The 138,887-nt window shown below is 34.9% G+C and overlaps 18 protein-coding genes across 26 annotated transcripts; 7 read left to right on the top strand and 11 right to left on the bottom strand.

Annotated features, from left to right (window-relative positions):
* Window positions 1-1,210: 1,210 nt before the first annotated feature.
* Window positions 1,211-2,866, top strand: LOC130995546 (protein AUXIN-REGULATED GENE INVOLVED IN ORGAN SIZE-like). 2 transcript variants are annotated; one of them, XR_009092192.1, is made up of 2 exons: window positions 1,211-1,916; window positions 2,279-2,866. XR_009092192.1 is itself a non-coding variant. In XM_057920875.1 (2 exons), the coding sequence occupies exon 2, from the start codon at window positions 2,405-2,407 to the stop codon at window positions 2,777-2,779; it is 375 nt and encodes a 124-aa protein (XP_057776858.1). In that variant the 5' UTR covers window positions 1,987-2,103; window positions 2,279-2,404; the 3' UTR covers window positions 2,780-2,866. The 2 variants fall into 2 exon arrangements, 1 of the variants encoding a protein (XP_057776858.1); XM_057920875.1 differs by lacking the exon at window positions 1,211-1,916 and adding an exon at window positions 1,987-2,103.
* A 2,726-nt stretch (window positions 2,867-5,592) lies between these two features.
* Window positions 5,593-10,716, bottom strand: LOC130995538 (ankyrin repeat protein SKIP35). Its single transcript, XM_057920864.1, has 4 exons — window positions 10,576-10,716; window positions 9,103-10,312; window positions 8,122-8,554; window positions 5,593-6,708 (listed from the first exon to the last, which is right to left on the bottom strand). Exons 2-4 carry the CDS (start codon window positions 9,798-9,800, stop codon window positions 5,896-5,898), a joined length of 1,944 nt encoding a protein of 647 aa, XP_057776847.1. The 5' UTR covers window positions 9,801-10,312; window positions 10,576-10,716; the 3' UTR covers window positions 5,593-5,895.
* An 8,825-nt stretch (window positions 10,717-19,541) lies between these two features.
* LOC130995530 (guanosine nucleotide diphosphate dissociation inhibitor 1) lies at window positions 19,542-24,518 on the top strand. The gene is made up of 13 exons (XM_057920854.1): window positions 19,542-19,908; window positions 20,781-20,843; window positions 21,106-21,189; window positions 21,274-21,381; window positions 21,512-21,684; window positions 22,043-22,154; window positions 22,256-22,336; window positions 22,489-22,551; window positions 22,764-22,865; window positions 23,132-23,256; window positions 23,558-23,768; window positions 23,857-23,931; window positions 24,103-24,518. Exons 1-13 carry the CDS (start codon window positions 19,822-19,824, stop codon window positions 24,151-24,153), a joined length of 1,335 nt encoding a protein of 444 aa, XP_057776837.1. The 5' UTR covers window positions 19,542-19,821; the 3' UTR covers window positions 24,154-24,518.
* A 1,283-nt stretch (window positions 24,519-25,801) lies between these two features.
* On the top strand, window positions 25,802-35,426 carry LOC130995522 (uncharacterized). Its single transcript, XM_057920842.1, has 20 exons — window positions 25,802-26,428; window positions 26,517-26,551; window positions 26,674-26,795; window positions 27,516-27,605; window positions 27,688-27,807; window positions 28,202-28,285; window positions 29,039-29,116; window positions 29,317-29,442; window positions 29,517-29,603; window positions 30,517-30,552; window positions 30,642-30,697; window positions 31,153-31,300; window positions 32,732-33,161; window positions 33,253-33,344; window positions 33,471-34,020; window positions 34,159-34,291; window positions 34,460-34,501; window positions 34,592-34,745; window positions 34,827-34,910; window positions 34,996-35,426. The coding sequence occupies exons 1-20, from the start codon at window positions 26,145-26,147 to the stop codon at window positions 35,092-35,094; spliced, it is 2,850 nt and encodes a 949-aa protein (XP_057776825.1). The 5' UTR covers window positions 25,802-26,144; the 3' UTR covers window positions 35,095-35,426.
* Window positions 35,427-36,184: 758 nt separating this feature from the next.
* Window positions 36,185-40,664, top strand: LOC130995492 (serine/threonine-protein kinase rio2-like). Its single transcript, XM_057920796.1, has 12 exons — window positions 36,185-36,389; window positions 36,530-36,576; window positions 36,665-36,735; window positions 36,949-37,062; window positions 37,149-37,324; window positions 37,453-37,541; window positions 38,270-38,387; window positions 38,587-38,660; window positions 38,755-38,802; window positions 39,257-39,425; window positions 39,614-39,748; window positions 40,066-40,664. The coding sequence occupies exons 1-12, from the start codon at window positions 36,306-36,308 to the stop codon at window positions 40,393-40,395; spliced, it is 1,455 nt and encodes a 484-aa protein (XP_057776779.1). The 5' UTR covers window positions 36,185-36,305; the 3' UTR covers window positions 40,396-40,664.
* Window positions 40,665-40,687: 23 nt separating this feature from the next.
* LOC130995501 (MLO-like protein 1) lies at window positions 40,688-43,690 on the bottom strand. The gene is made up of 13 exons (XM_057920808.1): window positions 43,324-43,690; window positions 43,203-43,260; window positions 42,927-43,123; window positions 42,738-42,854; window positions 42,598-42,658; window positions 42,413-42,501; window positions 42,253-42,327; window positions 42,087-42,175; window positions 41,842-41,891; window positions 41,734-41,774; window positions 41,360-41,637; window positions 41,160-41,220; window positions 40,688-41,067 (listed from the first exon to the last, which is right to left on the bottom strand). The coding sequence occupies exons 1-13, from the start codon at window positions 43,447-43,449 to the stop codon at window positions 40,855-40,857; spliced, it is 1,455 nt and encodes a 484-aa protein (XP_057776791.1). The 5' UTR covers window positions 43,450-43,690; the 3' UTR covers window positions 40,688-40,854.
* Window positions 43,691-47,709: 4,019 nt separating this feature from the next.
* Window positions 47,710-50,168, bottom strand: LOC130995511 (uncharacterized). Of its 2 annotated transcripts, XM_057920820.1 has the most exons (7): window positions 50,059-50,168; window positions 49,835-49,917; window positions 49,545-49,760; window positions 48,460-48,569; window positions 48,273-48,370; window positions 48,036-48,124; window positions 47,710-47,946 (listed from the first exon to the last, which is right to left on the bottom strand). In XM_057920820.1, exons 1-7 carry the CDS (start codon window positions 50,139-50,141, stop codon window positions 47,897-47,899), a joined length of 729 nt encoding a protein of 242 aa, XP_057776803.1. In that variant the 5' UTR covers window positions 50,142-50,168; the 3' UTR covers window positions 47,710-47,896. The 2 variants fall into 2 exon arrangements, with proteins under 2 accessions (XP_057776803.1, XP_057776811.1); XM_057920828.1 differs by lacking the exon at window positions 49,835-49,917 and having other exon boundaries at window positions 49,545-49,718; window positions 50,059-50,095.
* Window positions 50,169-53,938: 3,770 nt separating this feature from the next.
* LOC131010314 (uncharacterized) lies at window positions 53,939-58,408 on the bottom strand. The gene is made up of 7 exons (XM_057937776.1): window positions 57,899-58,408; window positions 56,589-57,434; window positions 55,262-56,500; window positions 55,058-55,189; window positions 54,817-54,981; window positions 54,460-54,735; window positions 53,939-54,073 (listed from the first exon to the last, which is right to left on the bottom strand). The coding sequence occupies exons 1-7, from the start codon at window positions 58,001-58,003 to the stop codon at window positions 53,939-53,941; spliced, it is 2,898 nt and encodes a 965-aa protein (XP_057793759.1). The 5' UTR covers window positions 58,004-58,408.
* Window positions 58,409-58,549: 141 nt separating this feature from the next.
* LOC131010305 (uncharacterized) lies at window positions 58,550-60,406 on the bottom strand. The gene is made up of 7 exons (XM_057937764.1): window positions 60,272-60,406; window positions 59,839-59,945; window positions 59,701-59,765; window positions 59,499-59,575; window positions 59,237-59,275; window positions 58,700-58,806; window positions 58,550-58,618 (listed from the first exon to the last, which is right to left on the bottom strand). The coding sequence occupies exons 1-7, from the start codon at window positions 60,372-60,374 to the stop codon at window positions 58,550-58,552; spliced, it is 567 nt and encodes a 188-aa protein (XP_057793747.1). The 5' UTR covers window positions 60,375-60,406.
* A 14,573-nt stretch (window positions 60,407-74,979) lies between these two features.
* Window positions 74,980-78,439, bottom strand: LOC130995478 (uncharacterized). 2 transcript variants are annotated; one of them, XM_057920785.1, is made up of 13 exons: window positions 78,100-78,439; window positions 77,708-77,814; window positions 77,577-77,632; window positions 77,393-77,466; window positions 77,174-77,311; window positions 76,947-77,053; window positions 76,745-76,845; window positions 76,501-76,586; window positions 76,200-76,415; window positions 75,847-75,873; window positions 75,599-75,740; window positions 75,369-75,457; window positions 74,980-75,255 (listed from the first exon to the last, which is right to left on the bottom strand). In XM_057920785.1, exons 1-13 carry the CDS (start codon window positions 78,230-78,232, stop codon window positions 75,206-75,208), a joined length of 1,326 nt encoding a protein of 441 aa, XP_057776768.1. In that variant the 5' UTR covers window positions 78,233-78,439; the 3' UTR covers window positions 74,980-75,205. The 2 variants fall into 2 exon arrangements, with proteins under 2 accessions (XP_057776768.1, XP_057776760.1); XM_057920777.1 differs by having other exon boundaries at window positions 75,599-75,708; window positions 75,800-75,873; window positions 78,100-78,437.
* A 723-nt stretch (window positions 78,440-79,162) lies between these two features.
* On the bottom strand, window positions 79,163-83,210 carry LOC130995466 (uncharacterized). 3 transcript variants are annotated; one of them, XM_057920756.1, is made up of 10 exons: window positions 82,807-83,210; window positions 82,031-82,205; window positions 81,773-81,940; window positions 81,328-81,421; window positions 80,905-80,975; window positions 80,608-80,659; window positions 80,217-80,265; window positions 79,952-80,092; window positions 79,589-79,708; window positions 79,163-79,507 (listed from the first exon to the last, which is right to left on the bottom strand). In XM_057920756.1, the coding sequence occupies exons 1-10, from the start codon at window positions 82,998-83,000 to the stop codon at window positions 79,372-79,374; spliced, it is 1,200 nt and encodes a 399-aa protein (XP_057776739.1). In that variant the 5' UTR covers window positions 83,001-83,210; the 3' UTR covers window positions 79,163-79,371. The 3 variants fall into 3 exon arrangements, 2 of the variants coding, with proteins under 2 accessions (XP_057776739.1, XP_057776745.1); XM_057920762.1 differs by lacking the exon at window positions 81,328-81,421 and having other exon boundaries at window positions 80,883-80,975; window positions 82,807-83,081; XR_009092178.1 differs by lacking the exon at window positions 79,163-79,507 and having other exon boundaries at window positions 79,864-80,092.
* Window positions 83,211-87,384: 4,174 nt separating this feature from the next.
* Window positions 87,385-91,471, top strand: LOC130995452 (guanosine nucleotide diphosphate dissociation inhibitor 2-like). Of its 2 annotated transcripts, XM_057920738.1 has the most exons (14): window positions 87,385-87,755; window positions 88,440-88,502; window positions 88,583-88,666; window positions 88,749-88,856; window positions 88,970-89,142; window positions 89,337-89,448; window positions 89,565-89,645; window positions 89,778-89,840; window positions 90,279-90,380; window positions 90,460-90,510; window positions 90,575-90,699; window positions 90,796-91,006; window positions 91,090-91,164; window positions 91,255-91,471. In XM_057920738.1, the coding sequence occupies exons 1-14, from the start codon at window positions 87,669-87,671 to the stop codon at window positions 91,303-91,305; spliced, it is 1,386 nt and encodes a 461-aa protein (XP_057776721.1). In that variant the 5' UTR covers window positions 87,385-87,668; the 3' UTR covers window positions 91,306-91,471. The 2 variants fall into 2 exon arrangements, with proteins under 2 accessions (XP_057776721.1, XP_057776729.1); XM_057920746.1 differs by lacking the exon at window positions 90,460-90,510.
* Window positions 91,382-96,133, bottom strand: LOC130995447 (probable methylenetetrahydrofolate reductase (NADH)). The gene is made up of 11 exons (XM_057920730.1): window positions 95,230-96,133; window positions 95,054-95,114; window positions 94,702-94,781; window positions 94,413-94,586; window positions 93,977-94,150; window positions 93,776-93,876; window positions 93,575-93,686; window positions 92,800-92,880; window positions 92,542-92,719; window positions 91,791-92,125; window positions 91,382-91,698 (listed from the first exon to the last, which is right to left on the bottom strand). Exons 1-11 carry the CDS (start codon window positions 95,635-95,637, stop codon window positions 91,615-91,617), a joined length of 1,788 nt encoding a protein of 595 aa, XP_057776713.1. The 5' UTR covers window positions 95,638-96,133; the 3' UTR covers window positions 91,382-91,614.
* A 4,327-nt stretch (window positions 96,134-100,460) lies between these two features.
* LOC130995438 (UDP-rhamnose/UDP-galactose transporter 3-like) lies at window positions 100,461-104,500 on the top strand. The gene is made up of 6 exons (XM_057920720.1): window positions 100,461-100,763; window positions 100,892-101,349; window positions 102,047-102,231; window positions 102,823-103,023; window positions 103,614-103,775; window positions 103,879-104,500. Exons 2-6 carry the CDS (start codon window positions 101,217-101,219, stop codon window positions 104,233-104,235), a joined length of 1,038 nt encoding a protein of 345 aa, XP_057776703.1. The 5' UTR covers window positions 100,461-100,763; window positions 100,892-101,216; the 3' UTR covers window positions 104,236-104,500.
* A 5,914-nt stretch (window positions 104,501-110,414) lies between these two features.
* LOC130995397 (chaperone protein dnaJ 10) lies at window positions 110,415-115,257 on the top strand. Of its 3 annotated transcripts, none has more exons than XM_057920671.1 (11): window positions 110,415-110,765; window positions 110,876-111,026; window positions 111,326-111,385; window positions 111,475-111,557; window positions 111,666-111,825; window positions 112,837-112,966; window positions 113,082-113,240; window positions 114,100-114,278; window positions 114,364-114,444; window positions 114,535-114,678; window positions 114,835-115,257. In XM_057920671.1, the coding sequence occupies exons 2-11, from the start codon at window positions 110,940-110,942 to the stop codon at window positions 114,919-114,921; spliced, it is 1,170 nt and encodes a 389-aa protein (XP_057776654.1). In that variant the 5' UTR covers window positions 110,415-110,765; window positions 110,876-110,939; the 3' UTR covers window positions 114,922-115,257. The 3 variants fall into 3 exon arrangements, with proteins under 3 accessions (XP_057776654.1, XP_057776661.1, XP_057776668.1); XM_057920685.1 differs by having other exon boundaries at window positions 110,497-110,765; window positions 110,866-111,026; XM_057920678.1 differs by having other exon boundaries at window positions 110,441-111,026.
* A 201-nt stretch (window positions 115,258-115,458) lies between these two features.
* LOC130995421 (uncharacterized) lies at window positions 115,459-118,834 on the bottom strand. The gene is made up of 7 exons (XM_057920696.1): window positions 118,422-118,834; window positions 117,622-117,682; window positions 117,408-117,502; window positions 117,290-117,323; window positions 116,397-116,451; window positions 116,267-116,309; window positions 115,459-115,826 (listed from the first exon to the last, which is right to left on the bottom strand). The coding sequence occupies exons 1-7, from the start codon at window positions 118,686-118,688 to the stop codon at window positions 115,755-115,757; spliced, it is 627 nt and encodes a 208-aa protein (XP_057776679.1). The 5' UTR covers window positions 118,689-118,834; the 3' UTR covers window positions 115,459-115,754.
* Window positions 118,835-119,345: 511 nt separating this feature from the next.
* On the bottom strand, window positions 119,346-122,859 carry LOC130995429 (AP-1 complex subunit sigma-1). Its single transcript, XM_057920708.1, has 8 exons — window positions 122,608-122,859; window positions 121,785-121,871; window positions 121,447-121,538; window positions 121,211-121,319; window positions 121,087-121,122; window positions 119,939-120,025; window positions 119,766-119,858; window positions 119,346-119,555 (listed from the first exon to the last, which is right to left on the bottom strand). Exons 1-7 carry the CDS (start codon window positions 122,608-122,610, stop codon window positions 119,787-119,789), a joined length of 486 nt encoding a protein of 161 aa, XP_057776691.1. The 5' UTR covers window positions 122,611-122,859; the 3' UTR covers window positions 119,346-119,555; window positions 119,766-119,786.
* Window positions 122,860-123,963: 1,104 nt separating this feature from the next.
* LOC130995387 (uncharacterized) lies at window positions 123,964-128,525 on the bottom strand. Its single transcript, XM_057920660.1, is given in 9 exon segments — window positions 123,964-124,412; window positions 124,536-124,664; window positions 125,020-125,106; window positions 125,202-125,255; window positions 125,580-125,679; window positions 125,988-126,216; window positions 126,218-126,377; window positions 126,481-126,792; window positions 127,984-128,525. Coding segments are annotated over 9 exon segments (1,521 nt in total). The 5' UTR covers window positions 128,119-128,525; the 3' UTR covers window positions 123,964-124,097.
* Between the last annotated feature and the right edge of the window lie 10,362 nt (window positions 128,526-138,887).

Below are 138,887 nucleotides of genomic sequence, written 5' to 3'. Positions count from 1 at the left end.
GGGTCTAGTACTTTTCACAGTAAGATAGAGTTTACACTTGATCCTTCCACTATTCAAATATAATGTAGTATGTGATATATATATTACATTTTACGATATTTTATATTGGTAGTTGTGTTTCGAATTATTATTGTCTCATGAAAAGAATAAAACCAAGATGATGTTGAAACATACACAATACTTGAGAAATTCATAACTCATAATGATTTATGTAAAAAATAATGTCCGATATCATATTAATAATTTGTAAGTATTTTAATATAAATTGAAATGTATTTTATAGTGATTGGGGTGTTTAAATAAAAAAAATGTTACAAAAACCAAAATGTCAAACAAAACGTAAAAATAAATAAAAAAATGGAATATCATGTTCATGAATTTGTCTATATTTGTCTACGAAAATAAATGAATTCATATAGATATTGAAATGTATATTTAAAACACATCAAGTCCATTATATATATATATATATATAGGGAGAAGATCCATAGAGAATGTTAAATATTTTGAGAATAGAGAATGCGTGAGAAAATAATGAATAAGTCTATAAATTCGATGAATAAATCAATATAGCGTATGAATAAGATTTTGGCCTGGGTTCGAATCCTGATAGGAGCGAGATTTTCACTATATTTACTGAATCCATCTGTTCATTAATTATGCTGATTTGCTCGTAAAATTTATAGATTTATTCGTTATTCTCCATTCTCTCGGAAAATATAATTCTCTATGGATCCTCTCTCTCTATATATATATATATATCGAAACAGAATAGTATAATGTTCATAAAAATAAATTAAAAAATAGAATAAAATGCATATATTGAGATGTGTTTTATAAATGAATTCATAACCGAAATATTATGTTCATGAATTGATTTAAAATTTCATAAATTTAAGGAGACTAAACAAAACTTTTTATGCTCATGAATTCAATTAATGGCCTTGAAAAATGAAAAAACAATTGAATTTATATTCATAAATATATTAAATTTAGTATATTTAAAATTTTAAATTATTATTAGGGGCATTTAAGATAAAACACATTTTCAACTAAAATATTATGACTATTTCATCCTCATTGATCCGGATCAATTTGATCCGAAAGGATTTATCCTTTCAGTAATACATTACAGTGAATAAAATTTACTCATTTAATATTTATTAAAATTTATGCAGAATAAACTATACATGTTCTTTCGAAGCAGAGGAAATATATTTGATATGAATGACTATTTTCCTTACATGACTTAATAAAATGTATATGTAATTAATTTTCAGCCATAAAATTTTACCTACGAGTACAAGATATGAAGCGCATAGTAAATGTACATCATATTGTCACACGAAAGCAAAAAGTGAGGCGAGAGTTAGAGAGAGAGAGGGGCCAGGGGAGAAGAACCAAAAAAATAAATGGAAAAAGGGTTTTCTCAAATTATTGTTAAAGATTTGAGTGATGAATATATTTCCTTGTGAGGACCCCACCTTGTTTTCTGCTCATTCACTGAATCCAACCCTTCTCCCCACCCCCAAACTGTAATCTACCAACAGTGACCCATATACATACATATGTATAGGTGTGTATAAAGAAGGAAACAAATCACAAACACACTTCTCTAAAATCAATTTCAAAGTCTCCTTCTCATCTCACCTAAAATGGCAACGCAGTGACATACTATTACTGCACAATACATATACGCATCACACATCACATTTTTCAACCAAATTGTTTCTGCTTCTCTCTCTCAATCAATTGCTCCCCCTGTTTAAACACCACCCACATTCCGCAACTTCATCTTTCACTATTCTCTATTCCTCTCTCAAATTACTGCTTTCGAGTTTTCACTACAAATCTAAACATATTGAGCCTGAAATGCAAAATCCTAATCTGCGCACTCATCATTACAAGCATTTTGGGTATGTATGCACATAAATCTCTCTCTCTCTCTCTCTGGATAATTTATTTATCGATCTAATACTTGTATATGGTGTGTGAGAGAGAGAGAGAGATAGAGAAAGAGAGAGGTGAAATTTTGTTGAACAGAATTAAGCTGATAAAGAAGCTCGGGTCAATCTTGGCATACAAAAAAAATCATCTTTTTTGGTTCGTGGGTTTGAATTAATTGCCGTGTATTCAACTAACGTTTTCCAAGTGGAAATTTCAAGACTCGTCTTTTTTTTTTCTTATTCTAATCATCGAAAATTTTCCCTCTTTGCTTTTATTGCTTAAAAATTAACCTAATTTAACAACAATTTGATCAATTTCTTCCTAATTGCAGTTGGGCTTCCGGCGACGACGTCTTATGGTTCTACAATTGAAGATCAACAGTTGAAGATCACATTTTTAAGAGAGAGAGTTAGATATATATATATTTATAGAGAGAGAGAGAGAGTGAGGATTTTAAATGAGTGCGGCGGAGCAACGGCGATCGAGATTGGGAATGTGGGGAGAGGTAATGAATGTGGAAGATGATTACTCAAGGAAGATGATGACGATGAGGGGCAAGAATGGAATTTCACAGCAGCAGCAGCAGCAGAGGAAGAGCTTCTCGCAGTCGCAGCAGGGGCAAGGAGGTAAAATGCGGCGGTATTTCACGTTGGAGTCGGTGGTGCTGCTGGCTTGCCTGACGGTGTCGCTGCTGATTCTGCCGCTGGTGCTGCCGCCGCTGCCGCCGCCGCCGCTTCTGCTGCTGCTGCTGCCGATCCTCATCCTCGGCCTCCTCATGTTGTTGGCTTTCATGCCCTCTGACGCCCGCAACGCCACCTATACATATGTGTAAATTGCACCACTTTTTTTGTAATTTTAATTGTAATGTGACATGACAACACTTCTTTCATTATTTCGTAAAATTCACCTAATTTGCTTATTGTGTTGTGGTGACTCCAAGTTGTTAATAATGACACAAATTCTAAGTTTGCAGATCTGAATCAAAGTGGTGGAACGTTGTTACTGACAACACCCTTTTCTTCAATTTGATATAATCATAGTAAATAAAAACAAAAAAAATGTATAAATAAATTTAATTAAGAAGGTAAAATTATCAATTATAAATGTATTATCAATAAAATGAGTCGTTACTAGTATACTTTATTTGAGAAAAGAAAGAAAGTAAAACACATTTTCATGAGTGGTTAGTGTTTCGAATAATTTTATTTTGGTAAAATATGCATTTTAATGATTTTTTTTAAAGATCTTTAATTCGATATATAATCTATAAAAATTAAATTTAAAATGAATAAATTGTGATAATTTAATGTTTAAAATATAAATTATTTTTTTAGATTTACTTATTTCTTATGTTGAAAATTTAAATTATTTTTGTGGATTTAATTATTTCTTTTTATAATCTTTAGACTTAAAAGACTTATTTTAAATTCTTTCTATTTTCCTTTTTTTTTTTCTTTCTTATTTTTTACATTTCATCTTCCAGATTGTTAAATAATTATCTCGATCGTATTAGAATAAATTTTTATATTTTATATGTTTATTAATGTTTTGAACTTGTTTATGTTCATCACACCAATCAGTTTATTGGATATATTGTCATTGTTTGATACTAGTATGGAAATTTTATTAACATTGTATCACTTTAAGAAGGATTGCAACTAAATAAATGATACTACTAGTCTACTACATTTATTTGATTTATTTAAACTTTCATGAGTGTCCATCTTTGCCTCTATTATTCTTGTTTTTTATATTCATTATGTTCAGTAAAAAATACTACTACATTATTTATTATTTAAAAATTAAAAAAAAAATGTATGTCCACATGTACGAATGTGTGTATGAAATATATTTGCATTATCATAAATTTGTAAAAATTAATATATATTGGCAACGCACGTTGGATTGGAATTTGGAACCTATAACAACACTAATTAAACTTTTTTTTTTGGAGGTGAACGATAGTTAAACTTTTGACTTTATGTATTGATTGCTCTATCGCTAGGTCAATACACACATAAAGTGTTAATTCGTAATTCACAAGAACTTTTGTGAAATCGGTTTCACCGTAAAACCGATTTCACAGGAGAGCACCTAATTTACTTATTTAGATTACATTGGTAAAAATGTTTTGCTCCCACAAAATATTGAAGGATAGTTATGAAATACATAAATTTGATGATAATATTCAACCTACGATACAAAATCTATTCGAATTGTAAAGTCCAAAAAAACTCGGTAAGCAAGCAAGCATCTAATATCATAATAATTCACATACTCCATACCATGGCATACATAATACGTTGAGCCAATAATGTAAGAGATTAATACCGCTAAATACTCTAATTATTTTTATTTTCGTGTTTTGCATCAATTTAAAAATTTCAACCACAATATACCTCAACTATGCTATTAAGCGGTTTTCTGCATTCGACGAAGTAATATATCCACGTGTAAATTTTATTGATGAATTGGCTTAAAACTGATACGACGTGTCAATTATAATCACATTAAATGACGTGTAATGAAACGACGTCATTGTGCTCCCCTTAGTAAACAACGTCATTTCATTTAGGCATCGAAATCCTCATCTTCGGGAGCTATCTCGAGCTTCGGCGAGTCCGCGCTATCGAAGCAGAAGAAGAATCCCGATCTATGGGTGATGGGTGGTTTCCAGACGTGTTCGCATTGAGGGAATCGGGATGGATGATTCGATTGGCATCTCAGCATTCGATTTTGTATTCTATGCGATTCAACTTCGATTTCGTGTTTTGTGGCTTTTGATTCGGCTTTTGATTCCTGTAAATCGTTTCAACCTTAAGCCTCAACCCTCCTCTCCTTTCATTTTAAATGTGTTGATGTTGAGAAGGAAGAAGAACTCTAATTATATATTCAAGCTTATGAACCCTAAAGTTCTAAATCTGTTAAGGGCATCTGCTGGTGGTGTCGTCACCGCTGACGGCGGAGATGAGAGCAAGCAAAGGTGAGAGGAGACGACGAGGGTGGGGTACAATTATAATTAAGATAAATTAAAGGTATAAGAACCCTAATAATCTATTAAGAGCATAAGAACCCTAATTACAATGCTTTAAATTGAGATAAAACGACGACGTTTTATTGTTAAGGAAAATGTTGTCGTTCGGTATATCAGTTGATGATGCCACATCAAAATTTTCCGCTGCCAAGTCAGCTTCAATTTGGGGGTAATTTAATGGAGAGTGCAAAAAACCTCTTAATAGCAAAATTAAGGTTTATTATAACTGAAATTTGCAAATTGATGAAAACCGTGAAAATAAAAATAATTTTGAGTATTTATCGGCACTTACCCATAACGTAATTGTGCCTATAAATGGCAAATCTAGTGTATATTCAAATGTACATCCATTCTAACTAAGATTCATCAATCATCAATTAGAATATATTAATCCCTAGTTAAGATTTATCAATAACAATTAAAATTAATTAAGACTACATGATTGAATTACCTGGAACTTGAAAAGAGATCCATCACTCGCCACAAATAACATATTCAATTTTTCTAAACAAAAGTTTGATTTTAGCCTCTCTTTTTTTAAGCACAGATCAATAATAGTAACTGTTTTAAAAGAAAAGGAAATAAAGAAGATAACAATATGCATGCAATGATGCAAAAATAAGGATGATCATCCAGTTAGTTGATTACTTGAAATTTATGTAACCCATAGTGCACCCAAATTAGGTTAATTAAATTGGGCACAAATCAGCATATAATGAACATGTTCATCAGATTTTCCAGCCATTTCATACACTCTCTCTTACACAAGGTTTACAAGTGCCTCTAAAGAGCAAAAAACTAGGACAATAACTACCTAACATCGTAAGCATGTCTAAATATTTCATTATTTTTCTATACCACAAGAGCAGAGGTGGAGCAGAGATAGGAAGATCCCACTGATTTTCTCTTAGTAACTAGACCACGCCTGAACCTGAAGCAGTGATGAAAAATGGAGGCAGATGATGCTCCATGACTGCCAGTAATTCTCTCCTTTGGCCAGGCTCATCCAGCACCACCCCCTCGAGCCGCCTAGCGGCCTCTACGAGCTGCCCCCGATGCCTTTGCGACAACAACCGCCCTCCCGCCTTCACACACTCCCTATACAGAGGCAGGTAGGCTATCGCCACCCTCAGCGGGGCTGGCAGATCCCTCAAACACACCGGCGACTCGCCCCATCTCAGAATCTGGACTAGGTTTGAGAAATGTACCTCTCCTTCCCTTAGTCCGTCCAAGAACGCGGCATCGGACCAGTGTTCTTTGAGAAAAGCCCGTAACTCAGGGGCGATTGCCTCGTCCTCTGATCTGGCGATGCTGTCAGCGACAGCGTAAGTTGCGACGGGGTCCCCTAGAAAGTCCGAGTGGAGGAGGAATGCTACCCCGTCGAGAGAGCCACCACTTCGCTCACCAGCGGCCTTGAGTATTTCGATACTGAGGGCAGCAAGAACGTGCTGAGGAACGTGAGGGAGGAGATATGATGCGACACCTACTTGGCTGCTTGAAGTGGCAGCTGTAAGGGCAAGACATAGCTCCATATCTCGGCAACCCCTTTGAACGAACCATTGAACAACCGGCATGCAGCCCCTCTCGGCAGCTCTCATTAGAGGACCCAAGAAAGCCATAGCATTACCCTCTTCGACTAAACATTCCATAGTACCAATTTTACCATAGTGTGAAGCAAAGCCCAAGGCCAGATCAACATCCACATCCAAGCTGTTCCTTTGAGCAATCTAATACACAAATACGGAAGAGAGTAAGCCACGATGCAACTTATACTACTGAATAACTTTTGTTTCAAAGAAGTCGTGTGATGTTAACTTTTCCAGTTGCTTTTGAGACAAGAGCATTCAAACACCTAAACAATAAGTTACCAAAACCAACGTAAGTGTTGAACAAAATTAAAAAAATCTGAAGTCGAAAAAATTGGCGTTCTGACCCGAACTGAAGATCTTAGGAAAGTGCATATTACATGCTTGGTAGATGGTGCCTCGGATAAGCGACAGATGACAGTCATTTAGTGTGTTGTAAACTTGTAATAGATTGAGTAGGCTTAGGGTGGAGGAAGCAAGAATATCACAATGTCAGTATGAAATTTGAAGTGACTACAAAGTTCTATAATGAAGTATAGGAGTGACTTTAATAAATATATATAATACTCCCTCTCTACGTCCCACTAGAATAGACTCATTTTCCATTTTGGGAGATTAATAATGTACTTTAAATGCTTAATTGGTGTGGACCACACCACTTTTTCCCTCAAAAGTAACTTACTTAATCTCTGTGCCGAAAAGAATTGAGCCTATTCTAGTGGGACGGAGGGAGTACATACAGAGAGAGAGGTGGTTCAGATAATTCCTTCTAGTAACTAAAATCAATCAGCACAATTGATCATTGTATGATCTACGGTTGTCATAAAAAGAAGTATTAGTGTAATATATAGAAGACATTATCATTGCAGGAACATTATTGTATACATAAAGAAGCATTATCCGCATGAAAACTAATCCTAGCCATTCATTTAGTCACATTCCGCGTGAAAAAAGAAGAAGAAATGCACAAAAGTTCAAGCTGCTGGGAAATTGAACCAACACTTTATTAATGAATTTGCACAATTGCACCGATGCTTACGTAAACCTTGAGAAGATAGATTTTAGTGAGAAAAGAGTTGACAATAAAGCAATGAACTATGTCACCTATGAACAACTCAAAACACCAATACAGTTCTCCCCAAAGGTGGGAACAAAAACATACAAGAAGTGTTCACAGCAATCATATAGTCAATAAGGTTGTGTTCTTTGGTTGATAAATTTATCACGAGAAAAGGAGGGATACCAAAAAAAATTCCCTTTAAATCCCTTCTTTATTTTCCCTCATTTTCTACAAAATAGAATTCTACCCTTTCTCATCCCTCCTTTTTCACTCCAATATTATACCTTCATTTTTGGTGTGATAATATTATCCATCTATGAAGTTAAAATGAGGGGTGAGAAATGGTAGAATTCTCTTTTGTAGAAAAGGAGGGGAAAAAAAGAAGGAATCTAAAGGGAGAAATTTTTGGTATCCCTCTCATTTTCTCATGATGAATTATCAACTAAAGAGAACACCCTACAGAATTGTTTATCAGTAGACATCAGAAAAGATACCTGCAATAAAATGCGAACGAGTTCGGTACTCCCAAAACGCGAAGCCTCCAAAAAACACTGGTTAACATTGTCTGCTCCCCCCTCAACTAGCATGCCCAGTAATCCTTGGATTGCAGTAGCTGATATACCTGATGCCCAGCCAGGATCAAATGAGCTAGAGAAGAGAGTAAGTGGGAAGCAAGCTGCATCAAATGCTTCAGTAAAATCCTTCCCAGTAAGATGGTTGCCTGCAAGATCTAGGAAGGTCTTGAAAGCAGATAACTGTAGTTGGATCTCAACAGAAGAATTATGGCCTACTCTGTCCCTGTTTCCCTGGCAGCGAGAATGGAAACTTATACATTTAAGAGCCCACTCAGTAAATTTCTGAACTTTAGCGCCAGCTTCAGCCTTCAAGACTTCATCCCCATTGCACTCTTGAAGCCTTTCATGTAGCCTGCCAGGATGGATGGTGAAAATGCTTAAAACATATGCAAGAATGTCAGAAAGCAGCAGCGCAGCAGCCAAGATATCAATCATATTTTCTCTTTATTATATTAATTATAGAGTGGGTTTTGATATTATATACAAGCAGTTAATCCAGGATAAGCTTGAAGGAAAAGGAATACTGTTAATTAATGTTAAGCACTAAAGTTACCATTATGTGCCCTCATAAGTTTGAACTCAAATAATAGTAGTACGACAGTAAAGCCTAGCAATATGTAGCACAAGCTATTCCTTTGCTTTCTGAACGGATCACCAGACAAAACAAGTGAAATTGGAGAGTCCACTTAATTTAATTTCTTAGGATTCAAGAGCAAGAGAGGCAGACTAAGGCCCCAAGTTACTCGAAGCATCTAACTCCATTGGTTTTCGACGATTAATTTACTTGAATAATAAAATCCTTATTATTCCTATACTGTATACTTTGGGGGGAGCATTCCTACAACACTCCTATAATTATACATATGAATGAGTGTGTGTGGACAAAGGTTTCTTAATTACCTTTGCGCCATTACAGAAACAGTGTCAGCAAGGCTCATTGTGCGACTTTGGCAAGCAGAAACACATGAAGCAAGAAACGAAGTCCTGAGTGCTGCTCTAGTAAAGTCATACGCCCCATTAGATATAATCTTCTTAATTAATCCAGTAATTCCATATAATTCTTGTTGTGTGCTCAAAAACCAGATTGAATCCAAAGCAATGCACAGTGCATCATTTAGAGTCTGCGGATCAGCCAACAAGATCAGACTCTCGGCAAGCTCCCAATCATGGGAACTCACAGCACCCTGAAACAACCGACCTAATTCAATTCTATCTTGTCGACTGAGCTTCCTCCCGCTTTTTCCAGGGAGAGAATCCGAAGCAGCCAATCTGGATTTCAGTTTCTCAGCCCCACAGCTACAAGAGCTAATGCTGACATCTTCCTTAACAACAAGAGGAGCTTCTCTTGAGAAAACCACATTCCCATGGCTTCCTCCCTCGCACTTCTCTGAACTAAAGGCAACAACCTCAGATTCATGTTTCCCATCATTGCACATTCTCGATATCTCAGTCTCAGCAGTTTCCATTTCCATCATTTCAATCTCAGAACATTGAGGCTCATCCATATTGATCTGATTCTCGATGTCTAACCCTTTGCATTCAATTTCACTTCCAGCCCCACCTTCTCTTTCGAATACAGGCACCTTCTTTGTCTCCATTGGTCTCAAGCTCGTAACACGACTGGAAGGTAGCAAAAAGAACTTGAGAAAACTCAGTTTTTCCAACTTTCACCCATTCCTGTACTTCCACACAAAACCTCAGACCATAAATACCTATTTACTCAATCAGTATCAAGATAACCTTGACAACTTCTGCAAATGAAATCCCAAATCTCAACTTCTTAATTTCCTTCTTTATAGACTATCAACAAAATTCCTACCGGAAAAGGGGAAAATCCACGCAGGCAAACCGATAAATATACCAGTTCAGGTATCAAAACCCTTCTCCACAAACAAAAAAAGCAACCAATTTATACACCCGAAATTACAAATAACAAAGATTTACAGAAGAGGTAAAAACCCGAAGGGAAGATATCCAAATTCCGATGACAATTCAGCCTTCCAGCCTTGAATCATAAAATTTCCTCCATCTTCCTAATCATCTGAAAATTTAAATACCCTTCACCTCCAAACCTCCAAATACATCAGAAGCAGATCCCTCTACCAAATTCCTATAGCCAAAAATTTCACACAAATCAATAAAAAAACAAACTTACCTCAAAAATGAAAAATAAAAACCAAAATGATGACAGAAACGGGAAGAAGAAGAAAAAGGGAAGGAGCGCACAAAAATTAATCAACGCAACTCCGAATACTGGAATACAATAATTAAACAAATTAAAACGAACTAGAATCAAAGATATTGCAGAAACAATTTCATCCAGAAAAAGAAAAAGAAAAAAAAAAGAAAATTAGAGAAGAGAAAGAAACAAACCTAAAAAATTATGAGTGGAGAGAGGTAGAGAGAGAAGCCATGTTGGTGGTTGCCTCTGTCTTTCTGTGTATGGTCCTCACTCCTCAGCTCTTTTGTTTTCATCTGTTTTTTGTTCGCCAAAAATTGCTGTTTTTCCCATCATTCTTTTTTTTTTCTTCTTAATTTACAATCATTTCTTTTTCTTTATTATAATAATTAATTGTATTAATTACTTCAATATAATATTGCTTCTCCGTATAAATTAATAAAAAAACTATTTTTAATATATAAAAAAAAGATATAATATAAGCATTAAATCGATCAAATGGGCCTACACGAGAAGAATTAAAAAAAGATATAATATATTAAAAAAACTATTGTAGAAAAAAAAAAGAATTTTTTAAAAAAGAGAGGAAGATTAAAAAAGATACTAATATAAGCATTAAATCGATCAAATGTTGGGGGGGGGGGGGGGGGTGAAACATGCTAATAGAATCAGATTCTCAATCATGATGATTATTTTTAAACACGTTTAACTTTGTTCCTATACTATAAAGCTCTTCAAATTATTTTATTGTTTTGCAAATTTAGAGATTTGGTAGCTATCCTTATAAAGGTAACATGAGCTAGATCTAAACTATTGATTGTTTGTGTTAATTTTATCATGATAATCAAATAAATGTAATCAACTTAATTTAGAATGAATTCTATAAATATGGAAATAATTTGGTATGCATTGGTCTTGTAAATATATTATTTTACCCCTTTCAATGGTTTCAATTATTTTATTTGTGCTTCCCTTTTTAATTGAGTGAAGCATCTATTTTTAATGGGCCTACAGGCCCTACACGAGAAGACCGATATATATTTTCATTTATTTCATGTCTGCCTTTTGTCCATATTCATCCACCACCAAGAATCATAAGACCGTCACCAATCATTAAATATTTTTAATTCAAATGCCTACGTATGTGACAATCAATTTAGTAATATATTTAATCAATTAATTTGTTCAAATACTATTTCAATCTTTGTGAAATTAATATTGTGGATTTCGAAACAATTGATTTAGGGGTGAGTCGAAAATTCAGATACTTTTAGTTTCTCAATTTATCTTCAAATTTATTGGTATTTTTTATTTAATACGAATGATAAACGTGGCCTTCTTTTTATTTGATTTTTTGGGGTTCCTTTTCCTCTCACACGAAGTAACACACAATTGATAGAGACAGAGCATCTTTTGAATTTCTAATTTTGTTTTTATTTAATTATTACATCCCCCAAGTATTTCTGGGCTGGTGTATAATTTATCTCGAAAAGTCAAAATTAGACATGTTGCTTTTTAAACAACTTCAAATTTCTCTAATACTCGAGGATAGTATGGTAAATTCGCATAGTCAGTGGGCCTTGTGGGGCTCTTTTGGGCTTACATAACAGAAAAAGCAGGCTGTGAACAATCCCAGGCTGGGCTGTTTTGGGCTCACATAACAGAAAGCCCGTTATAAATGATCCCATGAGCATTACTTTTCATAACTGATAATATTTTTTATCCCCATTATTAAAAATTTCCAATCATATTAAACTCATAAAACTCTATATATATACTCGGAACACGTATTAATAACTACCCAAAAATTGATGAAACTATTGTTGTTTTTCCTTCTTTTTTTCTCATTTTGAAAATAAAGCACGTTTTTCCTATTTTCATTAAATTGTATTTTGGACAAAATATGAAATATACATCTTGATAGTTTAATTTTAATTTATTTTTGTTATTAGTTCACATCGACGTTGGCTGGATTAGACAGGATTTAGTTTCATGATATGATATTTGATTGAGTAGACTCCACCTGTTGTCTCCAATAAGTAGAATTAGGGGGTGTATTCAATTAGAAATTTAAAATATTTTGACAGACTTTTTATAATCCGTGGATTCTACGAATTTCATGGATTATCTTAATTCTATGTAGAATTTAACAAATTTTGTTAGATTGATTTATCTCTTTTTCCATAGATTTTATAAATCTATAGATTGTTATAATTAAAAAATATATATATCTATCAAAAAATATACTAATAAATACAAATTGAAAGCTAATGTTGCCATGAAAAGCTTTATTACTCAACATTCTGCATCTAAAACTACTTCAATAAAGTCCTCACATGGGGAAAAACAACACAAATCTGCATCTTCATCTCCTGGTCCAGTAAAACAATCTTCGCCACCGGCATCTGTTAAGGAGAGCCAACAAGGAACTTTTGTTGGTGGCAGTGGCACTCCTGATGCCCCTCTGATTAGGGAGGATCGGAGCAGCAGTTCAAATCAATCTCATAGTTACAGTCCATCAATTTCAACAAAGGAGGATGAAAGACATCAACCAGTAGTTCTTGAAATCGAAAAGGTGGTGGTCAGTGGCTTTCCGGCAGCACAGCTCTGTAAAAGACCTAGGTATCGCAGAGGAGAGATACAATACGTGAAAATCTCTTATGACGTTGTGAGATTTGTGTAGAGATTTTGTATTTATACTAAGGCACTAAAAATCCTCCAAAATTCGTTACATACTAGAATCCGTAAAAGTTTCAATATCACCAGATTTAGATGGATATTAAAAATCATAATTGAACACCAATAGATTTTTTAAGACTTGAATCCGTAAAAGTTTCAATATCACCAGATTTAGATGGATATTAAAAATCATAATTGAATACCAATAGATTTTTTAAGACTTTTTAAAATCTAAATTGAATACCTATAAACATTTAAAATATAAAAAAATCTTATAGATTTTTTAAGACTTTTTAAAATCTAAATTGAATACCTATAAACATTTAAGCTCCCACAGCAGCATCGGCTTCTATAACTCACTTTTTTTTTCTTACATCTACTCCAACAATGAAATCAATTTCTAAATTTTAGAGGATCTTCTTACAATACACACTACATTTATATATCTATGAATATGTTTCCCCAATTAACTTTACATGTATTATTATTTATATATTATTAACATGTTTGATTATATATTTAATTTAATTTTTTATATTTAATGATTTAATATAATAAAATAAAATATATGTATAATCAAAATTTCATTAATTGAAAGTACATAACCATAATAATTCAAACTAGAATATATGTTACTTAATTCTAATGATCATTGAATTGAATTGTGCCCAAATATACTAAGTCAAAACGTATTGAAATTGGAGATGGACTTCTTTATTTGTTAAATTATTGTGATTTTTGATATAATTTTCCCAATTATTAGTACACATTGGTATTGATTGTTGAAGAGTCGCATCTTCTTTAGACCAGTTAACTGCGTCTCCATCCTTATCTTCAATTATCATGTTGTGCAAAATAATACACATGAACATTATATTGCGGAGATATTTCTTGAAATAAGATCGAGTTGGACTTCGAACTACTGCCCAACGAGATTGTAGCACTCATAAAATAAAATATTGTGAGCATTTTTGAAGCTGTATGAAAGTTATTGTTGAGAGTGAAACATTTGATGATATTGTGAACTTATAAAATATGAACCTTGAAAATTTCGAGAGCTTGAATTACCGGAATCCTTATTTTGAGATTAATGAACTTGTAAGGTTGGAGAATAGATGTATAGAGGATTTTGGAAAAATAACCGTTGGGAAAAAAAATTATTAGAATTAATAAAATATTAATTATAAATATTTATATAATCTACAAATTACAAAATTTGAACTTCAAAATATTATCATTTGCATTTTAAATCTGATTTATATGTCGAATAAAAGTACTCGTTGAGAACTTTACTGGAGTATAAGATATATGCTCGATATGTTCTAGACGTATTGGAATGATCATATTGTGAAGAAACATAAAATATACAGTAATTGAAAAAATATACTCCATCCGTCCCAGCTTTTTGTATCCACTTTTAGTAGTATTTACTACTAAAAGTGGATACAAAAAGCTGGGACGGAGGGAGTATAAAATTGTCAATCGCCCTGTGTGCATAGGGATTGTACACGTCAACCAATGTGCACGTATCCTGCATGCGTCGTGTGTGATGCAAAGACGGATTCTCATGAAGTTGTTGGGAGCTATATTTTAATTTGAAACTCTTTTTTTCTTATTTGTAGAACTAGTTTCTACATTGGGTGATTCTATCCGTAGCCCCAATTTTACTCTCTATAGCCCCATGCTTAAATTAATAATTTAAAATAATTAAACTTTTACTAATTTATCCTTCTGAGTATAGCCCCAAATTAAATCAACTACCTCACTGAGCTCACTCCAGTCCACGCCGCCTCCTCCTACACCAACTCGGCACCACCACCTCACTTCACCAGCCCGGCGCCGCCTCCTCTTTTCAGCTAGAACTCGTCATCGTCCTCGCTCCCTCTGCCACCGCCGTTCTTCCTCCCCTCTATTTGTTACAGCTACCGACAGGAATCGCCGCCGGTTAGAGAGGGATGAAGCAGAGAGAGATGAGGACATCGTCGTTTGTTGCCGCGAGGAGAAGAGAGATTTGAAGATGAGGGAGTCGACGGCGGCAGCGGCTCATAACAGTGCATGGCGTGGAGATTCAGAGGGAGAGATTGGGAATGTTTGGTGAAGTTGAGTCCGTAAGAATTCATAAGAGTAATTCAATTTGTTCCTCAATTATTGTGAATAATTAAGAATTTGTGAATTGAGTTTGTAAGAAAAAAAAAATTAAATCAATTCATCTTCCATTCTACTTTGTTCTTTGTTTCAGAGCTTAAATTTTATTTTTGTCTAACATTTTTTGCTCCAGCACCTTGCCGGAGCCCATCAGAGAGATTTGAAATTTTCGGCTTCTGAATTTCCAGCAATCCTTCTGAAGCATCAAACGAGTCTGGACGCTCCATTTCTTCAGCAATCCTTTGAATGTTTCATAGGAGTCAATTCTCTTCCCCAATTGGATTCAGATTATTCCTCAGATGCATAGCACCGGGCCAATTCAAATAGACTCGTTGAACTGAACCTACTCTGCGATCTCAAGGATGAATCCGTCATCCTCTTCTTCGCTCAGGCAAAACCATTCGACCATGATTTAATCTGGGGCTATAAAGTATAGGGTAAATTAGTAAAAGTTTAATTATTTTAAATTATTAATTTAAATATGAGGCTATGAAAAGTAAAATGGGGGTTATGAATAGAATCACCCTTCTACATTTGAAATTGGCTTTCAAATTTTGGAAGTCAACCGTTGGAGGCACTCTTGGCATCGAGATTAATCATGCTTTGTGAATTTTGATCTCTCTTATGACAAAATTAATGTTATATAATGTTGAGGTATACCTAGTGTACCATATTTGGTGTTTTATTTTATGCCCCACTTTCAAATTTCTATAATTTGTTATATGTTTATTTTCTTCAATTTTAATTTTATATGCTTTAATTAATTTTATGATTATTAACTAGGGTTCAGTCAATTCAATTATGGTATATACATATATATATAGAGGGAGAGTTTCTTTTATCATTTAATTTCATTTGTAATTCATTATTATGGTTGATATGTCTAAAATTAGGGTATACAATTGTTTAAAATGTTATTTTTTGTAAATAAAAGTTAAGTATTATTCATAGTATTATACAATATATTTTATACTCGTAAAAACTATTATTATAAAAGCTCGTTTGCTACTTGATATGTGATAATGTGTGATATTTTTTATTGAAATGTCTATTAATTTAGATTTCAATATCATATTTGATAAGATATACTATAAAAAAGTGTTACGCTATTACACCTCTTAAGTATGATACATAATAAAAAAGATATAAATAGTAGATAATGAACCATTAATTTATAAAGGATTTTGATTTTTTAAGCAAGCAACATATTATGATCTATCACACCCTTATCTATATCTATATAATATACGATATAAAATAGGAGTTTTTGACTTTTTTCCCTTCATGTTTTTCCTCTCCTTTTCTCTCTCTTCTCCCACCAATTTTTTCACTATTTTTTTCTTTTTCTTTTTTTATATACTTCCTCCGTCCCACTAAATATGGCTCCCTACTTTTGGGCACTATAATTAAGAAGAAGAGTGATTAAATGATAAAAGTGATAGATAATTATGGGGGCCACAACTTTTTGTGAGAGATAGTAGTTTCCTTTTATGGAAGAGACCATTATTAGTGAGACAGACAAAAAAGGAAATGAGGCCATTATTAATGAGACAGATGGAGTATATTTTAATTATTTTATAAACATAGTCAAATTTGATTCATGAAAAAAAATATATTCAATATGTATCTTAAATTTAATATAGTATAAAAATCATGAAAAATGAATTTAAAACGAATAAGCTATGAAAAATGTAAAATTTAAAATATTTTATTTTCTCTCCATTAAAATGTTACTACTTTTTTTTTATGTTTGTGCATGAAAATATTTATTTATTTATTATGACGTGTAATATTATATAATAATAATGTATAATGCTAATTTTCATTATCGAATCATTATTAAATTTATTTAATAACTGTAATTATCATTACACTTTATATAAAGTTGAAAATTTATATTTTTAAATTCAAAATTTTACTAAGTGATTTACGTGAATTATTTTAGTTTACTTATAAAATATGTTTTGTCGTGCATCGCATGTTGGTGAACTAGTCATACATAATAAACAAGTCTTAATATGTATGACTAGTTCACCAACATAAAATTATAAGACAGCTATCCATAGTAATAGGATACACCATAAAATTAGTAAGACACTAAAATATATCCAATCAATCTCGAGTAATGTAATTTAAGAACAATTTAATTTTAAGTAATCGAACGCCACCAATATAAATCTCGGGTACGTGGTAATAAATGATTTAAGAACATGGAACAACATCCACAACACTCTCAAAAGTAATCATAACTTTAAAATTTGAGCTAAAATAATAAAAAGTAAGATAAAATAATCATCTAAAATATCACCTATTCACCTATATTAAGTTGGGCCCATAAAAAAATTTACTCTCCCTTAAATTTAATCCTAAATTTACACCTCCCTTAAATCTAATCCTAAATTTATAAAATAGATAATGAAAAATAGGAGAGCTGTTGTGTGCATTGTAAAATAGGGGTTAAAAATAATTTAGGGAAGATTTTAGGAGTATTTTTAGGAGTAAAATTTTGAGAGATCTGCTGTGAAGAGACAAAATATGTATATTTCAAATAAATGAGCCCTTTATATTTATATTCAGTCCATGAATATCAGTGTTAGGTGGACACCACCGTTTCAATATTCTTTCCTTTCCCCAAACATATTCCCTTTTTCCATCTCGACAACATCTTATTTGCACTCTAATTTTGCACTTTGCGCCTTCAACATACAAAATTTGTACTTTTGCCAATGCAACGTCATATAAAATAATTTTAGATAAAGTGGACTTTGAAAATAAAAACCACTTTAAAATATGAAAAAGTAAAAAATTATTTATTAAAATAAAAAATAAAAAAATTAATCACACTTACCATATTATCTTTCACATAAAAAATATTCATTGATTTTCTTTTAGTTGTGAATTAGAGTTTTGGAACTAATTCACAACCAATAATATTTATAATTGTGAATTCGAGTTTTAAAACTTGAATTTACAAATATAAATAGTATTAGTTGTGAACTCAAATTTTAAAGCTCGGATTTACGACTAGCACTATTTTTAGTTGTGAATTCAAGCTTTGAAACTTGAAGTCACAACCAACAATAGCTATTCAGTTGTGCATTCGAGTTTTAAAGCTTGATTTCACAACTATAAATAATGATGATTGTGGATTCAAGTTTTAAAATTCGAATTCACAACCAATATTATTGTTAGTTGAATTAAAGGTTTAAAACTTGAGTTTACGGCTAGCACTATTTCTAGTTATGAATCCAAGATTTATAACTTGAATTCACAACCAATACTAACTATTCAGTCGTAAATTCGAGTTAGAAAGTTTGATTTCACAATTAGAAATAATGTTGGTTGGTTTGTCATTAATTGCGTTTTTTGTCTAGTCATTTTATACGGATTTCTTGTGGAGTTGTGTAATTTAGTGGTGATTTTTGTTTTAAATTATCGTGTCGAGCTAAGTGTTATGATTTTAATGTTTTAGGCATTTGTCATTCGGAATGGAAGAAACTTATGGTGAAAAGTGGAGAATTATGAAATTGGGTAGAAATCTAAGTGAGCTAAGGTTGAGCCGCATATGACTAAAGGAAACTTAACAAGACAAAAGGATGGGTGAACCGCGGCTGACCAGTGAGCTGCGTCTAACATAAAGATAAGTGAGCCACGACTAAACAGTGAGCCGCGACTGACCTAGACGGTTTTTGACGGATTTTTGCCTTAGAAAATGAGTTTTTATCAGTAAAAACTATCTCTTTTACATGGGCTATTTTCTTTTTCACTTTTATAAAGCAAGAATACTATGAAATGCATTAGCTTGTGAATTATTTCGGTTTCTTCACGCATTTGGAACATATTTGTACTTGAATTTGTAAGAGTTACTTTATTTTCCTTCCATTTCAGGCTCAATATGTCTAAAAATTCCATTGAACTAGGAGCAAAAATTATATTTTACAAGATAAAATAATTTTGAAACACTCGATCAATATCCTACAAAAATGACATTTTAAAAGCATTACAAACATAGAAAAAAAAAAGTGTTATTACATGCTTTGGTTGCATATTACACCATTTAAGTAGAAAAATTAAATATTTAAAAAAATATGTGATAGTAAAATTGAATTTAAAACTTTTGACCTTAAATATTAATCACATTTTTTTGAGGCGATATTAATCACTCTTACCACTAAGCTAATGCACATAAAAAGCAGGAAAAAAAATTGTGTGTATTGACCTAACGGTAGAACGTTAATGCCCAAAATCTGAGGTCATGAGTTCGACTGTTCGAGTACTCCGTCGCCCGATTTGAGCTATGATGGTTTAAAGTACAATTTACAGGTTTTCAAGGGCGTGATTTGGAAACTGAGCGTAGTTGGAGGATGCAGAGTGCAGATCATTCATTTACTTATAATAGAAACCAAATAAATTAAAAAGAACATCATTGCCTTCGAACAACACAGTATATATTTATGTATTCGGATTGACGTACAAAAAAATCTCACCTCCTCTGACTCTTGGAGAAAACCCTAGTCAGTTTGCCCCAAATCATTGATCCTATTGATCTGTGTGTCGGAATTTGTCATTTTTCTGTTTCTTTTAGATTGTTTTAAGTTTCAGACTCAGAGTTCAAGATGGATGAAGAGTACGATGTGATAGTGCTCGGAACCGGTCTCAAGGAATGCATCCTCAGCGGTCTTCTCTCCGTCGATGGCCTAAAGGTTTCCGTATACATTAATGTTCAATATCTTACTCTCTCTGATAATTGAAATGCTAAATCGTTAGCGATTTGTTAGTTATTGCCTTTTATTTTTAAATTTGTGGGTTGATGAGCTATCATTTTGGCGATTCGTTCTGCTTAAATGGATCATATTGTTGTATGTGCTATCAGATTGGATTTGGTGTTGATCTAGTGGTGTGAGTGTTCCTGATATTACGAGCTATAAATTGTACGAATTTTAAAAAAAATATGATCTGCGATTCTGTTTTACTTTGACTTCCTTGCAAATCAGCCCGGTCTCATTTCAAGGGTGCATCTGATGTATTTGAATTTAGATTGCATATGATATGTGAATTTCCTATGCCGGTATGGTGTTAATGTTAATGTTAATCAGAGTCTTCATCTTCTCAAAGACCACGTTGTTGTAAAGGTAGCAGAGGCCACCTTGGCCCAATGTTTGTGCATCCTGTCTCCGAAGTACTTGGGCCCTATGTCTCACTTTTTTGTACCTGCTGTAGTTCAAATGTATTTAATATTGGTGTCTTTTCGTTTCTATATGCATTGATATCTCACAATTTACCCAAATGTGATGGGTCGTTTGCATTAAGGCTGATTTATGTCTTATACTTCCTCCAGTGCTTTTTTTGTTACTCCAGTGAAGAATAAGTGATGCTTATACTTCATGAGTTTGACATGTCTATAAATATAAGTAGCTTCTTCCTGTGCATGTGCTACTCCTAATTAATGATTTCACCTATTATTTGTTTCTATAAATGTTAGTTTAAAATTTATCTCAAACCCAGTCTTGTGGACTTACAACAGTTGTACTTCAATCATGTTTTGAGCTTGATGTCTCATTGTCTTTGCTAATAGGTTCTACATATGGATCGCAATGACTACTATGGTGGGGAGTCAACTTCACTTAATCTTATTCAGGTGCTTCTTTCCTTCACTTTGAAATAAATTCCCAGTATTATTAAAAAGGGATTATAGCCAAAAAATACACGAACTTTGATAAAAGTTGCAATTTTCACCTGAACTTTCAAATTGGCCAAAATATACCTGAACTTATATTTTTTGTTGTAAGTTCGTGTATTTTTTGGCTATAATCCCTATTAAAAACTCCAACTTGAGGTGATTATACGATATATAGAATCCCGTCCACAATCTTACCTTTTCAATCTATTTGATCACTCAGCTTTGGAAGAGGTTTAGGGGAAGTGACAAGCCTCCAGCTCAGTTGGGTGCTAGCAGAGATTATAATGTTGATATGATCCCTAAGGTTTGTATTATATACACTGCTGTATGTCCTTTCAATCCCTTATCGCTGCTTGTTTGCTAATGCTGTTGTTTTCATTTGCTTCAGTATATTATGGCAAATGGTGCTCTTGTTCGCGTCCTAATTCACACCGATGTAACTAAGTATTTGTACTTCAAAGCTGTTGATGGCAGCTTTGTGTACAACAAAGGAAAGGTAACACACTGCTTTGATTTTCTTTGCCCTTTCAGGATTTGTTTGCATTTGTTTGTATTCACATTTGTATTCCGGTAGATACGTTATACAGTAATACTGATTGAATTATGTGGTAAATTTAATGCAATAGATTCACAAGGTGCCTGCAACTGACATGGAGGCCCTGAAATCCCCTCTCATGGGCATCTTTGAAAAGAGGCGTGCAAGGAAATTTTTCATTTATGTCCAAGATTACAAAGAAAATGATCCTAAAACACACGAAGGCATGGACTTGACAAGAGTTACCGCTAAAGAACTCATTGCGTATGCCCTCTAGAATTTTGCTTTATCATTTGAAGGTCTTATACTTCAGAATTGTCACTTGTTGTTTTTTGTGTTTTATGCAATGAAGTAAGAATTGTTCGCAAGGTTTATCAGGACCATGTTAAGATTCTTTTTTACTGTTGTCATGGGCTGTATATTGTCTTGGTTTTAGTGTGTTTATGGAACAAGCACACTGTCCTTTTCAGCAATTTGCATAAAAAACCTTTGTATAATTTTATATCCTGACTAGAACCATAAAATTGATATATACACTTTGATTTGGCTCGCACTTCCGTCATGCAGTGCATTTAATTTTTACTTGAAAGCATTTAAATATCTAATATCAAAATCCATGCAGAAAATATGGCCTTGATGACAACACTGTTGACTTCATTGGTCATGCACTAGCTCTCCATAGAGATGACAATTACTTAAAGGAACCAGCATTGGACACTGTGAAAAGGATGAAGGTAAGTCTTATTGTCTTCCCAAAGCAAGTGTTCAGTTTTGTTTGTTTGTTCGAAAGACAGTTGTACATGACTTGTCACTAATATTTTCTTTTGAATGATAGCTTTATGCAGAATCTCTAGCACGTTTTGCTGGAGGGTCACCATATATCTATCCTTTGTACGGCCTGGGAGAGCTTCCCCAGGTCTATCTCGTTCTTCCTTGCTGCTCCTGAATTCTTATTTTGCTTTTCTATTCAATTTCGTACTCACTATGCATTTTAAACTTTCCTTGCTTCAAAGTCCTTCCTCTAAAAAATGTACTTTGGTTGTTATTGAAGTTTCATTTTGTCACCAGGCGTTTGCTCGTCTAAGTGCTGTATATGGTGGAACCTACATGTTGAACAAACCTGAGTGCAAGGTAGTTTTTCACACCTTTTCCATTTCTCATCCTCGGATAGTACTGCGACCCCATTTTCATCCCATGCTTTTATTTTTACTTTTACTTTTGAAAATTTATATTTTACAATAATGTCGGTGTTCTGTTTTTGGCTGTCGAAAATGTGATTCGTGTGCACTGACAATTTAATAATAATAATAATAATAATATATATATTTTTTTTCCCATTTCAGGTTGAGTTTGATGAGGAAGGCAAGGTGTGTGGTGTTACGTCAGAAGGGGAGACAGCTAAGTGCAAAAAAGTTGTATGCGATCCCTCCTACCTTTCAAACAAGGTAACTTGTTTATATTTTGGACACCCCATGTTTTGTTTATAACCTTATATATCACTTTATTTAATTTGTATAACTATTTGATATTTTAAATCTTTTTGGAAGTGGTATCATACTTCAACAAGTAGAGTGCATGACATTGGTGCTGATTAGTTGCTAAACTCTGTAGTTTTTCCAGGCACTCTGCATATGGGAGTTGTCTCTGTTTTACCAGTCTCTTCTTCGATCACTTGATTTAATGATTAACAATAACACGTTGGTTGTTACAGGTTAGGAAGGTTGGCAAAGTTGCTAGAGCTATTGCTATTATGAGCCACCCCATTCCAAACACCAATGATTCCAATTCAGCACAAGTTATTCTACCCCAGAAGCAGTTGAATCGCAAATCAGACATGTAAGTGATTACCCTGACCTTGCAACCTGTTTATCATTTCCAGAGTCATGATTGATGGTATATGAGACAAGTTAAAGATGTATCTCTTATTTGTTGTGTGAATGGGTCCTTCCTTTAGTTGCATGTAAATTATGATTAGAAACTATTAGTGAATAAAAGTATGATTTGGACCCAGTAACCAACTGATCTCATGTGATGTTATCTTTCACGTGAGCTGTTTTATCTCTTTACACGTTTCCTGCCTTAGAGAACTGGAAGTTTCTTAACTTCTGATGTTCTTTTGTCTTGTTGGGCTTTCTAGGTATTTGTTCTGCTGCTCCTATTCTCACAATGTTGCCCCAAAAGGGAAATACATTGCTTTTGTCTCGACTGAAGCAGAAACTGATCACCCCGAGAGTGAACTCAAACCTGGTATTGATCTTCTGGGACCCGTTGATGAGATATTCTTTGAGACTTATGACCGATTTGAACCAGTCAACGAGCCTTCTCTAGACAATTGCTTCATATCAACAGTAAGCTTTTAGATAAATTTATTTGAAAATTAGAGCTTGATTAGTTACCGTTTCCTTTTACATGTACTTACATAACCCTGCATGACAGAGTTATGATGCTACCACTCACTTTGAGTCCACCGTGGATGATGTGCTGAATATGTATACCTTGATTACAGGAAAGGTAAGAATCGAGTATCCTTAACCTATACCTTACCAGGACTCGAGAGAGTTCCGGCGGTGCCTTACCTCTACATTTCCTTTATAGGCAGGATTTAAATCTGTACTCATTCTCATGGTGTTTGGTTTAATGGAAATAACATCTGAAAATGCCCAATATTTGCTCGTTTTTCAGGTTCTGGATCTTAATGTTGACTTAAGTGCTGCAAGTGCTGCTGAAGAATGAGAATGCTGCTTGTTCTATGCTTTTATCCTACGAACGGATAAGCACTGTTAGAAGAATTTGCCTTGTAAAATCGGAGAAATGACGTCTGCTTGAATGTTTGAATTGTTGTTGGCATCACTCTCTCTGTCATTTGTTATTGATGTTTGTGGGAAATATGTGTTTGGCTCTTACATGCTTTTGCTCCAACCTTCGTTTCCGACCGAGGAAAATGGATCGGAGTCCTGTGGTTATATACTCAGGTCGTTGTACGTCATTTCTTACTATCGCAATACTAATATTATCATTGGCAGTGCTATTTTCTTTCTTCCAATTGGTAATGTTGTTTTATACACATCTTGGGTATAATACTAATGTTGTTTTCTTTCTTTCATGTTGTATCCTTTATCATTCTCTATTCTTTTAAATATATATACTCTATGTCTCTATCCATCTATGAAAATACTCCCTCCGTCCCACTGTAAGTGAGACATTTTTTCTGGGCACGGGAATTAAGAAATGTGTTTTTTGTGTGTAGGTGAAAAAGTGTAAAGGTGTTTAAAGGGGAAAATTTTTACCCAAAAAGGAAAGAGTCTCACTTAGTGGGATGCCCAAAATAGAAAGAGTCTCAAATACAGTGGGACGGAGGGAGTAGGTCCTAAGGTACAAGTTTTTTAAAAAAGTTAATTATTTATATATTAAATGGAGAAAGAGTCTCACAAATAAAATAAAGGTAGAGATAATTAGTGATAAAAATGATCCCACAAATTCAAAAGTGGTGGGATTCTGAGTGAAAAAAAATTAGGACATATTTTTGTATACGAGTAAAAATATAAATTAAGATATATTTTTATGGATGATAGGAGTACTATTTATCATTGATAAGATTAAATTGTGAGATTAGGTACGACATCAAATATCAATACATATAATTCAAATTCTATAATTAATGGTATCAATGTCAAGACGCGTTTTCTTGGAGGGAAAGGCAAATACATCTTCAAGATCATATTTGTTGCTAAATTATTACTCCCTCCGTCCCTGAAATAAGTTCCTCTTTTTCCATTTTGGGACGTCCCCCAAATAAGTTCCTCTTTCTTTCTTTCTATTTTTGGACAACTACCCCACCACTAATAATACTTTATTTATTCTTACTTTTCACTTTTTCACCACTCCCAATACTAATTATACCACTTTTTCATCTTTTCACCACTCCTAATACTAATTATAACATATTTTTCTCCACTATCAATACACTTTACCATTTTTCTTAAAACCCGTGCCGTCCCCAAAGAGGAACTTATTTTGGGGACGGAGGGAGTAGAACACGACAAACAAATGTGGAATGAGATATGTATTAATGTACAAAAAACACCAACGAATTTAGCATATCATTAATAAAAAATAATACTCCATCCATTCACGAAATAAACTTACATTTTATATTCGGTACGGAGACTAAGAATATGATAAAGTTGTTGTAAGTATAGAAAGACTACTGATTAAAAAAAAAGTATAGAAAGACTACTAAAACTACTGATAAAAGTGTTATAAGCCAAATAAAAGAGTAATGGACAAAAATGATAAAGGTTTTGTAGGATGAGTTTATTAGTGGTAAAGGATAATAAATATTGAAAATAAAGGAAGATATAATTGTTTTAAAAGTAGAATAATTAGGGATGACACGAGGAGGGAGGAATATTAAGCTAAAGATCAAAGATAATCACAATTTTCTACCGTTTTGGCGAGAAACCATATGCTGTGATCGTTAGTCCAGTGAAGTCTCTGCACAAAATTTACCTTACTAGCTTCAATTCGCTCTCTGCTTCTGCCTTAATTCACCATAACTCCATTTTGGTTAAGCTCAAGCAGATTCAGTGAAGCATTCACTCATTTATTTAGTTTCCTCCTCAGATTCTGAATTAACAACACATCACAGCAAAGCTATGGAAATTAATGTTAGAACCAATTTCTGAGAAGATCGCTACCTCTGGATCATACCCATATACTGGAAAATGGGGATATCAGAGAAACGGATTTGGAGAAGCGAGAATTGGATTGGGCGTGGATGGGCTTTCTCTGCGTTCCTGGGAATAATGCTGCTTCACAGCTTGGCCATTTTGCTGTTTACGAGAGGTTTCCTTCTTACTCGCACGGAGCTTTCCCAATATAGTGAATGCAACGACGTCTTGGAGTCGCCCTGCTTTGCTCCTACTCGCGATCAAAATGATGCTAACGGAAGTTGTTGGACCAAGCCTGTTGTTGGCCGTCTTGTTATCATCGTTCTAGATGCTCTAAGGTTGACAATTTTGCAATTGCTCTTTGAGATTGTTTTATTCTTTTATCGGTTTGTTGGATTCTTTTACCCTGAGGCACTCTTATTGTAGGTTTGATTTTGTCGCTCCCAGCACATTTTTTGCAGGTATGCAGCCTTTTTTGAATTAGTATAATCTGCATTTTGATGTTTGCTTATTGCTTTCTTGAGGATACTATTTGTGAAATCCTGTGTTCACTTAACCTAAGAAATATATTTGTGTTTTCTAGAGAAAAAGCCGTGGATGGATAGGTTACAAGTGATGCATGAACTTGCTGCTCGGAACCAATCATCGACAAGAATTTTCAAAGCTATAGCCGATCCCCCTACCACCAGCTTGCAGCGTCTAAAGGTGATTGTTATTACCGTTTGCAGTTTGGAATAAGTCGTGGTGCATATATGTTATGTGGCTATCCCATCATAATCTTTTACCATTATTCCAAGACATCAGGCTACTCAACCTAGAGCGCCGTGTCTTTGTTATAAGTAGGAGAATTGTAGTTGCTCTTTATATAGATCAGTTCATCTAGTTCTATCGAGGACATTCTGCAAAATTTCAATTTAATAATTGTCATGCCCGAATTTTTGCTTTATACTCAATTAAGTTTATCACTTTGAGTGAGGAAAAATAAATTGGGATTGAGTGCTCATACTTCTTTGGAAATTTTTGTTAGCTTAAACGTGTTCAGGCTTTGTCACAGACTCAGTGCTGGTAATCTAATATTGGGAAAAGTTTATACTACTTGGTTTCAAGCGAGTGTTAAAGCCAAACGGAATCAGCGGACAAAAATCAGTTGGAATCTTTTCAGGTTTTGTTGATATGTGCTGTAATAAGAACACATTGGATAGTGATCTGCATGTAACTTTATTTTTTTGGTTGACCTTGCTCATATATGTTTTTTTAAATACTATCTGAGAACAAGAAGTGTGATTCTTCTTGGTGGTTTAATGCGTCAAGTATTTAAAATAAGGAAGTTCGGACTGTTCTCATGGAAGTCTTAGTTGTTTATATCTCAACCTAGTCTTTATTGATGTATCTTCTTGCTCTAATTGTTAACGTTTTTGTATCCAGGGCTTGACTACGGGTGGACTTCCCACATTTATTGATGTGGGGAACAGTTTTGGTGCTCCAGCAATTCTTGAAGATAACTTGATACATCAGGTCTGTCCTACATCTGATTATTACTTAATAGCTGAACATTTCTAATATATGATATTTTTTCTCCTTTTTTTTTTGCTTATAGTTGGTTCAAAATGGGAAGCGAGTGGTGATGATGGGGGATGATACATGGGTGCAATTATTTCCAGATCATTTTGCCACATCTTATCCATTCCCATCTTTTAATGTCAAAGACCTTGATACGGTAATGTTCTTTTTTATGATCATTAGATATACCTGTGTCTGTAGAATTTCTGTTATAGATAAGAATCTGCCACTAAAATCACAGGAAATAGGAATGTAATTGATAACTCAAATGAATAAATAACAAGAATTTAGAGAACCTTTCTCCTGCCAACGCCCTGCACACCGAGTCGAACTCAACGAGGGTCCTAGGTAAGTTCCCATTATCGGGTGAGAACTATTTATTCGACCTAAAGTTTTGAGCCCATGCAAGAGCCAACGGCTAAAACAGCCCTTGCTGTGCACGACACTCGATGAGAGCATAAACTCTGCAACAATTCCTCTGTTAAGTTTTCATTCTGTATATTTATTTGCTTCTATATATCTTTAATTCTTCATGGCTTTTCCTTTGTCAGGTTGACAATGGGTGCATCACAAACTTATTCCCCACCCTGTACAAAGAAGATTGGGATGTGCTAATAGCTCATTTTCTCGGTGTGGTGAGCCTTGCCGTACTGTTGTTGTTTCTTTCCTAGAGATACTGTTGTTTTTTCTTTCCCTACTCTCTGTCTTCTTCTCCACAAATGGAGAAACAAGAGTTCAGTGAAGAGAATGATACATAGCCACCTGTCTTGGCTAAGTACTCAATGAATATGAAAGTAAACAAATTAGAAATCCATCTTCCAGTTAGATTCTAATATATCATTCTTTAAGAGAAATGCTGCAGTATACGATAGCCTCATGGGAAAAATGACGGAGTAGATAGAATAGTCATCACTGCCAGATAACATAAACGATACTGGTTTTGTTCATGTTCAGTGAATAAACATTATTACAATTCCACCTTTTATAGTTCTGGTTTGATAGCCTTGGAACAATCGAGATATATTGACTAGACAGCTCAGTAGTTTTTCAAACACCAGTATATGAAGATAATGTAGCATTATATCTAAAAACAAGTATAATCTTCAACAGAATATGACATGTCCTTAAAGATCTGATTCCTTCCAAGATACCATTCTTCCAATGCATTATTGTATCATTTCCAGCTTTTCCAACCAGTTTTAGTTGAATTGTATAATTTCCAACCAGATTTTAGTTGAAATCTCAAATCTCGTGTGATTAGCAGTTAATGTTTTTAAAATGCAGCAGGCTTAAGTTTTTTCAGTCACACATATGTTTTATGTTTTTCATTCCTCCCCCTCCCCCATATATATATATATATAATATCTCATGTAAAAGCCATGATACAGGATCATGCTGGGCATATATATGGAGTTGACTCTGCCCCAATGATAGAAAAGTTGGAGCAATACAATGAAGTTATAGAGGTTCTTAATCATTTAATTTTCTGTTATGTAGTAGCAGCTAAAACAAGTAGAAATGCCAATCGGGAAACAACTTATTTTCCCAGATATTTTTCCCATCATTTTGGGAATGGAAAGTTCTAGAAATAGTTTTGACATTCTTTTCCTGGTGAAATTATTCCCATCTATTATAACCATGAAATGACATTTTATTAATGCCCCAGAAAGTTGTAAGAGCTCTGGAGAGCCAAAGTGGACCTGGTGGTTTGCATGAAAATACAATGCTTCTTGTCATGGGAGATCATGGGCAGACACTCAATGGTGATCATGGGGGAGGCACTGCTGAGGAGGTGCTGTCTCTCTTTAGTTTCTCTAAGGATATGTGGTTACTGCTCAGTACTTATATTAGCAATCTGCTATGCAGGTGGAAACAGCAATTTTTGCGTTGAGTATGAAGAAGCCTAATTCATTACTTGCTGCAGCTGAGAGTTCGTCTTGCCAATTGGATGTGGTATGTCTAAATCTTCAGACCACAGTATTACTAGAGTGCATTTACTTTGTGTATTGAGAAAGTTTAGCGATCAGGAAATAGCTGGACAGGATAAGAAAAAATCTTGTGGGAGGAAATCTAAAGAAGTTGTAAGAGTTGGAACTCAGTTCCCACAATTGTGATCATTCTTTTACACAAGTCAAGTTTCTTGTTGAAGTCCTTTACTACCTTCCTGGTGAACCCTTCTTTTTAGCCTTTGAAATTTGTCACTCTCCAAGTCTTAAAAAACAGGAAAAAAAAAAAAAAAAAATCTCAACTGACCACTCAAATAGAAAAGAAGAGGTTGGGTTGATATGGCCAATAACAATAAGAATACATAATACTCCCTCTGTCCCTGAAATATCTTCCTTTATTTCCTTTTTCGTCCGTCTCCAAAACATCTTCCTAATATATTTTTGGAAACAATTTCACTAATTATCACCCTTACAATTTCCACATATTTACACACATTGCCACCAATGGACCCACCTCTTTTCATTTTAATTGGTCCATTAGTCACTATCATCACTTTTTCTAATTTGTGGGATCCCTTCTCCACTTATCAAATACACAACGAACTTTTATTAAAATCTGTGCCGCCTCCCCTTAGGAAGATGTTTAAGGACGGAGGGAGTATATAATATAGAAGCTTGGTTAATAAACATGATTAGAAATCCAAAATCTTTCTCTCAATTCTTTTGGTCCTGATATCATATTCAAATATAAGATTCATGCCAATGCATATAATATTCTCGTTCCGTTTCTACGTAATTTTAAAATAAAGGAATTTGTATTCCTTTGTCTAATATCATTTTCAATATTTTTACTCATCTAATGATCAATAAATATTCTATTCTTCCTTTAATACTATGATAATATCTGTTCTTATTTCCAGCACGGAAGGCGAGTCTGCACTAACTCAATTCAACAGGTTGGTCAATTAAATGAATCTCAGGATGCTGGTGAGCTCAGTAATAAGTTTGTCCAAATAATTTAACTTATTCTAGCCTATCTTTGCAGCTAGATTTTGCTGCAACTGTCTCTGCTCTGCTTGGTCTTCCAATTCCTTTTGGAAGGTAGTTGATACAAGAATCGTCTCAAAGCTTGTTCATTATCTTTTTCTTCTTTGCTTTTGTTTCCCCCCTCTTTTTTTAGTTGAAAAGTAATGTAATTCTTGTGATGCCTTTGAGGAAAATGTCATTTTTATCAGAAAACTATGTCAACTGCTTGTCCGAGAAATAAAATGAATCAATAAGGAAAAAAATATTTCAAAAGAGGATTGTTCAATTTCTTTTCTGTTATGAGTTTTCATGTATCTAAAACTCTGGATAAGTTATACAGTGTTTATTACTTTAGAATATGAATAAAATACACTTTGTTCTTTAGTTAAGATCTTTGATGAAATGGAAAAATGCAATACACTTCATGACATGTCTTTCTGGAATACTGTAGCTATTTATTTCCCCCTATTTTTGTTCTAATTAGTTAAATATAATTCTAAAGAAATTTTAATGAGTTCACATATTTTCAGTATTGGGCGTGTTAACTCTGAACTCTATTCCTTGGCTGGTGGTACATGGAATCAGGAAGAGTCGATTATTAGTGATGATCAAAGTTCATCAGAAGTTCAAAGTTGGATGCTGAACTATGTGAATGCCCTTTGTATTAATTCCTGGCAGGTACATGTTTCCTAATCTTTATACCTCTTTTAGCATACGGGCCTGGCACTTTAGGGTTAAGGTGATACTTGGTTGCTTGGGTTTTGTTTTGTTTTGTTTTGCTTAATGCATAGAACCATGTCCCTGCTGGTTTTTATCCTTCATAATATGATACTCCCTCCGTCCACCATTTCTTGACCCATTTCATAATGGCTTGGGTTTTAAGAAATTGGTGGAGTATATTGTGAGGGGAATGATGGTCCCACTTTATTGTGAGTGAAATACTTCTAAAAATGGAATGGGTCAAGAATTGATGGACGGACCAAAATGGTAAAATTGGTCAAGAATTGGTGGACGGAGGGAGTAGATCATTATGCTTCCCATGGTTCGCATGCGGTATGGTATCAATGTGGTTCAAGTCCAAGTGTTTGATAGTGATAAAATCTATACAACTTTTCTTTCTTTAAGGAAATTTTATTTGGTGTTTGGATCAAAATTGGGTTTGTGGTCCCTATGCATAGTTTTGATTTGGAAATATCAACATTAGTTTTGGTTTGGAAATATCAACGTTTAAAATTGGGAAAAAAGGGTCATACACCCAAATGTTTCCTCTTAGGATCAAGTAACACTCTAAAGTATCTTTAGGTGCAAATAAGCCCTTAATTGTTGTAATTGTTGACTACATGCCCTTCCCTACTATTACCACTCCAAAATAGAATTATGTCAATTTTTCATCTATTTATTTTAAGAGTTTATTTGTACCTAAAAATACTTTAGGGGGTTGTTTGATCCTAAGAAGAAACATTATGAGTGTATCTGACGCTTTTCCCTAGACAGGACCAAAGCAGTATATTGGTTTATGCAACTGACAGAAGTTAGATTGGCCACAAAATTGCGTTCATGTTCTCGTGAATATATCAATTATCACATAAAGATGAATTTGTTTAGAAATCCATTATATGTCCACAAAAGGATAGCATACTCTTCTTGTGTATGCCTTATTTTGATATGTCAATGAATGTTCTAACACAAATGGTGGTGTCAAGGTTATTTGTTGTCTGACGTCTCTAATTTAATGACAGTTATTAATATGGTACCACAACAGCAAAAGGACACCTCTATATGGAAAAAGTGCTTGTGCTTAACCTTAAAAAATAGAATGTAGTTAACTCTGTTGATAGCACCAAATAACTATAACAAATGCTTATCTAACTAGTAACTACCCAAGCTTTAAAATAGGTGTTAGTTCCATTGGTGCATCGACCTGCTCAAGTAATTTCCTCACAAAATGTGCATACATGTTCAATGCTCTTCTAACTTGATGTAATTATATATCTGGTACGCACTTGACGTGCTTCCCAAAATCAGCATTATATATTTATTTACTCTTTTCTGCTATAAAGAATAAATTGCTGCCCACCCTCTTCTATGACTCAGGGTTTGCTTATGTAGGTGAAGAAATATATCGATGTCTATTCATCTTTATCATTAATTGGATTTTCGGATAAAGACTTGCTGCATGTATCAGAGCTATATTCAGAGGCACAGGAACTTTGGTCAATCACTTCAAGAAATATCCTGGGGGCTTTTGTACCACTGGCTTTAGTCAGACGGCAACTTGATGCATATTCTAAGTTTCTGGAAAGTGTTGCTGCACTAGCACGATCCAACTGGACTGAATTCAATTTGAAGATTATGGGAATAGGCTTTTGCGTCATGTTAAGTTCACTTTATCTACATGTATTTCTCATCAGGAGGCTGGACAAGTTATGTGGGCTCCAGTCATTTTTGTCTGACTATTTTATGAATATTTTGGGGGCGAATCTTGCTTGTATTGTAATTCTGATACGTGCATTGAGTTTCCTTTCTAACAGTTTTATTCGTAAGCACCAATCTGATTCTGATACTATGTATTTTGGCTTCCTCGTTCCACTTTTTGCTATTTGTTTTCATTCCACATTACTTTGATGCAGTTGAAGAAGGGCGAGTGGCAAGTTTTCTTTTGGCAACAACTGCAATACTTCAACTACGTCAAGCTATAATGAAGAAGATGATGCTATCCGAAGTAGGCTTCTGTCATCATTTTACCTTTGGTGATTTTGGCTCATACACATTAATTCTGATGTCTTTGTTGGATGGATCCTGATATCAATACATTGCTGATTGCTAAAGTTGTGTTGGAACCCTGCAGGCACTTGTGCTTTGTCTTTTGGTTCCTTTTCTCAGAATCAGTATTGAATTAGGACAGTTGAAGCAGGCTGTGAACTCATTGTTCTTGAAGATTAATTCCTCAAACATGCTGGGAATTGACAATAATTCTGAGCTCTGGATGTATATTGCTGAAGTTCTTCCGATGTTAGCTCTTGTTATCGTTGCATATCTTCTGTACAAGAGCATCACTTCTTGTTCTTCTCAGGGCATTTTGAAGTATGTTGCTGCAGGAACTCTATTTAACTATATGCTCATACTCTTAAACTGGGCCTCAGATAGCAGTGTACTGAGTTCAAGCCTTTCACTTTGGCGTATAAAAGGGAACCTAATCCCTCGAGTGATCTATGCTGCTGGACTTCTACAACTCTCATTATTGGTCATAGGTCAACTTATTGATAGGGGGAGAACCTCAAACTTGGAACAAAGTACAGTTGTTAAAGCATTGGCCTTGATAGCTGCATGGAGTCCGGCGACCATTTTGTTGTCTGGGAAACAGGGTTCCCTTGCTTTCTTGGCTTTGCTGATCGGAGGTTCTTGCTCTACCTTTTTTCGTCCTTAGTGTGTATTATATTCAATGGGTTAATTTTTCAGTAATTAATAATAAAACTGGTGAGTAGTAAGAGTTAGCTCAGTGATTAATACGTTTTCTTTGCATTTATTCTCTATAGGTTGGTGCTTAATTAGATTAATGGCCTTGGAACAGAACACAGAAAATTACTCTTCTGGATCTTTCTCTTATGCCCTTCCTGTAACCCAATGGAGCCTTCTGGCTGTGTGCATGTTTTTCAGTACCGGTCATTGGTAAGATGCTTTATGCTTCTCCCAAGTTTCGAGCACATTGTGATATGAGATGTGTGTGATCATAGTTTATTTTGGTGTTAAAGACTTTACTTAGTATGGCCCATAACTCGTTTTTTTGCCTTTCCCCCCTTATTTTTGCCTCAAGATCATGATGCTTTCACTGTGTAGGTGTGCTTTTGATGGCCTCAGATATGCAGCTGCATTTATTGGGTGAGAACACACATGGCCTTGCTTGTTCCTTCTTCCAAGTCCAAACAATATTGTCAATGCATCTGAACTAAGCATCTCCATCTATTTCAGGTTTGATGAATTCAAACTTATTCGGCAAGCAATCCTTCTCACCATTGACACATTCGGTTTTTCACACATTCTTCCTATATTTGGACTTCCGCTCATTGCGCGCGGTTATCTGCTGAGGCAGAGCAAACAAGTATTTTGTATTAGAATATGTCAGGTAAGTTTTCCTTGGAAGTCTCATATTCAAATGCTCTTTTGGAACTTGAGCTGGAAATTATAGGTCTCTCTTTGTCTTCAGGTGTATTTGATGTATGGACTCATCACAGCCATAACAACCACATTCACAATGTTATGTGTCACAATACAAAGGCGGCATCTCATGGTATTATGAGTTTCACTTGCACTTGAGCGATGACTCAGTATTATTCAGCTATTACATCATAATACTACTATATCATTCATTGCAGGTCTGGGGATTATTTGCTCCAAAATTCGTCTTTGATGTGGTTGGCCTTCTTCTTGGTGACTTGTTGATATTTTTGTCAGCTCTATATTATACTTCATGAATATATGCTGCAAAAACCGTTACCCTTTCCCCTGTCGATCTTTTCTTGCAAGAGCTGATTTTAGGATTGCAAAATTTCTTGGAGATCTGCTCACATCCACACCTACTGGGCATAAGAAGATGACTCTGACACCGATTTTTTTTCAACGAGATCCTTCAACCTTTTGCAGTTAGGGTTGTAGGTTGATGGATTATATACAAGCTGATGTGATCATTTACTTTGGAGCATAATCACACAGCAAATTTGTTTGGGAACTTTGTGACTTTTTTGATATAGATTGATAGTTGCAAAATTTTGCTGGAAACTGTATACTTCTTCTTCTTCTTCTTCTTCTTCTTCTTTTTTCTTTTTTTTTTCAAAAAAAAAAAAACAGTATTTGAGCCTTTTAGATCCACTGGACTTGCAGTTCTAATGAAATGGAATACATACAGCTGCAATTCAAAATTAGTAGGAGGCATTTGGTTTGAGTGATAAGCTATGATTGATAAAATAATTCATATTAATCAAGTGTTTGGTTTGCATGATTAGGCCCGTGATTGATAATTCGGTCTGCATCTAATCACTCAAATGAGTGATTGTTTATCACCACAAAGTTGGGTGGATTATTTAATCACATCTTCAATCTTATCGATCTTATCTATCACATCTACCAAATCAAACATAGTCACACAAATGTTTTTTTTTTTTTTGAAAGACAGTCACACAGATGTTGCTGTATTACGAAGATTGTTAAATAGGTATGTTTAGATCATAAATTAGTGTAACGTATAAATTAAACAGTTTTTTAAACATCCAACCCTGGATTTGAATTAGATTTTTTTTTTGAAAAATACCTTAATTTCCAAAATTGAAAGATCACCTTAGTTAATGAAGTAATCACAATCCTAAAATATCACACTATTTTCTTTAGTTTCAAAATTCTTATTATTTCATTAAAATTCAATATAGTTTAAATTTGTTCTTTCAAATAATCGTTTTTAACCAAACGGGCCGAAAGAGAAAATTATTAGTATTAAAGTTGTAGCAGGCCCAATTAGAGAGGCTCAATTAGATAGGCCCAGAAAGAAGTACATATAACCTCCGCCGCGCTGCGACTCAGATATTCTGAATACTAGTAATAAAAATCTCTGCAGCCTTCAATTTCTCTCATCAGTCATCGTGATTTTGAATATTAAATCGTTGATTCTCTGCGCAGCTGAGAGCAGGAAACTATGAAGTTGGATGTGAATGCTCTGAGGTATCTGTCGAAGGATGACTTCAGAGTTCTTACCGCCGTCGAGATGGGAATGCGCAATGTTTGTTTCTCTTCTCCTACCAATTCCTTTTTCCTTTCTCCTTTTTGAGCTATTACTTTTCTAATTTATCGTTTTTTTTTCTCTTCTCGAAAAAAAATAATTACTTTTTTGTATTTTTCCTATCATGAAATTCGGTTTAGCATGAAATTGTACCGGCGGAGTTGATCGGCCGAATCGCGTCATTGAAGTATGTTTATTTACTGGATACTTGAATTCACCGTTTTTTTACTCTTGGTGTTTGATTATGTTGTGTTTCTGTATATGCTTGTTCTTAGGCATGGCGGCACGTATAAAGTACTGAAGAATTTGCTCAAGCACAAGCTGGTGCATCATGACTCTTCCAAGTGTTAGTTTACCTCTTCTTTCGCTAATTTTAGTTTGCGAAAAACTTTTTGTAGTATGTATCTTAAAATATGTTGAAGACGATATTTTTACTATATTTTGGTTTCCTGATCATGTTTGTAGATAAGACATTGTTGATGAATTTCACTCTTGCTTTCTACTGTCTGCTTGCACACTCTACTAGGATAAATCTGAGTGTAGTGTATTCTTGGTGTAGATGATGGTTTCCGGCTAACATACTTGGGCTACGACTTTCTTGCGATCAAGACATTGGTGAACCGTGGAGTTTTTGCTTCTGTTGGTCGCCAGATTGGTGTGGGGAAGGAGTCTGGTATGGACGCCTTGCACCTGCTGAAGCTTTACTATGTGCTTGTTTTATAATCACAAATTGGTATTGATTAAATTTCTTTTCTGAAGATATATTTGAGGTTGCTACTGAAGATGGCACAGTTCTTGCTATGAAGTTACACAGGCTTGGTAGGGTTTCTTTTAGAGCAGTCAAGTCTAAACGTGATTATTTGAGGCATCGCAGAAGCTTTAATTGGCTATACTTGTCACGGCTTGCTGCACTCAAAGAATTTGCCTTTATGAAGGTTTGGTTCTTGTAGTCTCTCTCTCTCTCTTCTAATTTTTTTGGATAGCTTAATTGTGTTGGTGAAGCTAAAAAGAAGGTGCTGCTCTTTTGGTCAAGTTAGTTAATCTTTCACATCTTTATGGGCAGGCTTTGGAAGAACATGGCTTTCCTGTTCCAAATGCAGTGGATTGCAATCGACATTGTGTTATCATGTCACTCGTCCAAGGTTACCCGCTGTAAGTGTTTAAGTTTCATATGGTCTAACGTATTCAATATATTTTTTCTTCTTTTTCTCTGGGTCACTACAATGTAATAGAGGTATGTGGTGCCATTGTTCATGACTTAATAGTAATTCAGCTGACTTGCCAGGTTGTTGCAAGTTAAAAATCATAAGAGAAATGAATTCCTATTAAGACTCCAATTGCAATATCGTGGTTGGCTACTTTTCAATTTTCCAATGGAGCAAATGGATAAATGGTCATCTCTATGTTTCCGGTTACAGTCTTATAAGTTTAAGTCAGTACCATTTCTGGGTTTAAACTTTACAGGCAATGCTATGTGCCTGGAGGTTAAATTAAATCAAAAGGTGCCATATTTTTCCGCCTACCTTTTTGTTGTGGGAGTTGCATGATGAATTGTACTAGTAAAGTTGGTTTTGAAGGGATGTAGATGGAAAATGCAATATATATACATATATATATATACACACACACACACACACACGGTATATATTATTGATTCTAATGGTTTGGTTACAGCTTTATTATGTCAGTTGTCTCTTCAACAGGAGTTTCATGGCATTGCTGTAATTAAGATAATCTCATAATCCTTAAACCTACAATAAGGAAATTTCGATCTGAAAGGAAGTTACAGTCAAAAGGCATCTCATTAATGAATAACAATTGGTTTCCAACTTGAATCTGGGATGGACTAGAATTGCGTATGATTGTCCTGTTTTGTGCAGTGTGCAGGTAAAGGAGTTGCCAAACCCCGACACAATCTTTGAAACAATCCTTGGTCTTGTTGTTCGCCTGGCAGAGCATGGGCTCATCCACTGCGATTTCAATGAATTTAATATCATGGTAAGCTGTTGTATGATGATTTAATGATCACAATGTCACATGATTGTGTTTTACTGATCCAGAACATGTTGTTTTCTGCAGCTTCTACTTGTCTTAGTATTGGCCTGTTTTTACTAGCTAAAAGCTTATTTCTGTTGTTATTAAGGTTCTGACACATATTTACATCCACCATTTACCAGTTGTTATTTTCACTTTGTAGATTGATGATGATGAGAAGGTGACAATGATTGATTTTCCGCAAATGGTTTCAGTTTCTCACCGAAATGCACAGATGTATGTTTTGAAACCCATTATGACAGACGATTTATCTCCACGATTTTCATAAGGATGAAATTTTATCAGAGATATTAATTTCCTCTGTTTTTAGGTACTTTGACCGCGATGTTGAGTGCATCTTCAAGTTTTTCCGGAAAAGGTAAGTGGATTATTTCAAACAAAATGCTATGTTGTAAAATAAAAAAGGAGTTAGTGTTGAGATCAAATTAGGATTTTGATGAAATCATTCATTCAAACTCCCTACATATCTCACGTAGAGAGATTTTTAATTATAACATGCATAATTGTGTTGAGTTTGGATAAATATTTAAGTTGCATTTCAAACTATTTGTGTTGCTTTCTAAGTTGAAATCAAAATATCGGCTGGAAAAGTTTTCATCATTATTCATGAGTTACAGTTCAAGCATATTAATTACAACCAGTATTTACTAGCTTGAGCAAAGATTTTTTTTTTGAGAGGCCACAGGTTTGACCAGCATTCAGTTATGTGCGTAATCCCAAGGCTTTTTTATTCCCTCTTACAACTTTTACCCCTGCGCTTGAATCTTGATATAATAACGCTTGCACGGTCTCCCTTTTGGTTCTTCTAATAGGTTTCACCTCTCTTTTGATGAAAAAGAAGTCGAATGTGATGATTCAGATGTAGAATTAGATGGAAGTTGTCGGCCACAGTTTTCAGACATAAATAAAGTTTCTGGTGTCCTGGACAAGGAACTTGAAGCTAGTGGTTTCACTAGGAAGGATCAAGAGGATATGGAGAAGGTACTACCTTTAGATCAAAGGCTCACATGTTGTATAAATATCTCATTTGAGGCACAATGCTTTACACTACAAAAGTATGAATATTTTTCAATGTACGATTGTCGATTGGCACATTTGATGGAATATGGTGGTAATTCTTTAAGTTCTGGCCTGCTAAAATGGCTTCTGTTTTGATGTTTATTACACAGTTTGTTGATGGGGATGTAGAGGAAGATCTGGGATCTGATTCTGGAGAAGGTGAGGATGAAGATGAAGATGATACTGCTGGTCAGATAAATGATGCAACCCTAAATGGTCTCGAGTCCTTGAGCTTGATTAGAGAGGTGCGTTCGCATTTTAGATTTAACTTGTGCCTGTAAACCAAGATTTCATTGTATGCCTACAGACTGATTGAGTTTTGTAGGTCATATTTTTTATTTTATTTTATTTTATTTTATTTTTTATCATCGTATTCAGCTTGATGCTTGACGTGAGTGAACCCGTCATTCTTACATCATGATTTTCATGGATTTAGAGTGCTCTTGACTAAGCACATAGTAACCAGCGTATCATAATTCTGATGAAGTTTACTCATCATGACTTGTATCTCTAATTTGTACCTATATGTTGGCCTCTTGAATATAAAAAACTCTCCTTGCAGGAAGCCGATAAGTTGCACGAAGGTGATTCAGAAAACAATCAAAATAATATGCATCAACATACTTCCAGTGAACCTAGCCAAAGCGGAGAGATGGCCCTGGAAGATAGACAGGTTGAGCACGATGATAATTCAGCAGACGATAATTCTGAGAAAGAAGAGGAGCATGATGATGACCCTGAACTTGAAAAGCGTCTGACCAAGCAACGACAACGGGCCATCCAAGCTGCTCGTGGGAGGCGGAAAGCCATAACCTCTAGAAACAGTTACAAAGACAAAGGTGGGAGGTCCTCTCAAAATTCAAAGATCCAGAAACAATTAGGTAGCTGGTGAGAATGGCAATCGTATCGTGCCCTGTTGTGACACGATTCAAAGGCGACCACCTCTACACTGCATACGAGCAGCTTGGATTCGTGAAGATTGTAAGGTGCCTGTTTTTCTTGCCCGCCACTTGCAATGTATCTGTTATGTAATATTTAATAGTCCTGATCTAGTTCAAAATTTGATACTAGGGAATATATATTACAGTTTTGCGTCCAAACTATCATAAAAATTTTGATTGGTGTTTTTGTTTAATATTATCAATGTTATGATTGTGTAAAGCCCAGTTGCAAGAGTGATATGAAAAAAATGAAACACACTCACACACCACAACATACATGAAATGTCACTAAATAGATTGAAAGACTTTGAATTGATGATCACATGATACTAGTCAAATTGTACAAGTTTGGATCTTTGTCTTCAACTTCTTCAATCCAAACACAATCTTGGACATATGCCTTGTTTGAATCACGTAGCATGTCTGATTTCTGGAGTTGGCCCATTATTATGGTTTGTAGGTGGACTCTGCATCATTTCAAGTTTGAGAAGAGGAGATTCTTGATGGTTAGAAACTGAACCCTTGCCCTTTGCCACGCCTTTGTTCTTGGCCTTTCGAGCCCAACCAGCGAGCCCGGCTTGAACATTATCATCGAATATCACCTTGTTGAACGAACTCCCCATCTTCAAAAATAAATAAATAAAAATTGTTATCACCAAAGAAATAAAAACACAGTCACATCACTAATCCACTAATCTCAGAGTTTGTAAGTTACCTGCGCAACAATGGCGTAGAGCGGTAGAGTGCTGTAACTGCAAAGGAACTGCACAAACACCCTGCACCAAAACAATCACTCATTCATCGATGTATGTAAGTTTTGACACAAAAACCTTAATTAAATCCAATCGGGGTTTATCAATCCTCGTTTATGATCTATTAATCCTCAATTAATGGAGTGTGCCTGAGTTAATTTACCCTATGACGAGTCTAGGAATGACGAAGCCGACTTCTCCCATTATGCACGAGTCGAAGCCGTACATGACGAGCATCCAGAAGAATACGGCGATCTCAAAGGCGTTTTGGAAGAGGATGACATGGATGAGGACGAGGACGAGGCGCGGCCGGTGGAACCAGAAGTGGTCGTCGGAAGGGCTTACAACCAAGTCTCCTTCGACTGCTATGTGCTTCTCCGCCACCTCTCGAGCTAGTTGGATGATTATGTGCTCCAGCTTAGTCCCAAGAGCAAGCAGAAGCTGCATTCATTTCCATTACTTAGACCAAAAAAATGGGGCCTAGTTCGTGATTTAATCGGCAGTTTTCCCTTTATTTGTGTTATATATAGTACTTACTATTAGAGGAGCAAAGGAGATCCAAAAATATGCGTGCCAACCTACATAGATCCATATTAGGTGGAGAAAATGAATATTAATTTTCATCAAGAGATGGGGAGTTCTTACCATACACATTGAGCAACAAGAAGAGAACGACGAATACCCAAAGATACCAACTGCAGTTGAGATCAACAAATAGTAAGAGCAAGATCATCATTCAATCAAGCTTAAGTTACACTTGAAATCCGAAATCATTGTTCGACGCCTTTGATTGATGTTATCAATAGTTCAGGATAAATAATACAGACGTTAAAGTGATATTTATTTATTTATCAAAGAGCAAAGTGTTGAGTTAATTTGTCTCTGCTAACCTAATTCCAACAACTTTCTTGAAATCATTTTCGAGTGCACGAGTCATGTACTTGTAGAAATTGAACTTGGGATTTCCTCGGCAATGATTCTACATACAAACATATAATTCAGATGCAAAAATTGAATCAAATCATATAAAACATTGTGCAAAATTAATACTAATACCATAACAAAGCCAAGCCTGAGGGTGGTGTAGTCTTCTTTGCTGACTGAACGGAAGAATTGCTTGAAGAAAGATTTCTGAAAATAGTAAAAAAAAAATCCAAGTATTAAAAACATATTTAGATTTCTCTTCACAGATTTAATTTTGTGAGGTGTGACTTACCAACCAGCCAAAAAATGGAACCCTACCGATGCCCGAAAATCTGTTCCTGATGAAGGCATGATCTTGGACATGAGTTATAGTTCTAATGGCTGCAAGATTTCAATATCATGTCTTAATTAGTTACAAATAATACAATTAGTAAAAATAAATAAATAAATAAAATAATTCATGTCTTTATATGTTACCTTCTTCCGGATCATATTCTTTTTTCAGTATGGATTCTTCCCAGTGTCTCCATTGTCGTATCTGTGTCACTAAACAATGAATTAGTGCCCAAGAAAGAGAAAAAAAAAGTTATAAAATAAAAAAACCAAAAAGATTTTACCTTCAAACCTCCGAAGATGAGTGTAAGAGCTGAGAATACAACATGGGAAACAGCTAACACAAAGATGAAAATGTGGAGATCATGCAGTGCTTGCACAGACAGCAATGGCGCCTTTCCCTAATTAAAAAGATCCATCAATTACGCATTAGAAAATTAGACTTTTCATGAGAGAGATAGGGGAAATTGAACCTTGGCCTCACAGTAGCCTTCGGAGTCGGATGCGGCGGCGAGGAGGCGGCGGGAAAAGGTGGCGAAGTGGGCGGTGGATTTGAGATCTTTATTGCAAGGGAGCCAGTGATTGGTCCAGCCCTTAGGAATGCAGATTTTACTAAGTCTGGATTGAAATGCAGCCAGCATCAAAGATATGAACCCCAGCAACATCAACTCTGCATCATTAATTTACTCAATCAAGTACTATAATATTGATTAATACTTGTATATGTCTGTATGAGTGGGAAATGAGACCTTCTTTGATTTTCTGCAAGGCTTGAAACAGAGAGCCCTGATTCTTCTTCAATAAATACTGCACATAAAGAGAATCATCAGAATTCAACAAACAAATTAAATGTAGCGATATGTTTATTACCTTGCCGGAAACATGGAGAATTCTTTCGGCTAAAAAGGATATGGCAACGATGACACTGCACACCACCGCCACCACCCATGTCGGAGTATACTCTAGGGAAGCTCCCTCTCCACCACCTCCGGCCATCTCTCTCTCTCTCTCTCTCTCACTTGTTAATAATGTCTTCCTTTATATAGAAAATTATTGGCCAAATGGAACTGAACAAGTTAATACATTTGAAGATGGATTTAATACAAGTTGATGAAGATATGGATTTAAATGAAATAAATTGAACAAGTATTTGCGTCTGCATATGGTAGAGGGCAAATGAGGACGTCACCGACTACGAATTTCTAATGCATAACAAATTTCATCATAGTTCTTCACTGGTGGGAATCTATCTACATATAGCTTTTAAGAGCATCCGCAATGGGGTTCCTTGATAGCCTACTTGATAGTGGTTTTGTTATTGAGTAGGTAGTGCTGCATTGGAATTCCTTGATAGCCTACTTGATTTTTTTAGTTTTTAAAGAGGAGAGAGAAATTTTTAAAGAGGAGAAGAGAATTAAAAAAAAAAAGAAAAAAAAAATTGCACTCGAGCATACTCGATAACTCGAGTAGCAAGCACTCACTTGCAACGGCTACTCGAGTGCAATACTCGAGTTCGAGTAAGCTATCGAGGATAGTGTTACTCATGCTCTAAGAATGTTTATAGTTGCGGGCGACGATGACTTGGTAATTGGTATGCACTCAATTACATCGCTAGATCAAGCGGTGCGATCTCTTGTGTGTGAACAGTGAGGTCCCGGGTTCAAACCCCACTGCTCCCCTCCCCAACTCCCCCAAGTAAAAAAAATAAAAATAAGAGGTTTTGGTGTGATTAGTTAATCTATAGAAACAGCACTAGACGTGCATATTAATTAGTTATGTATTTGGTTCTCATACCTAATTTGTTTGTTGCTAATGTGTGTAATGGTAGACTTTAGTCTCTTTATGTAAAGTTTTATTCACACGTCTTTTTATAATGGGATAATTGCATGTAAATACATTAGTTTTGGCGAGAATTTTTTTTAACACGAATTTTAGTTATTGTTTAAATTTGACTCTATTAAAATCTAGAATATTCAAAATTACCCCCTCTTTCAAAATAAATTGCACAAAAGCCCACTTTTAAATTCATGTGTACAAAAAAATCCACTTTTCAATTTATGTGTAATTTTTTTTATAAAATATCTTGATGAATATGATTTCTTATAATTATAAATCCCACGATTTCTCACGCTCTTGTCAAAAATGGTATCCAAGCGAATTTTTATTGATGATTTATAAAATATTTAATATATTAAGTAATTAACCCTATGTGGGAGAATACTCTAAAGAAATTATGGATTCGGACAACTGTCAGAGACTTGTCTGGATTCGTCTTATTTCTGCTTGGAACTCGGCAATTTCTAAATTATGAGTTTGATAATGTTCAACACTCATGATAATTTTACGAAGATTTTCTCCGTCTTCTACTCGACGAACATGTCCTTCAAGGCATCGTTCGAACCATCTGAGATTGTCTCGTTGACTATCTCTTTTATCCTCCATCTCTCGAAGAATAATCTTGTATGCATTGTATCTCGGACAATTATCCGGATCCATAATTTCTTTGGAGTCTCCTCCCACATAGGGTTAATTACTTAATATATTAAATATTTTATAAATTCTCAATTAAAACCCGCTCTCTTACCTTTTTAACGAGAGCATGAGGTTTATACTTATAAGAAAATATGTTCACCAAGATTATGTATTACCCCCTCCGTCTCACAAAACATGAACATTTTTCTATTTTGGGGCGTCTCACAAAAATATGAATATTTCTATTTTGGTACACTACCTCACCAGGCCACCACAATCCCTTTACTTTTCATCTCTATTTTTTATAAAGTGGACTCATTTTTCATTCACAATACACTTTTATCTAATATTTTTAAAACCCGTGCCCACTTGCAAATGTTCATATTTTTGTGAGACGGAGAGAATTAAATTTTAACACACAAATTTGAAAATGGACTTTTTTGTATACATAAATTTGAAAGTGGACTTTTGTACAATTTATTTTGAAAGAGGGGACGATTTTGAATATTTTAGGATTTAACAGAGTTAAATTTGAACAACAACTAAAATTTATGTACTTTATATATTTTTTAAAATTCAAATTAAAAATAAATTCTCATCAAAATTGATGTATTTACGTGCAATTATCCCTTTTATAATTTATGCCACGGCTCCCCAGCCTCCACTAGCTAGCGCGCCCACATAATGTCAAATTATTGGTTATTAATTAATTATTTTACAACAAAACTTAAATTTCTTGAACCAGTCCAAATCTTCTCTCTCTCACTCATGTGTATATATATATATATTGATTTAAAAGATTTAAATATCACATGTAAGCAGAAATTGAGGATTCAAGGTTGTCAATTTTACTCGAATTTCGGCTCAATTGGATGTATTACTTAATGGAATGAGTGAATTTACAATTAAAAGATTATGACTTCGGCATGTACATTTCTTCCCATCACCAAAAATATAAAAGTAAATAAATAAGTTGACCTTTAATCAAAGCATATGTGAAATACAAGTTGAGCCTAATAGTCCTTTTTTTAGCGTCAACACAAACTTAGTCATTTTATATTGTGGTACATCTTAAGTTTGAACGTGAATGGATGCGTTAGGTTTGTGCGTAGATGTGAATACCCAATCTTCTTGATGGATAATATAACCTAGTCTTCTTATATGCTCCCACCACCGTCTCGAGTAAATTGATCAACTTTTTTTCTACATGAAATTTAAAAAATTAGCAATTTAAATGTATTTTGTGATAAAGTGAATAAGTGATTATTTGTTACCTTGCTTATATTTATTCCATATAAAAAAATTGATTAACTTAACTGAGATGACCCAAAAAGAAATATTAATCAAGTTAGTTGGGACGAAGGGAGTATATAGCATCGCCTTTCATTGTCATAAAATATGTATAAGAATCTGTTTTCGTCGTTATAAAATACATTGAATTTCACATATTATTTATGATTGTTGATTTTACCAGATCTATGAATTTTGTTCTTAAATTCACAGCCAAATATTTAAATACACAACTTAATATTATTAAATTCATTACTAGATCTATGAATCACAACTAAAACTAGAATTCACAACCATCTCGATAAATTCACAACTAAATTATGAATTCACAATTGAATTACCAGCGTTGGTTGTGAATCACAACCAATAAAACTTGAATTCACAACCAACACAATAGTGTTAGTTGTGAATTCACGCGAATTCACAACTAACACTATTTATAGTTGTGAATTTACGACTAACACTATTTGTAGTTGTGAATTCAAAGTTTAAAACTTGAATTCACAACCAACACAATAGTGTTAGTTGTGAATTCACGCGAATTCACAACTAACACTATTTATAGTTGTGAATTTACGACTAACACTATTTGTAGTTGTGAATTCAAAGTTTAAAACTTGAATTCACAACCAATACTAGCTATTAAGTTGTGAATTCGAGTTTCAAAGCTTGAATTCACAACTAAAATTAATGACAGCTGTGAATTCGACTGGTTGTGAATTCGCGGGCAATTTTTAAATTTTTATATGCAAGGGTAAAATGGTAAGTGTGACTAATTTTTGATTTTTTTTAATCTTAGTGGGTATTTTTAAAATTTACTATTTCAAAGTGGCTATTTTAATTTCAAAATCCACTCTATAATCAATTATAAATTACCTTGGTGAAAAGACACGATTCTTTTTTATGGCATACCTTCAATGTTTATTAATTGATTAGACTCGTGTTGATAACGTGTTGAAAGTATAGAGAAAATGAGAAGAAGAAAATAGCGTAGAGAGAAGAGGAGAAGAAGATAATAGCGTAGGAAGATAAATCTACAAAAGCATGACTAGGAATTGATCTCATATGTATACGAGAAAAGATATATTTATATATATTTGCGTCGCATTTAGCTAGCGAGCTTGGCCCAACCCCAACGGTTTGCAAGTTTAAATGCTTGAGCTGCGCTCGTGTAATTGATGTACAAGCTCCTGATACGGATTTCAGTAATTGTAACTAAACAATTAATCACAATATTAACATTAAAATTAATACGAGTTTAATTTCAAACTTGTACTCTCGATCAAAATTTGTATCTTCTACTTCTTTAGTGAACAATCATAATTATAATAAAATTCGCCAACGCATTGCTAAAAAAACACAAAAATATTTAATCTGTATGAAAATTCAACTTTAACAGCACATTGCCAATTTGCCATGTTCAAAAGTATAGGTCAATCTCCACGGGTTATATAATTTACGAAAATATAAATTGAATTAAAACAAATAAAAGTGTTTACCCATAATTAAATGTTTTCAAATAATAAATAGCATAATACTTAAGTCCAAGAACCCATCTGAAATTTATGAACAATGTTAAAATTAAAACAACGAACGCTAATATGAACGAAAGCACTGTAACTTGAGCTTTAATAATAATAGGAAGTCTTAACTAGTCACAAACATAAGTGTAAAACCACGTTTAACCGTCGTTGTCCTTATTGAGTTCATCGTCAGAAGCAGATCCAAGTGCTGCAATGTTGTAAGAAAAAACATATTTATAGATACATAAGTTGCTAAATAAAATATCGACATAATAAAATATATGAAACTACACATACATTGAGATTCAAGAAAATTGGCTTCTACCATAAGACGCCGTGGATCTAAGTTACGTACCTCTGCCTGCTGCTTGCAAGTCGTACTTGAGCTATCAAAGCACACGAAAAACATAAATAATTGTATTAAAATGATATGTAGAGATGATGTTCATAAAATTAAAGCAATGTGAAGAGCTAAGTTGACAATTAGAGTAGACGAATTTAGAAACCACAGTCAACAATTAAGTTATATATTACCTGGCACGGCAAGCTTTTATATAGTTTCGTGCAATGAGTCTCCTAAAAAGCTTTATATATTCTGAATATTCGGCGCTCTCGTAATGTTCGAGCTTAAACTGATTAAGATTGATTTCCATAACAATCCAATGTTATTTGATAGGCAAATATATATAGGGTGCAAAATAAAAGTATTAGCATATATTACCTGCTGACACTCGGAAGAATTTTGAGACAGCTTTATTTTGGAATATATGCTAACGGGACTGGGAAACCAGAATGTTACCGCACCTTCAATTTTCAGCTCATTTGGGATCCCTGCCAAATATTGTCAGATTCATTTGAAACTAATTAATAAGATAGGGAATTAGATATTATCTCTCTCTTGTTTCAAGTGATACCACAACAAGAAGGATTAGCACTTATGTTGTACTCAAATCAAATTAATATGAGCTATTAAAACCATAGAATAAGAGCAGGGGCGGTTCCGGGGGCGTGCGAAGTGGTCGATCGCACAGGGCCCCGAAAAAATAGGGGCCCCAAAAATATAGATCCATATATATATTATGTATATATTACATTAAACCTATAGAATTATTAAATTGTGTAAGGTAGCGCAGTTGGGAAGGGCCATTTTCTGGACTTTGTTTATCTGTGATCGAATCTTACTTGTAGCAAACTTTTGCGATTTTTTTTTCAGCTTCTTTTTTTCTTTAGGGATTTTTCATTTCTAATTATTTTTGCGATTTATTTATCATGGCAGCACGAGGGACACTATTATTTTCTAAAACGTTTTTTTTTCAGCTTCTTTTTTCTTTTAGCGATTTTTCATTTCTAAAGATTAACAGCAAGGTAATTTCTTTAAAAATTTGAAGTAGATCAACACTTTGTTAGTGAATTGAATGACATAATTTTTTATTTATTAAGTGAATTCGTGAGACGGAGAAAATATTGTTTAATCAAATATTTTTCTTTCATCTTATCTTTTCTTTCAACGATTTTTCAATTCTAGAGATTATCAAGATAATTTCTTTAAACCTTGTAAGTAGAGCAAATTTCTTTAAAAGTGTGAATGACATAGTTTTTTTTATATATTTGTTAAATAATTTGACAAAAAAATATATTGTTTAATCAAATATTTTTATAATACATTTTTTTTAATGATGAATAGAGGGCCCAAATTTAAGAATTCGCACAGGGCCTATGTTTCCCCAGCCCCGCCCCTGAATAAGAGGATTCAAATTCCACACCACATATAAGAAGAGATTGATATTTATTAAATTATTAGCCCACCTCCAACAGCAGCAACAAGTCCAGGTTTGTTGATGATGACCCCCATGAGGTACTCATCTTCAAGGGTATCACCAAAATCGCGTCGTAAAATAGTGGTACCACTAGCGGATTCCAGAATACAGACAGACTGTACACCTTCCCATCTCTCCATATCTAGCTTACTTTTGATGGGATCTGATGAAATGAATCGGAGATAGTGACAACATCCAGGGGTCGCTATACATAGAGATTAACAATGAGAGAGAGTCTACATATACATACGAATATCAGCAGCTGAATCTGATACAAACCTGCTATATTAAATTCTAACATAGTAGGAGGTTGTTGGTCAATGTTATGTGCCTCCTCCTGCTCATGGAAAATCGAACTAGAGCTAGCAAGCCCAACCACAAGAATACATCATATTAATATGATAGACACATGATCTTGATAACTAATCAAATAAACCAATTTGGTTGACATTTAGACTAAGAGATCAGAAAAATCCACAGCCAACAATTAACTTATAAATCACCTGAACCCGTGGGCTTCGCGTTTTGCTTTTATATAGGCTTGTACAAAGGCATTTATAAAGGTGACAATACATAGTAGTAGCATTTTTGATAAAATAAATAAGTTAAGTATCAAAGCTCATAAAAAAATAAGTTTTGTAGCACATTTGACCTAAAGTACACAAGTACAAGTCAATAAAGTGAATGATAGTGACATATTAGTTATTTTTGATTTAAAAATAAGGAAAGTAAAACCAAAATCTGATTCTCTCTCTATTCACGTTCGCTCTCTATTCACGTTAAAATGAGGCGTTATTTTATGTGAGAAATTTTGATTCCCATAGGCTGATATCTTGTGTATGATTTATGGGTGATTTTATGTGGGAATTAAAACCATATCACCCGGTTGTTGGGTGCATTTATACCAACTCAAAGTCATACACACTTGTTAAGGAAACAACCTTAAATTTTCGAACTTAATTGGTCCGTACACGGTTGCTGGTAGGTAGTTAATGAAGAATACCAACCAAATGTTCATTCATCACCCATTTGAACAAGAAAGAAGAAGAAAATCCTCTCGAAACACATACACGGTAGTACACGGTTTCTCCGAATTAAAAAAAAAATCATCTAAAGGCTTGTATTACATAAGGTATGTGAAATACATATTTTTTTTTAAATTTCGGCTATACACGGTTGGTGTTCTTGAGTACACGGTTGTACACGGTTTGAGTTTTAGTGATTTTTTGTTGTTTATTTCAATAATTATGTTATATATATGACTTATTACATGTTTTGGACTAAAAAACGGCATAAAAAAACACTCTGTACGCAAATTACCTTATTTTTGAACCCTTAGTGTTCTGCTGTACACGGTTAGGGTTTCCGTGTACACGGTTGTGTACACGGTTGTACACGGTGGTCGAATTTGTTGTACACGGTTGGGTTGAATATGATTTTGATGTTATTTTTAGCATGTTTGTATATTCAGTTGATGTATTGGGGTACACGATTTCCTGTTTGTGTATTTAAATGTTGTATTTTTGTCGTTTTGAAGCAGATGTCGTTTCAAGCAATCGTTATACGGCACAGTGGTCAGTGGAAATTAACCGAGTATGAAGGAGGCGATGAGGTTGTCGTGTACATGTCTAAGGAAGACCTTTGTCATGCGAAGTTGATGCAAGAGGTGCACGATCAATTAAACGAGGATGGTCGATCCACTTATATGCTTTTCTACACATCGACCACGGACGAAGGGCGAAGAATAAAAGTGGCTTTGAAGACTGATTCGGATTTGAACCGGCTGATTTCCGAGCATAAGAAATATCCCGTTGTTTACGTGATCGAGAAGGGCAAACAATCTGCGGCTCCGGTTCCTCAGACTCAATAGCGGGTATATTATGAGGGACAGCGGTCTACTGTGTTTCCTATCGAGACGGACGTTGGAAGAAGTATCCCTACACACGATGATAGTAGGGACGATTCATCGTCGCAGGAGGAGGAAGACGAGTCCGAGTATTCGGATGAGGAAAAAGAGGCGACACGACGCAGAGAGATATTGGATTCAGTGTCGACTGAACAGGAAGCGTGGAGACAGACAGGGCCTCAGAATTTCACATCGGATGATCATCCCGATGTCGAGCCTCGTGTTGGAGTTCAGCAGCTTGAGGCACGTGGTTGGGGGATTCCAGTCCTCGATTTTGACGATGCGCCGGCATTAGGTTGGGAGGATTCTAACGTATTGGAGAGCGGGATATTATCAGTGGGGGCTCTATTCCGGTCGAAGGATGATTTGGCAATCGCTGTTGGCCTGTACCATATGGAGAATCACGTGGAGTACGCCGTGCATCGTTCCAGTACGACCCGTTTGTGGTTTGTTTGCAAGCATGGCAACGGTTGTCCGTTCATGCTGCGAGCCGTTCAGAGTGCATCGATCTGGAGAGTGATCAAGGTGGTGATGGATCATACATGCCACACGGATTTGAATCGCACTGCCCCGAGACAGATTCCGGCGAGGGTTGTTGGAAGATATTTTGCACGGAAATTGGTAGGCGAGGGGGTCGTTTTGAAGCCGAAGGAGATGATGTCAGAGATGCAGCGCTTATTCGGTATTGAGATCAATTACAGCTTCGCTCTCCGTGCAAGAAACATCGCGATTGAGATGACGTATGGTGATTTTGGGAACTCGTATCAGATGCTCCCATCGTATTTGTATATGCTGAGAATGAGTAATCCCGGCACATTATACGACCTTGAGATGAAGGATGATGGCAAGTTACATCATATGTTTGTTTCACTTGGACAGAGCGTGGCTGCCTTTGAGAAGGGTTACTTGAGGCCGGTCATCGTCGTAGACGGGACCCATCTGAAGGGAAGGAACGGCGGCATTTTGTTCGTTGCTGTTACAAAGGATGGGAACGAAGCAATATTTCCTCTCGCAGTTGGGCTTGGTCCTATCGAGAACGACGAGTCTTGGACTTGGTTCTTCCACCGACTGCGGACTTGCTTTGGTCAGCCGGATGATCTCTTGATTGTGTCTGATCAGCACAAGAGCATCAAAAATGCTGTGGAGTGTGTCTACCCGAACGTCCCTCACGGGTTGTGCTATTACCATATCCAGAAGAATCTCGCGCATTATGGGCAGCATGTAGCTGCAGTCTTCAAAGCAGCGGCATATTCCTATCGATCAGACGACTTTCAAAGGAATTTTTCTGCGCTTCAAGTACTGAAAGTCAACGCGCGCACGCGCCTCGACACTATTGGTGTGGAGAGATGGGCCAGGTCCAAGTGCCCTGTACGACGCACGAGCTTCATGACGTCGAATGCTGCCGAGACGATGAACAGTAGACTGTTGTGGGCACGACGCCTCCCGGTTGCTTCATTGATCGAGACCTATCGAGCCATTATGGAGAAATGGTTCGATAGGCGACGCATCTCGGCTGCATCGAGGTCACATGAGTTGACTGAGGTAGTAGAGGGAAAGTTGCATGTGGCTATCGAAGCGGGTCGGCAATTGGCCGTTCGAGGAACGACGACGCACATGTTTAGTGTTGAGGATGATCATGCATTCTACATTGTCGATCTCGAGAATCGGACTTGTAGTTGTGCTCAGTTCGACCTGGATGACATTCCGTGCCGTCATGCTTGTGCCGCTATTAGGTACCTCATTTTATTACAAATTTTGCATATTGAATTAATTTTTTGTAAATTTATCTTTTTATCTTTGCATTTTATTAGGCGTGCAGGACTGCAAGTCACGGATTTTGTTGGAGGATATTTCAAACAATCCGTGCTGTTGGCCACATATATGGAGCGTATAGTTCCCGTTCCACATCCTACGTATTGGAATGTGCCCGATGAGATATCAGCCTATGTTGTGAAACCCCCGGATATCACGGTCCATGCGGGACGACCGAAGTTGAGTAGGGCTCGTTCAGCAGTTGAGGGTCCTCCTAATTCGGCTCCTCCTACTTCGGGTACTCCTAATTCTCGACCTCAAGTATGCTCACGTTGCAAGGGTGGAGGTCACAATGCCCGGAGATGCAAAGCGCAAGTGGGACCATTGGACTTGAACGTGCCAGTGGAGGGTGTCGAGCAACCACCCGATGCACGAAGGCGACAAAAGAAGAAATGCGGAATTTGTAGGAGTGGAACACACACTAGGAATGCATGTCCTCAAAATGTTGGGTTGTGAGTGATTCTGGATACAGAGTCAGATTTGGTTTTGATTAAGTGGAACACACACTAGGAATGCATGTCCTCGATTTGATCTTGAAAATGAATTTGGTTGTTTGATTGTTGTTTGAACATTGAATTTGTTGTTGCTACATGTTGATTTGGCTTTAAAATTCAAAAAACAGGTGTTTTTGGGCTGAAAATCGGTGGCCTGCCCTCTGTACACGGTTAGACCCTAACCGTGTACACCTTGGGACCAACCGTGTACGCAACCGTGTAGCGATGAACACGCAGCCGTGCAGCCGTGTGCTGTACACGGTTTCGAGTTCTTCCGTGCACGGTTGCGTACACGGTTTCGAGAAACTGTACATGGTTAGGGTCTAACCGTGTACAAAGTCCATTTAGCCCTTGTTCACCCCAAAAACACCAACAAGTCATAAAATCAACCGTATTTTAACAACCAACAACCATGCCAAACACAAAAACAGCAAACCACCAAACATAAGCACAAATCAAAAAACAAAACAACAGCAAATCAAGTGTATTTTAACAGACATTCGTTTTAAACACAAAAAAAATGTTCATCAACTGAAATGAATAGGGGGAGGATCCGTACACAACTCCCATATCCTAATAGCTATAATTTGTCGAAACTTTTGTATCTGTGCGGGTGTCCTCAGCTGCTCACGTGTTGGTGCGCCACAAATCAAACGATCCAAATAAGCACATGCAAACACACCACAACTTACACTATCTTCTTGGATGAATTGCTCTCTGATTGGCATAATGACGACATTCATAGGCATATCTGGAGCGGCAACATACCTCACGGGATTGTGTGCATAATAACCCACAGTGTGCAGCAATTTAGGCATCAGGCGAGTGATTGGCTTCATTGCATTTTGTCGACGCTTTCGTGTACCTTCCACATGTACCAGTAAGTCATACACTCTCACCTCCCATGCGGAGATAGATATAACCACAGTACACCAATGACTCTTATCGAGATTGCACATAGCAAAAATCTGCAACACAATATGAAAAATATTTAGAAACGTTACGTATTTCAGTTAAAAAATTCCAAAATATGTTTATATTATACTTACCTCTTTCGCTTCCAACCAAGGCCATGTATGGCCTGAATCAGTTCCATGAAACATGGCGATCAGCTTTTCGGGCACCACCCACTCCTCGTATCCGTGTCGATCCTGAATGTTGTCCCAATCTGGCTCATCCGGATGCAACGACCTGAACTCTCTGGAAAGGGTCTCCTACAATCACAGATTCATGATTAATTTATAGGTAGTTGTATATACATAAACAGAAATTATTCTGTCAAAAACTTACATAAAAATCCAGAAAAGCTATCGGCGTTCTCTCCCGTGTCACGCCTTCAACGAGCCTCGTCTCTCCCCGAGCTATCCACTGCTGATTTTGACGGAGCCGTCGGAGAGCCTTCAGATTCCAGAGGTCTAATATCTGCTTAAAAAATCATGATTAGTTATGTACAATGCAAATCTTAAGAAACACAGTACAATCAAATTATTATACCTCCCCGTCCAACTCCTCGCGAGGATTCAGAATCTTGTGGAATAGATCCTGGGACATCACCCAACCCGTCTCGATCACTTGCACATAAGTACCCGGCGGCGATCTCATAAACGCCTTGAAGCCCCGCTTCTTCGCCTTCACCAGGGCCTTACCATACGGCAAGGCCGGGTCAATAACCAATTGAGGCCTCTCTCTAGCACCCGCCTCCTCCTCTGACGACGTCCAGGAAACATTCAGATCATCACTTACATCCCCCGCCTTAGGCGCAGGGGTCTCTGGACTATGGTACCCAGCCGATGGCCCTGGGCGATCACTGTGACGTGAGGCGGATCGCCTCAAAGATGTCTGCCTCTCACCATGATGTGAGGCTGATCGCCTCATAGATGCCTCCCTCTCACTGTGACGTGAGGCAGATCGCCGCTGACTCGCAGGGGGTGGATCCTCTCCACGCTCTGAGCGTCTCTGACTGCCACGAGGCGGATCCATGTCTCCAACTGAGTGCCTATGGCTAACATGATGCGGATCCTCACGCTCTGATCGCCTAGGACTAGGAATGTGAGATGTAGACCGTCTGCGACTGGGTATCGGTTGGTTGTACTCCTCACTCCCATGTCTATGACGACTGGCATGACTGGATGATGATCTATGCCTCCTCGAAGAAGAATGTCTCCCAAAGATGTCCTTCACAGCGGCTATGACCTTCTTCGTAATTTTGGCGACCAGTCCATGCTCAGAGTCGTCGTCTACAAGCTCGCGCCGTATCTCGCGCCGCATCTCTGGGACCACAGTCCGGATCTGCTCCTGTGTGATACGGGCAATCAGGTCATCATCGCGTCGCCTCCAATAATCCTCATCTCGGTCTGCCTGAGGCTCGCGATCATCAAACTCCTCTGACCTGCGCCGCTTCGACGGGCTGCCAGCCGGCTCCTCATACGTCTGCCTATGTCGCTCGACATGGACAGGGACAGGCTGCTTCTCACGAGCCCTCTCTGCTCGTGAGCTACTCCTCGGGACAGGGACAGGCTGCTTCTCACGAGTCCTCTCTGCTCGTGAGATACTCCTCTGCACAGGGGGAGGCCTAACAGGAAGAGGCGGCTCCGGTACAACTGGCTCTGTCAAGCCGGCATATTTCCCTCCAGGATGGTATCGTACAGAAAAAGGCTCTGGATGCCTCAGGGTCTGCAAATACCATGAATCATTCTCCTCCTCGACCGGTTCGAGTGTCCGGTGACACTCGGCCTGCACAAAGATGAATCGATCATTTCTCATTATTCGTTAATCATAACATAATAAAAGAATTGAAACTGTAAAAAACAACAATAATTACCTCATGAGCATCAAAAAAGTGGGTGAAGTCAGAAGCCGACTTCCAAGTCGTCCAGTTCACCAATCGTGGCATCTGCAACCTCGTGTCACGCATCCCACACGCGCGGCCCAACCTCGGAATGGCCTCGTACGACAAAATCTGTAATGCCCATATGGGCCCATAGAAGTGGTACGTCTTCCTATTACCGGTAATCTCGTTGGGATGCTTCTTCAACACACTCATCCCGTGACACAAAATCTGGAATGAGTAAGAGCCCCACGGGAAGTCGGACCATTTCTGATCTTCCTCTACCAGTGCCCACACCCAATCGTGCACGTGTTTATAATCCCGACAGAAGACGAGATCATACGCCACGAGAATATTGCCCACCCTCAAATAATCCTCGGCAATATTGCCCATACTGCGGTTAACGAACCGCTTTCGCAGATCCTTCACTTCCATCTTCTTGCCTTTAAAAACTCGGTGCCATAGACTCTGCTTCCCAACACGGTGATCCACATTAGGATCAAAACGCTGCGGGGATGGCCCGAAACACAACCCCGTCACCAGACAATACTCCACTGCGCCGAATCGAATGTCGTGTCCACCAACGTGGAACCACTTCTCCCACGGACCGAATGCTTCGTCATACAACTCCCGTGCAAGAAGATGGTGCAGTGCGGCATTCGCACTATCCTGCCTCTTCAACTGAAGTAAATGCCCAAACGGACCTTCCTTAAATTGTTCAAGACGCTGGTAGTGCGTCAGACAGGTCTCCACTTCCTTCAGTGTCGTGTCCTTTACATAGTGATTGATTCGTCCGGCATAACCTTGCATGCACGGACGTAACCAAACATGCCTCGGAGGCTGCAATTAATTCAAAAAGATGATCAGTATCAAAAAATATCAACCGTGTACAGATTCTAGACCAACCGTGTACAACCGTGTACGATTATAGACCAACCGTGTACAACCGTTTCAGATTATAGACCAACCGTGTACAACCGTGTACGGATGAACAAACCGTGTACGGTTGTACACGGTTTGTTCATACACGAAAAATACATCTATACGTTGAAAATACATAATTAGGGCATATTAAATCAATTAATACTAATCGTGTAACATAAATACCTAATCGTGTACAACCGTGTACTGAAGAACCATACACGGTTGTACACGGTTGTTCAAATTACTTTCCAGAATCAAAATTTCGCAAATTACCAACATTATGCCATACATAAACACCTAATAATCAACTATTGTGCACAATTTAACAATACAAAACACATAAATTCAAATTTTAACAAATATAGTTCACGGTTACTTACCGGATTCGGCGTCGGGTATTTTTCCCTCCTCGATGTACTCGGGCGATGGCCTCGTTCTACAGGCTGTTCTTCCTCTCTGGAGTAGTCGGATTCAGTTTCACTCATTGTTAATTGAGAAGATAGAATAATTCACCAAGTTGTTTTTGCTCTATTATGGAGTACACGGCTTTGGGGTTTCAATTTTCAAACCACACACGGTACACACACGGTAGGTAGTTTGTAGAAAATAGTGAGAGGCGTGAAATTGGGTGAAATTTTGCTCTCAAATTGGGTGAAATTTGAGCTTGTACAAGAGAGGGAAATGGTGTGCACACACGGTTTCACTTGGAAATTTTCTTGAGCAAAAGAGTGAGAGGCGTGAAAATTCTGTGCATACACGGGAGGCTAGGGTTCGTGTAGGAAGAGAGAGAAAAAGACAATATAGGACAAAATTGATTTTGATAGAAGATTCGAAAATTGACTTACTTTTTCATTTGAAGTGTTGTGGCCGAGATTTTGTGGGGATGTGGACATTTTTAATAAATTTTTTTATTACATATTGAGAGAGAGAAGTGATATATGTGGGGACCATTAGATATTGAGAGAGAATGTGCTATAAAACTTATTTTTTTATGAGCCTTGATACTTAACTTATTTATTTTATAGAAAGTGCTACATAAAAATCTCACCCTTTATAAAGTCATCACTTTCCATGGCTTTCTTGTAACTGTCATACATAATCTGAAAGGTTGATTTTCAAAATAATATTTCAATCTTATCAAATAGGAAAATATATGCATATATTTGTTGCAAAGTAATTACATTCTGACATTCAGTAGGATCTTCAGGCATCACTTTAGGATACTTTAACACGGGACATGGTATCGAGAATGATATCCCATCATTAATTTTGAGCTCATGTGGGATCCCTAACAAAAATAATATCTGTTATATTGATTTGATTTGACAAAATACAACCAACACAACTAGGATTACAGGATTCGGCACTATTTTCAATTATTCAAATAAAATCCATCTTATACCCATAATTCCACTACACCACCTAGATAGAAACAACTATATATACATAATATGATCAAATAATTAAAGTTGATGGAGACATGATTAGTAAAATTATACTCCCTCCGTCCACGAAATGAGTACCCATATTTCCTTTTTGGTCCGTCCACCAAATGAGTACCCATTTCCTTTTTTGGTAAGTGTGCCCCACACATCTCACTCACAATAAAAGTGGGTCCCTTATTCCACTTACACACACTTAATCAATTTCTTAAAACCCGTGTCACCCCCAAATGGGTACTCATTTCGTGGACGGAGGGAGTATATAAGTTACTCTACCTCCCACAGCAGCGACAAATCCAGGTCTGTTGATGATGACTGCCTTGTAGTAAATATATTCAATGAAATCAGCATCAACACGATTGCGTGCCAAATATGTGCAACCATTGTATTCAAAAGTCCAAGCAGAACAACCGCAATCTTCACTTTTTGGGAAAATCATGGGACTGATAGTCCGCGGACGGAGCTCTATATATATAGAGACTAGCTATGTGAAAGTGTGAGAGAGAACACACACACGCATATATATAATGATACATACCAAAAGGGAAAGGTGGAGTCATATTCATTTCTATTATAAAATCCTCCTCCACCCCTTCCGGCCGCTTGCAAATTGCACTGAAACACATAAAAATATCATCATATTAACATAATATATAGATTAACCTCAATAACTAAACAATTACAACAATGTGAAGAGTTGAGAATTAGGCTAGAAAGTAAAAGAAATCAGATTAATCCACCAGGCCCTCCGCCGCTTTTTGAAGGGTGGTTGCTCCAAGGCGTCCTTGACATCTTCAAATAAAACCTGGTTAAGATTGAGTTGCAGAATAAGATATATTAATGGTTATGGTGTAGTACTAATTAATTAACAGAATAACCCTTCGACGTTCAGTAGGATCTTCGGCCAGATATCTGCGATACTTGGAAATGGGAAAGGGAATCCGCAACATCATCGCACCCTCAATTTTAAGGTGCTCTGGGATGCCTAAAAGATAATAATTAACCTCAATTAATGCATATTGTCTGACTCATTAGAAACTAATTCATATACCAAAAAAATTGGGACTTAAATCTCACTTGTTTAAATTGACAAAATACGATCACCCACCACCACCACAACATGTATTAGATGATGTAGCATAATCAAATTAATTATAATGCATTCCGTAGCCTTGCTGTTCAAACCCTTGTTTAAATTGACAAAGCCAGACATGATTCAATGATGTATCCTTCTTTACCCTAAATTCCAAAACCTAGAGAGAGATACTGATAAATTATCAGAGCGACTGAAATCAGTGGAGAAATTATTACCCCCAACAGCAGCGACAAGCCCAGGTTCGTTCAAAATGACGAATTCTGCAGTTTCAGTGGAATCACCATAACCGCGCTTTACCCCTTTACCTTTTTCCTCCATTGACAGCTTAATTGGGATGAATTGGAGAGACAATTTTTGTTAGGTTTTGACCATGCATGCAACTGAACGAGGGAGTATTTTGCAAATATAGAAACTGGAGGGATTGAAATGCAAGAATCATATAAAATCTATTACTATTTTGTTTTTGAAGGAACAGTCTGCTGCAACGGTTTTTGCAGCTCAATAGCTTAGTCTTCAAGTTAGCTTTTGGAGCGGTTTTTTATCTGATTACTTAGCTTGATCTACAGTCTTTATATAGATGTAATTTCTTCTTTGATCACTGTTGTTAGTTGTCGAACAAGAAGAGAGAAACAGTAGCTAGTTGAGAGTTTTGAGAGAGAGTTCTTGCTGCGTTTTGAGAGCTGCTTTCATTTCTTGTTTCGGTGCGATTGTAAAGTCTATTGTTTTCTCATTTGTTCAAGTTAATAAAGTGATCGTGTTGACCTGCCCGTGGACGTAGATCGTGAGATCAAACCATGTAAAATCAAGTGTGCATTTGTTCTTGAATTTCGTCACAAACTTTGCTGGAAAAGACTTTGTTTGGCTAAAGGCGATGGTGGGCTGGGTTTTAGAGACCTCTCACTCTTTAACCAAGCACTTTTAGCCAACAGGTGTGGAGAATTTTAAGGGATGATTCATCACTGCTGGCTCGTTCACTCAAAGCGCGATATTTCCCGCGAACTGATATTCTCTTGGCAAGCAAAGCTCATAACCCTTCTTTTGCATGGAAAAGCTTGCTTGTAGGACGTGATTTGTTGGCGGAAGGAGTTGCGTGGAAGGTGGAAAATGGTGCAAGAATTAGAATTGGCATTGACTCCTGGATTCCGGTGGGCGAAGAGAGATTTGGGAAGGCGTGTGTGGTTGAGACGCTGGCAGATGTTAAAGTTCAAGAGTTATTTTTGAATGATTCCTCCAGTTGGGATATGGATAAGGTGCTGACTCTGGTTAACCATAGTGATGGCTGGAAAATCTTATCGCAGTTGCATGGGAATCCGAATGAGGAAGATAAACCCTTTTGGCCCTATGGAAAATTCAATTCCTTTTCGGTGAAATCGAGATATTGGTTGGCTTCTGATTTGAAAAGACATTCTGAACCCTCGGCGTCAAACTCCTCTCGGGAATTATGGAGGTGGATTTGGGGGCTGGATGTGATTCCAATGATTAAGCTTTTCATGTGGAAATGCTTAGCGGATGCTCTCCCAACCAGCTGATCTGCTTTAAGAGGAAGATCAATTGACATTGATCCGATTTGCAGGAGATGTGGAGAGTGTGACGAAGATATGGAACATGCATTACGGGATTGTACATGGACTCAAGCTCTTTGGGCGGTTTCACCTCTTAGACTCCAACCGATTCCGATTGGTGATATATGTACTATTACAGAGTGGTTTGAGCGGATACGGCGATTACCCCAGAAGGAGAGTCATGTGATGTTTGCTTCCCTTGCTTGGTCCTCCTGGTATGCTAGAAATATGTTGATTTTCCAAGGTAAAATGATAAGCCATGTTGAGTGTCTCCAAATAGCCCAACGTGCTTGTTGGCCGAAGAAGATTTGCTCGCCCACCACTCAAAGGACGCCTCGTAAGATTCTCTGCTCGAGGTCGGGTCAGCTGAAGATCTCGTGTGACGCTGCTGTTGTGAACGATGTTGGGATTGGTGTGGGGGGTGTTTTGCAGAATGGTGACGGTGAGATCATTGGGTGTCGTTATGGAGCTAGGCGAGGAGTCTTCTCTTGCCTGGAGGGGGAAGCTTTGGCTGTTCTGGAGGGGTTGCGGTTGTGCACGGAGAAGGAGGTGGGGGATGTGATTGTGGAGACTGATAGCCAGATTCTGTATTGGTGTTTGGTGAAGAGGGAGCCAGATCTTTCCTATCTTGGGGATACTCTTGATGAGATCTTTAGAGTGATGGACTCGCTGCATGAGGTTGCGCTCAGTTGGACTCCACGGGAGGGTAATTATATAGCTGATAGGCTTGCTAGTTTTGCACTTTCTAATTTCTCGCCTTTTATTTCCCAAGGGTCTCTTCCCTTTGTTCTGAACTATTCCTCTACTGAGTAATGAAAGTTTAGCTCTTGTTCTCAAAAAAAAAAAAAATTACCGTCATACGAGGTTTTGGTGTGATTAGTTAATATGTGGAAACTGCACTAGACGTGCATATTAATTAATTATGTATATTGTTTTCATACCTAATTTAGTCTTTTTATATATGTATAGTTTTATTCACACATGTCTTTTTATAATTTATGCCATGGCTCCACAAGCGCGCGAACATGATGTCACATTATTGGTTTATTAATTAATTACGTCATATTAAGTAAATAAATAAGTTGACCTTAATCAAAGAATATGTCAAATACAAGTTGAGCCTAATAGTCATTTTTTTAACGTCAACACAAACTTAGTAATTCTATATTGTGGTACATCTTAAGTTTGAATGTGAATGGATGCGTTAGGTTTGTGTGTAGATGTGAATACCCAATCTTCTTGACGATAGTATAACCTAGATGTTTTATATACTCAGTGAATACCCAATCTTCTTGACGATAATATAACCTAGTCTTTTTATATATTCACTTTGTCCATGAAATCTATAACACTTTCATATACAGTTTATTCATGAAAGTGCTATTCTTTTTGTGGGCGAAAACCATACAACATCGCCTTTCGACGTTATAAAATATTATATTGAATTTGACATATTATTTTTAGGCAAAATCATGTACATACATTCATATCTATGTGGATGGGTTTTCTAGTGTTTCGATTTGACCTGTCGTTTCCGCGACTTGCCCAATTCAAGCAACACTTAAGTCTCATTAATTTACGAATATACGGGTGTGTTTGCTTTTTATCCTTCTAAATGGAGGGATAATATAATGAGGTATAAATTTATCATTTAAAGTGGGGATCATATTTTTTATATCTTATTTAGTTTGAAGGATAATATATTTATCAATTCCTTATAAGGTGATATAAAATTATATCACCCCCTCTTAGGTATAAAATTATCCATTTCCCAAAGGATAAGGAACTGCAAAAAAAAATTATACAACCTGCCCACATTTGTTCATACATCAAAGCAAATGAGGTATAAGATGGTAATATAGCTTATCCCTTCCTCATACCTCAAAGCAAACACACCCTTATTGTAAATAAATGTTTTATTTGTTTTTAAGTACTGTCTTATTTGCAAATATACTTAGGAGTGTATTCAAATCGAATCGAGCGGAATACCTTCAAACTCAAATTTGATTTGTTTATTATCAAGTTGAATCTTGAGCTTTGTTTACTAAATAGCTTCGAGCCTCACGAGCTTATTCGAACTTAATTGAGCTCAAATGAACTTCTAAATATGAATTTATGTTTCAAATATTAAAAACAAATTATTTTATTCACAATAATATAATATACTCCATTCGTCCACAAAAAATGATACATTGTGGATGACACGAGTTTTAATAAAATGATTGATAGTGGAGTAATAGCCCCATTAAAAATGTAAATTAAAATTCACTGATTATAAATTGAGTGATTATAAAGTAGAGTAAGAGTCACATCAATGACAAAGTTGTGTGAACCCTATTATTATTATAAATGAAAAGTGAAATTTTTTGGTGAACGGACCGAAAATGAATTGTAGCAATTTTTTCATAGACGGGGGAGTATTAATTATTTTCTATACTAATTTTTGCAGCGGATATATTCCAATAAGCTCTTGATACGAATTTCAATAATTGTAATTAATTAAATATATTACAAGTGAAAAAGTAAATTCATATTAATTATAGTATTGACAATTAATCACGATATTAACATTACAATTAATATTAGTCTATTTTTTGAACTTTCTCCACTCAAAATACACTAATCCAAAATCTATATTCTATGACGGTCATAATTCATACCTATTATAAAAGAGCCTTATTTTATAAAATTTGAATCACGTATAATATGACTATTTCATACTCCATTCTTTCCCCATATTTATGCATACCTACGTCCCCAAATTTATGCACACCATATTTTTTGACACTACCCACATATTTCCTCCGTCCACTAAAAATAGTCTTAGAAGATGACGATACGAGTTTTAATAAAAACTGTTAGTGTATTGTGAGTGGAGGAAGAAACCAACTTAAAAAGTATTGTTAATAATGATAATTAATTATATTGTGAGTCGAGAAAATGGCCCACCATGTGATAAAAAGTTTTAAAAGATAGAAAAAGATTAATTTTTATTGACATTTCAAAATGACAAAAAGTAATTATTTTTTGTGGAGGGGGAGTATAATTTTAGGTAAATATCACTTTGTATACTTTGTATCCCTACGTATTAACGTTTTACTAAACATGTCCAATCGATCAAATAAGAGCATAGAAGTACTCACCGTATTTCTTATTTATGTTCCCAAAAAAATTTCCAGTATCGAAGTGATGACATGGATAGACAGAAAGTCAAAATAGACACATTACATGGCTTTTTTGGACCGAAAAAAAAAATTCAATTATAGCTGCTGCTCAATCAAAATTGAGAGGAAAAAAGTTCGATGGTGGTGACCGTCGGGCAGAGAGATAAAGCAGCGGCGACATTGACGAGCGGCTGTGGTCGGAATCGAGAGAGAGGGGATGGGAGAAAATTGGGGATCTCTTTGGTTAGGGCTCGCCTCATTTTCTGGAAGAAGAAGATATTAGTGGTGGTGGTGATGGCCAACTGCGAAATTCGCCGAAGATGGAGAGAAGGTGGTGGCGACTTTGACGAGCGACTGTGGTCAGAATCGAGAGAGAGGGAAGAGGATAAAATTGGAGATTTCTTGGTCAAGGCTCGCCTCTTTTCTGAAAGAAGATGATTGATAGGATTAGTGGTGGTGGTGATAGCCGACTACGCAATTCACCGGAGATGGAGATGTGGCGGCCGACTCCAACTACAAAGCGACGTCAATGGCCCTTCTGGCTGTTTTCTCGCCACAAATCGAGGGAGAGAGAGAGGGGGGGGTGATTACTAGGGTTTCTTTGGCTTTTGGGGGGGGGGGGGGGAATTTGGGGGCTGTCAGTTGAAGTCGTCGGAGTTGTACAGGCGGCGACTGTGAAGAGGAAGAAGAAAAATGGGGAGAAAAGAGAAAGGAGGAAGTGAGAGAGAGAAAGAATAAGGCACATAAGTTTAGATTTATTTTTTTCGGCCCAAAAAAGCCGTGTAAGGCGCTTATTAGGAATTCGTTGATCCACGTCACGATTTCGATGCCATTTTTCTTTTCGGGACATAAATAAGAAAAAATTGATACATCGAGTACTTTTATGCACTTATCCGAACGATAGAACATGTTCGTTAATACATTGAGACACAAAGTGATATTTATCCTATAATTTTCACAATTTTACTCTTATAACTCGTACTCTATTTACCCACAATCTACTTAATAATACCTTTCATGTGGGACCTTTTATTCACTATCAATACTCTAAACAACTTTTCCATTAAAACCCATACAGGAAATACCTATGCATATTTATGGAGATGGAGGGAGTATTAAATTAAGGACAATAGTATAATATTCTATATTTATAAATATAATATATATTAAAAATTAAGTTATGTCCTATTACATATTTAATTTAAGGAAAATAATATAATATAATATAATATAATATAATATAATATGTTTGTATTAATATAATAGTTCATTAAAAACTATGGTATCTCTATATTTATCCTAATTGGGTGCATATTTCCAAAAAAAAAAGTTAGATTAACAATAGTTTAAAACACTCATATAAAAGAAATACTACTACTCATACCTATCATGATATTCCTACTAATATGTTATATATATACACAAAAATTAAAGGAATTCGTTTTGTAAAATTATGTAAAATATTGTAAATAACTTTCTATGAAGTTATTTTTATATAAATTTTAAATAATCAACACCATTTGAAAGATGATTAAAAGCAAATGAAAAAAAATCCTAGGAATTTTAATGTTAAGTCAAAATAAGTAAATGTTGTATATTGTTAATAAATGGAACTTTAAATTATATTGCGACTTTAGTTTATTCGTCTGCTTTTATGTATTGAATCTATTGATTGAGTCTGCTACTGTCCTCTTACAAAAAATAGCCAAGTTAATTTTAGGACTTTTTGCATGTAAATACACGAAAAAACACCAAGTTGGAATATAATAGTTGTACTTAGAAAACACCAACTTTGGGCAAAATCCATTTTTGATTACTTTGGCCAAAAACCATTTTTGACGTGTATTTAGAAAAGTTAAATATATTAAAACTCTATTAATTGTTCAATTTTTGAGCTTTCAAATGTATCTTCAACCAATTTTCTTTTATATATATACTCTCTTCGTCCACGATATCGTTTCCACTTTATGGACAACACGGGTTTTTAAGAAATTGGTGGATAATAGTTTATAATAGTGATATTGTTGTGAGTGGAGTTTGAGTCCTACTATTATTGACATTATTGTGAGTGGACATTTGTAGACTCTACTGCTATAAATGAAAGTGGAATCGCTATCATGGATGAACTAAAATGGCAAAAGTGGAAACGATATCGTGGACATAGTCAGTATAATTTATAGCTAAAATATAAATTACTCATTCCAACCTTCAAAATTTTCTATTAATATCAATATCATATTTTTATTTCTCGTCCCAATATATTTTCTAACTACATTTATCATAGTAGCATTACTTTATCGCTTAATTTGTCATATTGAGAATTATGTTCATTATTGTATCTCTTTGATCTTAAAATGATTTAGCTTTTATGTTAGTTGGTAACATATCTTTTAATTTTCAATTTTGATTAATGTAGAACATATAACTAATTAAGACTATTTCTATTTATAGAATACTTTTAGCTATAAATTTGGTAAGAGTTGAGCACATTTTACAAAATTTTAGATGTAAAAGTATTTTGTAAATAGAAAAGCAAAAGGCAAAAAAGACTAGAAAAAATCACATGTGGATAGGTGAAAAGATAATCTATAATGAAAAACCTAAAAAGCTAATCTAAATCACATATAAAGCTCGTGATCAAATGATCAACAAACAATACATTGCCGTATAAATATATTTTGTGGCATATTGTAATCTTGAAGTAAATATAGAAAAAGAAATAAAAGAAAGATATATTGAATACTTAACACATTATTCAAACATATTTCAATTAGGCTTACTAATCACATTTACATTAAAATGAGAATACGCATCAAAACTTGTTCATATATTTCTTGAGAGCAAAGTAAATATAAATTGAGCAAAGTAAATGTAAATTTATATTGTTTTGTGGTCAGGTTGATGTTTATAAATGATGTAAAAATAAGCAATTTGAATAATCAAATGTATACATGATAATTGGCTTTATCAACCGCCAAATCAGCATGTGCAACAACCAAATCAACATGGACCACTGTTCTATCTACTTCCATCGTGTGTAATGCAGGGCCAAAATCAAGAAACAATAGTAAAACATCTCCATGTCTTTTAAACTAAAACTGATGTCCATATGGAATAACATGAGGCGGAACAGGTCGATGAAGCCACGACATACGATGTGGGTGATGTGGAAAGCTGGGAGGCCAAACAACAGGGCGAACAGGGAGAATAAGAGATTGTATAGAAATAACGAGAGCCTGGCTCTGAATAAGATCATATGGGGTCGATGAAGCCACAACATACGAAGTGGGTGATTGGAAAGCTATGAGGCCGAACAACAGGGTGAACAGGGAGAATAAGAGATTATATAAAAATAACGAAAGCCTAAGTCTGAATAAGATGTGGGTGAACAGACTCTGTAGATAGCTCGGTAGGAGGCTGAAATGGAGCTATAGTCTATGGTCCCGATAAACGGACAAACACCTTCAAACTGTAAAAATGCATATTGTAGACATAAAATCACAATTGCAACATCAAATAAGAATCAAATTTCAATCATCACAATTGCATCATCACAACGGTAATATTGATATCTTTGCATAGAACCCAAATTTCATAATTGAAAATACTATTATCACATGATTCATTCCATTATTATGTTATTATTATGATTCATTCCATTATTACTAAGCCGATTCATACCAATACAGAATCCTACTATCCTTATCACTTGTTCTTTACAATCATCGCAGTGTATGTTGACCCACGCGCTGTATACAAGTCTCCCTCCTCAAACAGATGTTGATCTTACGACTCTCCCAAGAGAGTCCATCCTCCAGAATATTCATCAAAATCTAATTGATCCAGAACCTCTTCAACTAGATATTGAACGCCTTAAATTTTCTTCACTTGTTCCTTACAACCATCACAGTGTATGTTGACCCACGCCCTGTATATAGGTCAACTTCCTCAAACAGATATTGATCTTATGACTCTCCTCAAGAGTATCCATGCTCCAGAATATTCATCAAAATCTAGTTGATCCAGAACCTCTTCAACTAGATATTGAACGCCTTAAATTTTCTTCACTTGTTCCTTACAACCATCGCAATGTATGTTGACCCACGCCCTATATATAGGTCAACCTCCACAAACAGATGCCGATCTTAAGACTATGCTCAAGAGTATCCATCCTCCAGAATATTCATCAAAATCTAGTTGATCAAGAACCTCTTCGACTAGATATTGAACGCCTTAAATTTTCTTCACTTGTTCCTAACAACCATCATAGTGTATGTTGACCCACGCCCTGTATATAAATTGAGCAAAGTATATGTAAATTGATATTGTTTTGTGGTCAAGTTGATACTTATAAATGATGCAAAAATAAGCAATTTGAATAATCAAATGTATACATGGTAATTGGCTTTATCAATCGCCACATCGGCATGTGCAACAACTAAATCAACATGGCCACTGTTCTATCTACTTCCATCGCGTGTAATGCAGGGCCAAAATCAAGAAACAAAACTAAAACATTTCCATGTCTTTTAAACTAAAACTGATGTCCATATGTAGAATGACCCTTGTAAATCAATCCTACAATATATCTCGAAATATGTTGTGACTCCAATCATGCGCATTAAGACCTAAACCTATATCTCATTAGCCAAAAGTGTCCGTAGCCTACATTTCATAAGCCAATGCACCTGCATCCACACTCGGCATAGTCGCCACTACATGTGTAGCCAGAATCTGATGCAGAGGGCTTAAAACTGTAGGAAAGTGTTGTGAGACCATGGCATGAGGCCGCTGAACATGCAATTGCGACTAATGCAGATGTGGCTATCATGACAACTGAACTGGATGATAAGGCCATGGCCTATATATAAGGATCATGATATGGAATAACGATTGCAGGTCGATGAAGCCACAATGTACGATGTGGGTGATGTGGAAAGCTGGGAGGCCGAACAACCGGGCGAACAAGGAGAATAAGAGATTGTATAGAAATAACGAGAGCCTGAGTTTGAATAAGATGATGTGGGGTCAATAAAGCCACAACATACGAGGTGGGTGATGTGGAAAGCTGGGAGGCCGAACAACAGGGCGATTGTATAGAAATAACAAGAGCCTAAGTTTGAATAAGATGATGTAGGTGAACAGACTCTGCAGATGGCTCGGTAGGAGGCTGAAATGGAGCTATAGCCTATGGTCCCGATAAACTGAAAAAACGCCTACCAACTGTAAAAATGCATATTGTAGACATAGAATCACAATTGCATCATCACATTGGCAATATTGATATCTTTGCATAGAATCCAAATTTCATAATTGAAAATATCATTATCACTTGATTCATGCCATTGTTATGCCATTATTATGATTTATTCCGTTATTACTAAGCTGATTCATACCAATACAGATCTACTTTCCTTATCACTGACCTGATTTCTTTCCACATAACCCTACTTTCATAATTAAAAATACCATTATCACAAGGGTTGTCAAATAGGCTGGGTCGGGCCAGCATGGCCTAGTCTATTGGGCTTCTAAATTATTCCAGGTCGGGCCGGATCGTGCCTCAAAATAGCAAGCTCAATCCAACCTCTATCGGGCCACCGGACGATCGGGCCAAACCGTCCCAATAATTTTTTTTCCCTCTCTTATATTCTACTCCCTCCGTCCCACCTCATTTGACCTAATTTTTTTCGGCACGGTTATTAAGGAGGGTAAAATTGTATTGTAAGGTAAAGTAAAGTATCTGGGTCCATATTTATAGTAGTGCAAATTTATTACTAAAAAATAAAATAGGTCAAGCAGGGTGGGACGGTCCAAAAAGAAAAGTAGGCCAAGTGATTTGGGACGGAGGGAGTATTTTTTTGCTATAAAAATGAAAAAAAAAATTAAATCGATTAACATCAAATCAAATCATCAATCCACAAATATAATTAAAGATAAAATAAAAATCTTAAATCATACTATTGTAAGTTTAAACACAACGAAAAGTTAATGAAAATCCTATAACATGTAGTTTATAAAATAACACGTCAAAGTATTTAAACAAATTTAAAGTCCTAATAGTGACTATATTAAGCAAATTCAAAACTAATAGAATTGTATTCAAATCAAGAGAGCACTCATTTTAAACTATAAAATTAGCAAAACAAACGTTCACATTCCATACTGCACTAATTAAAGTCTATTGTTAAGTCAAAACACAACGAAAATAAATTCACAACTATAATATAATTAATCATGAAATAAAAATCTTAAATCATACTATTGTAAGTCAAATCACGATGAAAAATAAGTGAAAATCTTATAATAAATAGTTTATTAAGTAACACTTTAAAGTATTTAAACAAATTTAAAGTTGTAATAGTAAATATATTAAACAAACTCAAAATTAATAGAATTGTATTCAAATCAAGAAAGCACTCATTTTGAACTATAAAATTAGCAAAACAGACGTTCACATTCCATACTACACTAGTTAAAGTCTATTCTAAAAATGGGCAAACTCACGATCACGACAAAGTAAAAGAGAAATGGTAATACTCATTATATCATGAAGAGGTTCATAAAAATAAATAATTTAAATGAATGATATAATATATATATATATATATATATATATATAGGGAAGGGCTACCGTGAAAACACTTCTTAAAATAAAAATAAAAACGTTTTTCAATGTACGAATTTTATGTAGAACACGTATGAATTCATCCAACAGGATTACGAATTGTGAAAAATAAATTTTTGCTATCTTTGAGATTCGAACTCAGGACCACGAATTCATCCAACAGGGTTACAAATCAACCGTAGATCTTGATGATCTAAGGGCTGAAAATAATTCTTATTTTATATCTTAAGAAGCATTCTTGTTTTAGCCCTCCCCTATATATATATATATATATATATATATATAGGGTATGGTTAATATAAAACCCCTCTTAAGATGAAAACTAGGAACCAATTTAAAACCATTGATTTAAATAAAATAGAGGGCTGAGATTAAACTACAGATGCACAATTTCGATTGCATAGATGCACAGTTTCAATTGCATAGATGCACAATTTCGATTTGGTTGAGTATTTTGCATTGTTGGTTTCAATTGCATAAATTGCATATTTTTTAATTGCACAGTAAAATATAATAGATGCACAGTTTCTTTTGTTGACTAAATCCTAACCATTGGATCTAATATTTATAAGGTCAAGATTAGGTTCCTAGTTCTCATTTTAACAGAGGTTTTTATTAGAACCTCTTCCTATATATATATATATATAGGGTTGAGTTCAATAGAGAATTATCTTTTTATTCATTATGAACAAATCTATTTATTTTACAAACAGATCAACATAAGTAATGAACAGTCGTATTTAGTAAAAATAAAGAAAAACTCGTCACTAGCAGGATTCGAACCCTTGGCAAATTGTTGTTCATGTGGTACATTGATCTGTTCATTAAAATTATAGATCTGTTCGTTTTTATTTTACGAATTCTCTATTCTCCACAATATTTAGCTTCTCTGTTGAACCATTCTCTCTCTCTCTCTCTCTCTCTCTCTCTCTCTATATATATATATATATATATATATATACATAATTTGGGGACCGCTCCAATGAGATCCCCTAATTTTAGTGAGATCTAGAGCACGATCTGGTGCGTTTATTTTATCAATTCTATGGTTGATATTGTATCTGGAGGGTGATTTTTTTTCGCATGGTTCGAATCCTAGAGAGAGCAGAATATTTTAAATTTTATTATTCATCGTATATACTGCATTGTTCATCAGTATATATGTCTTATTCATTACGAATTTTTTAATTTTTATTTTTCATCAGTATATACATCTTGTTCATTAGATATATGTTTTGTTCATTAGTATTATATGTCTTATTCATTGTACTCATGTTACACGAAAAATAGGGGGTCTCACTGGAGCGCACCCCTATATAATTTATACCAAGTATTTAATTCGAGATATAATATATTTTATATTTAATTCAGATGCTAAAATTTTTCAATTAATGAGCTAACATAAAAGTGAAATCTAAATATGAATATATTTTTAATTTTTTTATTTTAAATTTTAAAATATATAATTATATAAGTAAATATTATAAATTAATAGCTAAAAAAATCGAACAGGCCAAAAAGCTCAAAAACCCTGGGCTTTTTAGCCTCGAATGGCCGTCTGAGCAGGTTTTTTAGGCTCGATTTTTTTCGAGCATCTATTTATCGAGCCCAACCAACCCTATTTCTGGTTCTTAAAGTTTCAATTGAGGGATTATATTTTTACTGACAGCCATTATATAAACAAAATATTTTATAATCCATGATTGAATCTACGAAATAACACACATGAATCTTGGAAATATCAACTGCTCAAATTATTAGCATCCATATTAATCAAATGCACGTAGAAATAAATTAAAAAAAATAAAAAATTTCTTCTTCAACATAGCAAAATTCAGTGAAACCCGATGAAAAAAAAATAAAACTAAATTAAACAATAAAAAGCGAAGGCACAAAACTTATCTGCTTCTACAAAGCTTGAGGCGATATTTTCGAGATTATATCAAACAAAATGAAAGTTCATAAAAAATACCAAATAAAGGAAGTTCATTCTTTATAATACATTGATAAGTAGAGTGGGACCCACTTGAGAATTTTGAAAAAAAAAATGAAAAATATTGGATAGAGCTAAGTGCCGATCAAGAATAAGGGGGATATTGTACTCCTTAGAGCATCCACAGCCCTAGTGTCTTAGGTTGGTGCTTAAATGATGGTCCTCACCTAAGCATCAACCCTCTACAACCCTTTTGTCTTAGGTTGGTGCTTAAATCTTCATTTTTACAAAATTCTCAATTCTACACTTCTATTTTAATTTTTCAAATTTTCATTAAAATTAAAATTCAAACATTGCAATAAAAATAAAATATAAGATTTTAAAATTATAAATATTACAATAATTAAAAATTAGATAAAAAAAATTAAAAGAATTAAAAAAATAGAATTTTAAAAATTAAAAAAAAAACAAATAAAAAAACAAAAGCTTTTTTCCACTCCCCACTTCTTCCCCAAATTGTCTTCGCCATTTATGCAAACTTAATCCCGAATTTCTGTTTTCTTTTTTTTATTAAATCGGCGCGTGTAGCGCACGATTTCGCCAAAATCGGCCATCGACCCATTGCTCCAACAAGACTCGTCGTTGAATCAGGCTGCGTCTCGAGCCCTTGTGTCTCCCCTCGTCCCGCGTCGACCCGGTGCTTTTTTAAAGCACCGGGCTGTGGATGCTCTTATGAGAGATGTTGATGAGCTAACAATTTAAGAATAAAAATGACGAGGTAAATATATTAGCAGCTATATATATATATATATATATATATATATATATATTATTTATTTTATTTTTATTTTTTACATTAACGATTATATAATAGGGGACTATTTACTACCTCTCTCTGTAAACAAAGAAACTGAACAAAAATTGATATTCAAATCAAAATTCTTCAATATCAGATCCATACAACACAAAGGAACTAAACAAAAATTGATGTTCAAAGCAGGAAGTCAGAAGATCGAGTGAAGAAAACGCCAATTTCTACAGTTAATGTGTAGCAAGTTTTAGTATGATTTTATTTAAAGAGTATTTGGGTAGGTTGTGCTATGATACTACTCATTAATTATTGTCTAGCATGCATTCTCATTTCCTAGAAAAGTTGAGCAAGTCTTTATATAGAATTGAAGAGTCATTTTATAAGTTGAATCATTCTCAAGAAATCCAAGAGCCGAGATCTAGACTCTCTCAAAAATACACCTCCACAACAACATCTATCTTAAATCAAATAGAGTAAATTCTTTCCCGATCTATTTAATGAGTTGTTTCCTTGTGCCAGAGCAAACATGCAAACGTCTCAATTCTTTTGGAGAAACTGAACAACTCTTTGTGGTGCTAAATCTGATGGTGGATTAGAGATATTAATTTCTTGTTTTAATCAGGCAAAACAGGCCATGAATATTTTCCAAGCTGCTGCACCACATAATCCATCTTATTCATGGAGAAGCCTGGACTTTTAAGCCATCAATACCTTTTCCTTAAAATTGCTGCTATTCCTATCAGTCTTTCATCAATACCTCTTACAATAGCTTTTTGTGATTGTATTTAAATTTTTGAAATTTTTGAATATACTAAAAACTCATAATAAAAAGCTAAAAGTACATATATTAATACTAAAGAGCAATAACCGATCTGAAATTTATGAACAGTGCCAAATTAAAACTAACACTAGAGTGCCGAATTGCAACAACGAACACTAACATTGATATTGAATATGCAAACGCTTTATAACTTGAGCTTAATAATACTAGAAAGTCTGAACTAATCATAAACATAAGTGCAAATCATGTTTCAACGTTGAGCTCGTAAAATCATGCTTCAACGCTGTTGTCCTTGTTGAGCTCATTAGAAGCAGATGCAACTGCAATGTTGTAAGAAAAAACATATATATAGATGGATAAATCAAGTTGCTCAACAAAATATCACACACACATATATGGAGTAATATAATAAGATATGAAACTCAATACATACATTGAGATTCCATAATATTAACTTCTGCCATAGGACATAGTGGATCTATGCTATGTGCCTCTGCCTCCTGCTTGCAAGTTGAACTCGAGCTATGATGTCCAAAGCACACAAAAAAAGTAAATGTATTAAATTGATATATAGAGACGATATTCATAAAATCAAAGCAATGTGAAGAGCAATTAGATCGGAAAAAATTAGAATCCACAATCAACAATTAATTTATACATTACCTGGCCAGACAGACTTTTCTATAGGCTTGTATAACGTCCTCTCTAAAGATCTTTGTATATTCTACCTCTTTGGCGTCCACGTCATCTCCATTAATGGTGTCAAGCTTAATCTGGTCAAGGTTGATTTCCAGAACAATCCAATCTTGGGAATATATGCATACGGTGCAAAGTAAAAGTATTGGTAGTAAATAAGAGAATTACTTGGGAATACTTGAGAACTGGACAGCGAATCCAGAACGTTATCGCACCTTCAATTTTCAGCGCATTCGGGATCCCTAACAAAAAATAATAACCACACATATTGTTAGATTCATCTCAAAAACTAATTGATAAAATGGGAAATTAGATATATTCTCTCTCTCTCTCTCTCTCTCGTTTCAAATGACAAAATATGATCATGACATTGACAACAAGAAGGATTAGAAGATTTAGCACTTTTGTTGTATTCAAATCAAATTAATATGATCTATTCAAACCGTAGTAGCATAAGAGGGATTCAGTTTTGCACTTTACCCCCGATTCGGCACATATATAAGAAGAAATTATGTGAATGACTGATATGGAGAAATTACTACTAAACTATTGTTACATTATTACCCACCTCCAACAGCAGCGACAATTCCAGGTTTGTTGATTATGACTCCCATCAGAGCCACCACTTCAATGAAATCACCAAAATCGCGCCGTAAAAGAGTGCAACCACTAGGGCGTTCCAAAATACAGACAGATTTTACAGCTTCCCATCTCTCCATATCTAGCTTACTTTGGATGGGATCTGATGAAATGGATCGGAGATAGTGACACCATCCAGGGGTCGCTATACATAGAGAATAGCAATGAGAGAGAGAGTTTAAATATATATACAAATATCAGCAGTATATATATGTGAATCTGATACAAACCTGCTATATTAAATTCTAACATAGTAGTAGGAGGTTGTTGGTCCATGTTATGTGCCTCCTCCTGCTGATGGCAAATCGAACTAGAGCTAGCAAGCCCAAAGCACAAGAAAACATCATATTAATATGATATATATGCAGATGATCTTGATAACTAATCAAATAAAGCGATTTGAAGAGGTTGGTTGACAGTTAGACTTGAAGATATCAGAAAAAACCCACAGCCAACAATTAACTAATAAATTACCTCAACCCTTGGGCTTCGGATTTTGCTTTTATATAGGCTTGTAAAAAGGCATTTATAAAGGCATCACTTTCCATACCTTTCTTGTAACACTCATAAATAACCTGGAAAAGGTTGATTTTCATAATAATATTTCAATCTTATTATATAGGGAATATTTATGCATATATTTGTTTCACAATGAATGAGTAGTAGAAGTAATTACATTCTGACGTTCAGTAGGATCTTCAGGCATCACTTTGGGATACTTTAACACAGGACATGGTGTCGAGAATGATATCCCATCATTAATTTTCAGATCTTGTGGGATCCCTAACAAAAATAACAACCATGTATATTGGCTATATTGATTTCACAAAATACGACCAACACAACAAGGATTAGAGGATTTGGCACTATATATTGATAGAGAAATCATTAATAATAGTCTACCTCCCACAACAGCAACAAATCCAGGTTCGTTGATGACGACTGCCCCGTTTTCAATAGTATGATAAGAACAACCATCTTCTTCCCTTTCCTCCATTGATTGGGATGGGATGGACTCGGGAGCGCGAGAGTCATAGAAGTCTATACATATAGAGCTTGGCTAATGGCTATGTATGTGAGAGAGAGAGAACATATATATGTGTGTGTGAATCTGATACATACCTGCAGGGTGATTTCCACTTGAATTGATATGTACTATAAAATACTCCTCTGGCAACAACTGCTTGCAAAGCGAACTGAAGCACATAAAAACATCATCATATTAACATGATATAACAAAATAATTACAGCAATGTGAAAGGGTTGGCAAGTAGAGTAGAGAGTAAAACGAATCAGATAAATGTACCAAGCCCTCCGGGGCTTCTTTTGTGTATGGATATCCTCGAAATCTTTAAAGAAAGCCTGCTTAAGATTGATTTTTCAGAATAACGACACATTAATGGAGATGGAGTAGTACTGATTAATTAATAGAATTACCCTTCGCCGTTCAATAGGATCTTCAGGCAGATTTTTGGGATACTTGGAAATGGGAAAGCGAATCCCATATGACAGCCCGCCCTTAATTTTAAGGTGATCTGGGATGCCTAACATACATATTGTTAAATTGATCAGAAACTAATTCTATTTGGGACTTAAAATCTCTCTTTTGTTTCGATTGACAAACTACGAAACGATCACCCACCACAACAACAAAAAGTATTAGAATTAGATGATGTAGCATAATCAAATTAACTATTCAAACACTAATTAACTTCAAAAAAATTATCCTAGCAAGACATGATTCAATTCCGTATCCCAAATTCCAAAACCTAGATAGAGAAATGACAATAAATTATGAGAAGGAGTAAAATCAATGGAGAAATGATTACCCCCAACAGCAGCGACATATCCAGGTTCGTTCACGATGAGGACTGGCTGCAGTTCGTTCACGATGACGACTGGCTGCACAGTTTCAGTCGAATCACAATAACCGCGCTTTACGCCTTTACCCCTTTCCTCCATTGATAGCTTAATTGGGATGGATTGGAGAGACTATTTGTATTTAAGCTACCATGCAATGCATGGGGAATATTTAACACAATAAATTTTGAATTTTGTTTTTATGTACATATAAATCATTTTAAAAATCAATTAATTTTATTTAAAAACTACAATGAATTGGCAAAAATTTGCAAGCACAGATATATAATAAAATACTGGGATCATAAGTAAGATTATCAACTAATAGTGATATTATACATTTTTATAGCAAATAAGATAGTGTGATGTACGTTCGATATATTTACGGAGCCTTCTTTTTCGGATGGAGCCTTCATCTCGGCGCTCCATCATCCATGATTTGCTAGAGATTGATCGATTATGTTTACACGCTTTTATTTGATTTTTTTTTTTTTAGTATATCTTCGGCTTTTTTTTAGGTGATTAAAAAAAAAGGTTAAATGGGATATACCCTGAAAGATAGATGAAACATAAAATATACCACTTTTTTTTAAATAATAAAATTTATCCACTTAGGACATTTTTACCCTTATGTGTAATTCGCGCATTGCTCGACACTGAAGCGTCGAGCACTCAAGTGTCGAGCATCGAGTGTCGAGCAACTGAGAACTGTCGAGCGAGGCGGAGGCGTCGAGCAAGGCGAGCAATAGTTCAAACTATTGCTCGACACCTCGAGCATCGCGTGTCGAGCAATTGAAAACTATCGAGCGAAGCGAAAGCGTCGAGCGTCGAGCATTGAACTGTCGAGCAAGGCGGAGATGTCGAGCGTGGTGAGCAAGGGAATTTGTTTGGTATTTTCTTTTTTGTCTTAGGGATATCTTATTAGTCCTTTCAACTCCAAAATGAATACATTTTATATATTTTTTTTATAGTGGGTATATTTTTGTTTTTGTCTTTCAAATAGGGAAAAGACTACCATTAACCCTTCAAAAAGGCATAATAATGGCTGTTTATATTTGGATTTAATCTGTATTTGTACAAAACATATTTTTTAGCATAGCATAATTTAATTACCAAAGTAAAATTCTATTAGGTAGTAGTATAATTTGATTACATGTTTTGATGATTGTATATAGGTACCACTTGTAAATATAATCTCCGTCGTCTTCCCAGTAGAGGGAGGACCAGTTTACTGCATCCGATCATGCACACAAAGCAAGAGCTGCATTATGCTCGCGTCTAGATTCCACAAAATTCTGGCGAAACTCCTCAAACGTTCCTTCCTTGATCGCGTTTCGTATCTTGCGAAAGAATCCAAGATAATGGTGTGTGTTATGGCTGCAAAAGCAACAGGAGCCCGTGTTAGGCAAAATGACAAAGTACACACACTGCAATGGGGCTAAGGATATAACTGCATACATTTCTAGTAGAATTTGTGCCAACATTTCATGAACGTTAAACAAATGGTTTATATAAGCCTTTGTATGATTCTGGCATGTATAGCACTTGCAGCCCTCTAGAATTCGTGATGTGTCTTTCCTGCAAAATTAAATTTCCAACACAATGAAATGCCATATATAATCTTCCCAAAGTGTTCACCAAATTCAACGAAGAAGAACGAATAACAAGAAGAAAAATAAGCTACATAACTGCATAATTGAGAAAAAAGTCTCCCGATTTAACACAAAACAGACCTGGCCTCTCGTGTACCAACCCATTCCATCTCACAGCAAATGTCAATTACAGTGAGGTTACGTGAGAAATCAAGAGCATAACAATAACCTGTAAATAGTTGCTTTTAAGTTGATCTTTGTACCGTCATCTCTGACTGTGTCGCTCAGTTGGTCTATGGAACCACGCCTCTTGATTTCCTCTGAAGGAAATGTAAGCGCAAAGCCTCCAACCGTAAGATGGTATATATATCTGTCAAACATGTTCTATCTTTATTTCGGAATTCATCAAACTGTGATGTAAATTATTTCATTGAAAACTTTATAGGGGGTGTCGGCAGGGCAGGAGAGTAATAAAGCTGAGCTTGACAGCATACGTGGAGTTAAATAGGTCGATGCCAGCAGCAACACCTTGCAAGACCTCCTCTGCAAGATTAGTACAAGAAGACATTCAATGTAGAAAAAGGGCATCCGAGCAGCATAGATGCTAAACAGAGAATACTTATTTTGAAGACAGAAATTAGATTTGTTGAGTTATAATAATAATTGGATGAGACTTTTTCTGAAGATTCACCAAATTCATTTTTCACACAAAGACAAAACTTTACATATATCAGGTATCAAATATGATCATCATGTTTGGTAAGTTGATATCAATATTTAGTGTTTTGCCTCATATCAGCTCAAACCTACACAAGCTACAAAAGCTTTGAGGGAAAAATTCCTAAGGAGAAAGGGAACGAATAATAGATGTGAACAAGTGAATACCTGGAAGTCCAAGACCACTTATCTGGCGTGGCTTATCGTCTGGTAAACATTCCTGAAATTGAAGAAACACCAAGAAAATGGAATGGGGTATAAGTAGTTAGTTTTTGAAGGAGTAATTAGTTTTTGCCTTCTCTTCAAGGTTTAAAATATAATGATTAAAAGATGCAATTTCATCTAGCATTCAATTCACAGAAAATATCAGGGGCAATGATTTCTTTTCTGAATTTTACACGACAGTTCCAATTAGGAAAAATCAAACAGAATATATAATTTACTCTGAAACAACATAATCCATACAGTAACAGCACTGAGAAGAGCAGGGCGTTCATCCATACTCTCTCCAAGACCAAAGCCACTGATGTGAAAACCTGAATAAAACAGTAAAAGCTTCTCAATATAGACAAAATAAAAATGCCAACCTAGAAAGATTGTAGAATCCATAAACACATATATCGCCCATATGATGAATTCAAATGTGGCAGACAATAATCATACAAGATGCATTCCCGCAATAAAATCACAAATCAACTTTGAATCACAGATTTGTTTATCCTATGTAAAGAGTGAAAAGTTGATAGTTTCTACTGAAATCAAGTTCTTAAATGAAAAGCAAACCAACAAAATTTAACCCCGTTCCCAAAGAAAAGCATATATAAATAAAGAAAACCAACCAAAAATAACACCAGAAGTGACTTATAAATTAGATGTCTACTTAAACACCTGAGACATTTCGCCTTGAAACCTCTTGCGCACAGTATTTCCGTTCATTAACTTTAGAGCCTCCTACAATGGATCCAAACACAGCTCCACCTGTCTAAAATTCAGTAATTAATAAAGAGCCTACAGAAGAAGAGTCTCCATAAGATTAGACAAGTATCAATATAGTCACAGATGCATAATTTCAACTTCTCTGAGAGCCGACGAACTATCCAATGTCATGTAATTCATCACAATTCTTGTAAAGTCGTATCCACAGTGACACATCCCATTCTAGTGCGTGTACTCGATATTTTTAATGCATTGAAAGTAGGATATCTCAGAAGACATGATAGAATCACAACAATGCTTGTGTTTGATCATGATTTCTTAAGTTTTCCAAAGAAAAAGATATATCCATTGCCAGAAAATTAACTACAATCATAAACGAAATGAGTTTGGTGCTTACATTATTGGCTTTAGCTAATGCCAAGCAATCGTCAAGCCATCTCATGGTACGCTCAACTGATGCTCTGTTTCTCTTCTCAGAAACCCAAGCAGGGACCTCATCAGCTAATGTGACCCACAAATTAGGCTTCATTGAAGAAATCATTTCCACATACTGTCCTGGTTTTATCTGCAATAAACCAAAATTGTCGATTTGCATCACACATAAGCAATTCAACATATCGCAAAGAGTTCAAAAAGGGAATTGAAAAAGTTATACCAGGAAGCGGCCGGAAGGAGTCTCAAAGGATGCTCCAATCTTGTTGGTGCTCTGAAAATCCGGTATGGATATAATGGAATCCGCCGGATTGGCCGCAAACACATGCTCCTTCAAACCAACCATCTGATGCAGCCCTCCCATCTCGGATATTGCTTTCAACGATATGCCTTCTACACTGAAAAAACACAGTCGAAATGGTGGAATTAGGGGGTGTTTGCCTGAGGTTATAAGCTCCTTAAAACAACTTATAGGTTGTTTATGAGCTTATAAGCTAAAGCTCTTGAGAAGTGTTTTCGAAAATAAGCTCATAACAGTTTATAAACTGTAAAAATAAGCTACAAAGCTCCCAAAAAACAAGTTCCTCAACCTCAACTTATTTTTCATAATCAAATAAGCAACAATAATTTTAAAAAAATAATTCTACCAAAATTTATTATTTCCATCATATTACCTTCCAATTTTCTTTATCCAACTAGGTTTTTCTCTGTCTAGCTCATAATTCTCTCCAACTTATAAGTTCAATTATCCAAACACTTTGACAACTTACAAACTACTGAGACATCTTATTATATGTTGGAGCTTATAAGCTTAACCAAACACATCCTTAGCATAAACTAACTACAAAAAACAGCTCAGCATTGACATTAATCCAAAATACACAAAAACAACTTTTACATGCGGAAAAAAACACAAACAGGTCATATGCAACAACGAAAAGCACATAAATTGAACGTATGTGATGTGAATTTTAACGAAGAGGATTAATTAGGGCGTACAAGTGAAGGGGGCTGAACTGGAGGAGGCGAGAATCGGGTGTGGGGAGAGAAGGGAGGAGGTCGGGGGAGATGAAGGCGGGTAGACCCTTGCGAGTAGTGAGAAGGAGCGCCGGAGTTTCCAGCGAGCAGCCGCCCACCTGCAACACACCTGCCCGGGCGCCGCCCTTGCTCCATCCCTTCACGCTGAACCTCATCCCCTGTCTCTCTCTCTATCTATCTATCTTGTTTGCTTTTTCCCTCCCTTGGTTCAGTTGGCGGGCGGCTGCCTCTTGTAATATTTATACTTTGATTTTTCTTACTAGATTATAGTACCAATAAGGAAAAAAGAAAACGGAACAATGTATGCAGGCTTTTGTTTGTTTGGACCTTTTAATTAATTTCGATATTTCATGGTAAGATAAATCTGTTTAGATTCTTTTCAATGTTTTTGCTATTTATAGTACTATACTAGGTTCACGAGTAACCTTTTCTTTTTGACATTTGGTTCATGATTAACCTAAAATCCTAAACTAGTTCCAGTTTTAGGTGCACTAGTAGTACGATAGAAATCGAAATTAAATGATATATTATTATTATTATTATTATTATTATTATGCTTCAAATAAATATTTTATATATAAACATAAATAAAAGAATCAACTTTTGAGATAGTCTTATTGAGCAATGAAATTCAATATTTGGTTTCCCATCTAAAAAACACAAATTTTTGTCATTTTTTACGTTTTAAGACTATTTTGCCCTTAATTAAGGTGGACCGGTTCGAGTTTGCGCACTGGTTGAGCTTTAAGTTTTGGGTTGGAGCGCGCGGATTATGATGGTTCAGTTGGTACAAATGGGTAAATTCATGTCAATTGTGACATTCATTAGATACAATTGACACAATTATACTCATTCGTGCCAAATGTGACTGAATATTCAATGATGATACAATTGGTATAAATGGGTAAATTCGTATCGATTGTGTCATTCATTAGGTACACTTGTCACAAATATGTCCATTTGTGTAAAGAGAAATGGGGGAGAGAGACAGAGGGAGAATCACATGTACGAATTGGGCTGGGTAGTGGGATCGGCGGAGTCAAGGATATTTTGGACCGAAATTATAAAAAATAACTGTGTTTTCATATGGGAAGCCGAAAATTGAGTTTCACTGCTCAATATGGCTATATGAGTACATATTCTCTAAATAAAAAGTTGTAAAATTTTAAAGAAGAAAAAAAAATATTTAAATTTTCATAAGTTATCCATTCTTTTATATATTATATAGATTTTTGGTCAAATAACTTCGTCTGTTTGTGGGAGTTTAATTGAAAAATAGCCATTTTTATGTCAGTATATAAATAATACTATCTCAATTTATTATAAGTGTGGTGTGGATGAAAGAGCACAAGTTTTAAAAAATATTGAGAGATATGTATAAAGTGAAGAATTGATCTGACCAAGTTAATTTATTAGGTAATTAATAAATAGTTTGTGATATGAGTTATAAATATTATGTGTGAATGGATAAAATATAGGGGTATTTGTCCTGAAATGAAGATACCACACTCATTGTAGACGAATAATAATAATAAAAATCACACTTATCGTGAGCAGAATGAGTAGTTAAAGTTTTAAAATATATAAACTTTAGCTATTTTATGTAAATAGATTATTTCATTTATAATGAAACTGTGAAAAAAATTATAATCTTTATAAATATAAAAAGCAAAGTAAATGTAATTTCTTTCAATTTGAAGGACATAATTGGAATTGGAAAAAATTAGGCTAATTTTGTAATTTTATTTATTAATGTAATGCCCATGATTTTATGAGAAAATGAGACGTGCAGGTTCATATTTATTTATTTATTTTATTTCTCTTTCTGCCTTTTTTCACTCTTCATTTGAAAACAAGTATTATATATATATGATTTATTTCATTAATTGTTTTGAATACACACATATATATATGGTTAACGTTCTTTAAATAATGAGTGTATCTACTTTTATTGAAGTCATTAATCATTTATATAAATTAAATAATATTAAAATAATTATAGATTAAAATCTAGCAACAAATAAATAACGTGGAGTAAACAGTAAACTAACCAAAACAGGAAAATTAGTGATTACTTATTATGTAGTTAAGTTTTATAAATATGTTGAAAGTTAATTAAATTAAAAGTTAAATAGAAAAAAATTATGCATAAGTTACACCATAAAATTTTAAAAATTCAAATTAGAATTAATTGTTCATTTTTAAGAAGGGACTATAATCAATTGTTCTAAAAAAATTACAAAATAAATCATGAATTTATATTCATTTTGTAATTTTGATCTCACTTTTAAACATTTTTAAATAAAAAACCGAATCTTTCTAAATTTTGCAATTGAGGCTTCTCCAATTTCTTTATTTTTTATTAATGTATGTATTTTTTTGTATCTATACAATTATCTTTGATAGGTATTAAATTAAGTTCAAATATCTTTACGTGTTTATTAATATCTCAAAAATATGTGTTGAGATATAGTCTCTCAAGGACCAATATGCTTAATAGCAACAATTTTCATCCCTTAAATTATACATGAAGATTTTTGGTGAAATTATAGTTTTGCTTAATGAATTTTTAGTCTAGAGTTTGAATGTCATAGGTTGATTTTTTTTTAATTCATCATTTTCACACCAAATCCATAATGTTATATAACAAATTCATATAAAACTTATTTTATACGATAAATCTGGTTTAATTTGTATAATTATAGAATCTCTCTATATAAGTGATACAATATCTATTATATAGACGCATGTTATATTTTTGTATAAATTACATTGATTATATTAAAATATTAGATCACTTTGCAGAAAATAATTTTGGTATCATTTTATTAGTTTATATTAATATCACAAAACATATATAGGCACATTTTACGCGAGTCTAAAAATTTTTGTATAAATTACATTGATTATATTAAAATATTAGATCACTTTGCAGAAAATAATTTTGGTATCATTTTATTAGTATATATTAATATCACAAAACATATATAGGCACATTTTACGCGAGTCTAAAATCATAATCACCGCGAGTCTAAAATCATAATCACCGCGCATCGCGCGGGAGGTACACTAGTTAAGAAAACTAAGGAACGATTGCACGAGAACCGATTTATTGACCGGTTACCGAATAATTCGACGATTTCACATTTCGCTAACCGAATTAACCGATTAATTATAAAAAAAATTCAAATTTAACAAATTTGTAGGTAGTGGGATTTGAACCTTGCCCTCTCAAAGAAAGGATGAGGTCCTATCCACTCCACCAACTAATGTTTTATATTTATTTAGTAAAAAAAAAAAGAAAAAGAACAACTCTAAATTATTAGTGGAATATATTAGTAGTGGGTAAAAGAAACCAAGTCTGGTAGCAGAGCAGAGAAAGCAGATAAGAGAGCGCGATGTAATAGAGCAGATCAACTTCATGACAGAGCAATGTCATAGCAATTTTCATGACAGACAAAATTTTTTTTGGAACACCAACCAATTTCGAATTGATTAGCAGCAACCAGAAAATTAGTGGTAGCATTCAATCATTGGTAATGACGAAGATCACTGTACACAAATCAAAATAAACATAGCTGATGGTTTTGTACAATTATTACAAGCAACAGAGCTCCATTGCCACCTTTCATTTTCAAACCTATACATGCCTTGTAATTTACAAACTAAACTGTACCCTCATAAAAAAAAAAAAAAAAAAAACCCGCAAACAAGAAGCAGAGCAGTAACGCAGCATTTAACAATGTAAATATGTAATTTAACCCAAAATCAAAAATACTTGATTTAGGTGATTCAGTACAAATCTGGCGATACATTGTTGAGGTTGAGAAGCAGAGGGCGACGCTGGCGCAGGGAGCGAAGCTAGCGATCGCTGGCGGAGAGGGCGAGGCTGGCGGAGGGAGAAAGGCTGCGGTCTGCAGGCTGAGCACGGGAGGGGCAGCGGCGCCGGTGGGAAGGAAGGGAGGCGCTGGTGGGAAGGTAGGTGAACTATCTCTGCTGCTCAAACTCAGAGCCTCAAATGAAACACAACCCTAATGTGGTGGGGATTTTTGAAAATTTAATGTAATAGGAATGTAATTTAATTAATTTAATAAATTTAAACCAGTTAATCGATCGATTAACCGATCTACTAAATATACACTAACCGATAACCGAACCAGAACCGGTTTACCAGCCCTAGTAAAAACCAAAAGTTTATATAAAAATCAAAGATTCACGCGATTGTGCGATTTGAACAATGCATGTGAATCTTCAACTTGAATTATTTTTCGATTTAAAATTACTAATGGTATCTTATAAGAATTTATATACTATTGGATATCAAATTATAATTTATATCAAAATAAATATTAAACTTATATTTTATAGTATTATATAAGATTTCAATTCGATTTTACTAATAACTTTATTATAATTAAAATATCACATATTTTTCTCCCTTTAAGCTCCATTATTATTAAAGGGGATATAGAGGATAGTAAAGGCAGGGACATAAATTGATCTGATAAAGAGCAAAAGTATTAAATTTATCTTTGTCTTTTCGTATTTTAATATAGATTAATTCATGTAGTGTTCGTTATTCAAATAAAAATTTGGTTTCATCGCTTTTAATTTAGTAAAAATTCTCAATCTTGTTCTACGAAAACCCCAGTTTTAATTTTAATGACACCTGGCATCACATATAGAATAATTAATTAAAAATGAACGAAAATGCAATCACGCAAGTTTGAAAATGATGCGCAGGAAATTAGTAGACAGTAGTTGAAGAATCAAGGCAAACAACCCAACTCATCTCCTCTTTGTTTGATCGCAGTTTCTTCAAGATGGATGAAGAGTACGATGTGATAGTGCTAGGAACTGGTCTCAAGGAATGCATCCTCAGTGGTCTTCTCTCCGTTGATGGCCTCAAGGTTTCTCTTTCTTTATCTTCTCTCTCCTCTCGATTTTTGTTTAATTTGAGATGCTGATAGTGAATACCAGTTGAGTTCTTCTCATGGGTGTTTGGCTAAGCTTAATTATTTTAGAGTAATATCTCAAGAGCTTATAAACTGTTTAAGTGTCTGGATAATTGAGTTTACAAAATGTTAACTGTATATGGTATATGCTGGAAATAACAAAATATATAGCAGGATTATTTTTGTTGTAAATTGATTGTGGCTTATAAGATCATGAGAAAATAAGATGAGGTTGATGAACTTTTTTTTTTTTTTTTTTTTGAAGTTATAAGTAGTTTGAGAGCTTATTTTGTCAAATACTTTTCAATAGTTAATTTATAAGTTCTTAAACATTTTTATTTTGTAAATCTTATCATGCTTGATAAGTTAATTAAGTAGCGTAATAGTGTTTTGAGAAAGATGTTATGAAATGATGACTAATTTTCCTCACAATGTGCAAAGAAGGCTCTTGCATTGTAAACTAAGCATGGTCATTAGATTTTTAGTCGCATGAGTGTTATTATTTATAAATGTGGTGTTTTTTATTTTTTATAATTGTGAATCAAGTTGCATAGATGGATTATAACAAAATATTTGTTTAACCTTACAGTTGCATTTCGTTGTCATTTGAGCTTGACCTCTCCGTGCCCTTAAATATAGGTTCTGCATATGGATCGCAATGACTATTATGGTGGTGAATCGACTTCTCTTAATCTTATCCAGGTATTTCTCTCTTTTTCTTAAATATTGAAGTCAGTATACAAACCTTACATATTTGGATGGATTTCCTTTTATTCACTCAGTTGTGGAAGAGGTTTAGAGGAGGTGATAATCCTCCGGCACATTTGGGTTCTAGTAGAGATTACAACGTCGATATGATCCCAAAGGTTCTTATGTATTCACTATATATTAACTTACTTCATAAAGTAGAGATGTTTGGTTGGGTAACGGTTAGTTACTTTGTTGCAGTATATAATGGCGAATGGTGCTCTTGTGCGAGTCCTCATCCACACCGATGTCACTAAATATTTGTCATTCAAAGCTGTTGAGGGTAGCTATGTGTACAACAAAGGAAAGGTATTCATTTGTTGTTGTGTTTTGCCTATGTTTGATTTCTTGTGCTACATGTTCCATTTTTGTATATGTTCTTTGATAGTTCTCAATTTTGTGGTAATGTTTTAATGCTATAGATTCACAAGGTGCCTGCAACTGACATGGAGGCACTAAAATCACCCCTAATGGGTTTTTTTGAGAAACGACGTGCCAGGACATTTTTCAGTTATGTACATAATTATAATGAAAGTGATCCTAAAACACATGAAGGAATGGATTTGACACGAGTTACTACTAAGGAGCTTTTTGCGTATGCCTCCCTCTCTCTCTCTCTCTCTCTAACACGCACACACAGAAGTACTCAAAATTCAGATGTCTCTTCTTTGGTTTTAGCCATATCTCCCAAAAAATTTGCATTAGATACATATATATGTGATGCATCACTTAGTTTAGTTTATACCATATTCAACCATATCCAATTCTAATATCTTTAACTTCCAACAGAAAGTATGGTCTCGACGAGAACACTGTGGATTTTATCGGTCATGCAGTAGCTCTCCACAGGGATGACTATTATTTGGACGAGCCAGCGCTGGATACTGTGAAGAGGATGCAGGTTATTCTTTTTTGCCTTCCCAAAATAAGTGCTAGTTTGGGGATTATGTTTCAAATTATTATGCAGTTTGAGACTCGTGGTGCTCATTTTTTGACATGCTTCCTTTTCTAAGGTAGCTTTATGCCGAGTCGTTCGCTAGATTTGGTGGTGGATCGTCTTATATCTACCCTTTGTATGGCCTTGCAGAGCTTCCCCAGGTCACCCACTTACATCTGTATCTAAGCACTCTGTCTTCTTTTTTCACTCATTTGCTTTACTATTTAGTTGCTGATTCTTAAGGCTCTCGCCCCTAGTTGCTCATAGCTGTACTTCAATTATGTGTTTGCCAGGCATTTGCTCGTCTCAGCGCTGTTTATGGTGGGACTTACATGTTGAATAAACCTGATTGCAAGGTACTAAAGGGACGTTTACTATTCAGGACTAGCCTAGATAGATTAAAATAGTATAGGTTGTTTCCTAAGATGGAGAAACCTATAAAAATTCACGAAAAATTAACTCTCAAAGTTCTAATCTAAGACTTTGGGTGCAGTCAAATGGGATGGAGGTTGTAACTTTTATGCATGTTATGACTTTTAGTTTTAGGCGATTGATGCAGATCAAGTAAAGTCTGACCAAACCCAATTCTCCACAAAACTATGGTTTTCAGTTCTTATGATGTGTTGCAATGCATTAATAGATTAGTCTCATAAGTCATAATATTGAGATGAGTTTCTTTCATTGAAATACTTAGCAGCTTAGAATTAGGACATTTTAACAAGGAAGGTGGGTTCATTCTAGGTTGTCGGAATAGATATCATGCCGTGAATCTTGACACGTTCAATCAATGTCAGGTGGAGTTTGACGTGGAAGGCAAGGTGTGCGGTGTTACATCACAAGGGGAAACAGCTAAGTGCAAGAAAGTTGTGTGCGATCCTTCCTACCTTCCCAACAAGGTAATATCTTTCTGGTTCAAAATTGGACTTCTTTGAATACCACAATAAACACTTTATTCGCTTCTCCAACATTTAAAAGCTCGTTGGAAGGCGTTTCTGGGCTTCATTTTCTGTATGGAAAGCCAATTGTGTAAGCACTTCTCTCTGTGAATCCATTTGCTAGTATGAAGAACAATAACACGAGCGTGCTACAGGTTAAGAAGGTTGGCAAAGTTGCAAGAGCCATTGCTATCATGAGCCACCCTATTCCTGATACGAATGATTCTCATTCGGTGCAAATTATTCTACCTCAGAAGCAGTTGTGTCGCAAATCAGACATGTAAATAAAAGAATCTCAAATGAGTGATGATAAGTCTTACAATGTTTGGAACTTATACTGCATCTGAAGATGTCTTGTATGATTTGGTTTCTGCAGGTATGTGTTCTGTTGCTCTTATTCCCACAACGTCGCTCCAAGAGGGAAATTTATAGCATCTGTGTCAAGCGAAGCAGAAACTGATCACCCGGAGGCTGAACTGAAGCCAGGTACCGATCTACTTGGGCATGTAGATGAGATTTTTTTCGAGACATACGACAGATACGAGCCAGTAAACGAGCCTTCTCTGGACAATTGCTTCATATCATCGGTAAGTTGTTGTGGATGTTCTTCTTACTAGAGTGTTTGTGGCCATTTGTGCACTCACTCGCTGACTTAAACTCCTAATGTCAGAGCTATGATGCCACCACTCATTTCGAGTCCACCGTCTCCGATGTGCTGAATATGTATACATTGATCACTGAAAAGGTAAGAAACCAAAATTCAGTAATTCAGGCTACGAAGCAATACATTCTTAGCATGCTTTAAAGTAAAGGAGCTCGATGTTTCGTTTTTCAGGTTCTCGATCTTAATGTGGATCTAAATGCAGCCAGTGCAGCAGAAGATTGACTGTATCTTGTAAAATATTTACTACAGAATGAATCAACAAACGAGGTATGTAAGATAATCCATAAAGCAGCGACAATTGATGAAGTAGTATAGACTATAGATTACATACATTGCTTATACGTGTGACATTTGAATAATACCAATAATTCAATTTAAGGTTACATCACGAGTTGGGAAAGCCAAAATCCCATTTTAAGACAATATTAGTACATAGCAGAAAGCCTGAACATGGCCAAGAATGATTAATTGCTGTTTTCAATACATCGAAAACACATTACTAATCGAAAAGCAAACATTCATGAAATCATTTCAAATGCTGTTGAAAACGGCGAACAGATCGCCATGGACGTAATCGTTGTCGACCAAACTAACCAAGTAATAGCTGCTCTTCACCTGCGCACAGACAGTGAAAACATGTAATGGGTTACAAAAACTCTTTTAACTTTTCATTAAAATTGCAACAATGACAATGTGAAACATCGTACCTCCTCAATTACTTTTCTGGATGGGTCTGCCTCTGAGTAAAGATTAGCCCATCCCCTTGACCAGATTTCGAATGCTTCATCCTTCCACACCATGAAGCTTGCAGGATCGACAACAGTAGGCTGAATTATCTCCTTTGCAGGGAAGACGCCCCATGTGACCGCGTTCACATCAGTGTTGCTGACATTAGACTTCCAGTTTCCTTCTTTATTCACAGCCAAGTAGGTAAGACTGGGGAACTGTTTGCATTGACCAACGAGAGCAGTCAACCTCTCCGGGGAACAGAAAAATTCTACGTATGCCTTCTGGTAGACGTACCCGCCTGGCCCTCCCCATCCTGTAATACCAGATTTAAGTGCAAGGAAATAAATACATGTTTTGTGGAAGAAACTCGAAGTCACAAACAAAGCAATGAATCATCTCTCATTTTTATGAAAAAGGTGGCATTCCGTTTTCTTTATCTGTATCTTGTAACTCTATGAATGCCGCACTTGTATTTTTTTCCCTAGAAACAAAGAATATCAAAAGACAAGGATAGAGAGCTTCTTATAAGTCCTAATCTGACAGCCATATTCTATATTTGGAAATTTGATTTGAAGCTATCCTCTCTCGCAAGTTGCAAATAACCCTGACCACGACTACCTTTAAATGTGTGGTTTCTGTTAGCAAAAGTGGATGACCCCCTTCTAGGACGCACAACCAAAAACACTGTATAGGTACAGGTTTACAATTATATAGAAAATACTCTCTTACCAACAGTTGGAGAGTCAGACTTGGCTCCATTAACAGCAGGTTGGCTGTTAATAGTGAGAAAACCTTTCAGGTTAATACTGCCAAGATGCTCATTAATGATTTTGGTCTCTGGCTGAAGCCCATCTAGTTCAGACCATGGACTGCTTCTAAGTTTCCCAAGGCAGAAGGACATAAATTTCTGAAACATTAAAACCTTGTAAGGACTCAATTCATATTTTTCAGAATTTTCAATTTATTAAAGCTGTAAAATTATAGTACCTCATAAATATCTTCAACGCTTTTCAAAGGGACAGCCCATTCTTCTTGAAGCTTCTTGTCACGGGCACGTGGTCGCATGAACTGCCAGAAAGTTGCAAGGTTCCATCATAAATTTTTCTTTTCAGGGTTTATTAGTAATAATAAGAAAACATATAAGAACAAATAGAAGCTACATGAATGATGCCTCTGTCAAAGTCAGAAGTAATATTTGCAAAAATGCATGAACTAACATCATCAAGGTTTAAAGAAAAACGAGAAAGTTAAGTGCAATATGTGATAATGTGGCTTTTTTATCCTTGAAAATTACACATAGCGTATAGGGAACATTTTGAACGGCAAGTTTAAGAAAAAGAACTGTTCTCTAAAATGCATCTCCTAATTGAGGAATGAGAATTAGTAGTTTTATCACATATATTAGTCAATTTTGCTAGTCACACATTACTAAGTCGAAAATTATGTTATTGCCAACCTAATCATTCTCCAGTCAAATACTTATTGCAGTTACAAAAATATGTATATATGTCAAACTACACGATGTATATACAACAGAAACAGGTATCTTGATTACAGCTTTTAAGATTTCTGGCCAACAATTGGCTTCAGTCCTTATATTTCGAAGTTTGACAGAAGGTTCTAGTTCAACAATTCCTTGGTTAAATCTTTAGCAGTTTGGCTGGGAACTAATTGCCTACTATTCAGAATAATAGTCTTTGAGCAATAACAATGACAGCAATGTAACACAGCCAGTAAATTACTAGTTAATGGAAATGCATGCCTGATAATCAGTGAGTGCTCCATATGATGCATTCTGAGAATCCCCCCATCGACCATGTGGGTATTGGTCCCAACCAATAGTTCGGGATATATAGCTTTTAGGACGATTAGCCCTGACATAACAACAAATAATCAAGGTAATATTTACTGGAATTTAGGCAAGAAGATGCAAGCTTATGAACCTGAAAAAAACTTATATTACCAGAAAATTGGGCGTACACCTTCTTTTACCCTAAGAATATTTGTTGGACGTCTCCATGGTAAGGACCTTGAAATTTTGGACTCCTCAATTAGTCCAAGATTCTGCATTGGAGTTTAGATAAGCCACAGGTTTATATAGATGTTCACATAGATATTAGGGCTGCTGAAGCTACACAAAAATTAATATATTATGAATACTAACCGCCAATATTGCCAAAGCAGATTTCTCCATGTTTAAGGTATAGAGATGTAGAGTTCGGATCCCACTAGCCAGAATCTTCTTGCACATTTCTGTTCCTAGGTGAATACCATAGGCCCTAACAGCCTCTTCATTGTCCTTGATAGGCTCCAAGGCCTCCATAATCTCAGACGGGATCTGATGTAGGACATTATATATCATACAAGTAAAGATAAATGAGTTGATCTTCAAATGGCATGAGCAGAAGCAAATGAGACATCACACCCACTAGTGCTGTTTGTTAAAAATACATGTATCAAATTCTTAAACTACAATATGCATACCAGACTACCACAATATGAGGGAGTTGCTATAGACCATATCTGACGGTTAAGTCATCAAGTGAAAGGATGCAGCATCACGAAAAATGTCTTACATATGAGAGCAGTTCGACTCATACCTTAGTTTTGCAGAAACCAGTCATGCGAATGAAGCCCTTGTAATTGTTAATGGGCATAATGCCAGGTACAATTGGACAGGTTATTCCGATTTGACGGCAATCATTCACGAATTTAAGGAAGATGTCAGTGTCGTAGAAGAGTTGAGTTACAATGAGATCAGCTCCAGCATCAACCTGAAAAGGGAGCAGCACCAAAGAGGTGTAAATCCTAAGAGAACTCGTACATATGAGTTCAATCAAATATATTAGGCAAATTACAACACAAGGTTAACGCCAAGGAAGCAGTAACCTTTCTCTTGAGATAAGCAAGGTCACTCTGATATGCCTCTTCTGGTGCCACTCCATCCTGAATAATGTCAGGATGCCCCTCTGAATAATTAAGAAAGGTGTGCATAAGAATAAACCCCACAATGATGGTCACAAATTCGAGCACATTCGCAGGAAACTTAATTTGCAGAACAATATCCTGTATTCACAAACATGCTAAAAGCATCATACGCATGCACAATGTATAGAACTAACTCACATAGTCTCACCACAGCCAATAACAGGGTATACAAACATATACAAATTAACATTCGCACATACATATCCACATATAAGCATGTCAATCTATCCAAATCTAAACAAAGAATTAGAACCTGGATAACCGGCAACAGTAATCCCAAAGTAGTCCTTATACTGGGCACGGATATGCTTGACCTGCAAAATCAAGCCAAACGCGCACCAAATCAGCAATTCAGCAGCAGCCGCACATGAATCGCTTTAGATATCAGCTCAAATGCGACAAACACTGAATCAATCTAATCAAACTTACGAGATCAAGCGCGCACGCAAAACCTCCCTCGACCTGGACGAACTTGTCCTGGCCGTGAGGGGGGTCGCCGCGGAGGGCGAGCACATTCTGAATCCCGTTCGACTTGATCGTCGTGAGAGCGTGGTCGATCTTCTCGACGGGCATGTTGGTGCAGGTAAGGTGCATCATGCTCTCGACGCACACCATGTTCTGCATCCGGTTGGCGATCTCCAGCGTTAGATCGGCCGTGGATCCGCCGGCGCCCCACGTGATGTCGCAGAATGCGGGGTTGTGCGCCACCATCCGCTCCATCTTGTCGAACAGGTTCTCGACGCCGTCCTCCGTCTTCGGCGGGAAGAACTCGAACGAGAACAGCACTCGGTTGTCATTCGCCGACGCCGCCTCGTGGATCTTCTCTATCACCTTCATCTTACTACCTCGAACAAATTAAGCTAACAAAAATTACCCAATCCGAATCAAATCCAATTCAAATTATGCACTACTACAATTCGATGGAAATACAGAGGGAGGATCCAATGCGAGCTGCACACAGCTGAAAAGATTCTCCGAAAAAGTTGAAAATTGGATCAGATCTGCGCAGTGCGCAATGCGTGATATCTCACTCTGAGAGAGTTCGCATTTAAGGGGATTGTGAAGGTTGGTGGGATAGAGAAGTGTGCTTGGTAAGGGGCAAAATTGTCAATATCGTGAGGGGTCTACCTATAGAGTTGAACAACCGCAGAAGTTCGACCACCACCAACCAACCATAGGTAGCGGAAATGACGGATATAGCCTCAATCTCTTTTCAAGTCGTGGTGTAGTATATATTATGAAGGCGATTGCGACGTAAAGGATGAATTTCGCGCAATCTTGTGGAGTTGGTGAACGCTTGTGGGTGGAATGCTGCCAGATTCCACAAACAAACTGAACCAATATCAACTTTATTTGATTAAGAGTAGATTATAATTTAAAATCTAAATTATTTATTTTTTTAATTAATTTGAATTCTTAATAAGTGTATGAAAAGCGCAAACTTTGAAAACTAACAAAATTTTCCAAGGTTCGATTTGTGAAGGAAAAATAAATTGAGGAAGAGACTTAAAAAAATCTTAGTTGGATCCACACACAAAAAATCGAACTTTATGAATCAAATGCACTTATTTTATATTATATGGATGATATTTGTTTATTTTATTTTAGGTCGCAATAACGGGTGTATTATTTCAAAACTAGATAGTTTGAATTTCAAATTATTACATATTGAGAAATAATAGTGAAATTAGCAAAGATTAAATTGAATCAATTTAGCTTTGTTTCGAACGTGATGGAACTGGAGGAGTCTAGCAAAACATGAATTGCCACGACCACTAGGCTTATATCACATGCTCAAAATGCGACATTTGTATTCCCAAGAAAGCCGTTCTGTACATGTTCTTTTATTTATCAAGAAAGAAAATAGGAAATTGTCCACAAAAATAAAAGAATATGAGAATAAAACAGAGTGGCATTTTGTCGGTGTGGGGTGCGGCGAGTAACGTGGCCATCTCTTACTGTAGACTACCGACACACAGAAAATCATCTTCCAGTTGTAATGAGAAAGATAGATGCCAACAAAACAAATCTCTACATTTATTACTTACCACAAACACATGCATATACATAATCCCACGAAACTGCACCCACAAATTAAACCACAATTTTCTACATCTTTACATGTATACAAGAACCACTCTGCTTCAAACACTTCATAAAACCTGCAAATTGGTTGCACAATTCCTTACAACAACAATGGTTGCCTATTTCTTCATAATTTCTCAATTGCAATAAGTGTAGCATTATTGATTTATTTCTCTACAAGCTTTTATCAACTTCTGATCGTTTATGGGACTTTTCACGTTGAGGTGGATTATATAAAAAAAAATTGCAGCCATATAAGTATATATAGTGACTAGTAAATCAAGACTTTGAAACACAAAAGGATTTAACTATTATTTTAGGATGAATGAAAAACTATATGGATTTTTCTCACTTCTCTCTTGTTCTTTTGGTTTACTTGCACTTTTGTTGCACACTCTTCTTGAGCATAATTGATCCCAATTTATAGATGAATTCATATACACAATTATTCCCCTCTAGTCACCCACAATTTACAAATGAATTTAGACACAAAATTATTCTTCTATAGCCATCCTACAACCGTAATTGCAAAATAAAATCTTAAGAGGAGACTGGCAACATTCACCGCATTATCAAATAAATAAGATGTGCGTGCAACAATAATTACTATCATTTCATCAATTGTAATAATCTAGCCTCATTTATCCTTAAACTTTAAGCAACTTCTGGATTTATGTGTGACATTCATATGGAGGTTGACTATCTCAATAAACAGCACTCATATAAAGTATAGTAACTCTAGTAATTCAAATTCATATAGTTGAGTAGTATTTTGAAGAATCGTAGTGTTGCATTTACATCGATCCGAACTGAAAATATATTGTCGAATAATTAAATGTTACTAGTATTTATGTTACTATTGAAGTTGAAGCATTCACATTTTGGAGATATCATTTCGGTTGGATAGAGAAAATTCAGAATTCATAATCATAAGTAAAGAAGATTTAAATAATCAGTATTCATGACCTTTCATTGCGATGTGAATTGCTTAAGAAAATAATACACCTCACATTAATCTTGACGTTCTTTTTTTTAGTCTGTTCTATTACGAGTGGCTCATTTTAATTTTTTTTTTTTTTACTATATCTCACAAAAAAATTGTGGGTTTCACCATTATCTATCACTCATATTCTTTTAATTATTTTTCTTCTTAATAATTATGTCCAAAATTAAGGAGTCATACTTAATAGGACGAATGAAGTAATATTTAAATAAATTATATGTATAAAAGTAATTAAATTAATTAAAAAACCAAAATTACGTGTCCAAGATTCGGTTCCAAAAAAATAAACCATTAAAAAATTGAATTATAATCTTATGCACTAATTTATACACTTTGCAACATGTAGTATTTCATCTTCATTTTTTTCCCACGTATTTTGCAACTGATACAGAATAACCATTTTTTCTTTTACATGCACTTTTAGGATTCGAATATATAATCTTTGGCTTAAAATCACTTTACCACTAAGCATTAGAGCACTCTCAGCAGAAATCTCAAAATTATGCTCCTATATTCCTTCCTAAAGCTTTCCTATTTAATTTTAAGATCTCGATTTTATAAATGCAGACACCAGATCTCCTATTTTTTACATAAAAACAATAATTATGTGTGGGCCCTACTAATTATAAGTTTAAAATAAATTTAGGGTGGGTGTAAATTTAAGATTGAATTTAGGTCGGTGTAAAATTTTTTGTGGGCCCCATCCAATTTAGGGGATCTGCTGGGTGCATTTTTTTTTATCTTATTTTCAATTATTTTAGCCTAAATTTGGAGTTAGTGGTGCATTTAGGTGATCTGCTGGGAGTGCTCTTAGGCCGATGTAGTACCTAAAATTAGCTATTCCTAAGAGCACCCGCATCGCGGGTACTCGAGGAGCTCCTCGAGGAGAGGGAGGGCGTCGAGGAGGGCGATGCGGCGTGGAGCTCCTCGAGGACTCCTCGAGTTATCGAGTATCCTCGAATGGGCGGAGGAGATGGCGCGTGCAATGCACGCGCCCAATTTAAAAAAAAAAAGGAAAAATTCGAAAATTCGAATTTTGACTGCAGCTCCTCGGTTTCCGCACCTTTGACCGACCGTTTTCATTATTTTTTTTTTCTCCTTCTTCTCTTCTTTAAAACACCCCACCTTCTTCCTTCTTCTCTTCACACCTCTTCTCCTTCTTTCTTCTTCTCTTCACACCTCTTCTTCTCCTACAATTTTCTCCGTCATGGATCCACACAACCCTTTCTACGATCCAAATTGGTGCCCCGATCTCTCCTCCGATTATCATCCTGATATGGGAGGAATCAACTTGGAGGAGAGCCCGCCCGAGGAGGAACCGATCAGTGCTCAGCAGAGTGTCTCCCCACCAAAGAAAGGCGGCCGGAGGAAGGAAATGGCCACCAAAATCAAGCACGACAAGGCCGCTAGGTACCGTCATACGTATGCTCCCGAGCATACGGATCTCATCGTCCAAATTTGGGCGGAGGAGACCAACGACTCGATCCGTGGGACGGATCAGAAGGGAGAGGCATATTGGGGCCGGATCCGCGAACGTGTGAACCCCATCCTCGGCGTCGACCTTAAGATCAAGCAACTTCAAGGCCACTGGTCCCGGGTGAGCGCGGATGTGCGTCTCTGGGAAGCTGTTTGGGTGGAGACGCGCAACAATTGGCCGTCCGGTCATTCGGATGATATGATTCGTGAAAAGGCCCAAACCATCTTCAAGGCTCGAAGCCCACACAGGGCCTCCTTCAATTTCTGGAACGCGTGGAGAGTTCTCCGGAACAATCCCAAGTTCAAGTCGATGTACCTCCTTGGAGACGTGCATGCCTCCAAGAGGACAAAGACTACGGAGGAGGGCGGCTTCACCACCTCGGCGTCGGGCGAGGAGATCTCTTCTGCCCGGCCCATTGGCAACAAGGCGGCGAAGGCGGCGGCGAAAGGGAAAGGGAAGGCAGCAGCGTCGCATACAAGCTCGGATCCTCCACCAGAAATTGTGGAGAGGTTGGATAGAAACGTCGCGCAGATGAGGGCATTCACCGCCCAGTACCAGCGGAGGAACGATATCCGGGAGAGGGAGCTCGATATGCAGCTCCTGAACACGGATACGACGCACATGACGGACGCACAACGTGCATTGCACGCGTCCATGGTCGCCGACGTGCTCAGGCGTCGTGGTCTATCCTAGGCTTTTAATTATGTGATTTTAATGATGTTTTAGGTTTTTTAAATTTTTATGTTTTTTTTTTGTGTTTTTAAATTTTTATGTATTTTTTTTTATGTTTTAAGTAATTTTAAATTTTATGTTTAATCCAGTATTTAAATATGCAATAAAATTTAAATGAAAAATATAAAATTAAAACTAATATTATCAAGTAGGCTATCAAGGAACCTCAATGCAGCACTACCTACTCAATAACACAAACACTATCAAGTAGGCTATAAAGGAGGTCCCAATACGGATGCTCTAATATTTTGACCTTTCCGATTCTACGTATTATAGCCGGAAGAAGAATTATAAAAAGAAAGTAGAAAAGGAAATGGTCCACTCCACTTATTCACCGTGGACGTGTACAATTCAAAATGTAGAATTTAAGTTAAGATTAGCATATTGTATCCAAACACTATTGTTTTAATTAAATAAACACATTTAATTAGTCAATAATGAAAGCTATCGAACGAGTTTTCAAATAAAGGGATGACGATTTGATTAGACCATAGCAATCAATGTGAATAATGATTCTTTCAAAAAGAAAAGAAAAATCTGAATAAATTATTAATATAATATTATAATATAATGTAAAAGTAAGAAATGAGCCGTTATTAACTTATTTGGAACTTGGAAGCGATACGCGTTGTTTAAGTAAAGCCAAATTCGGGCGGAGAAAGGGTGGTAAGAAGCGTGAATTATCGTCTCCGATAAATCTGAATTTCTATTTTTGCTCCATTCTCTCTCTATCTCTCTCAGATCTACTCTATGTATTTCTCTATATCTCATTGAATTCATTACAATCCGCGTAGGAGAAGAGAATTGGCGCAGTAAAACAGCACGATTCAGTTCCCGAATTTCCCGATCGGCGGAATTTGCCGGTGTTATTCGCCACCGGCTGATTTCGTTGGTGAAGGAGTCGGTTTTGTTGATCTGCGCAGTGCAGTTCAGCACATTCAATGTGAGATCTTTATACGGCGCCATTGTTTCCGCTTTCCCGCTTTTTCGTTGCGAGAGGCGGATCTGTAGAGTATTGTGTTCTGTCATAGACTCATAGCTGTCGTAATCGGCGAGAAGTTATTGGTAGTTGAAATTTTAATTGAGGTATAACTGGTGAGTGAGAAAGAGAAATCAGAGATGGAGGGAGAGAAGAAATCATCATCAGCAGTGTCGGATGTGGGTGCGTGGGCTATGAACGTTATCAGCTCCGTTGGAATCATTATGGCGAACAAGCAGCTCATGTCATCCAATGGATATGCTTTTAAATTCGGTTAGTTCATTTCATTCTAAATTACGCAAGATCTTTTCAGGGGCTGCGTTACATCTCAGCCTTCTAATGCTTTCATCCTTTTCCCTCTCTCGTTTTACCCTTCCTCCAGCATGAGTTTTGGATTTTTTGCTTTGTGTTTGAGGTAATTGGTTGGAATTTAATTCATTCCATGTTTGCTACTCTTGTGATTAGTTTATTGACTACTATGCTATTCCGGTTGTAATCAACGTGTGGCTTCAATGGAGAATACCTTTTTCTGAAGCCCGTTTGCTCTTTATGCAGCGTTTATTACAAAGCCGTACATGTTCATAAATGCGTGTGTGCGCGATCACTCACACTTTCAATTATCAATTGATTTTGAATCAGCCATCAGGGATTAATTTCCCATGTTGTATTTATCATCACTTCTGATGTTATAGTATGTAATTTTGGAGTAACTCATGTGTTTCATCTTTTCTCCTTTTCTCTGCATGGAACTTAATACATGTACTTTTCCTGGGGATTAAATACTTGTTCCGGAAGTGAACAAACCAGATAACCTGTTAAAGTTCTACTTTTGTGCTATTCCACCTTCAGATTAAATGAGTATTGCCGTTAATTCTCTTCATAAATGTCACATTTTAACTAATATCCAGAAGAAGAAAAAACACAATGCCTTCAATTCATTTATATTTACTTCATCTTTTACTCATTGCAGCCACAACATTGACTGGTTTCCACTTTGCCGTTACTGCAATTGTTGGCATGATATCAAATGCTACGGGATTGTCTACATCAAAGCACGTGCCCTTTTGGGAACTTCTTTGGTTCTCAATTGTAGCTAATATGTCTATCACGGGGATGAATTTGAGCCTCATGCTGAACTCAGTTGGATTTTACCAAGTATGATTCTATAATATTCCAAATATGTGTCTATGCTTGCTTAGAGTATGGTAATGTTTTAAGATGTCATTTGCCCAAATATCTCATACTAATTGGAGGTCGGCATGACTTCATGCCAGTGCTTGAATTGGCATCCAGTTGTAACACTTCTGAACCAAAATATTTTATTTTGAGATGTATAGTTTTGCTCCCCGTCCTTTTCAAATCTGTGCATCATATAACTGGAGGGAGCATATATACTTATGAACTTGTGCTTCAAATTTTTCTTGTTTAATATCTGGTTGACTAAAAAGTAAAAATTAAACCATTGTATTGAAAGAATTATGAGTGGATCCTTGATGATGCTGAGGACCTGCCAAACATGGAGGAAAACACTCAAATTCATTGTTTACGAGACAATTATCAAAGTGACATATCATTTTTGTTGCAAACTTGTTACATATTGTGCCTTACATTACAAAGATTTCACTTTTTTATTGTATTTTATTTAGTAAATCTGTTAAACTATCCTGTCTGTTCAACATTACATCTCTATAAATTTATCTTATACTGGGTTCAACTAATTGTGTTTTAATTCTCTTTTTGGTGTAGATTTCAAAACTGAGCATGATTCCGGTGGTCTGTATAATGGAATGGATCCTTCACAGTAAGCAGTATTCGAAAGAAGTTAAACTGTCTGTGGTGATTGTGGTTATAGGTGTGGGTGTTTGCACTGTGACTGACGTAAAGGTGAATGCCAAAGGATTTCTGTGTGCTTGTGTTGCAGTTGTTTCAACATCGTTACAACAAATTGTGAGTAAACTTCTCTCCATTCCCTTTTCCCTCTTGTGACGTCTTGGAGTTTGTCAGTTCTAGTTATGGTCAATGGGAGTGAAGTAAAAACCTTTTGCTTTACTTGTTCTTGGTGCTTCTATATTTATACAGCGGACTAGATAATAAGTTATGGTTTCTTTCCTGAGTTATAGGTTTTACTGGATAGCACCTTATTTAATTCGTCAAAATATCAAATTTTGGAGTCACAGTAGCTAGCCAGCTCTGCTGACGTGAGGCGTCCCAATTTGGAAAACATACAAGTTTTAATTTCATTTCCACTTCATGCTATTGGTTGTTATTCTAGTTTTTCCTTCATTGTATGTCACCTTTAGTTAGCTTAGGCATTACCCGAATATGTCTTCTTGATCACTTCTGTATCATAGAACTATATTTTCTCCCAGGATGTTGTGTACCACTATCATTCAAATCCTTGGCTCTCTGTTTCTACCTGGCTATTGAACCTATTGATCTTTTCTTTTAGAAAGTTATACTATATAAGAAATTCATTGTTTGATGCCTAAATTTATGCTTGGGGGTGGTACTGATTGCATATATTACTGTTGGTGCAGTCAATAGGTTCTCTGCAGAAGAAGTACTCTATTGGATCCTTCGAATTGTTGAGCAAAACAACTCCAATTCAAGCTGGCTCTCTTCTTGTGCTGGGTCCTGTAATTGACTACTATCTTTCAGGAAATTTGATTTTCGACTACAATTTTGGTGCTGGAGTCATTGTAAGCACCCACTTCCTCAATTACGATCCATGTACTAGTACTAGTCTTTAACCTGCACGAACAATGTTCTGTCTAACCAACATGAGATTGCACATACTTGCAGATGTTTATACTTCTGTCATGTTCTCTGGCTGTGTTCTGCAACGTGAGCCAGTACCTGTGCATAGGCCGTTTTTCAGCTGTTTCCTTTCAAGTGTTGGGTCACATGAAAACAGTGTGCGTCCTTATTTTGGGATGGATCTTGTTTGATTCCCAACTGACTTTCAAGAACATCATGGGCATGATTGTAGCCGTTGTTGGTATGATAGTTTATAGTTGGGCAATGGAGCTCGAAAAGCAGGCGCACGCGAAGACGATACCCCACGCCAAGAATAGCTTGACAGAAGAGGAATTCAGATTGCTGGAGAGAATAGACTCAGGTCCTGCTAAGGATCCCGAGATGGGTGGAACAAAGCCATAGCCATCGGAGCTCCGGTGAGTCTCTTCGAGCTCGATGTCGGGATCGGGTTCCCACCATCTTAGTTTGTGTAGTCTATAGTGTAATCCCATTTATACTGTTTCAGCAAGACGCTATTCATTTGTTAGACCACATATATAATTTCAGAATATTCGAGGTTAGAGGCAAGTTGAATGAAGAGAGGGGAGAGGAAGCTCTATTTGTTTGGTTTTCCATAAATTGTGGATGTGTGAATGGAAACGAAAATTCAGATCTTTATTATTTTCAACTGATTTGCGTATATACTTTTGGGTGCACCTGAATCTCTATATATACTGTAGGTGGATTATTTATACAGATTCGTTGAAACCTGATGACGGAAAAACCTGAAGACGGAAAAAATCTGTTATATTTTGATATCAGTATAGAAATTTGGCTATGTTGTAAATATATCTTCTAGATATATCTTATGTGTGTTGACCAAGAAACCTAGAGGGAGAATAACACTTGACATCTTCAAGCCACCGGAGTTGACTGTCCTCCGTTCACACCGGACGTGTGTGAACGTTCACACCGGACGTTCACACTTGGTTTAACACCTATAAATATGGGTGTGTTGTGAACTTCATAATAACGACATTTGTATTCTCTAATCTATTATCTCGCTTCTCTCTAGTTTATAACACGTTATCAGCACCATAGTTCTAGTCCTCTCATCTTTCTTCGATCGTAAAAGGATTGGAGGTATGCCCTAGGAAAGAATTGTGTCTTTCCAATAAGGTACGACTAATTTTCTTTTCATCTGAATTTCAATCAGTATAATTTTAGTAATCATCTAAATCCAGACGAAAGAAACTTTGAAGTATTAGAATATTATACTGTTTAATATGTTTATATCAATAAATTGGCTTGGAAATAACCAGAAAACGGAATCATGGTAACATATATGCTTTGCATAAAAGAGTACAACTGCTTCCCCTGAACTTGAGATCATTGAATATCTTTGAGTCGACGTATGCCGATCTCGTGTACCAAAGATATTCAATGATCTCAAGTTCAGGGGAAGCAGTTGTACTCTTTTTCCTTCGACTAGGTTTTGTCCCATTGGGTTTTCCTAGCAAGGTTTTAATGAGACAACATTTTTTAGGGATTGGTCAATCAAGGGGAAGTGTTGTAAATATATCTTCTAGATATATCTTATGTGTGTTGACCAAGAAAACTAGAGGGAGAATAACACTTGACATCTTCAAGCCACCGGAGTTGACTGTCCTCCGTTCACACCGGACGTGTGTGAACGTTCACACCGGACGTGTGTGAACGTTCACACCGGACGTTCACACTTGGTTTAACACCTATAAATATGGGTGTGTTGTGAACTTCATAATAACGACATTTGTATTCTCTAATCTATTATATCGCTTCTCTCTAGTTTATAACAGGCTAGCGTAGGGTTCCACTAGGACAAAATCGGTCGGTATAGAATTAGGATATGATTGAATACTTAAAATATTTGATCTTTAAACAAGTTTAAAATTAGTAACTCCGCAACTTACATGCTACATCAGCATATTATTTTATTGTCATTGAAATTTGTGTGTAATGCGTAAAAATTTAGTATATTTAATAAGTTGATAAAGCTGTAGGATCCATCATTAATAATATTTTAAATTTTAAATAATTATTTTTTTATTAGAAAAATATGAAACATTGCTAGTAGGACGTTCTAATATAATAAATGAAACATTACTAATAAGACTTATAGAGTAATTAGTTATTAGGGTTAATGAAACTCAATAAACATTTATTAATCTATAATTAACTAGTTAATTAAATGAATCAATTAAATCAATAAATAAGAATATATGTGTGTGGCTCATCTCTAAAATCGGCAATATATATATCCAACGATCCTGATTAGAGGAATAAGAAGCAATCCAGACCCCTCATCTCATATCATCCAACGATCCTGATTAGAGGAAACTTCATCGCAATTAATTCGCTTATTCTGAAATTCTTTAGTTTACAAACGTTAGGGCTAGGAATGTAAAATTCATTTGTTCGTAATTTTGGAATCTTAAACAAATCCCGGATTTATCTCACTTACCTGGAAGATGATGGTCGAAATCGATTTCTACGAATTTTTGACACAATCCCGTTCATTTGCTATTACTTTTCCCCATTTGTATCAGCTTCCGATCTTGTTCGACGGGTATGAAGATGGATCGCCAGAAACATAAAAGGTGCATATTTGAAGTATTCAATCATATTGTTTTGTTCTATAATTTTCAGTTCGTATATATTTTAGTCACGTTCTGTTAGTTCGTTCGATGGAAAATATGTATCACTTTATCGGATATGAGATTTCGTTAGATGCAAAGATTTGAATCACCCATTTTTAATTTGTTTCATTTTTATCTATTCATTGTATGTTCTTGGTTATTTGAATTTTCTGATTTGTTTATTGTGAATATTTCTATACCTTCGTTGAATTAGAAATTGGGTCGGCATGTTCAGAGTTTTTGTTTTGCATTCGATCGTTCAGGTGCGCTCGAGATTAATTTCGTGGTTATATTTTTTTTATTGTCGTTGAATCTAAAGTTGTATTATGGGCAAACAAAAAATCATTAATACTTAATTGGAATCTCTGAAATTATTAATCTGGAATTCCCTATGCCGCTCATTGATTTAGTCTTATGATTCTGTGAATTTGCTTTGCATCGATGGTAATATGGTTGGAGATGTTATCATTGTTGAATTGTATATCATGTTGTTTCGAACGTCCAGATATACTTTTAAGAACGTGTGTTGTTCATTCCTTTAATGGAACGATTTGTATCGTTCGTCATGGAAGGTAGAAGAATTTAGATCATGAGCCATTCTTTCTCCTTCGTATTTTTATTTAATTCTAGAATGTCTCATTTTGCTCTTGCTGTAAGTGCTCAGATACAATTTGTAATCATGTTTTTGCTAGAGAAGATAGAATGCCATATTTTGAATTACTCATCTCCATTTCAAAATACATGATAACACCCCTAGTTTCCCATTGATACTTTTAGCTTTCAGTTGCTTGGTTCTGATGGATTTTCTGTTTTGACATTAACAAGAATAGTCACACATAGATAAACAAGGAGCTAAAGTTGCAAAGTAGCTCGCGCGCCTTCTGCCCATCTCGTCGATCCAGCCCCTAAGCTGCATAGGTCTACTTCATGCATAATGTATGATTTGATTATTCAAGAGTTTAGGAATTGGTTTTTCATAACTTTATTAGTTTTATGGTACTGAAAGTATGAAACGACGTTTCATTAAAATTTAGCTATTAAACTCAATTGGCTTGTTCATTTTTTGTCATTGTACTCTTCTGTTACTTTGCAAAACAGTTCCTGCTTCCCTGAATAATGTAGTACTATTAAATCTTAGATTTCTATTGTGTTAAACTGTTATTGACTTTAATATGAACATGTACCCAAGTTTGTTGAACTTGCATTACTGTATTGATTTAATTGGTTGTGCAACTGTTATTGATTATGTGATGTGTCGAATTTTGGGAAAAATGGTTGTTTAACATTTTATATTTAGTGTGGTATGTTTAGTTCATGTGGAGCCTGTAAGAGTTTTCTCGAAAGTTCGAGTTATCAAAATTTGGTGTCCACGCATATTAATTTATGCATTCAACAAGACTTCTAGATACAATGCTATGGAAAATCCCAAATTCTTTCTTTGTGTGGTGTCGGTGTTTGATTTAGGCATATTTAAGTGGTATAATATGACGTTCATTGCCAATGTTCACAGCTGCAGTAGAAGAAGTTCAGAAGAAAAAGCGTGCAGGTTCATGAAAAACAAGTGCAGGTTCATCAAAAACAAGTAATCGTGCTCATACGAGCCTGGAAGCCGCATGTAGCGGCGTATTTCTTGTAAAATTTAACACCTTCTGGTAGCGTATCAAACATTTGGCCCATATACAGTCTTAATGAGTCATCACATGAAGGAAAACATAGTTCACTGTCGGGTATGGTCATGTTGATGCCATCTGGAAAAAAAGGGTTCATTAAATATGACACATATGTTCAACGTATAGCACTTAAAGTTCAACACAACCGTGGATAAAATTTATCACAATGATTTACTATACAAAAACCATCATTTATTTTTCGTCAACACAACAGTGGAATGCGTCAACAACCAATTTGTTCTTCATCAACACAACTGTGGATAAAATTTATCACAACGAATTACTATACAAAAACCATCATGTATTCTAATTTCATCCAATAAAAGTCTTACAGAGACAAATACAACAGATATTGGTTATTCAGAAATAATTAATGAAAATTAAGTCAATAATTTTATTTTTGTAAGTCAGTAAACACAAACACAATCATGAAGTCTCATTTGAAATTTTTCATACTACCTCAGTACATTCATCACATAAAATACTGGTGTAACAAAATTAATTATTTAATTTAATACAACATTTGGAAAAAATTCATCAACAGTCTCCTCTACGTTCAACAAAAAATGAATGCATATAATACTTGAAAGTGGTCATGGTTTCAACAAATATTATGAATTTCTATTTGTCGAAAGCAACGCCCGATATAACTATTTGTTCAAAATCGATTCAATATAAGTTCAATGGATTTACGATGAATATAAAGATGGATATAATTTTTTCAAAATCAATTCAATATAAGTTCAATAGATATTGTTTATGCATAACAATTTGTCTGCAAGTTCATTAAAATATATAATAAGTTCATCCAAATTCTGAAATTTCAATGCAGGGAAATGTTATGTTCAAAAACTTATCTATTATGTTCGAAATAATATACAATCGTGTTCAATAAAAAAATCAGATGACATTCTTTACATAATTCTAAGAATCGTATAACAAAATATTATGTTCGAGAGTTCGCTATTTTGTGATACACGTTCAATAAAATCAGATAATGTACAATATATAATTCTGACGAACGTATTACAAAATATAACGAACACATAATATAATCCCTTGATTTTCTTAATGAAATACGAGGCTTTTAAAATAAAGTGTTTAATTCATCTGAGTGAATTAGGTTTCAAAGCAGCATGAGATTATTAGTTTTATGAATCTATACGTAAATGATGTATTTGTATAATATCTAGTTATCTACCTTAAATAAAAAAGATCTTGCTTAGCATAAATATAGTAAAACAGTTGTGAACAGATTTAAATGGTGGATGGACCCATAATATGATTTGTAATTAGTCTATATTACCCTTAAACTAATGTGAACGGATTATTTGATTATCAATATGGACCGATGGATTTTTTAGTATGGATGGCCAAGATTACTTCTCTCTTCTTTCTTACAATTAGACCTTCTTTATTGAACCTTTGCCTATATATATATATATATATATATATATATATGGGGTTAGCTTCAATATATTTGTACTTCTCAATAGAACCTTTGCCTATATGTACCTTTCTGAATGGAATAATTATAATAACCTAAATAAATACAGAAACTAGATTTATAAATCAATTAATCTCAACCATTAATTACTAATGAACGGATGATTGAGATTTGTTCTTACTTCTATTTATAAGGGGTGTTTCTCAATTGAAGCTAACCCTATATATATATATATATATATATATATATATATATATATAGAGAGAGAGAGAGAGAGAGAGAGAGAGAGAGAGAGAGAGAGAGAGGATGATCATATATCTTACTAGACTAATAATATATAATGTTGAACAAATTGTTGATAGTGTATGAATAATCATTTAAATTTGTATCTGAATCCTAGATGAGGTGAAATGACGTAATCTTATTCAACGTTGACAATTATGTGTCATTTTTAATGTTATAAAGAGAGTTTATTTTGAAGGATTAGCCTTGATAGATAAAAATAGTAAAAATTAATCTCTTATTTACTTTGATGGATTGAAATTTTGGAATATTTCAATGTCCTCGATTATTTCTATCATTTAAGCTAGTTTTACTTAATTTTTATCACATTAAAATGATGAGATTGAAGAATTTATCTTATCAATCCTATAAAGTAAACAATCCTAAATTAATTATAGATTTAAACTTTTATGAATTTAGTGTATTGAACTTAGTTTTATTTATATATATCAAGCTAAAACCATCACAAATTTATCTAAGAAGAAAATATATATATACCACAATTTTCTCACTGCATAGCATAGGCCCGTGGCCTATGCGCTATTCGCCTATTTCTTACCTAAAATATTGCTAGCATGATAGACTTATAGATTTCCTGCTGTTATTTCTCTAGTAATTTAAAAATATTATTTTTATCTATGATACATATGAGATTATTCCGTCTCTTCAGAGACATACGCGTAATGAAAATTGTTGATTTTTTCTTAATATTATAGATAGATTATCAAGTAAAAGAAAATTGTTGGTTGTTTCTTACAAAGGTAGTACAAAGCAAAAAAGCGTACAAATTTCTTACATCAGTCATTTTAGTCAACGCGTATTGAGGTGGAGGCAACGACTGTGGCGGTGAACCCGAGCTTCATTCCAATTTCATAGGTGCTGATCTGTTCCTGCATAATTTCTTCACCGCATCCTTCAATCTGTTGCTTAGATTTTCTCCGCTTCCGGATTTACTGCCATTTCATTGTACCGATAGTACTTTGCAGTAATTTCATCGGAGAATTGCTTGGTCAGCTTAAGTTTTGATCGGAAAAATTTGGAGTAGCGGAGATGGTGAAGGAGACCGAATACTATGATGTGTTGGGTGTGAGCCCCACGGCCACTGAGGCCGAGATTAAGAAAGCTTATTATGTCAAGGTGTGTTTGATTTTTGTTTTCAGCCGTGCCCTAGTTTGTTTGGACTAATTTTGGGGGAATATTTTTTTTTATTCGGCTGGCGTGATGGTATGAATTGCTGTTGTTGTTGTTGTTGTTTTTTTTTTTTTGTGGGGGGTTTATCTTTCTGATTGTTGAATGGATATAGTTGAATGTATCAGTCTGTAACCATTGCTATGATTGGCTTTATGCGTTGTAGTCGAAGTTTTGGAAATGGAGTGTAGGATTTCATTTTTGGGGATCTTTATGCTTCTAACCAGGGTTGGGTGAATATATTGTAGGCTAGGCAAGTTCATCCGGACAAAAATCCAAATGATCCTAATGCAGCACATAAGTTTCAGGTGAGCTTATTGATTTTCCATGTTTTTATCTTGTTGTTTTGGTGTTTATGTACACTGAGGGCTGCTCTTTCTTTTGTATTTTTCCTCAGATTTTGGGTGAAGCTTATCAAGTTCTGAGTGACCCATCACAGAGGCAAGCTTATGATGCTCATGGGAAATCAGGAATTTCTACGTAAGTTTTATTTTGAAATCTTTCATACAACTTTTTGCATAATAATGATGCTTTGTCTTAGTTGTTTGCACATCCATTTATGATAATAATCTATGTTAATCCTTTCAGAGATTCAATTATCGATCCTGCTGCAATCTTTGCCATGCTTTTTGGAAGTGAGCTTTTTGAGGAATACATTGGACAACTTGCCATGGCATCAATGGCTTCTATGGATGTTTTCACAGAAGGAGAAGAATTGGATACTAAAAAGTTGCAGGAAAAAATGCGGGTAAATCTTTTATATTATAGATTATTGTATTTAGACAAATTTTTGCTCGAATGTCTATATAGGGGAAGTGGGGTTACATGTGCTAATTCTATGTTTTTCTGATTTTTATGTTCAGTCTGATTGTTATTTATAAGTTTCATCAGATTCTTGATCTAAATTATATCGATATCAATCTGTTATATGGATAAAAATACTATCCATGCACTTACTACAAAATCGAGGAGCTCTGCCTAAATGTGTAGACTTTTGATTTGATCAAACCTACTCCCAACACCTCCATAAAACACTGTTGCTTCCACCTGTGAGTCATTTTTTCCCTTTCAAAATACTTTCTGTTGAGGTGGGAAGCATCGTTCCAGTCTACTGCTTAAGCCTTGTTGTATTTTGGTGGCTTGATGTGCCTTGTTAATCTCAACAGCTAATAAATGTCGACATGTACTTTGCTAATTATGTTTATTAGAACGAGGCTCGCTCCTGAATTCATTTGTTGCCTAAATCATCCTCCAGGTAAGCATATTATGGTGTAGTTACCAATAAAGTCTTCTCTTATTTTGTTCTTTCACAACCTTGGAAGACTTCACTACTTCTGTCTTCTTTATTCATCCTTTTGAGCTGGTAGTGAGTGTAAAAGAATATCATCCTGTAGTTATAATTGTACTTTTTCTCTCCTTCATCGTCCATTTTCTGTTTAGACAGCTTCATTGGTATTTTATGTTGTATAAGTGGTTGGAGCTTGTTTGTTTACAAAAGGCACCACCGGGGCCATAATAAATCCAAATTCTACACTTTGATTTTTTGTAATTGACCTAGTTTTAGGAATTCTACAAGCTTTGGCACAAAGAACAAAGTGTTATGTTGAATGATTGTTACTATAGTAATTTATGACTTCCTAGCATTTCTTTCATTGTGGAGATAAGACATTTAGTTCTAGATGTAGGAGTTCATTGTTGGTGCAAAAGTCTTCTATGTTGGTTTTTTGTTAAGCAAATTCATCTTTCCTTTTAAATTTAGAGTGTCCAAAAGGAAAGAGAAGAGAAGCTTGCTGGCATACTCAAAGATAGACTCAACGTGTATGTCCAAGGAAATAAACAGGAGTTCATCCGCCATGCTGAGGCTGAAGTTGCGAGGCTTTCTAACGCTGGTGAGAAATCCGCTGCAATTTCCTTTAATTTTCCTTGTCTTGTAGCTTTTCTTCTGCTATATTTTTGCTCGAGCATCTACAAACTTGCATATTGATGACTCAATATTCTACACAGCTTATGGTGTGGATATGCTGAGCACTATTGGCTATATATATGCAAGACAGGCAGCAAAAGAGCTTGGGAAGAAGGTGATGTACCTTGGCGTACCATTTATTGCCGAGTGGTTCCGCAATAAAGGACACTTTATCAAATCCCAAGTAACAGCTGCAACAGGTTAGCTTAAACTCTTCTTATTTCATAAGTTGCTTTGCTTGGTCTAATACTCAGATTAAGCACTTGCCCGTTTCTCATCTTAGTCTGTCCAGATCAAATTCATGCTTCTTGAGCTGCATTATTCTAATTAGAATTCGAAACACTGTTGGACACCGTCTGTTTGTTGTTTTCTGATAACCAAGTAAACACGACTCTAGACACATAAGAAAGAACTTATGTAGAGAACAAATCTCATCTGCCTTTCTCTTTTATCATGTGTAGTTTATACTCGGTCACACTCCCACATGGACACATAGAGGCTCTGAGATATAAGATGCCATGGGCGGGGAAGCATTTGGTTTGCTTTGTTTTTTGATATTGATTTTGCTAAGGTTCTTGAATAGCCCGGAAATGGTTTAAGAATTTCTAGCACGTTGTAGGACTTTCTGAACTTCTTTTTCGGATGAGCAATAATCACGAATCACTTTTCATCTAAGCCAAATCCTGTTGCAATGGATTTGAGGCATCAATGGGAATGACTAATTTGTTTTCCCAATGACTATATTTTTTGGATTTAGTTAGTTAGTTATTTTTTCTGTATCTAATATGCATTTTCAATGCTCTCTGTATCAAATGGTGATTGTTCAGCAGAACGTGGGGACTATTATAAATTATTGACCAGATAAGAACAGGTAGCAATATAGTCGTCTTTGTGAGGTACATCCTGTTAAATTAAAGATGCGGGTAACTTTTGTTAATTTTAGCTTATATCATGGGAGCGGCATGATTACCTAGATTTCTTAATATGCAAGCTTAAAATTGTTCGCATGCTGTTTTCTGCCAAACTCATGGCATGATATTAAATCTATTATTGCCTTAGGTGCGATTGCTTTGATTCAACTACAAGAAGACATGAAAAAACAGCTCAGTGCTGAAGGAAATTACACAGAGGAAGAACTTGAGGAATACATGCAATCACACAAGAAATTAATGATCGACTCGCTTTGGAAGCTCAATGTGGCGGATATAGAAGCAACCCTTTCTCGTGTTTGTCAGATGGTTAGCCAGCAGCTGTTGCTTTTGAATGCTGACTTTATTATTTCACAACAATTTTCTTCCATTATCAACGCATTTATGCTCTCAGGTTCTACAAGACAACAATGCCAAGAAAGAGGATGTCCGTATGCGTGCAAAGGGTTTGAAAACTCTTGGCAAGATATTCCAGGTAATTTAGAGGGCGCCCTAATGCTCATTAACTTGTAACTATAAGTTTCCGTTGCATATGTAAAATACTTTCTGCTTGAATTGTTTTCAGGGGGTGAAATCAGCTAATGGTAGTAACAGTGTGCCAACCGATCCTCCAAGCCACAAACTGAATGGAAGCGAACCAAGTTATACCAATGCTCCTACAGGCACATCCTCTAGATCTCTAAACGATGATAATGTCTCTATAACCTCGGTATAGCTTCGTCTCAAACCCTTCCCCTTTCTCCAGAAGAAACTAAACAATGAAATAATATTCTCACGGTTTTATTATACCCCAATTAACCTAGATAATTTGCGCCTCCGTGTCATTTAGTGTTTTGCCTAACGACTATTTTATTGAACTATTCAGAGCCCGTATGTGGAAACTCCTCAGATTGCCGGAGCCACGTTTAATTTACCGATGCCAGCTGCACCACCTGGTGCTCACAGACCATAAGCATGGGCATCGAGGATTGGGAGAGCATTTAATGTTGTATTATTGTGGCATGTGTTTGCTAGCCGAGTGATCAACTAGTGTATATCATTATTATTCATTATCATTACAGCGTGTATAGATCATGTACCAAACTTTGTGCTTGTCTTAAGTTTTTTATCCAAACCATGATTGTTTAGTCATGTTTCCGTACCGCATAAGCCTATTTGCAAATTCTGCTTATAAGTTTGTACTTGGGTTTTGCATTTTTTTTATTTTTTTATTTTGTAACAACTCAGCCAGAGTTCATTCTGTATGTGTAATGCCGAAGTGAAAATTGAATTTGAGTTTGAATCTTCACATTGTTTATATCTTCATTTTTTATGAACCAGTGTTTATTTGATATATAGTCCATTCTGCATATGTAATGCCGAAGTGAAAATTGAATTTTATTTCGGATAGGATCGAAGCTTTTGGTTCAATTATCATACATGAAGCTACATAAATGTAACGAACGAACCCATCCGAGTCAAATTTTTCCTTAATGAGCCAATAGAAAAAAGAGGGGAAAAGCATTGCATAATATACATATATAGATCAATGCATTACCAGAGCACATCTTATCACTCGAAATTACTCTTTTGTTGCTGACTTGGAAACACTTGAAAGCAGATTCATCTGGGCTAGGAGTCCTAAAAGTCAATGAAATTGAGCTTACTGATGACTTGGGTATGTGTATTACATTACAATGCAGCTCAAACAAGTTTCTGCACACTTATTCAGAAAAGACAAGCTGCACTCGCGAGTGAGTAAGAAGATGAAAAAGGTAGTTGCAGCAGTGAACACGATCTTAATTCTCACATCCCATTAAGCGTGACCACGACTCTGCGAGGAGTAGCAGCATCACGGTGCTCACACAGCCAGATACCCTAAAAAAAAAAGTTCAAGCATAAATTGCAAATGGCAATAATTTGGCTTCATAAGGGAGAAGCCAAAAAATCAGCATAAAGTTCTCAGAGAGAGAACCTTCTGGGAACTTTAAATAACACGTGCAACTTTGAAAATTAAATCCCTCTTTTCAGGAAATATACTTATTTTCCAATGCCTGATAGTATGCCGTATACTCCAGAATAGTTTTGTGGCCCCACCGTGCACGAGTAAAATTCATAGAATCATAGGTCATTACATTATTGCATTCACAGGGAAGCCATTGATGTTTAGTTTAGCAGTGTGCATCTTTTGCGTGGTCATCAGATCTTGCCTTTCATTAGTGAAATTTCATTACATTTGCAAATAGCCTAAGCAGAGTGCTTCTAATATAAGGTTAGTTTTTCCTTCATGGAGGTTACTAAAGTGATGACGAAAATACCTGCCAAGTTCCCATGTTCAGTTTTCCATCTGATATAGGGATCCTGCATAAGTATGATACAAGGAATGGTGGTTAGTCAATTCAGCCAACAAAAATAAACTGCATAAATTCAGATGGTTGAAACTCGTACGTGAGGGAGCAGCCAAACATAGATGACTTGATGTGCGCCGGCATGTCATCCGGACCTGCGACATAGCACAAAATTTAACTACCTATCAGTATGTTATCAAGCACAAGAATCAAGATTCTACTTCTATTTTAGTTTCTTCATGCTTATACTTTACATCTAGCTCTATGATTTTCGTGTTGTCTAATACTTCGTTTTAAATCATTATGAAATGAAAAACAAGCTCACTGACATAATTTTTCTACGAAGTTTGGAACAACTCCCAGGAAAACAGTCTTTAACATGATTCCACGATCATGTGGTCAAGCATTTTTACATATTCCAGAAATCTCCTAAATCTGTGATTCCATCAGTTCTGCTACAAAGGAACCAGGACAACAAACAATGTCTTAGAAAGACACATATAGCAACTCAAGTTGACGATAGAAAATCACACAGTACCCACCCCCATAGCCAGCAAGCAACTGAAGCCTCATTTCTAATTTAAGGTTCTTGTGTTGATTAAGACATTTCAGTAAAGCTACTCTTTCGGCTTTCAAACTAATTGTAACTCAATCTCAAAGCTGCTCCAACCTTTTTCCCTCACCACTAGTAGTCTGTGGTCAGCGTAAGGAGGATTGACTGCAAGAGGTCCTTCTACAGTATCACCACTATATAACACTTAGATACTCAGATCATCACGTATGCATAGCACTATCATGCAACCATAGAGAACACTTATTTTTATAAGATGCATCTCCAAATAAACAACAATTTCTGCTCGTCACTTACAAAATTATCTGGGCAATTGTTCTCTCATGGAAATGCAGTTCCAAGGAGAAGAGACCTATTAATAATTGCCTTCTTATGTACTTATCTCAATTGATAAAAATAAGAAGGATGAAAATGGACCCCACCTTCCATAGTATGCTTCCATGGTGCGGACCTTCCCTGAGACAAAGAACTTTAACATGTGAATGTCATTCTCTAACAAGATATGCCAAGCATGCACAACCATGGAGAAAGAAAACCTACTTCCGGAACTACTTTGTTCAAAAATGTCTCCGTGTCGTCGCGAACATCCGAGTCGTAGTTCTCGTTTATAGTCAAAGAAGCACTTGTGTGCTGCACTGTTATTAGCAGACGGATCCAAATGGTGAAAAGGTTAGGACGAAAACCAGATTGTTGAGAAAAAAACATGCTATAGTAGTAAAACTACACTAAAGGAGTCCGAACAGGCAGAACTTACGGAAAAAATGAGCAAGACCACACTTAAACCCTGATAAATCCTGCCCAATCTCCTTCAAAATCTGAGACAAGATGAAAGGCAGTGAAGCACAAACAGCAACACAAGGCAATACTTTCCAAAGGAGAGAAGTCATCTTCATTGTGGACTAATGTCACTTAGCAACAAAACAAGCCCATTTTGCACCATAACATATCCATAAGTATTTTCTTATGTCTCACTTGATTAAATAGGAAAGGGGCTAACCAAGGCACTTAGTGATACCAAAATTTTCTTTGAGATGTCGAAGACTACATGCAAAGCATAAGAAAACGAAAGTTTATTCGATTACACTGTCTTAGGTTTGTCGTGATAAGAGGCCTTGGAGATGACTTCTTGGTACATGACAGAAGATATTGTTGTCAGTTTAGAGGCACTCCAGTGCAACCGGATGCATGATGCATCTGCCCTAATTAAGTCCGAATTATGATTAACAAACCCTATTGAGGTGAATGCACCCACCGTGTACCGGATGCACACAAGTTTTTTACTCAGTTTTGGAGATCAAGTTCTCCAACAATCATAGTCAAGAAAATGACATGATCCCCGTCCACATAAAAGAAACAGGAGAGAGGGAGATTAAAGGAGAAAATTATAGTGAAGCAACAAGAAATTCACAAATTTCTGATAACATTGAAATGGTTCCTAGTAAACGTAGAGACACAATTTCTGCCCCAAATGATATGAAATTCGATTCAGCAACCAATGAGTAGGAGTGTTTCACGATTAATCAAATACAGAAAGAAAAGGAAGAAGGAAGAGACCTTGGAGGTGATGAGATGGCATCCTCGCCTCTGGGCGGGAATGGTGATGGTCTTCTGAGCCCATTTCGGCGCCGTTCCAACAGATGCTGGTGACGGTGATGCTGTCGCCATTTCAATACGCCGGTAATTCACACAAGTAAACTGCAGCTGCCGCTTCTTGCTTGCTTCCGTCGTTGAGGAGTTGTAGTTGAGGAATTTCGCTCTCGTTGCCGGTATCACTGAGGAGGACGGCCGCGGCAGCGGTGAAACTACAGCTGCCGCTTGCATTTGCTAATGTCAGATTATTATTAGAAAAGAAGTCGATTTAGAAAGAAAAAAAGCTTCACAGAAATGAAGCCCCTTGAATTAAAATCGCACCTCTCAGTTTGGCCCACAACACGTAGCTTCCAATTTCACGGAATATCTCGATATTTTCTAGAATAAATTAGTAAATTCTGTTCCATAAATATTAGTACTACAGTATTTCGTCGCTCTCAAAGTAATTAAATTATCTACGGAGGAGCAAAATTTCAAATGCCATGTAATAGTGATGGTTTTGAACCGTGTGACTTGTGGCGTTAGTTCTTTAGTGTAACCGAGCTATTGATTAATATTCGACTTTGAATTAATTTTGAAAGTTATTTAAATTTCACGCAAGTCATGTCTATTTTGATTGACAATTCATTTAATCCGTATGACCAAAACGAAACATATCACGGATATTCTGGTCGGAATGTATACAACTCTACAAGATTCATTTGACATTTTTCTAAAAGTACTAGTAATAAAAACAATATTTAACCGAGTACCTCGGTCTTAATATCATCCTGATGGTATGTTATCAATGTTTTTTTTTTTTTTTTTTCAGAAATTGTAAATGGTACATGAAAACATAATGAGATGGCAACTAACACACACACAAGATGAAAACAACTACAGCAAAAATAAGAAAAAACACTCAAAAAATATCATTGCAATATAAATGGCTAACCATAAAATGGCCCAACACGTTGATACAAATCGGTCACCAAAGACAATCAAAATCTAATGTTTTCGATACGCAGCTAACGTTACACAGAAGTTCAAGCTCCAAATAGTTGAAATACATTGCACCATCAATTTCTAAAACCTGATATCTTCAAACAAGTCTAGGTCCTGCCATAAAAAAGAACACGATGCGAGTGTGTGTTAAATATTTAGAGGTGTGGGAATGGATAAAGCAGTGCAGCTATGAAGAGTTATGGATACTGAACTTGTCTCGATAGCCACTACGAAAATCGAACAGAATGAGCAACTTCAGGTCACCCCAGATCTTGACAAGATCGAAATACATCTAAACACATCAACTTGGTGTATAATACTAACCATTTATATACCACTACATCCTCATTTTGTTGCTTGAGCAATCATATTGCTTATGGAACTAGCTTGCTCCTTGGCTGCCTCCACCAGAGAATCCTGTAAAAACAATTGATTGTTACTTAGTAGGCTACAGAGTTTTGAATGGAAATCTTTCATAAGATCTGAAGTTAACATACTTGTGCAGCTATTAGGCGTGCAACTGTCTTCTTACTCGACTCTTGAAGTTCACCAGCAATCAGGATTTCATCTAATATATAATAAGCCTGTCATTGCATTAAACCTAGAGAATTACAATGAGATACAAAGAGCACAGAGTGGCTACATTAAGTGCAAGCACTTATGTATATATACGCTATATATTGCGCTATAAAAAGAGAAAAAAACTACTAAGTAAGCAAAACTATTACAGCATCAAATAAAAAGGAGCAGTTAGTCAGATACATGACATCTATGAGGCTGCAGACTTAGCTAGTTCATAAAGAGAGTACATAAGGCTAAGAAAAGGAAAAGAAGAAAGACGAGTCATTCAATTAGAAATAAATGAGCAATTGAATATAGGGGGCTTGAGTCCCACCATGATCACGGGAGTAATTTTCTCACCAAGTGATGAGAGTTGTACTCGTACTTTATGTGTAAGTTGTTTGCCTGACTTATTTGGTAATTGGGCTTTATTCGATTCGATCCAATTATATGATTGAATCTCTATATTAATTAGTATCTATAATTTCTCAAAAAATACAGGATATGACGATTTGTGGAATCAGACCAAAACCTGTTCCCTGAGCAACTGAGAAAGAAGAGCTGACTTTGAGCATTGGGTAAGGTAAAAGCTAGGTCCTAATCTGGAAGAACATACATGAAGCAATGCACTACTTTTTTCATATTTCTCGTCATAGAAGCCATAATAGCCATTGAACTTTTAAATACGAGAACTACTATTGTCAACTGTCAAGACCAAAACGAGAATAGGACAAGAAAGGGAGACAAAAGTAAGGAGGCAAGACCATCAGATAGTAAATGCTGAGATGGAATTCCAACACAATTTAGCAAATGTTGTCATATTAACAACTTATGAGATATTTATAAATCCCTAAAACATGTAAACCGCAGAAACCTAGAAGAGCATCTGACACAATTGACATAAAAACAATTTAGTAAACAATAAAGTTTGTCAACATGAATCTATGTGTACCATTACTTAGTTTACTCCGAAGCAGCACTAGGCATTAGGTAAAACAGATAGAAGTCTCAACACTCAACAGATTCTGGACAGATGGAAACTCTCCAAACACTTCAGAAATAATTGAGGCAACTATAAACATACCTTATGGAAATTGAAGATTAAGTCCAACTCGCAGACCTAAAAATAAAACAAATAACATGCTGAACATCATATCACAAGGTAATTATAATCTCGAAGTAAATAGTTGCTTCAGTTTGAGCCTTACACTTCCAAAGTAGCGATCTAGTATCTCAACATAATGATGGATAATTTCAAGGACCTCCAATTCATTATCATCCTGGTCAATGCACATGCAGAAATAAAGGCTAGCATACCTGCGAAATAAGCAGTAAGATGCAAAATAATTAATCGTGCACATTATAAAAGTAAGAAAGGTATATGGATTATGGATTATATCAAACAATATGGGAGGGTTTAGTCCGAATACGAAATGTATACTACCTTTTGTAAACAACTTTGTATCCCCTCCATTCCACAAAGTTACACAACTTAGGGGCTCGAGTGAGAATCATACCACTAAGCTCCCGGATAACCTTTACCAGGTGGAAACTCCTCGTTAGTTTAATTGTAAGAAGATTGCGAATCAAAACATAGTTTGAATGAACTAGGAAACAAGGTCCAAATTGAGTTTGGAAAACAAACTCCTGTATCAATTCTATGTTTTCAGTTTACCATCATAATATAAGTCGAGGGAAGACAGAACTAACTCTAAGCAAGAAAAGGGTTAATGATTAGAATGTACTTTTTCCTGAGCATAAATCAATTGTAAAGACATATACCTTTGTCCTTTCCTTTTGAGTATATGGTGAGTACCATTTTGTCAACCTTACTTTCCCTTGTCTGCTAATAAGAAGAACAAAGTGGATCTGAAACAGTGGAGAGACTTTAGTTGCTCATAAATAGTACAAGAACAATAAATCATTTATAGACAGCACTCCTAAGCTCATAAACTAGAAGGCAGTAAGAGAAAGTGGGATTCGTCAACATATGGACTAGGTAGACAAACCATGATCAAGCCAATAATTTAGTTACATAGAAATTGGCATACCATCTAGGAACTGCAAAAAACACAAAGCTCAAATGACCTACTTAGGTGCCTTGTCACACTGCACTTGGCAAGGCTACTGGTTGATCACGTTATTCTACCGACATAAATCCTAGTTGATGAATTCTATGGTTGGAAAGGTATCATGTTGATGGCTTGCTAATACGATTGTAAGCGCAGAAAATTCATTCGTCCATTTCTTTCATTAACTAGCTTACGAAAACTGGAAATGATTTGTCCCCCGATTCATGTCAATTTAAAGATATCCAAGTGTTCAAAACCCCAGCGGCATCAACCAATAGAGCAGATGCAGGAATGAAGCAAACAAACTGGCCAAAAGAGTAAACAGGTACGCATCGGAACTTAAAATTGCGATCAAATTGTAATAGTTAGAGAAATTTAGAGGAGATCTGATCAATTAATCAGATCGTGAAGGTGAACACAGACGAAAATTACCAATTATTTCGTCGGCAAATACACGTATGAGAATGAACAAATGTGAGATCACGCTTAGAGAAAGTGGAGAATCGAATATAGGTTGAGATAGAACAGCATACCATGGCGGCGGCGGCAGGTCGTCGGAGTTTCAGTCGGAGGTCTGATCCAAATGCCTCAGCTGTTCCCAACCGTCTTCTTTTTACATATTTTGTCTGTCTTTATGATTTTATAAATTTCTATTCGCAATTTGTTGATCGAAAAAGAATTACAAGTTAGTCCTTCATCTCTATTGGAAATCTAGTTTTGGCCCAATAAATTTTATCTGGGTCCAACTTCAAAAAAGTTCAATCGATTAATTTTATAATTTATTCAGAAAAAACATGTGTCATACTGAGTGACACATTAGTAATGATCCAAGAACTTTAGTTCGAAATCCAATTTTATAGTATTAAATACCGATTAGATTTATCTTTACTTAAGAAACAAGTTCATGAAATTTATGATAAAATACTAGGAAAAAAAAATGTTACAAATGACAATGTTTGATTATAAGTGGAATGAAAATACAATTTATAGGGATAGGGGTAGTACATAAAAATGAAATAAAAGTATATTATTAATTTATTTTTTTAGATACAAGGTACACTAGGTAAAAATTGGAATAATTGTACAATTAATAGGTAAATATAGAAAAAAAAAATGTAAGAAGTGATAATTTAAAAAATAGAATGATACTTTTTTTTATGGATAAATAAAAATGAATAATAAGTAGAATTTTTTTTTTGTGGATGGAGAATTTTTTTTTTTTTTCCCACGGCATTATGTAATACCTAATTCATATCCCCACGTGAATTTCAGGCCTACCAACGCAACTATGACATCAAAATAGTCACCTTGGGCTAGATTTAAAAACAAAATACATTTAGGGTGCGTTCTCTTTGCTTGTAAATTTATCATGGGAAAATGAAGGATAAACAAAATTTAACCCTTTAAATCTTTGATTTCTTTTTCCACATTTCCTATTTGATCCATTACTCATTCCTCATTTACACTACAAAGGAGGGATAATATTATCACACTATTTTTGGAGAGGATAATATTATCCCTCATTTGTAAGTGTAAATGAGGAATGAGTAAGAGTCAAGTAGGAAATGTGGGAAAAGAAAGAAATGATTTATAGGGTTAAATTTTGTTTATCCCTCATTTTCTCATGATAAATTTATAACTAAAGAGAACACGCGCTTGTTGGATACTAAAATGTCAAAAGTATATGCTACATCTCAAAATTGAAACAAACTTGGGGTGCAAATATGTAAAGGCAAATTGATTTTCTCAAGAGCTAGCAATGATCCAACCAATGCATTCAAAGTTGAGGTCATACAATAAATAAAGCTATAACTGAAAGAAAAAAGGCTAGTTTATACAAGTAATATGTTTGCACCTCATAAAACTGACAAAGAAAATACAAAACCTCATAAGCAAAACAGATTTATTTCTTTTATCAATAAGCCAAGAAAATCTGAGTCACTCTTTGACAATCTCTCTGTACAGAAAAACTTCAACAATGCAAAATTAAGCATCATAATAACCTCAAAAGGCCAGATGATAATCATCCCCATGCCGTTTCGGCTATTTCTTTATGGATCAAATACCGAAAAGACGAACTTTCCTCTAGCCAGCATAGGCACTTTTCAGGTCGACCCTTCGGAAATCCGTTGATCACTTTCCGTTGATATGCAGGTAAGCAGTCACTAACAACTTTCAGAAGTGCAGCCATGCCAAGTGACATATCCTTGGCATAATAGTGCAAGATTTTTGGCAGGTATAGCCTTTTCTGCTTGTGAACATAAACTGTAGCTTGTATGAACTCTTCTTTGGCAACATTCAGATCCTCAAATATACTCTTTGCATTGTAAATTCGAATCTGCAATTCAAATCATTCAAAAGTCTTGAGAATTAGCAGGAACGAAGAATACACTATTTTTAGACGTTTTAAAAACAAGAAGAAGATTAAGCAAGCCAGAGAACCATCTAGCAAATGGATTACCGCAGGGTCGGAGCGTGCTCCTGAGCTAAGTGCAAAATGAACAAGCGGTTCAGGGTAGTCAATAGCATATGCATGTCTTGAGAACCCAGTTTTGAATTTCCTCCCTGGAGAGAGAAGTGTCTGAAGCCACTGCATTTGTGCATGTCATGTTAAGTAAATAAGTTGCTAAATCAATAAAACTATGGAGGGAAGAATCCAGTTTCGAGTCAGATAGTTAGTAATCAGGAAAAGAGTATCTCTAAACAGAGCATGAAAATCTGTTTGGCATTCACTATCATTTCTTTTGATGTCTAACTAGTGAGGGTGTAACCAAAGTCGGGTTACAGCGTAAACCCAAGTTTTAATCAAGGCATGATCCAGCAAACCACAACAACAATATTTCTTTTAAGAGTATAGAACACAGTGAACAGCATTCACGTCTATGTACTTGTTTATGCATTATTATAAGCTCAGCTCAAGAAAGATATAAGTAACAGACATTTACCGGAGGAGAATAGTGAGATTTTATCCCCAAAATGGAGCTTTGTATGTCATAAGCGTTAATGCAATGCCCACCCACATTATATGCAGCCTGGAACAAAGTTTTGCACATGGAAATGTCAGATATGCGATGATATACCTATCTATTAAAGACAGAGCAAATAAAATTCTCTTATCAGCCATTACCTTTGTGATGAAAGTGCTTTTTGTATAGTTTTGAGTTTCATATGCTAAATGGGCCTGCAAACAAAGTTGAAAATAAACGAGGTCGTCCATTATTCCAGTTTGCAATTTGATGCATTTAGTCAGTGAATAACCGATTTGCAGATTATGCATCTCAGACAGATTTTAGCATGCATTCTGATGCATTTTATTTTTACATTTTAGTTTTGGTTTGTACGAAATAAATATGAGCGGTGGAGTAATATTATCTGATTATATGTGAAAATTAGCAATGGATCAGGTGCTGGCCACTCAAACATAGATACAAGCATAAGTTCACACATATTTTAAGTTGTATGGTCTTTATCAGAATACAAAGTTAGAGAAATGTGAAAGACATACATGCATCGTCAATGCATTGTGAATATTAATCCAAAAGGCAAGCTTCTGTTCACGTCTCATCTTCTTCAGGTCAATATTCTCAAGACTTTTGACTAGAGACCTGCATAAAGGAAAAGCAAATATGATCACACTGCAAAAGCATGATATACTTAGTTATATCTAGGAGACTCAATAAATTGAGAAAAAGAAGTATAATGATTATAAAATTTACCCTAATTTCCATATGACTTTATTAGATAAAGAAGGCTAGTAAGTTAGATTATCAAAAAGCTTCAATGGAACAGGAACATAACTATATATATCTCTCCTATCACTAGCTCTTTTTATGATTTAAGGTAGTTTATATGGTCCAATCCTATTCGTTTTTCATAAATGGAGTTGAAATATGGCACATTTGTAATTACAAACCTAAATTTCTGAAGCATTATAGCAGCATAACTGTAACTCTCATCGTCTAAGCATATCTTCAGCACTTCTACCATTGCAGCATAAGGTCCGTTATCTTGTTTCAGATCTTCTATATCGTAGTTCTCAGAAACTTCATCATTGCATTGAGGACTCCAACTGCCAGATAAGTTTCTGGGAGAAAAAGTGCTTGACGAGCATAACGATGAATTGGATGAAACTGAGTAGCCTTTATGGCTTCGTGCGGAGTCGCCCTAGTTTGCAGTAAATGGAAGATATACATCTTAAAATATCTTCAGATAGCTTATCAGGGAAAATGCAGGCATCGTCAATGAAAAAATTCCCGAGATGGTCTGCCAGGCTACGTCGTCTAAAATAAGAACTCTTCCTCACCTGCAATGTGCCAACCATATTCACTCCAAATATTAGATGAATTACTATGTGAAAATAGAAAGCCAACTGTACTCAATATGAAGTAAGGTAACAGGTATATCACCCTTGCAGATGATGACTTTGGAGTAGAAAATGGAATCATATCATTTGGGCCAGTTAAAGCACTTGTAGGGGACAAACATCCTTGATGTTCGTAATAGTCTTTGGACATTTCTGACTTTGTTCTCTGGGATGATTGATCAGATGTAACCCATGGCTGTATTCCAGTCATTTGTTGTACGTGGGTTCCATGGTTTCCCGGATTACTAGGGATAGTTTGCTGGAAAGATGTACGATAGAGAGAAAGAAGATGCCGTTCCAAACGTACTATTTCAACCTCCAGTGTAGTGATTTCTTTCACCAAATCTGATGAAGACTGCAGCAAGCAGGGTCAAATAATTAAATTAGTTCATCAAAGGTAAGAAAAAATTACTGAAACGAAACAGGTGACACAAGAAGCAACAATTCCCTGATCAATAGGATTAACTTCACAGTAGCAATATGCCTCCATAATAGAATCACAAAACGCAACTTATGATGCAACACTGCTAATTCTGTGTCTTGACTTGCTATTATTTCATACAGTAGTCGATCAAAATTTTGACATTGTGGTCTTGAAGCAAGAAAATGTGGTATAAACAATAATTATTTCCTTAACCACTACAATTACAGAAGTGAGTAGGGATCAAGGTGAATGGACAAGTCACACTGCTTCAGAGTTCGACTAGTAGCTTTTATGCAGTAAGAACAGCAGTATCACTTGATAAAATTAGCATGAGAAATACGATTCTCTAATATAAATGCATCAAAGGTTTTAAAAAATATATACAGATGCATCAAAACATGGAAAAAAAATTGCTCTTATTTGTACAAACTGAAATGCTAAATGCTCCAAGTATCCCATTGGGATTGAAATTTGAAGCAATACATATATAAGAGTAGGCCTCTACATAAACAACTGAATTAACAAGACCTCATACAAGACCCCTTTCACCAAAACAACCGAAACTTATGAAATTCACAGCAAACGATTAATAAATCTCTTAACCATAGCGGCATCATAATGCCACTCGAGCAGTTACGCAATGGTACAATTCATTCAAATCACTCGACATCGCCTTCAATCTCATTACCATAAATTAGCATTCTCACAACCAAGCAATCAAATCCATATAATTACATATACATGTAAAATGTGGAAGCAAACTTATTTTAAAATAGAGTATATGCTAAATAGTAAAAGGAGAGGGGGAAAAAAGAGCAGAGCAGAGAAAAATTAAACAAAATGAAGCACGGATAATTCTCATTCACAGAAAACGATTGTTAAATCTCTGAAGCATAGTGGCATCCATAATGCCACTCAAGCAGTAATGCATTGATACAATTAATTCACTCAAATCACATGACCTCGCCTTCAATCTCATTACCATTAATTAGAATTCTCACACTAAGCAATCAAAATCCACATAATTATAGATGCATGTAACAATGTGGATACAAACTTATTTTAAGGAGAGAAAAAAAAATCCAAATTAAACAAAACGAGGCACGGAAAATGCTCGCTCACAGGATTGGGATGGTGAGAAGGTGTCGGCGACATGTTGAGTATATGATCCCTAGGCGTCGGACCGCAGAGCGGCGACGCGGCGGCGAGGAGCAGCGGCGGCGGAGAATGAGGAGGGGGAGAGGAGAAGCAGTCCATTGGCTTTGCAAACGAAAATCCCAATAAATCAACAACGCAGCACCGACACTGGGAGCACAATCACACGGTGGGACACGACGTGGAATTCTGAGAATAAAATCATCCCACAAAACCCCAATATTGGCGTGGCGACAATAATCTGCATCTGCGAAGTGCAACAAACAAAGGTGGAGGAGGACAAAAACGATTAAATGGAGATGACCCACAACACGCGAGATTGGAGTGGGTGGGCAGACATAATAAATGGCCACAGATTCAGTGGGTAATGAGACAATGAGAGGAGTGAATTAGATTAAATTACGAGTAGGTCGACGCCATTGAAGGAAATGGGAAAGGCAACAACGGTAAAATTGGTAATTATGGTTGATGGTGGATTGTTATGATGAATAATGATGATCTTGAGCTAGTACAGACACTGCTGGGAAATAAAGAAATGTGGTTGGTGGATTATTTATATATAAATATTAGTATTTATATTTCAATCTTTTCTTTATTTATAATTGCACCAAAATGTAAAAGATAACATAAGTTTATATTCATACTGTCATTTTTTTTTGGCAGTTGTATTATACCAGGAGCCGCTAAATGCTGATTCAGCGCATTGAAAATGCACGTGGATAATGACTTGAAAAAATTTCCCTAAAAAAATGACTTGAAAGAATCATCATACTCCATTCGTTAAAATGCTCCGTTCATCCCAAGTGTCTTATTTCCTTTTTGATTTGTGTCACGGAAAATATCATTTTTTTAAAATAAAAAAATGAATTTTATCATTTTTTATATTTTTATTTTTTAATGATCTTCACTTTAATTTTATTATTTTCACAAAATAAAAGTGAAATTTGTCGTTTTTTATTTTTTACTCTTTAATGATACTCATCTAAATTATTGTGTCGAAATAAATTAGAATATTTGTTATAGGACAGACGAAGTAACTTTTTAGGAGGTAATGACACAAATTTTATTTTTTTTTAAATATTGTTGAATGTATTGAGAGCTGAGAAAAAATTGTCGAGTGTAAAAAGTTTTTTCATGGATGATAATAGTATATTCTATTCGAGAAACTATCATTTTATCCTATTGTTTCGTCATTTTGTATTTTAGGGTATTATTGAAAAAATTTAATGACATAAGTATATCTTGTAAACTTTTTTACGTTATGGTATCTATATAATATATAAAAGACCAGTTTAACGGCTATATTTTGCCGCCAAATTTTTAAAAATCGGTTTCTTCGTTTCAACTACAAAGTCTAAAATAGTGCCTATATTTTGGGACACTCAATCCAATCCAAATACAATTTAATATTTTTAGCCCATTCAAAGAAAATTATTTTCTCCATCAATTTTTACCGTTTCTTTTCTTTTTTTTTTTCTTTTCTTTTTCTTTTCTTTCTAAAATCTATATATTGTGAGTTTATTTTCTTTTTCTTTTCTTTCTAAAATCTATATATTGTGAGTAATGATAAAATATTCAATATGCATATTAAATTAAAGATCATAAAACAAGTTTTAATTTGATATAAATTATGTTAAAAATAGAGTTAAAATAAAAAAGTTATAAAAATTAAAAGTATCAAACCAATTTTTTTCTCTCTCCTATTATTTTTCATACGTTATCTTTTATTTGTTGGTTTTATTTGGTTTATTTCATTTGCTATATTTCGTTTTATATATTATTTTTAAATTTGCTTTAATTTCTTTTTTTCTCAATTTTATTTTCTTTTATTTATATAAAAAATATAACATCAATATATATATATATATATATATATATATATATAATATAACAATACAAACATTAACAACTCAACTTTATCATTATTGTTTTAAATGTCATTTTTTGGTATTTATATTCCATCATCATATTTTTCTTCCACAATTCACACTCAATTATACAATTTTATTTTTATTTTTCCTCTTTATTTTTCCTTTTTTTTAAAATAATGTAATTCAAATAATGTAAAATATTCAATTACATATTAAACGAAATATCATTACCTGAGTTTTAATATGTTATATATTATGTGAAATGTAAATTTATGTTTAAAATGATAGGAGTTAAAAGTTTTAAACAAAATTGTTTTCTCTCTTTCTCTCTTATTTGCTTTTTTTTTCTCTCATATAGTATGCAATTTTAATTACTTATATGAATCAACAAGATTTTTTTATTGTATGACAAAAGAATATTTTTCAACATTTATTTGATATCCAAATGAATGTGTATTATTATGACACTAATAATATTAAATATTAAAGTGGTGGCAAATTTTTTAATTTTTTTTCTTCTTACAATTCACACACATGCTTCATAAACACTGGATGACTCAAACCGGGAAAACTTGCATTTTTTATTATACATCCTTTAGTATGTAGATGTAACGAATCATGCACAAACTTTTAATTTTTGTATTTATTTTATTTTGTTTTTAGCAAAAGAAAGACAACACAATTATTCATTTTCCGCCTGATCATTCTTTTCTTTACTAATGTACTAAATAGAGGTGAAACGAAAGATACCAAGAAACGAAAGAATGAAGGTAAGTTACATTGTAACTTAACTAGGTTGTCAACTTTTAAGGAATTAAATAATATACAATATAATTATAACATATGTATGCATCTAAAAATAATAGTTATAGTATATGTTAGAAAGTAATATATACTTCTTACAAGGTATTAATATATTTTCTTGCTTGATTAATTATAAATGGATGTTTTAACTATTTATGTTTTGTGAATTATAACTTAAAAAATAAATTATTTACAATTAACTAATCATATATGTATGTATGTAATTTAATTTAAATTACTTTTTATTATTTTATATAATTATAATTATTCCGTGCATTGCACGGGATAGTGGTACTAGTTATTATAACAAAAAGTATAAATACTAGGGGGCCGTTTGATTTGCAGTTTAGGATTGATTAGGATTAAAATTATCTTGAGAAATTAGTGTGGATTAGTGTGGATTTATATTATTTCATGGGTGTTTGATATCATGACTACTTAATCCTATATTATGTTTGATATCCATACGATTATGTTGGATTATATTATCTAATACCAAAACTATCCTCACATAATTTTAAAAATATCATGTGTGTCTACCATTACTTGGGCATTTGCATCGATATGCGTGAGGAAGGGTAGCAGAATTTTTATCCTACTTCTCAGTATTAAATTTATCCGAGGGGGGTGGGCGGATTATTAATATGGGTTAATCCCACAAAATAGCATGGAAAAGTAGGATTAAGTAGGAGTTGACCATATTAACTGCACATGATATCAAACATCACACTAATCTGTATTAATTTAAATTATCCTACCTATAAACCCATATCAAACAGGCCATAGGAGTATAAATTGCTATTTATAATTCCAATACACGCGCGCGCGCGCACAATTAGTAGTCGAGGTTGGGGAAAGGACATGATAATGACCTGCGGGGTCCACCTGTTTCCGGTTGTGTATGCAGCCCTATATATATTGTGGGACTCGAATCTTTTAAAATACAATTATTATCATGCATCTATAATTCTAATTTTCATATAGATGCTACATCAATATTTTAAAATTTATTAATTTTTATTTTTCTTTTTAATAATAAATCTACAAATTCAATTATTATATGAGATATTATTACACACAATTTTACATATATGATGCCCAAAAGAAAAATAGAAATTGGCTTTGGTTTAAAGAATTTGATTCCAACTTCTAAATTTTCTTTTTTAGATTCCAACTTCTAACTTATACTATTGAAAGTGTAAAAGTTGGGTTGTAACTTTTAACCAAGCTTTTGCATCTATAATTGGAACCTGGGCATTCTTAGACTATTTTTACTAATAATTTATATCAATCCCTACTTTTGAGATATTATTACACACAATTTTAGGCAAATTTTAGATTTTCGAATTTATATTTTAAAATTTAAAAAAAATAAAATTTTGAATTATTTATAATATTATAATATATATTTTAGTTTCAAAATAGTTAATAAATTCTAATTCTACACTCTAATCTTGACCGATTATATTTACACAAAAACTTGGGTACAACCGGTTGTACCGTACAATCGGATTGATCCACACCCAGAATAGTGTCATTTATATGGTTCATAGGATTTGGGTTTGGATCAAGGTGCGGATCAAAATCTAGGTGTGAGTGCAACTCGATTGTACTCAAGACCACCTCTTATATTTAATATTTTGTTAATTAGGACATTTTTTAGAGCAGTTAATTAGGACATTAACTCGACCGTAATTGTCTAATTTGTTAGATTGGTATATATTTCAATTTTTTCGCTTTTTTTTTTACATTTCGATTTTTTTTGTCGGGGTCGAATTTTATCCAAAATTTAAATTTTCAAATTCGGAATAAAATGGTTCGGATCGAATTAAATTTTTAGAAATTTTCAAATTGAATCGAATTAAATAAAAAAATTGATTCGGAATTCGAATATTCATTCCTACTTGTGACTTATGAGCAAATTAAATTAGAAATTTACCAAAAACAAACAATAGTTTGTTTGAATTTTAGGGTGGTATCTTTGATTGATAAATTTATTATGGGAAAAAGAAGGATAACAAAAAAATTACGCCTATAATTATAAATGACTCTTTTATTTTCCCTCATTTTCTACAAAAGAGAATTTCACCCTAATTTATTCCTTCTTTTTACTTTAAGGAGGGATAATACTCTATTTTTTGTGTAATAATATTATCCCTCTTTGAAGTGAAAAGAATGAACAAAATATAGGGAAATCTTCTTTTATAGATAATGAGGGGGAAAAGGAGGCATTCACATATATAAATTTTTGTTATTTTTTTTTTTATGATAAATTTATCAATCAAAGAGAACACAACGTAGAACTAAAACTCGATTAGGTAGAAGCCCGAATCTATTTTTTTAGTCAAACTCAGATTTATTTCTTACAATAATTAAGTTGACTAATCTCAATTACGAATTTGTAATTCTTAAACAAACCAATTTACTCCATCAAAGATAAAAACAAACCAATTTACTAGTAACGCCAATTGAAGTACAAGAGGGCCAAATTCATGTATCCGAGGCATCTCCTTTTCTATTTTTGTAAACCGTGTTTGTACTCGCAAAATCTGCGAATACACGATAGTATGTAAAATATACTCAACGACAACTCAATGAAATAAAAAGATTAATTTTCATCCATTTTTATAATTTAAATATTGTTTTTAAAATATTGCAATAGTATCATTATATTTCTCAATTTGTGTATTACAAAAAGTTGGCTTTGGAATGCCTCACCGCCAAATTTATTTTACGATTACACGGTCTCAATATTTTTAATTTGATCAGTATAAAATTCAGTGTATCAATTTTTTTATTGATAAAAAATTGAAGGTGCTATATTTTTGTAATAAATTGAATTATTATTATTATTATTGCAATATTTTAAAGATTGTGTTAAAAAATTAAAATGAATGAAAATTCATACGCATCTTTAGACTTCTCTCTCTTTGCTGGTGGCCTGGTAGAGTGGTAGTGGTGGGTTGGGTTTGTGTATAGGAAAATAGAATGAGAGAGAGGGCGAGTGTTTAATTTTACGATGAATAATTTTGTTTAAATTGTGGTTAGTTAATTTAGATTTTGTTGGTGTAGCATTAGCAAAAGATTGGGAATATTCCCAATTCTCGGCCATTAGATTTTGTCGGTGTAGCATTGGCAAAAGCTTGGGAATATTCCTGAGTTCTCGGCAGCGTTTGATCAAGTTTATTTTAAAAAGCTTATAAATTTTTGAAACTTATTAGATATTTTAATATTTTATAAGATAATTTTATAAAATTTTATAAATTGTCAATTTTTTTAGATAATGCTTATAAGCTATAGAGATAATTTTGAGAGAGAAAATAAAAGAGAGATAAAATTAGAAGGATATACGATAAGGGTGTGTTTGCTTTTTATCCCTCTAAATAGAAGGATGACAAAAATTTATGCCTTTAAATGTTTGCTTTCTTATCCCACATTTTACACAAACACCATTTTTCCTTCCTTATTTTCACTTCAAGGAGGGATAATATTATCCCTCCATTTTGGTGTGATAATATTATCTCTCTCCCTCCTTGAAGTGAAAAATAGGAAAAGAAAAATTGTGTTTATGTAAAATATGGGATAAGAAAGCAAACATTTAAAGGCATAAATTTTTGTTATCCCTCCATTTTAGAGGGATAAAAAGCAAACACACCCGAATACACACACACACACACGTATATATATATGTATGTATATAGTTGAATTATTTTTATAAAATTAGTATTTTTTATAAGATAATGAGAAAATAAATTGAGGATAGAGGTTGTAAGCTTATAAGTTATAGGTTGTTTTAAAGAACTTATAAGCTCAGCCAAACACCCTCTACATTTATCAATAATCCAATTTGATCCAGACTTTATATATGTTTTTTTTCTTTATTCTATATACACAATCTACAAACAACTTTTATAATTTATCAATGACTCAATTTTACTTAAAGTATTTTTCCACTTACCATTATGTATTAATTACTTATACCTATAATCAATTTATATTATATATATCTATACTATATAAAAAAGCGAGTTTCTAATTTGAAATCAATTTCAAATTAATTTCAAAATTGAGTGGTAATTTTGTAGTTATAATAAAATTGAAGGTTTATGTTTAAACTATATATTTTTCTTCTTATTTTTATTTTCTTTAACTTCTTATTTGTTCTTACATTCCTTTCGAAAATTGTGAAATTCAATTAATTATAAAATATTTAATATGCATATCAAATTAAAGATCACGATAAGAACTTTAATATGAGATATTTTATGAAAATATTTGATTTAAAATGTAAAAATTAAATTTGTTTAAATATTAAAATTTTATAAAATTCTCTCTCCTCTCTCATCTTTTTTGAATAAATATATTTTTAATTCTTTTTAATTAGTATTTTATTTTTGTTTTTTTAATTTAACTTATTTTTTTGTTTTTGTTTTTCATAATATCAAATTTTATAATTGTGAATTCTTTTTTATTTTTCCAATATTCAATTTAAATATATTTAATTAAAATTATTTTTTTATTATATGTATAAGTATAATAATTGAATTAGTATTAATTTTATATAAATATAAAAAATATTTTCTCGTGCATTGCACGGGATGTAAATGCTAGTGTGTGTGTGTATATATATATATATATAAATTGTTACAGTATTTTAAATTTGTATCTATAACAATGGGAAGATTTATTCTACACATATAAATTAAGCTACAAACCCAATAATAATATAAAACTGAAATAATTTTAGTTTGTGTTTCAAATATTGAGATAGACGAGACAAAATAGTTGGGTTAATTGCCAATAAATATTTGAACTATATCTAAATTTTAATTTTTAAATAAATTTATTTTTTTGTCAAAAAATACGAAAGAAAATTATTTTTTAGAATTTGATCTAAGTCCAAAGATCGTCGACTAATAACTTGTTTGTTTGAAGTTCGATGAGCAATCCGAAGGTACCATTGAAAAGCTATTGACGTTATATTTTTAATGATACTTATATTGTTGGTTTTGGTCACTCAAAATGTCAAAAAATTGCATTAAAGTTGATGTTATTAAACTCTATATTTTTCTTTTTCAACTATTTCCGATGACCAAAACGCACCTAACAATATGAGTATCATTAGAGATGTATTATCAAGATGTTTCTAATCGTACATTTGAATTACCCATCGAACTCCAAACAATTAAGTTATTGGTTAACAAACTCACGGAGTCAGGCCAAATTCCCAAAAATTTAAAAATTTATAATCCTTTCGTCCCGTAACAGTATTCTTACTTTGTTTGCCACAGGTTATAATAAATGTTAAGTGAATGTGTAGTGAGTAAAGAAAGAGATTCACTTTTATGAGTAGAGTGAAGAATTAATGGTGGGCCTTAAAAGTGGGGTCATGTTGAAAAATGGGTTGTGCATAAGACATATACTTTTGTGAGACAATGAAAAAAGAAAGTAAGAATTATTATGGTATGGAATAATGGAAGATGAGAAAATGTTATCTTTTCCTCGTTTTTTTTTATTGGAAAAGGATAATAAAAAAAGGTGAGAAAATATTATATATATATATATATATACCCTACTTTAAGATAATATTATTCAATATTACAGAGAAAATGAGTGAAAAGGGACTGTTTAATAAAATATTTCATCATATTCATAGAAAATTAAAAAATATGTGAAAATAGTTATTACTGGGTAAAAATACTTTTTCTCTCATTTTCCATCAAAGTCAAACTATAATATGATTTTACACGAGTTTTTATATTTCTTGATATTGTTCACATTTATAGAAATTGAGAGACCATAATTAAATCCCCGAATATCCGTTCCAACTAAAAGAAACCCCCCAAAAGCCCACATATAATGCACGTATCTAGAAAAATTCTCTAAGTCAAATTTCACTTAATTCACTTTCATATTGAAGCTCCATCTAGTCTGTGTAAGCCGACCATTTTTTATGACAAAATTAAATGATATTGACTGACACCTACAATTATAAATTCATAATAACTAATTCACCTACACAAAATATTCAAAATTGCTAAATCAAAACAAGAACAACTTTTTGCATCACTCGTGATGAGGATCATATTACGTTCATTTCTCCGAGTTAAATTTAACAAATACTAGCATTCTGTCAAGAGATGAAATAATAAGATAAAAATTAGTGGTTTTGTCTCAGTTTTGCAGTTTGGCTTTGCCTCTGCCGTTAAGCTCAGCTTTGCAGCTTGCTTTGCTTCAGCCTTTGAACTTAATTAGCAGCTCAATTTTGTAGCTTAGTTTTGCCTCAGCCTTCAAGCTCAGCTTTGTAATTTAGCTTTACCTCAATCTTAACAGCTCAGCTCTGCGCCGACCTTGACGACTCAGCTCCAAAACAAATAGTATTAATATTGTATCAAAACTTGGGTATAATTGTCTGATTAATGGGCTTAATTAGGTTAAGATTTACTTTGTAACTTATAAATAGGACTCTCATCATGTATAAATTTATCGGGTCATTCTAGATACATCTCTCATTCTTGTAATTATAATCTCTAGTCACTGATAGTAAATTTTATACGGTGGACCATGTAAAATTCTTAGTGTTATTTTTCTTGTATTTTTATCTCTTTGCTACAATTATCAATCCGATTATATAATTCTGTCCTCAGCAACTCACATGAAGTTGCGCCCTAAATGATATATGTGATGTTGAATTAAGCATGCTAATTTCTGGAAAAAGGGTTAGCAGTTGGTTAAGCCTACTCCCTCCACAACTAAATCAACTACCTAATAAACACTTCATCGTCATCTATTGCTTATGCCAAGCATATTAATATATTACTCCCTCCGTCCCAGCTGAAATATCTTGTTTCTTTTCGGCACGGAGATTAAAAAATGTGTATAAAGTAGATAAAGTGGGTTGGTGGAAATGATTTAAATATTAAGTATAGAGAGAGTGTGTATTGCCAAAAAAGGAAACAGGACATTTCAAGTGGGACAACCCAAAAAAGAAAATAGGACATTTCAGCTGGGACGGAGGGAGTATTATTTAAATACCCAATTTTTTATTATTTTTTTTTTTTTTTGACTTGGGGGAGTTGGGGAGGAGGAGCAGTGGAGTTTGAACCCGAGACCTCACTGTTCAGAGACAGAAGGTCGCACCGCTTGGTGTCCCATTGGGGACAAATACTTTAAACTCGTTAAGTATGGAATTTGGATTATTGAACAATATCGCATCTTACTTGGTGTAATTTTGAATACGACATGTACAAAAAATAGAACATGTAACGATCCACGCCCCTCAAGTTAGGTTTGTCTTTCTTGTATACCTTAATTTTATTTTTGGATGAAAATAAACTTTATTCATCGATAGGGACAGGGGGAATTGGCCATTTATATCTATTTTATTAAAAGTTTGCTACCAAGTGTGAGTTTATTTTACGATGACTATAGTTTAAATAGGCTGCGAAAATAATTGAGAACTTATCTCATTATGTAATAATGTAATTTCGGCATATATAAATTTGTATAAATTATTTTAATATAATTTGTATATATCATATCAGCTTTAATTTTGGCACGCTTATTTTAATTTGGACGAAACTGTAATCGAGACAAATTTTGAAATTAAATAAAACCTATGTATTTCTGTTACAACTTATAGAGTTGAAATTAAATAAAACCTATCTATTATATATATATATATGGGTGGATTAAAATAAAAACATCTATTATAATATAAAATATGAATATTTTTTAGCGTTTAGATCATGAAAATCTAAGGTTGATTCATCACCTTATTGGATGAATTCATGGTCTCGGGTTCGAATCTCATAAATAGCAAAAATTTGTTTTTCACAATTCATACATTTACAGAGCGAATTCATATGTGTTATATATAGAATTCATACATTTTAGCTAACTCGTATTTTTATGTGTTAAGAATTGTTTATACTCTAACCCTTCTCTCTCTATATATAGGGGCATTTTAGCTAGTTCGTATTTTATATGTTAAGAAGTGTTCATACTCTAACCCTCCCCTATATATATAGGGGCACGCTCCAGTGAGACCCCTTATTTTTCGTGTAACATGAGTACAATGAATAAGACATATAATACTAATGAACAAAACGTATATCTAATGAACAAGATGTATATACTGATGAACAAGGCCGTATATACTGATGAACAATGTAGTATATACTGATGAATAACAAA

The sequence above is a fragment of the Salvia miltiorrhiza genome, chromosome 1, assembly GCF_028751815.1.
Source record: "Salvia miltiorrhiza cultivar Shanhuang (shh) chromosome 1, IMPLAD_Smil_shh, whole genome shotgun sequence".
Lineage (NCBI taxonomy): Eukaryota > Viridiplantae > Streptophyta > Magnoliopsida > Lamiales > Lamiaceae > Salvia > Salvia miltiorrhiza.
This window is presented reverse-complemented; position numbering and strand designations above follow the sequence as displayed.

Excerpts from the sequence above, each read along its gene's own strand:
- LOC130995466 (XM_057920756.1), bottom strand. The coding sequence starts at position 83,000 with ATGAGGTTCAGCGTGAAGGGATGGAGCAAGGGCGGCGCCCGGGCAGGT. Across the intron at positions 80,976-81,327 it reads TTCAAGGCGAAATGTCTCAG|GTTTTCACATCAGTGGCTTT; the intron begins GTGTTTAAGTAG and ends TGTTTTATTCAG. Across the intron at positions 80,093-80,216 it reads ATCGACCTATTTAACTCCAC|ATATATATACCATCTTACGG; the intron begins GTATGCTGTCAA and ends CATGTTTGACAG.
- LOC131010314 (XM_057937776.1), bottom strand. The coding sequence starts at position 58,003 with ATGAGTGAAACTGAATCCGACTACTCCAGAGAGGAAGAACAGCCTGTA. Across the intron at positions 57,435-57,898 it reads AATACCCGACGCCGAATCCG|CCTCCGAGGCATGTTTGGTT; the intron begins GTAAGTAACCGT and ends AATTAATTGCAG. Across the intron at positions 54,982-55,057 it reads TAGCTTTTCTGGATTTTTAT|GAGACCCTTTCCAGAGAGTT; the intron begins GTAAGTTTTTGA and ends CTGTGATTGTAG.
- LOC130995522 (XM_057920842.1), top strand. The coding sequence starts at position 26,145 with ATGGGGATATCAGAGAAACGGATTTGGAGAAGCGAGAATTGGATTGGG. Across the intron at positions 27,808-28,201 it reads ATGTCAAAGACCTTGATACG|GTTGACAATGGGTGCATCAC; the intron begins GTAATGTTCTTT and ends TTCCTTTGTCAG. Across the intron at positions 31,301-32,731 it reads TTTGTATTAATTCCTGGCAG|GTGAAGAAATATATCGATGT; the intron begins GTACATGTTTCC and ends TTGCTTATGTAG.
- LOC130995447 (XM_057920730.1), bottom strand. The coding sequence starts at position 95,637 with ATGAAGGTGATAGAGAAGATCCACGAGGCGGCGTCGGCGAATGACAAC. Across the intron at positions 94,782-95,053 it reads TACTGTTGCCGGTTATCCAG|AGGGGCATCCTGACATTATT; the intron begins GTTCTAATTCTT and ends TTAATTATTCAG. Across the intron at positions 92,720-92,799 it reads GCGTTGAAGATATTTATGAG|AAATTTATGTCCTTCTGCCT; the intron begins GTACTATAATTT and ends TTAATGTTTCAG.
- LOC130995452 (XM_057920738.1), top strand. The coding sequence starts at position 87,669 with ATGGATGAAGAGTACGATGTGATAGTGCTAGGAACTGGTCTCAAGGAA. Across the intron at positions 88,503-88,582 it reads CTTCTCTTAATCTTATCCAG|TTGTGGAAGAGGTTTAGAGG; the intron begins GTATTTCTCTCT and ends TTATTCACTCAG. Across the intron at positions 91,165-91,254 it reads ATACATTGATCACTGAAAAG|GTTCTCGATCTTAATGTGGA; the intron begins GTAAGAAACCAA and ends TTCGTTTTTCAG.
- LOC130995546 (XM_057920875.1), top strand. The coding sequence starts at position 2,405 with ATGAGTGCGGCGGAGCAACGGCGATCGAGATTGGGAATGTGGGGAGAG.
- LOC130995397 (XM_057920671.1), top strand. The coding sequence starts at position 110,940 with ATGGTGAAGGAGACCGAATACTATGATGTGTTGGGTGTGAGCCCCACG. Across the intron at positions 114,445-114,534 it reads CTCTTGGCAAGATATTCCAG|GGGGTGAAATCAGCTAATGG; the intron begins GTAATTTAGAGG and ends AATTGTTTTCAG. Across the intron at positions 114,679-114,834 it reads ATAATGTCTCTATAACCTCG|AGCCCGTATGTGGAAACTCC; the intron begins GTATAGCTTCGT and ends TGAACTATTCAG.
- LOC130995501 (XM_057920808.1), bottom strand. The coding sequence starts at position 43,449 with ATGGCCGGAGGTGGTGGAGAGGGAGCTTCCCTAGAGTATACTCCGACA. Across the intron at positions 42,176-42,252 it reads TCAGGCTTGGCTTTGTTATG|AATCATTGCCGAGGAAATCC; the intron begins GTATTAGTATTA and ends GTTTGTATGTAG. Across the intron at positions 41,068-41,159 it reads TCTACGCCATTGTTGCGCAG|ATGGGGAGTTCGTTCAACAA; the intron begins GTAACTTACAAA and ends TTATTTTTGAAG.
- LOC130995421 (XM_057920696.1), bottom strand. The coding sequence starts at position 118,688 with ATGCAAGCGGCAGCTGTAGTTTCACCGCTGCCGCGGCCGTCCTCCTCA. Across the intron at positions 116,310-116,396 it reads ATGTTTGGCTGCTCCCTCAC|GATCCCTATATCAGATGGAA; the intron begins GTACGAGTTTCA and ends ATACTTATGCAG. Across the intron at positions 115,827-116,266 it reads TGAACATGGGAACTTGGCAG|GGTATCTGGCTGTGTGAGCA; the intron begins GTATTTTCGTCA and ends TTTTTTTTTTAG.
- LOC130995438 (XM_057920720.1), top strand. The coding sequence starts at position 101,217 with ATGGAGGGAGAGAAGAAATCATCATCAGCAGTGTCGGATGTGGGTGCG. Across the intron at positions 101,350-102,046 it reads TGGATATGCTTTTAAATTCG|CCACAACATTGACTGGTTTC; the intron begins GTTAGTTCATTT and ends TACTCATTGCAG. Across the intron at positions 103,776-103,878 it reads ATTTTGGTGCTGGAGTCATT|ATGTTTATACTTCTGTCATG; the intron begins GTAAGCACCCAC and ends ACATACTTGCAG.
- LOC130995538 (XM_057920864.1), bottom strand. The coding sequence starts at position 9,800 with ATGGAGACAAAGAAGGTGCCTGTATTCGAAAGAGAAGGTGGGGCTGGA. Across the intron at positions 8,555-9,102 it reads GTTTCTGTAATGGCGCAAAG|GCTACATGAAAGGCTTCAAG; the intron begins GTAATTAAGAAA and ends CCATCCTGGCAG. Across the intron at positions 6,709-8,121 it reads TCGTTCGCATTTTATTGCAG|ATTGCTCAAAGGAACAGCTT; the intron begins GTATCTTTTCTG and ends TTTGTGTATTAG.
- LOC131010305 (XM_057937764.1), bottom strand. The coding sequence starts at position 60,374 with ATGGAGGAAAAAGGTAAAGGGGTAAAGCGCGGTTATGGTGATTCCACT. Across the intron at positions 59,946-60,271 it reads GCTTGTCGCTGCTGTTGGGG|GCATCCCAGAGCACCTTAAA; the intron begins GTAATAATTTCT and ends ATTATCTTTTAG. Across the intron at positions 58,619-58,699 it reads ATCCTACTGAATGTCAGAAT|ATTATGTATGACAGTTACAA; the intron begins GTAATTACTTTG and ends TCAACCTTTCAG.
- LOC130995530 (XM_057920854.1), top strand. The coding sequence starts at position 19,822 with ATGGATGAAGAGTACGATGTGATAGTGCTCGGAACCGGTCTCAAGGAA. Across the intron at positions 21,382-21,511 it reads TTGTGTACAACAAAGGAAAG|ATTCACAAGGTGCCTGCAAC; the intron begins GTAACACACTGC and ends TTAATGCAATAG. Across the intron at positions 22,155-22,255 it reads ACACTGTGAAAAGGATGAAG|CTTTATGCAGAATCTCTAGC; the intron begins GTAAGTCTTATT and ends TTTGAATGATAG.
- LOC130995478 (XM_057920777.1), bottom strand. The coding sequence starts at position 78,232 with ATGGAGGAAAGGGGTAAAGGCGTAAAGCGCGGTTATTGTGATTCGACT. Across the intron at positions 77,633-77,707 it reads ATCCTATTGAACGGCGAAGG|GCTTTCTTTAAAGATTTCGA; the intron begins GTAATTCTATTA and ends AATCTTAAGCAG. Across the intron at positions 75,458-75,598 it reads AGAAAAGTCTGTCTGGCCAG|CTCGAGTTCAACTTGCAAGC; the intron begins GTAATGTATAAA and ends TGGACATCATAG.
- LOC130995511 (XM_057920820.1), bottom strand. The coding sequence starts at position 50,141 with ATGCTACTACTATGTATTGTCACCTTTATAAATGCCTTTGTACAAGCC. Across the intron at positions 49,761-49,834 it reads GTTAGAATTTAATATAGCAG|CGACCCCTGGATGTTGTCAC; the intron begins GTTTGTATCAGA and ends CTCTATGTATAG. Across the intron at positions 47,947-48,035 it reads CAATTTTCTTGAATCTCAAT|CACTTGGATCTGCTTCTGAC; the intron begins GTATGTGTAGTT and ends ACAACATTGCAG.
- LOC130995492 (XM_057920796.1), top strand. The coding sequence starts at position 36,306 with ATGAAGTTGGATGTGAATGCTCTGAGGTATCTGTCGAAGGATGACTTC. Across the intron at positions 36,736-36,948 it reads GCATCATGACTCTTCCAAGT|ATGATGGTTTCCGGCTAACA; the intron begins GTTAGTTTACCT and ends TTCTTGGTGTAG. Across the intron at positions 38,803-39,256 it reads TTCAAGTTTTTCCGGAAAAG|GTTTCACCTCTCTTTTGATG; the intron begins GTAAGTGGATTA and ends TTCTTCTAATAG.
- LOC130995429 (XM_057920708.1), bottom strand. Across the intron at positions 121,123-121,210 it reads TAGATCGCTACTTTGGAAGT|GTCTGCGAGTTGGACTTAAT; the intron begins GTAAGGCTCAAA and ends TTTTATTTTTAG. Across the intron at positions 119,859-119,938 it reads CACGCCTAATAGCTGCACAA|GATTCTCTGGTGGAGGCAGC; the intron begins GTATGTTAACTT and ends TTGTTTTTACAG.